Source organism: Aplidium turbinatum, chromosome 1 (genome assembly GCF_918807975.1).
Source record: "Aplidium turbinatum chromosome 1, kaAplTurb1.1, whole genome shotgun sequence".
NCBI lineage: Eukaryota > Metazoa > Chordata > Ascidiacea > Aplousobranchia > Polyclinidae > Aplidium > Aplidium turbinatum.
Genome location: NC_137472.1, coordinates 14,826,277 through 14,958,004, shown reverse-complemented (window position 1 = coordinate 14,958,004; position 131,728 = coordinate 14,826,277). Strand labels below are relative to the sequence as shown.

At 37.9% G+C, this 131,728-nt stretch overlaps 4 protein-coding genes, 1 long non-coding RNA gene and 1 pseudogene across 5 annotated transcripts; 1 reads left to right on the top strand and 5 right to left on the bottom strand.

The window, feature by feature from the left end:
• Positions 1-3,747: 3,747 nt before the first annotated feature.
• Positions 3,748-7,530, bottom strand: LOC145781263 (C-type lectin domain family 4 member M-like). Its single transcript, XM_082593072.1, has 3 exons — positions 7,527-7,530; positions 6,595-6,763; positions 3,748-3,997 (listed from the first exon to the last, which is right to left on the bottom strand). Exons 1-3 carry the CDS (start codon positions 7,528-7,530, stop codon positions 3,748-3,750), a joined length of 423 nt encoding a protein of 140 aa, XP_082449198.1.
• Positions 7,531-9,706: 2,176 nt separating this feature from the next.
• On the bottom strand, positions 9,707-10,610 carry LOC145769250 (general transcription factor II-I repeat domain-containing protein 2A-like; annotated as a pseudogene).
• A 10,601-nt stretch (positions 10,611-21,211) lies between these two features.
• LOC145772169 (uncharacterized) lies at positions 21,212-24,590 on the bottom strand. The gene is made up of 4 exons (XR_014289281.1): positions 24,548-24,590; positions 23,737-23,778; positions 22,723-22,764; positions 21,212-21,235 (listed from the first exon to the last, which is right to left on the bottom strand). It is a non-coding gene; the product is annotated as an uncharacterized LOC145772169 (long non-coding RNA).
• A 13,964-nt stretch (positions 24,591-38,554) lies between these two features.
• On the bottom strand, positions 38,555-60,434 carry LOC145768852 (uncharacterized). Its single transcript, XM_082580460.1, has 10 exons — positions 60,222-60,434; positions 49,558-49,610; positions 47,083-47,244; positions 46,071-46,471; positions 45,223-45,441; positions 44,529-44,585; positions 43,807-43,845; positions 43,168-43,251; positions 42,412-42,702; positions 38,555-42,088 (listed from the first exon to the last, which is right to left on the bottom strand). Exons 1-10 carry the CDS (start codon positions 60,294-60,296, stop codon positions 41,637-41,639), a joined length of 1,833 nt encoding a protein of 610 aa, XP_082436586.1. The 5' UTR covers positions 60,297-60,434; the 3' UTR covers positions 38,555-41,636.
• An 11,031-nt stretch (positions 60,435-71,465) lies between these two features.
• LOC145781177 (uncharacterized) lies at positions 71,466-74,561 on the top strand. The gene is made up of 4 exons (XM_082592986.1): positions 71,466-72,357; positions 72,433-72,651; positions 72,790-73,328; positions 74,124-74,561. The coding sequence occupies exons 1-4, from the start codon at positions 71,466-71,468 to the stop codon at positions 74,559-74,561; spliced, it is 2,088 nt and encodes a 695-aa protein (XP_082449112.1).
• A 14,380-nt stretch (positions 74,562-88,941) lies between these two features.
• On the bottom strand, positions 88,942-121,854 carry LOC145781089 (uncharacterized). The gene is made up of 39 exons (XM_082592873.1): positions 121,732-121,854; positions 121,285-121,321; positions 120,870-121,009; positions 120,496-120,582; positions 119,776-119,849; positions 118,899-118,993; positions 118,348-118,415; positions 117,600-117,633; positions 117,356-117,416; positions 116,186-116,292; positions 115,887-115,963; positions 115,459-115,524; positions 114,778-114,853; positions 114,332-114,465; positions 113,806-113,916; positions 112,772-112,915; positions 111,861-111,925; positions 111,347-111,407; positions 110,468-110,517; positions 109,649-109,725; positions 108,978-109,091; positions 107,116-107,184; positions 106,812-106,882; positions 106,379-106,528; positions 105,759-105,902; positions 105,200-105,425; positions 104,510-104,542; positions 103,890-103,987; positions 103,682-103,743; positions 102,649-102,778; positions 99,781-99,904; positions 99,185-99,324; positions 98,511-98,627; positions 97,702-97,823; positions 96,757-96,961; positions 95,201-95,421; positions 92,104-92,203; positions 91,320-91,400; positions 88,942-90,705 (listed from the first exon to the last, which is right to left on the bottom strand). Exons 1-39 carry the CDS (start codon positions 121,852-121,854, stop codon positions 90,640-90,642), a joined length of 3,960 nt encoding a protein of 1,319 aa, XP_082448999.1. The 3' UTR covers positions 88,942-90,639.
• Positions 121,855-131,728: the final 9,874 nt, after the last annotated feature.

Below are 131,728 nucleotides of genomic sequence, written 5' to 3'. Positions count from 1 at the left end.
TGCCCTTTCTCCTTACAGTTTTAATGGCAGAAGTAACGCGTTTGTCTGAGTCATGCAGGCAAGTCATTTTGTTCATCGGACTAGCAGGGTGGCCAATTTGGCTTTTTTGAAGCCAGATTTTGAGAATCTGGCTGTTTTTCAACTCCCTTGGCTTATTTTTTTTAAATAAAAAAAGCCAGAAAAATTAGGCTTTTTCTGGCTTTTTTTCATGTTTTATCGATTTTTTGTCAACTTAATAAAAAGCCAACATAATTTTGGCTTTTTTTTGGCTTAATTTTACCTTTCCCGTTTTTTTTAGAAAAAAATTCAGTCCGCGTCAATCGGAGCAGTGATTTCTAACTTATATTTGGTTGCAGTGTCCGACCGAATGTCGTTTTGAAGCCGAAACTAGAAAATTTTCTAGTTGCTTGTCTTTTCATTAACTATGTTTCTGCGTTGTCGCTGAAATCAAAGTTCGGTGGGACACTATTTGGTTGTGCACTTTTTATATGTGTATGTTTAATGAATACTAATTGGCTTTTTCTTGGTTGTTTCAGCTATTTTATACTGGCTTTTTCAGCTATTTTCTTCTGGCTTTTTTTAGGCTTTTTTTGTGACTAGGTCTGGCTTTTTTTGGTGAAGACAGGTTGGCAACCCTGCGGACTAGTAAAAACATAACATTCAAGAACACTGCAACTTCGAACAAAAGTTAGGCATGATTTCTGATTCGCATTCAACAATCCATTTCACTGCTAATCATTCTTCAAGGAGATCAAAACAAAAATCTTTTACATTCATTGCATGTAGCCTACCGGTAGCCATAAAAATTACAGAGAAAATAATTGCAAACATTTTACCCCACTTAAATGCGGTTCCTGGCGTTTTTTGAAAATCTTTCTCAGGGAGAAAATTTTAAAAAATGCAAAAATAAAATAAAAAAGAATGTTTCCAAACATTTAGCAACAAATTATTAGCATCATGTTCAGCGAAACCAAAACTGTGGCAGCAGCTTTCCATCCTGCAGGGTCATTTTAACCGGTACCCGTACCCCTCCCTCCGTCCGGCCGTGAGGCCCACGGCTGAGTAGTGAGTATGTAAGGCCGTATTAAATTATGTAAGGCCGTGTTTACTGTTTTCCAAACACCAGACTATATGGGGTCTACCTCTGCCTATATGATAGGGAGTAGGGACCTTCTTTTTGTAAAAAAATTTGCTCGCTCAACCACATTTCGTTTACCTCGGCGATATTCAGCATGGGCTACTTGGGGAATTAAGACCTAGGTAGGGCTACCGTATGTCCTCTTTTAAGAGGATTTGTCCTCTTTTTTGAAGAAAAATAAATTGTCCTCCGAGGACACCTCAAAATGCTCAAATGTCCTCTTTTTTTACAATTTCAGTTTTCTTGCTCATATTTTCAACAGGATTTTATTGTTTTTATGTAACTTTTTCGCAATTCCCAACCATTTCTGTACCAATGCAACATGCTGAATTATAGATTTTCAAAAAAACATTGGCGTACGGTACTATTTGATATGTTGTTCTAAACAATCCTAGAAGTTCGTTGAAACACTACCGGTAGGCTACATTGCTTTGCGATTGTCGTAGGTAGCCAAATCGTGGTCAGCGAAGAGTGCGAGCGGAACTGCAAATCCACTTGTGAGGGAATTTCCTAATTTGAGGAGATCTGATCAACAAATTTATGAAAAAGAACAATTGGACAAACTAAAAAAAATTGAGAAAATCAAGAAATGAATAAATCACAAAGAAATAAAACAATAAAAAGCGCAAAAACTTGCAAAAGAGTTTGACATGTTTACATTTTAAGGTTCTCACACTTTTACAACAAATTATTGTTTTACTCAGATCTATTTTATATTAATTCAGCGCTTGTAGACGTTGCTGATTACCAACTTAATAGTTTGGATTGCAATGCATAATATATAACCTATTTCAAAATATATCGTGCGTGACATGGATAGCCTACTTAGCCTACAATGTATAGCCTAATGAATTTGATGTGATGTAGCCACAATGGTACAAGGAAGAAATCAGCCTTTTAGTTGAGTCTGTCCGTAGCATCTCATTATCAGCTGCAGGCTATAGCAACTTCAATTGTATTTCGTGCAAGTAATTTTATGATTCCGTTAAAGCTGATCCTTTTTTTTCCGAAAAAAGTTAAGGCATGGCTACCTGCAGATATTGCCTGATTTGTCACATTTTTATTGCATTATCACATCACATTTTTATTTTGTCACACAAATCTAACAAATCGGCTTGCGAAAAACAAATTTGTCTGGTTTTTTTGTGTCTTTTTTTGCTGTAACTTTTACTGCATAGCCTACGTCTGTAATTATCCAAAAAAATGTAAAAAATTCTTCATACGTAACATTCTATTCTACGTATTTTACTCGCTGGCGAAACGTGTCCTCTTTTTAGGCGATGAAAATATGGTAGGCCTAACCTAGGGGAGTGAAATTTTTTTTGTGTCTCAAAAAAAAACAAAATGAGACTGAAAGAGAAACCTTTTATTTTGTCTGCTGCAAAAAATAGTAGCCTAACGGCTAGCCTATACATGATTCAGGAAATGTTCGTTTTTTGACACTACCTGCCTGGACAATGAACCATCGTCGCTTGGCCCACCGTAGCATTTAGTCGACGTAGTATGTGGGTCATGTGTCATAGCCTACTGCGTAGCCGGCTTTGTTTTATGACCATGGTGCTTTCTACTTAAATAAACGTCTGTGAATAGGCTAGTATGTTGAAACCGCTTTGAGTGGTCTGTCATTTCCATCGTGCAGTTGGAAAACTTTCAGTTTCGATTGTGTTCTAATGCTTCATGCGTGCTAATTCAAAATAATTCTACTTTTACAAGGCTTTGAACCACTGACGCAAGTTCGGTAACCGAAATTGCGTCAGTGGAGTTTTCCTTATTGCTTGCAAATTATTTCATCGACTCGGTGTCGCTGAATGGAGAGTTGTCTTGAAAGTTTGCTGTGCAACCGACCAACTCGAAAGAATTATAGTTGCTTAACTTGGTCATTTATGCTAAATTGTCTTCAAAACAAGGCACAATGCTATATTTGGAAAGCCTTATCTTTGAATGGAAACTGTCACTGTCAGCAGGCTACTGACATAGGTTGCTCTTTACAGGATTCACCTCCTCATGGACCTTCACACATTTTGCATAACAATTCTTTGATCCTTTCTCAGGATTTAGTTTTAATTAAGTACCCTATCGACTAAAGCATTACCGTAAGTCTTTAATGGATATGTGTTCCAAAAAGACGTAACTGCAACTCAGCACGTAATAGGCTAATTTGTATTAGGTTGATGCAGTTGCGTTGCTTTACTATTCGGCGCTCTTGGGCAATTGGGCTCCTATTGAAGAAGCTACTGTCTGCTTTTTTGTGCTGCAAGATCAACATTAGGCCTGCGTTCGTAGAAAAAGATATGATACTTTACAAAAGTTATTTTTAAATCGGACTTTTAGCATGCAGAAAATTATTTTTGGCTTCATTATTTTATAAACTATTAAGTTGGATTCCCGAAACAAAAAGACTTAATATTGGAGCCATGAGTTCAAATAATATACAATGAAAACCTTATCTGACATCTGATGCAAATAAATAAACGTAACAACTGTGGCTATTGATAATAGCACAATAAATAAAAACTTTTGCAAATAACTTTTACTATACAGTGCATCAATCGCGTGACTGGCATTGTTCTTGAGTTGCCTACATTTCGGGAATGAGTCTTTCCTACTCTTCAATTCCATCGCTTCTCGCATAAGACGTAGTATGCAACATTGCATGCAATGTTGTAGCTGAGCAAGTTCTCAAACTGCATGACTGCGCAATTTTCCCCCTGTGCACCATAGGGTTCTCCTTTTTTCCACAAAGCTACGTCATCCGATTCAACATTATCGCCAGTCACCCATTTCCAAGTTCCCTCAATATCGATATCATTCATTCCAATGTAAACGTTGCGTTGGAGCTTGAAAACGTTCTTGATGATTCTGAACACAGCAAGAATATGAACAGGTTGCCTAATAATAACGATGTAGGTCTACAATAAGGTTTCTAAAACAACCCAAAATAAATGAAATCAAGCTACTTTATGTAGCCTTATTTTGAAGCAAATTTTCTACAACAAAAAAGCGATAATGTGTAAGTGGTCTGCATTAATCCGACCTTGAAAATATATCATGAATAAAGTTACATTTTTAGGTTTTAACCCATTCATGGCCGGTGTCCTTTTAAAAGGACATCGTTTTGAATGCATCAGTATTGCATCATCTTATTTTGATTGAATCATTTTGGACTTGCTAGTAGTTGTTTAGGGTCTGTTTTGGAAGGTGTTGATAAATATTTGCAAACAAAGTACTTTTTCTGAATTTTGTGAAAGTTTGAAAATTGTTGAAAAATGAGAAGAGCCCGATAAAGTGAAGTGAGGAGGAACATGTATGTTTTATTGCCTATTGGTAATAGATATGAATTATGTTTCTTCATAGTTTGATACTCTGTAATATTGTGCTTCCTACTACACTCTAATTTGTGTAAGGTTTTGCTTCTTTTATTTGTTTATTTTGCTTTATATTTATTGTTGCCTTTTAAAAGGACACCGGCCACATGGCCACATTTTTTTGGTTGTTTGTAACACTGTCAAAGAATATTGAACATCGTGTAAAAGCAGCACATTGTGCCTATGGAAGACTTAACCATCGTGTTTTCAACAACCATGCTATATTTATCCGCACAAAAATTATGGTCCTCCGGGCAGTCGTTCTATCCACTCTTCTCTATGCTTGTGAAACCTGGACATTATACCGCCGTTACATCAAAAGTCTTGAAAATTTTCAGCAGAGGAAACTGGGTCAAATGCTAGGCACTCGTTGGGAAGATTGTCTCACCAAAGATGCAATCCTTGATCGCGCTAGGTTGCCCAGTTCAGAAGTCACCATATTGCAACACTGCCTTCGCTGGACAGGACATGTCATGAGAAGGAACAACGAGGAGGGACAACTAGAGACAGGAAACCCCCCTCCAGAAGACCAAAAATGAGATAGAAAGATTAGCTGAAAGTCTCCCTCAACCATGCAAACATTGATCTGGATTCATGGGAAAACCTTGCTAGTGACAGATTACTCTGCAGAAAAAGATCTAAGGAAGGCACGGAAATTTTCGAAAAAAAGGGATACAAAAAGCCCAAGAAAAACGAACACTAGAAAAGTTAAAACTACCACGTCCCTCCCTCCATACAATCCTTACCCCTCATACAATGTGACTTTTGCCCACGTCTTTTCCATCATACACTGGCCTCCAAAGCCATATATGACATCACCATCCAAAGCCAAATTCGATTTGATGACGAAACCAATGCTCAGACACGAGCTGGAGCCGACGACTGTCAGTGGCGTATCGCTATGGTTTGTGCCGCCCGCGGTGGACCATGATTTTACACCCCTGAACGCGTGAAGTAGGAACCAGCAAATAGAATACGAGTCAAATCCATTTCAAAAAAGATTTTGACTATGCTTTTTCGTTTACGTTTAAAAATATTCTACTGCCACAAGCTTACGACCGAGGGGGAGACTGCCCACTGGGGGGGACACCCCCCCACTAGCTACGCCGATGGTTACCGTGAATATAATATGTTCATACAATAACTTTGAAACGTCCTTCAAGTAAGATCTGACAAATTTCTACCGAAACAAACACCTTCTTATGTTAAGGTATCGCGAGATTTACATTTGACTATGTGGCCGGTGTCCTTTTAAAAGGCAAACAAAAAAATGCATGAAAAAAGTAAAAATCATCAAATTTTTTTAAACTAATTCAAAAGTTATGACAATACAACTTTGTGGCTGAAATATTTCCTAAAAAGAGCAACGGGAACTTGTGGCGGCTTTTAATGGGTTAAGGGGGGAAGAATGGTCGCCCCATTTACCCCCTTTAGATCCGCTACTGTGTTAAACTAATATAGAGTCACAAACGTTTGGAAACTATTTACAGTTAATCAAAGCCATTATTGCTGAGAACTTAATTTTGGCAAAGTTTTGTTAGCATTCCCGATCCCCAAAACAAGACATAGCTACATAGCAACATAGCTTTTGAGAAAAGTCTAATCTATAAGGTAAAATCATGGATGGAAGAAATAATTTTCTTCTAAAAGCAGGAGTTGTTTTTACAACAAAAGTTGAATAACTTATTGCGAAAAATATGTGGTAGGCTATTTTCTTCAACTTTTTCACTTCCAAAATCATTCCAGCCTGTGTCCAAAGGTTATCTTTTGTTGACCATACGCTATTGATCGTACAACCCTCAGCCAGTGATCAAAAGCTAACGATACTCTAGTCTAGAATAGATGAGTTATGCTTCTTTCGTGACAAATAAAAACTTGTTCCGGCATTACCAAATAGGCCAACTGATTTATGTTTTTAAAGTTCAAACGAAGTTCTTTGTCGCACTTGGGTTTGTGCAATGAAGTCGGCCAAAATTTGCAATTTTGTCAAAATAGCGTTCATTCCTCTTCACAAACGATTATGAAAACAGAGCTTGTAATATAACTAATTTAATTTACCTAATTTAATTTACCTTCTGTGATCTGATTTACCTTCTGGTTCCCATATCTTGGATGCCGTAAACAGCCAAGTCAGCTCCACTTTCTTTGCAAAGATCCCTGCTTGCTGCGTAGTCTTGAGCAGATGTGAATATTTTGTATTGGTAGCCGTCAGCCAATCCAATCCACCCATCATCTAACGCTTGAAATCCAGTTTTAATTGCTAAAAAATGTCAGATCCTCACCAAAACAGTCAATATTTCTAGTCTCGTAAAGCAGCTAGTTATGGTGAAGTAGGTTATGATCAGAGATGGGCAAGATCTCCAGTTTAGGTGATCTTGAAGATCAAGATCATCAAGAATATGTAATCATGAAGATCAAGATCCGATCGATAAAACAACGTGATCTTGATGATCAAGATCACTTTTTCTTATCTTGAAATAATGAAGTTTTTGATCTTTGATTTTGCAAAAAAAATTACTATAAGCAACCTGGTTAAAGGTAGTTGGTATTGCTAACTGTTGCTATTAACTACTCGATTGTTGACTTAAGAATTGTAGTAGCCTAATTTAGTGACGGTGGCTATTAGGCCTATCAATCGTAGTCATAGTTTGCGTAGTGGATAATTACAGTAGCCTACTGATAAAGTCAGAAAATGTGCAATTAGTTTTATGCTTTTTATTTAAAAAAAAAAACACCCTTGAACTGCATTATTTTTCACCAAATTCTTGTCTGGTTCATGTGGGAACGGTTTTATTCGTGTTACTATGCATTTTCAACTTTCACTGGAATATTTCAATGTTTGTTGCACAATTTACACATCTGGCAACCTCGACATTGTTGTTTGCTATCAAAAACGTTCATAGGTTGGCTGTCAGATGAACCGCTCCAAACAAAAATACAAAAGCTATACAATAAAGAGGCAGCATAAGACTTTAAACAATTTTTGATCTGCTCCAAGAGTGTAGGCCCAGTGGCGTAACTACCCATTGGATCTTGTGGATAAATCCAGGGGCGGCACGTTGCTGGAGGGCGGCAAAATGTGATAACGTTTTAAACGAGCAAAGACAGTCACATTAGTTTATTCTCAAACAACTGGCAAAGAAATCTAAATTCTTATGAATAAGGAAAAAAATAGATGGAGAAAAATCTTCCAGAGCGTAATCGCAATCATAAAGTGTCTTAGTAAACAAAATCTTCCTCTTTGTGGTAGATTTTAATTCAAGGAACCAGAAAATTTTTCTTGAAATTTTAAAACTCCTTGCAAATTACAGTAGCCTACAGTCATTTACGAGCACATTTTAGTACCAAACTCGCCAAAACGAGCATAACAACATACCTTTCACCAGCTATCCAAAATGAATTAATTGAGCTTTTTGGTAAAAAGGTTAAAGATCACATGCTGGAGAAGATAGACCGCAAAGCATGTCTCAATTTTACTTGACTGTACTCCTGACGACTCTCATATCGATGAAATGGATTTTATTGTTAGATAGCTCAAAATCGACAGCAATAACGAGGTAGGCTACAAATAAAGGAATCCTTTCTGAATTTTTTTCCACTGAACGGAAAAAATGCAGACGAAATTACTAAGTCTATTCTCAAGGAGCTTCTGCAAATGGCTTAAACATAATGATGTGTAGAGGCCAAGCACACGACAATGCTTCCACCATGGCAGGAGTCCGTACTGGAGTACAATGCAGAATAAAAAAAATATTAGTTCTGAGGCCTTGTTTATCCCAAACCACTCACTTAACCTTGCAGGAGTTCACGCGGTGGGACTGTCGTTGGAAGTTTCTGAATCATTTTTTGCTGTTGTGGAAAGGATTAATTTCTTCTTTTCTGCTTCTACTCACAGATGGGAGGCGTTGCTTAAGTAGGCTATGTTCCAAATGTGGTAAAACGAGTGGCTGACACACGATGAAATGCGCACTATGAAGCTGTGAAAGCGCTTCTGCAATATTTCATTGGTGTGGTGGGTGCAGTAAACAAACTTTGTGATCAAAATGAAAATATTGATGCACGAGGACAAGAGGGTGGAATCTTTGATGCAATCTTTTACAATTTTGGTTGGAAGTCCCAAAAGAATCTTATGACACTCAAAAATAATTACAGCGAAAAGGTCTGTCTCTGGGAAAATGTACCCACAGGACGGAAGCATTTATTGTTTTTTTTTGAACAATGAGCGCAATGCGCTGGTAAAGCAATGCATTGAAAGAGCGATCAAGATCTGCAAAAAGCAAGAAATACCGATCGAAGAAAGTCGGATCAGAAGGAAGAAAAGGATGCCTGGCGAATATGCAGACGTAGTCTCTCGGCTGTTGAAGAAATCAAGAGATGCATGTTAGAAGCTATGGACCGGTTACGGAGTGAAGCTGAAAAGCATTTCAGCAATATGTGTTTACTAAATGAAGTATTCGGCTTTTTAAATCTCCACTCCTTGTTGCGAAGTGACAGTATCGAAATAGACATGGACAAGTTTGAGAAAATGTATGCTGATGACGTAATTTTACCGAGTTAAGACTAGAAATCTCTAGGTTTAATCGACTAGTAGCCTACAATCCAATGGTTTTACATTTAAAAGTGACGCTGCTGCACTGCTGGACGTGATGCAGTGGTAAAGCAAACATCGTTTATGTGAATCAACACTTTATTCATTGATGAGCCATAAGCTTTACCTCAATGTTACCGTTTTTATCGCAATCTGTGAAAGAAGTTTTTTCAAAACTTAAGTGATAAAATCTTACTTGAGATCGACTATGGGAGAAAGCAGGCGGTCTGCGCTAGCAATAACCTACTGTTCATTGAAAGTGATTTCGTCGAGACATTATCTTTTGATGATTTAATTGCTGAATTTGCTTCAATGAAAGCTGGACGTATTGAACTTTGAACTTTCAATAAAAACTGAACAAACACTGCTGTAATTTTTCTATTGTGTGGAATTTTAATCAGCTTTTACGACAGTGTTAAGGGGAGGGAGGGGGGGGCGGCATTTCGTGTAAAAATCCAAGGGCGGCATATTGCGTTGCTACGCCACTGTGTAGGCCTACAACCTTTTAGCTATCGTCGGTCGCAATGTAGCCTATTTATATCATTGAAAAGTAAGTCTACAGCCCCCAGTGAGTTCTACTTACGTTAGTAGGCTATAAAAGAAGGATTTATTCAACTAATGACTCCCTTGGTCTTGCATGTTAGCAGATAACTTGCAAAGTCAGGTATCTTGCTAGATATCACCAGTCTTAGTTCAGTTGAGACTCCAGATTACAGCCTAACAATCTAGTTCAGTAGCTACTAGTTCTTAAGGTAGGCTACTTGACTTCTGAAAACGCTGCTTCGCACACGTAAGTGTTTCCAAAAAGAACGCAAGTTTTTCTTGCCAGTTCTCTTAGCATGGGATACTCGATTGCACGTTTCCATGTGTCTAGTAGATCTTCGTCGTCTTTGAACCGTTTCACTAACTGCTCGTTATTTTTCAACTCCACCAGCTCCATTCGAAGATGAAATGAACAACTCTCGATTTCCACCGAATGTGGAAGCATGAATTAGTGGTGAGATACTGATGAGCCCAGCCTCACGGGCGAAACAATTGTCTATCGCTGTCAATTGTTGCTACAATCGACTGCCGAAAAACCCATGTTTATGGAATAGTCTTGACGGCTAGTGTGAAGGCTACACCGGTATGGTTAGCCAAATACAATGCTCGCTGTTCTATAGTGAGTAGTCAAGTATAGTGCTGACGCCAGGAAGATCACTCCTTCTCAACACAACAAACCAACGAGTGTCGATGTTTTTGAAATCTTTTCAAAAGCTTGAAAGCGATTGAAGAAATCTTGTAACTCCGCATCGAAAACTTCAGAAAAGGTTCAATAGAAATAGTTTTAGCTTGAATTTCATTGCTATTAATTAAAGCCGTTAGTTGTTCCATGGTTGTTCAAAATAAAAAAAAATACGCTGCTGGAGATGACATTTGTCATAAAAATCCAGTACTTTTTTGTACATGAAACAAACTGTTGTTACTTTTCCTTGCAGACTTCTGTTCAGATTGTTAAGCATTGTGACGTTGTCTTTTGCGTTCCTCCCGTTCTAGTTAAGCTAGCACGGCCGCCAAATCCTACAATGTAAATGACTTGTAGACGGCGCAAATTTTTTAAGTAACTGCGCATGCAGCCGTACGGCTGCAAGTTGTGCACTGCTGGCTGGTTGGTTTGCTGCAATAAACCACTTTGAATGAACAAAGTCGATAGAAACCAGTTTTTTTAGCACCGCTATTTTAAACTTTTTAAACGTTTAAACTTGGGTCAAAAAAGCAAACATCTTTTTAAATTCGCAAAACAGAATTGTGAACAAAATTGAATCATTTTTTATCATGGACCTACGTCCAGGGATGGAGGAAACACGTGGGCCTCGTGGGCCTGGGCCCACCTACTTTATTTTCTGGGTGGGCCTGGCCCACCCACTTTTAAAAGCCAAATTTCTTTGAAAAGGTAGCGAAAACGGCAAATTAGAGAAGGAGTTCCAAAAAAAAGCTCTTCACTCATTTGATACACACTAGTTTGATTACACAGGCCAACAAAAAATTTTGGCACAAAAGGTGAGAGTCAATGTAGAGTATTTTAGGGCCCCTGATTCCAAACATGCACTTAGTTTTTTCGAATTTTCAAAACTACCAAGAATTGAATTTCGAACCAAGATTACGTTCTTCCGTAACAAGGATAAAATTTTAAGCAGGTACTTCATTGAAGAACACAACTTTGTATTCTATAATTATATAAATGGCCTTCGTGCCTTGATGGGTGTTGCTCAGTATAAAAGGCCAACCATAATAAAGAATTGCGTTTGTTCATCGATGGCTTTGTTTTGCTTATTCGTCTAGTTTGTTAAGCAAAACAATGTATGCATTTTGTTGTTTGTACTTGGTAGCTTAGTTAGTAAGTCTGATACTGTTGAAGTCAACAAATATATTAACGCAAAGCACAAGTTATATATTCTACATCTTAATTGTATCCTAAGGCTTGCTTCACGTCGTATTTTGATTGTTACTAGGCCAGTAAACGTTAAATAGCCGTTTGTTTGGGTTGTAATCAACGTGATTGGTTCCAAATAGCGTTTATAAAACTCAGAAATGCGCCTGAGATTACTTTCAGTTTTGTCTATGTGATAAACGACACGACGTTAAATCTATAGGGGCTCAAAATTGCAAAAAAAATGTTTTTGCTGTAGGCTATCTCTAAAACTAAAGCCAATTTGAAAAAAATAAGTGCATTTTCGGAATCAGGGGCCTCGAAATACCCTAAAATGACTCTCACATGCCGTGCCTCTTAAAAAAAAAATTTTTGTTGGCCTGTGAATGATGAAATTTAATCTTCAAACTTTTCTGTTGAGCCCAACTGTTGATGGGCAGCACATGTGGGTGTCGTTGCGTGTGATTGGTGGAGTAATCTATAAATCAATCTAATTGTTCTCTAAGGTTAAAACACTAATAACATTACATAGCATGCAGTGCATGCATGTAGGCCTACTTGGTCACAACGGTAAACCATAATCTCTTTGTGGGAAAATTGTAACGTAAGATTCCCGAATCCGTTCGTCTGAATGTAATGACCGAAAAAACAAATACTCTTTTGAAACGTCTTTTCAAAAAGTGTATTCCTGTAAAATTAGCCCACGGCTATCGAAATCGAGATGCAACGCCGTACACCTCTAAAAAACTGTCACTACAGAACAGACTACTTAGATAAAGACGGAATTTTTGTCCAGCTAGCAAGCATTAAGCCAACAGTTAAATGTGCGACTAACTCTCAAGCAACCATTTCACGAATGACCAGAATAGATATCAATATCTCAAAGTCACGTATGCAGTACTGTGACGCAATAGTGAAAGACAATTATGAAGTCATTCAAACAGGTGTTCAAAGCTGGTAATCCTATGTTTCATGTTTAAACAGGTTTCAAACTGAAACAGGCTTAAACAGGTTTGACACAAGTCTTATGAACGATGGTGCAATTTTGGCACATTTTCTAGCAACTTCCATGACGTAATATTCAGTAGACTTGAACGATTTTTATATGACGTTTGATAAGGTGAACAATTGTCTGGAACATAGCGGCCCCTAGTTATGACAGTCTGACATGGCATAAAACTAAAAAATAATTGACGACAATTGTGAGCCAATGAATAAAAACACATGATACACAAATTGTTTGAATCACTCACGTTTAAGTTAATACGCAAATACAAAGGGCATGCAAAGAATGAACAGCAATAAGAATAAACACGACGATACATGAAATTGGTACCATAGGTACACGCTAAAATGACGCTATATACAATAGTTGCGATAATAACCGACTGTTCTGGGCTCAGACAAGGGTCGGCCACCGCAGACAAAACCAGGCTCAAACCCTAACACTTAGGTGTTCTTTACGGGGGCGAGGCACGAAATATCCCTCAACACGTATAGTCTACTTTCACTTTCCCCGTACTCTCATCATAGTTGCAGACGGCAGATTGGCTCTACGAACCACAGGCTTCCCTTTCCTAATTTGTGGAACTACCTCATGCACTCTCTTAAGTTGATACTTCCCACGTTTACCAATGTCTTGGAGAGAACCCACCACTACAAGTTGACCAAGCTCCAAATTCTCGGCCATTTTTTGCCATTTTTTCCGGCCCTGAAGACCTGGCAAGTAAAAATCGATCCATTTACTCCAAAACTGCTGAGAAAGTGACAAATTGAACCGATAATCCCTTCTTAATTGGTCACGATCATGTGGTTGCCCAACAGCACAGTATGGGTCTAAGTATGGGGTCAAAAGTGAGGCAGGGGTGATGACAGTAAAATTTCTAGGGTCATCACTCAAAGGTACCAAAGGGCGTTCGTTCACGATCCGAACGGCACTGCTGGTGTACGTAAGCAATTCAATAAAATTAGGCTTACGTATTGAAGCGTCCAAAATGTGAAAAAATGCAATTTTAAATTCTTTTACCATTGCTTCCCCGGCGCCACCTTGCGCCGGAGCATACGGAGGTATAAATTCCCAGTTTATCTCCTTCTGTCTCAGGGCGTTGTGAAATTCAGCTGATTTTATCACCTCGGGTAGCTTCTTAGATGCCGCCTGAAAGGTGCTTCCATTATCGGAATAGATAGCATTAACCTGCCCACGTAAATCTGTAAATCTTGTAAAGGCAAGTAAAAAATCACTCAGCGACAATGACGTAACCAGCTCAACATGAATAGCGCGAGATGCCATACATGTGAACAAGAGTCCCCAAGCTTTTTTGTGACTTCTACCTTCAACAAAAGTTAAAGGTCCAAGATAGTCTAAGCCGCAATCAAAAAAGAGTTTCCTATGCGCAGTTGTGCGAGACAAAGGTAAATCAGACATGAGCTGCCTTATAGGTCGAGCTTTCTCAATCGCGCATACACCACAGTCATTAAGATACCTCTTCACGGAAGCATTACCATTAGCGATCCAAAACTTCTGTCGCGTAGACAACAAAGTGTGTTGTACTCCACAGTGCGCATTTCCATTATGATGCGACAGTACAACAAGCCTAGTGAAGGGGTGTTTCGAAGGCAAAACAATCGGATGCTTTGCTTCTAGAGAGATCTCGGGAGAATTACTTAAGCGCCCTTCAATGCGGATTACACCAGAGTCATCTACACAAGGTCTGTACTTTTTAAGTGAACGCAATTCTTTCAAGCGTTCCTTCTCACGTTGCGAAGCGCCAACATTACCCCGCTTATCACTTCCTCAAGTGCATCCGGCGATCGTTTGGTCATTAAATGTACCACATCGCCATACACGCTTTTCTGAACAAACTTCACAGTCAAGTCTAGGGCTCTATTAAGATAAGAGGCGTCCAGTTTTGGCTTCACAAAGCTACGCTTTCTCGTTTTACAGCACAAAAATTCAACAAAAGCAACCAAATAAGCGATTCTCTTTTTCATAACATACAAAGAAGGTGCGGCCTCGATCAATCCGTGAAGACCACCCTGTCCAACGTCAAGCGACTCCTCTTCGTCACGAAGATATAGGCTATGGACAGGTACTGAAGTGGCATTTTCTACAGATGGAATTTCTTCACACTGATAGAGAAGACTAGAACCATTCAACCACAACTCTCGAAATTCTTTCTTTGTAATAAGATTTGGCCGTGTGCCAACATCAGCTGGGTTCATATCGGTAGGGCAAAAACGCCAATCCTGGGCTCCAGACAACAATAAAATATGCTCAACTCGACGCGTGATAAACTTATTTAAACGTAAATCAGGGTTTTTAACCCACTGCAACACAGTACGAGAATCACACCAAAAATATTTAATGCAGTCAGGCATCTTCAATGCCCCGTAGGCCTGCTTCACGAGTCTTGCTGTATTCAAAGCGGCAACAAGCTCTTTCCTAGCTATCGGCCAAGAAAACTGATTTTTTACAACAATGGTAGATTTACCCAAAACAAAAGACACACTAGGAACTCCATTAACCAGTCTACGCAAGTAAACAACAGAAGAGAAAGCTTGATTCGAAGCATCACTAAACCCATGCAATTGATATGAAACAATATCATCCGGACTGCACATACCAGAGTTTGCAAAATACCATCTCGGTAACGAAAAATCCTTAAGCAGGTCCAAAGAGCGAAGCCACGACTCCCACTCTTTAACAAAGCTATCAGGGACCTCGGTGTCCCAATCAAACTTGTCTATCGCCAATTGCTGAAGTATCAGGCGTGCTTTTAGAAAAAATGGCGCTCTAAAGCCTAGCGGGTCAAAATTTTGTCCAAGCTGACTGAGCATACTTCTGCGCGTGTGTTTAGCTAAGGGCTTTAAGGAACATGCGATACGCATCTCGTCAGACTCGGTTTGCCACACACAGCCCAATGTCTTCGCTGATGGCAAAGTCATATTTTCAGTCTGAAAGTCAATGTCACGAATCAAAGGTGAAAGCATCTCATTATCCAAATTTGACAAGACAATCATAGCCTCCTTGTTAGCACTCCACTTAACAAGTTTAAACCCACGGCTATCAAACAAAGCAATTGATTCATGAGTGATTTGCTGAGCTTCCTCTAAGCTATCAGCCGAAAATATAAAATCATCCATGTATATATTATCTGCAATATTGCAGAGAGTTAGTTCACCAGCACCGCTGGGATTCTGCTCGATCATTTTCTTTATAGCCAAGCAAGCGATATACGGGCTACTTTTTATTCCCCAAGGGTGTACACAAAAACGAAAGGGTACCATCCTACCACTTTCAAGGTCATCATCTTCAAACCACAATATACGAAACAAATCCCTTTGCGACTCAGGTAACTTTATTTGAAAGAAGCATTTAGTCACATCAGCCATGAGACCAAATCTACCAAGCCGAAATCTAGCCAAGACATCTACCAGAGGGTTTAACAAGTCAGGACCCGAAAACATTAGGCTACATCATTAACACAAGTTCCTCGAAATTCAGACTTGCCATCGTAAACAATACGCTTTTTTAATTGTGACGTTACAAAGTATGGTAAATACCATTCAAATCCCTTGACATTTCCTGCTTCACCAGTACGCTCAATATAGCCATTAGATTTAAGGTCCTTCATGGTGTCAGTAAGGAAATCACAGTTCAGGTTGTTTTAAAGCCTTCTTTCTTAAAGCAGCAGCTCTATCTGACGCCAACACAAAATTGTTAGGTAAATCAATATCTTCCTTCAACGGTACAGGTATCTCAAATCGACCATCTTTCGACTCAATATTCGGTTCAACAAGTTCTCTAGCCAAAATGTCATTGCGAGACAATTCACAGGTTTCATTTTGCAAAGTCAAATCCTGAATGACTTTATTCAGGTCTGCTATTTCCATATCACGAGACTCAATTTTACGCTGAAAGCCAGAGATGACATCCGACTCTGAAGACGTCTGCTCTCTGCACACGTTAGCAACGCTTTCATCTAAGGGTGACTTACCACCACAAGCCAACCAACCGAGAGGAGTGAGCAAAGCATGCGGTTCACTACGATTTTCACCAACACGCTCCTCTTTGGCCCACATCAAATAAGCGTTGTCGTTGCCAATCAGTACATCTACAGTAGCCTACTACAATCATTCAAATGAAACATATTCACGTCATGAAAATGACGGAAACCATTTAAATCTTGTTTATGCGGTAAAGTTTTAACATCGTCAGCCCAAGCTGGGTTAACCACCGAAGTTATATCACAAAACAGTTCATCTGTCTCTAACGACTGGATGTTGAGTTTTACAAGGTTAGCACAAGTAGGTTTCTGACCAGCCAGAGTATCCATTTTAAACGACGCTTTGTCATACGGTTTAAGGCCAAGTTCACACACCAAATCACTCGAAACAAACGTCAACTGCGAACCAGGATCATGCTGACAATACACCAACTTCGATTTGCCAGTCATTGGATTCAAAACACGAGCAGCAGTAACGCGGTTAAAAGCTGCTTTAACATTTCCAATCTTAACATTACGCACAGGAACTCTGGCACGAGTATCATCTTTCCCAACCGAATCCAGAGAATCACGTGACGTCACATAAAAATCATGCAGAAGAAAATAGTGTTTCCTATCGTTGTTAGGCCCACACTTACGACAGTTATTTGCATGAACGCAATCCCTAACCATATGCTGGCGCAAACAATTCAAGCATTTGCCAGCTTTCACAATGACATCTCTCCGATCTTTAGGTGTCAAGCGCAAAAATTCTTTACAATTAGACAAAAAATGATATTCAACTTGACCACGTGACGAACAATAAATACATGCCGGCAGGTCTTTACGTCTAGCCTCACCACCGCGCGGTGCGCCAACAACAGTCGAGTACTGCGAACTCCCTGACATCACATCATCATGGGGTTTTACGGACGTCTGCCTAACTGGACATGAAGGCAATTTTCCTTTGCCAAACTTTTTAAAATGCTGCGACTCACCAGGATCGCTCATTAGCATAATGCTAAAATCAGTCGACTTGCGCGTTTCCTCCCGTACTACAAATTCAAACAAACTCTGAAAAGTAGGCTCATCAGTACCACCATACTGATCACCTAAAAAGTCAAGATAACGCTGCTTAGCGTCAAACGGGAGTCGCTTAGCCAAATCCAAAACAAAACGTCCTTCTAATTTATCACGCTGATCATAAGCTTGCGCGTAAAGCAAACACTGCGACAATTCATCTTTAAACTCTTTCAAATCACTGGAAGAGATTGAATTCAATTTGCTACCATAGCGATACTTTCTAATTTCCGGTTCGGCGAAAAGACCTCCACGAACTCCAAAACGCTGGGACAAGCAAGCTAACGACATTTCTATCCTGTCTTCCTCTGACAAGCCAGGAGTGTCCGAAACCAAATTAGCAATCGTTTGCGCAGCTGTTCTAACACAAGCTGCTTGTAACAAAGTCAAACGAGTTCCCTTAAAGGGCGAAGCTGCCATTAAGGCAGTAACACGATTTTTAAAGAAGATAAATGGCATATTATTACCATCGTAACCAATCAAGGCCGCCTTATCGAAAAACGTCCTACTATTTTGATATTCAAAAAAGCTATCCTGTTGTTGAGAACTCGATTTAGCGGGAGAAGACAAGCTATATCCCTTAAGGGGCTGAGGGGGCTCAGTCACATGCACAGCCCGATCACGATCCTCACAAACGTTAAAATCAGAAGACGTGATACGCCTCTCACAACCACCCAAATTACGTGTAGCTGGGCGATCAAAAACTAGCGGCGCAGAAAACTGTGAAGGGGGCAAAGCATTACTGCTATCAGCGGCCCCGTGACCTGTACGCTCTGGGGGAAAAGTTCCACTAAAATTTGCAGGCTTTGGCTTTAGATCCTTCGGAAGATCTTTAGCTGCGGCCCCGAGACCTCCTGAAACAGTTTGAAAACGTGTGGATTGCACAGGTCCACTTACAGATTGAACAGGCGTCTGGAAAAGGTTAGGTAAATTAAACTGCGAATGATGTTCACTTCTGGAATGCCTAAAAGATCCCTTCTTATAGCTACGCCGGGAGCCCACCTCTGATCGATATTCAGCTAAAGCTACCTCCTTACGTTGTTCAGCCCTCAACTGGGCGTCTTTGAGTGCGAACTCAGCAGCTCTCGCTTCGGCCTCAGCTCTCGCGGCAGCCTCAGCTCGTATGGCTTCAGCTCTGGTGGCGGCCTCAGCAGCTCTCGCTTCGGCCTCAGCTCTCGCGGTGGCCTCAGCAGCTCTCGCTTCGGCCTCGGCTTGTATCTGGAGCTCCTCTCGTCTTAGCTGCAGGTTAATTTGTGCAACTATCCGTGACGAGCTCTCAGTCATCCTAGTGCTTACATTTGAAGCGCTATCCTCAGGACGTATGTCAGCGTCCAACATATCTGAGAACTCTCTTACTTTTTCTTCGAAGTTATTTTTTAACAAGTTAAATTCGGGATCTACCCTATCACGAAGTTCTGCCTAGATTGCAGAGTTAAAAATTTTAGTCAAAAGAGCATGGAAATGCCGTAAATCCTCTTCCAAAGTAGAGAACTTAGATCTAAAAATTAACAGTTCCTGCTTATCACTCAAAGAACCTAGGGCTACAGAAAGTTCCCCAATTTGAGTCAAAATGTCCCGTCTAAGATGCCGGGCCTCTCGAACTGACTTAGCCTCATCGTTACTGGGTCCCTCCCCAGAATGGCCTGCCCGACCGCAAAGAACATCATCAGGCTTAAACTCAGTCGAGTCGACGGCGGCCGAGTCCCTGTCGCCACCGAGTGTAGACATATTAAATGTTAGGGCTAAATTTAACAATTAAAAAATTAAGTTACACAAACACACAAATTTATTAGGCTACAGTAGTTACAGTATATAAAACTTAACTGCAAAGACCGTAAAAATACAAAAAAGAATTTAAATGCACGATACCGTAGCTGTACGAGCATATGAAGTCCAAAAGTCCACAAAACTTGCTTGGATTCTTCGACTTGAATCTTCAAGCACAGATCGATTGTCTTTAATCTTCTTTCTTGCCAATGAATGTCAAAGTTATTTTTCTTCAGTACCAAACTGAGAAAAAATGTCTTTAATTTTCTTTTGCTTCTGTAGACTACCAACCAACAAGATCTTCTTTTATTATTTCTTTGCTTCTGTAGCCTACCAACCAACAACTTCGTCTTTATTTTTTATGGTCACAGCGGTAAACCATAATCTCTTTGTGGGAAAATTGTAACGTAAGATTCCCGAATCCGTTCGTCTGAATGTAATGACCGAAAAAACAAATACTCTTTTGAAACGTCTTTTCAAAAAGTGTATTCCTGTAAAATTAGCCCACGGCTATCGAAATCGAGATGCAACGCCGTACACCTCTAAAAAACTGTCACTACAGAACAAACTACTTAGATAAAGACGGAATTTTTGTCCAGCTAGCAAGCACTAAGCCAACAGTTAAATGTGCGACTAACTCTCAAGCAACCATTTCACGAATGACCAGAATAGATATCAATATCTCAAATTCACGTATGCAGTACTGTGACGCAATAGTGAAAGACAATTATGAAGTCATTCAAACAGGTGTTCAAAGCTGGTAATCCTATGTTTCATGTTTAAACAGGTTTCAAACTGAAACAGGCTTAAACAGGTTTGACACAAGTCTTATGAACGATGGTGCAATTTTGGCACATTTTCTAGCAACTTCCATGACGTAATATTCAGTAGACTTGAACGGTTTTTATATGATGTTTGATTAGGTGAACAATTGTCTGGAACACTACTGAATAATGCTGCAGATTGTTTCTCCCAGGTTGGTATTATAACTGTGTGTGTATTTTGCCTTTTTATTTGTGTGTACATCGCCATATTTTGTACAGCGTTATAGAACAATTTAACAATTTTGTAATTTGTTTGGCCAAATCGGGCATAAAAACGGAAATTTTTTGCTGGATGGCACAAAAGGCAATCATGAAAAGACAATGTATAAACGATTTGAATTATTAGAAATGCAGCAATGATATGAGGGGTCTGGGGGGCGAAGCCCCCAGAAGATTGATTAGCTTTGAATGCTACGCCTTTGGGCCCACCTACTTTTAAAATGGTTCCTCCATCCCTGCCTACGTCAACATAAAGTAGGCTATATACGGAAGTTGACTTTTTTATGATGATCAACCACAGTATACTTTTTAAATTTTGAAATGGCAACACTGACTTAATTAGATTGAAACATGACGACTAGGATTGAAATTTCAAATCAACTTTTCTTCGACATATCATATTAACAGTGGTTTCTTAGTAATTGCCACTAATTACATTGTACAGTACAAGTTCTATAAAAATGTATCTATCCAGTTAAGTAAACTTCAATTTTAAAGTGATCTTGATCTTATTGTTCTTTGAGATCGAGATCAGACATAAAAAAGTAATCTTAGATCAAGATTAAGATCACCGAAACAAAAGTAATTTTCCAGATCAAGATCATGCCCATCTACGATTATGATGTAGCATGTAGACTTATTGTTTGCCAAAAGCGCTTTAGGATGGCCATTCTCTTTTTCTGTTTTGTTTAGTTTGGATCGAATATTTAATATAAGTGAATAGAATAATTCACAAACAACACTAACAACTTTGACTGTATCCTGATTTTAGACCACTATAAACAACTTCAAACGGTTGTCCCTTCGTATATACCTGACATGTTCGACATTAGCTGTTGCAGCAGTGATGAAAATTCCGCTGAAATAGAAATATTTTTGCAAGCATAAAAAAGTATCCTATAAAATGAATATTTTTGCAAGCATAAAAAAGTATCCTATAAAATGAACAGCTCTGCAACCTAGCACAGTTGATTGGAGATATAAATTAATCGTGGGACTCTTTATCTTCGGGCTAAAAAAGATTCTGTGAGAGCCTATTCTTGTAGTTTCGCATACTTAATGTACAGGCTTTGAATCCCCCCGGCAAGCCCGGTCATCGTGATTGACAAAGTGAAGTTGTTTCCGACTGTTGCAGAGTTGTTGCCTGCAAATTATACCTCTTCATTAAGAGCTCTCCATTCGGTGCCGTTGAATGAAGAGCTCACCTTGAAATGCGTTGCTCAAGCGTACATCCTGAGAGTAGACTCAGCGCCGTTTCTCACAGTTTCTTTGTTTGTAACGTCAGGCGCTTAACCAGGTAGGCTATCGGGGCGGACGATTGCATGAATCCAAGTGGTCGATGGTTGAGCGGTCAATCTTACGCTAATGACCGGATGTGCGTCTCATATACTCTCGATCGTGTTGCTTTGGAAAGTTGTGTTTTTTTATTACCACAGAAAATGAAGCACATACCATGGAGCACATATTTTTGAGAAGACTACTAAATGGTATGAAGATGGACACAGATATCGGTTTCCTTGTCTTACTCATCTACGAAGTTAAAGATCTTCGATACACTTGTATCCAACGAAAAGGCGAAAAAATCGGATGAATGAGTTGCATTTATTTATTGCTAGAAAAATGTACGTAAAAGTGTAATTGTGTATGAGAGATAGGCACGATGAAAGCACGCAAAAGTTTTTATAATCGGTTTGATGTTTTTGGTTGTAAATGTAGACTTCTTTGCACGTTCGAAACAAGGTGGAACCAATACAAATAAACAAACAATACAAACAATTGTCCTCCGTTTGTCAAAGTCCAGTCTCGATACGGATTCTTTTTTAAGGTTTTACAGGCAATTATTTGCTTGCGGAGCTTCTTACCTTTTAGCAGTTTTTGATTGAATTATCACGTCTTGTGTTTCTCGCATTTACTTTGTTTTGTGCCACTATCTCTTGTGCTTCTGTCTTTCTTGCGTAGGCCTAATCTGCCTGAGTCCTTGTCTGAACAATCAATTAATTTTACCTCTGAAATACTTGACCAGTTGTGCTGTGTAATTTTCAGTTATCATTTTGTGTGAGCGAGGCAGTTTCTCAAATGTTTAGATTTGACCATATTTTTGCTGTGATGCTATGTGATTCTTTAGCATTTCTTTTAAAAATGTATTTTCTTATAGGCTTGAAAAGGGCTATATAACTAGCCGAAAACGTTCGCTTTTTGTTTTTTGTTTTTATAATGTTAAATGTAGTGTTGTTGCTGAGTTATGTCTGTTTATAATTTTATTTACTTCTTACAATAAAAAGTTGCTTATTGTTAGTAGATAATATTTTAAAAAACAAAAACGACAGAACCACTCATTTAAATTACCTGCTTGGTTGGCGAGTTGTTTTTGAAGTGACAAGATTTCATCTGGAACAATAATTTAAAAAAATAATCACATAATCACATTGCAGACAGCAATAAACAAATAGAGATGCGAAATAGTTTTTCCTCTTGTTGATTTAACACTTCTACAATGATAAATAATGACTCGCAAGATGTCGGCTTATGTCAATGGTTCACGCCAGAATTAAGTTTAGAAAAAATTCAAAACAATTAAATGTTCTGAAAACAATTTGATAAATTTTGTATGAGCATGCTGATTTTCAATACCAGCTTTCACTGTGATGTGATCTAAGCTCTTGGTAACGCGACATTGAATGACCCTTATGCGTCATGACCGGTGATAGTATTTTGTTTTCGATTGTGAATTGTTAGGCCTTCTGTTTAGGTTGTCACTCTGAGCAAAGGTATCATTAATGACTTGATAGACCTGTACTGTTTGCTGTTAATTACATTGGTGTATGTTTTTAGACTGATCGAAAAGTCCATTGAGGAGAAGTCCTTTTCCATACAATATTATGATTGTGGATATGCTTGCTGTCAGAGCGTTGATAAGGAACTCAATATTATTGTGATCCCCCACGGCCCACGGAAGGCTTTACATAGTAGTGTTAATCAATATTTTCACACAGCAGCTTTCACAAAAATTGTATTTTGGTATCATAGGCCTACACTAAAAGGTAAAGGTGGTCCCATGCTTGATTCAAATGTTGGGTATGAGAAGACGAGTCTCATTGTGTTAACCTTTCGTCACTAAGGAGAGTAGGGTGGCCACTGGCCAGTTCCTTTCTCTCGGCCGACTTTCCTGCAGCAATTATGCCCGCCCAATTTATTACACCCTAGGCAGAGGTGAACGGTGTCTTCAACAACCAGCTGACGCCGGGAGTTGAACCAGATTTGCATATTTGGAAAGCCAACGCCTTATTCGTTGCGTCATCCCACCGCCTCACAGGCCTACTATAAACTACAAAGAAGTTAGAATCTTTAATTTAAACGTACCTGACTGATTTGTTAACTGTTTCTGCAGTGCCAAGACTTCTTCTGAAATATTGATAAATTAATATCATTTAACTAAATGACCATCAATCAAAATGTTGATCAATTTTATAAAATAATATTAAAAAATAGGCTACATAATATGCAATTACATCATTTACAATTCAACTACAAATGTTTTCTCTTTCAATGTAAGGAGATAAATTGCATTTTTAACTACTAGTATCCAATTTATTGACATGTTTGGGAACAGAGGCGGATTCAGAACGTAATTTATGGATGGGCCTAGAAAATATCTTGGTGGGCCTTCACCAATAATACCACGGCGAGCCAGCATACAAAAATTAAAGTGGTATAGTGGTACAAATGTTAAAGTGGTATCATGCTGTGGAAATAGTGATGCCACAGACAATCCAGTGCCACTTGGTTGTTTTTGTGTTAAAAATTAATATGTTTTTTCTTCATGAATCTGATTTTTGGTGGACCCACTGTCAATCTGGGTGGGCCTGTGCCAATCAGGCCCACCCGGTAGATCTTCCCCTGTTTGGGAAAGCCAGTTTTCAAGACCACCCTTAAATTAGATCCAAATTTACTTTTTTTTTTAAGGTAGACCAATTAATGGAACTTTACTGCACCGATGATTCTATTCGATTCTTAGCGAATCAGTGTTCGCAGTTAAGCGATAAATTCTCTTTTCAGTTTAAGCTTGAACAACACAAAAACACATAAATAATTTTTTGTGGTTTGCTTCTCTCGATTACATGAAATCCTTGACTTCCTAAAAAAAACATAGAAAACTCTCCTAGTCGATTACCGTTTACAACTTCGGCAGTGATATTTTTAATTGCTTCAACATGTTGCTTCACAACAATAGCTTGTCTTCTGCACGTTGGATTGTCACCAAAAGACTTCTGCTCGTAGAAGCGATAAACAATGGTTTCCTTACCCACAACAGATGACAGAATAAACAACAGTAAGAAGGAGATTTGAACTATGACTTTTGTGGTCATATTGATCGACAATGTTGCCGATCGAAAAGTTAATTCAAATCCTATGTCGTACCTACCTGAATAACAAAATTAATACTTTACTAGTTAAACTTTGTATATATATCTGATCTACTGTATACATAAAGTTGAAAAGCCATAGGCTACGATGTTTAAAATTTACTGCAGTAGAAGTGATATAGTGTTGATTGCTGATTGCTGTGATAGGCTATAGTGGCCTATTGCTTTAATTATAGCCAAAATATTTTAAAGATTCAACGAAAGGAGTTGTTAAAAACAAAACAGGTTAAAAACAAAACATGCGTTTAACCTGAGACCTTTTTTGCAGAAATTTTTTCAATTGTTGTCACCGCAATATACAGATTAGCCTATTTCTCATTTGCTCTAGTCGACGAAAAATATCGAAATTGCACCACACTTTTAAGGTAAAAGCCTAAAAGGTAGTACCGGTAGGCTATTGGTCGAAACTAAAACTTCTGCTACACATTTCAATTGCATCTTCAATATCACGCAGTAACTATGAGGCGTCACACTGCATTGAGGACACTGTGATTGCGCGAGTGAAAAACTAATTATAGTGCTGCTTGCAAAGTTCGTGTAAAAGAAAGTAAAGTCTTTCAATCATATCTTGCCAATCATGCAGATTCTACGAAATGTTCTTGCAGTGGTGTTACTATCTCTTACACAATAACGCGTAATATTGCCTCCAGGTCGCTTTATTTTTTGGTATCGCTCAACAAAATTTAAGCTACGTTGTTATTTTTCAAATGTTTTTCTTTTTACGTTGGTTTGTATTCACCCGGAAATTTTGACGTTGCGTATACTGTATTGGCCAGGAAGGACCTTGCTTATATATTCTCGTTCATTATAACTTAGCACATTGAGAGCTTTCTACCTACTCCCTGTCTACTGAACATCCACCCACCCGACCTGTCAAACACCGTATCTGCAAAGTAGGCTACGACTACGCCGATGATTGGCGTTGCTATACCAATCGAAACATTGGGAAGCACCAGAAGGGTCCCTAAACCAAGATATGACGACACTTCAGTATGCCTTCAAAAACGGAGATTAAAGCTCCACGACACCAAGGCAATGACGGCAGCCATCCATTTAAAAAACAGAAAAGCAAAACGTGAGCTCAAGATTAACACCGATGCAAAAAATTTTCTTTATTCTCTAACCCTAAGTATAGTTGGAGTAGTAGCCTACTCGAAAAGTTGCTCAGTTACCTTCAACACTTGTAGTCACTCATTGGGATGGTTAAAACGTTTTTTAGTCGTTGTTTCTTTACGTTTTTTTTGTTTTTTATTGGTTTTATTTGTTATTTTCGTTTTTTATACTATTTCCAATCGTGTCATACATTTTTTTCAAATAACAACTGTTTTCATTTATCATAACAAAAAACTGCAAAAGAAAGTATTGAATTACAGGTGCTGAATTATTTTTTATAAATCAGTTTGATTCAATTTTGAAGTTCTGTAAGTCAGAAAAGTGGTCGCATGCTAAGCAAATGGTAAGGGAAGGTATGGACTGATGAGCCACTTTTTCACATTAAAAGCTATAGTTGGTTAACTAATCACTCTATGACAGGGGCGTCCAACCTGTGGCCCGCGGGCCACATGTGGCCCGCGAGAAGGTTCTAAGTGGCCCGCGTGATATTTTTCGAAATGACATATATTATATAATCAACTCAATCGCCAACGTAATTTATGGCGAACTTACATTCCGATAAATTGGCATTTATTGTTTGCTTTCTTTCTCTATTACTCTATAATCCCTAGTGCATGGGGTGCGCAACTGTTCAAGTTAATTTTGTTGTATCACAATGCGCATTGTTACGCATCACATTTTCCACATTGTTACGTCCACCCTTTTCCACACAGTAGTAGCCAGTGGCGTACGCAGGATTTTCTCAAGGGGGGTGGGGGGGGAGCCATTAACGGTAGCGTAGTCAGGAAATTTGGAAGGGCGGGTTTGACGACCGGCGGGCGAAGCCCGACAGCGTTTTCGCCTAAGACGACACCCAGCGGCGGGGGGTCTGGGGGGCCTCCCCCAGAAAATTTTGAAAAATTACTTTGAATTTGGTGCATTCTGAGAGCATTTTCAACAAAAATGTGGGTATGAATATTCCTGTAAAATGGTGGTGTTAGGTGGCATAGCAAAAGAATAAGATCATGTTTTCTTCGGCATTTTTCGAAAGTAAAGCTAAGTCTCTACGTTTTCTTGTTGCTAATTCCTGGCTGAGATGTTTGAATGTTTGGTATTGGCAAAACTCGCTCTTTTAATTCAGTTTTGTTTAAAATTAGGCAAGGTTTTTTAGACTGAAAGCATCATTCCCAAGCATAAAGAGACTGAAAGCATCATTTTCAATGTCGTGACGTGACACAACATCTTAAGGGGGGGGCCATGGCCCAATGCCCCCCCCCCTGCGTACGCTAGTGGTAGTAGCCTACTGGTGCGTCAAGAGTCAGTCAATCAGCAATATTTCTTGCTTTGAGCGAGAGAAGTTCAAAACTTTCTATTGCTAGAATTTTACAAAAAAAATTGTTTCTTAAGAAAAAGATCAGAGGATTCACAGATTGGCAGTTTTCGTGACATCATTATTCGGCAGCACTTACTTGTGCGAGCAAGTTTTTCGTGGATGAACCTAGGGACAGCCGGACAATACATTACGGGACGCGCAACTCCGCCGTTCCGGCAACATCAGAAGGGTCAATTGCCAATTTGACATTTTTTACGCTTTGCTGCTGGCTTGCTTTCAACTAAAAACCTTAAACCACTTTAAAACCAACTTCACTCTTCTTACATAACTCATAAAATGTACAAACACATTTCTAAGATTAGAATTTAGGTGTGAGGGTTTTAATTAGAAATTATCAGACAGTCGTTGTTAAGATTACAAAATAGCAGTAAATACTCAAGTGGCCCGCGCAACCATTCGTAAACTACATGTGGCCCTTTGGCCAAAAAGGTTGGACACCCCTGCTCTATGATGACGAAACTTCCACACAACATAGTGTGATCACTTCAGTATATTGTGTAAAAAATTCAACCACATATAATTATAGGATCAACAAAAATATTTGACAACATTGACGGTGATCAGAGTGGTTCAAGGGTGCAAACGCGTTTGGACCTTTGAACCACCGGGTATGGACCCTTGAACCACTCTGATAAGTTTGACCTAAAAAGATGTTTAGAGCAAATTTTATGATACAATAAATACACTGTCAAATGCGCACACTGCTCACAGTTTGCAGAAATAGATTAAGCAATATTAAACTGCGAAAAGTCGGTTCAAAACTTTTAAATGTCAACTGTTTGTTTTGTCGTTCCTGCAAGTGGTGGGGGGAGGACAAAAACAATTCATAAAGCATCACCAGCTTCGCTAATCATTTTATAATACTTTACACTCCACTTACAATACACAATAATTTCTAAAATAAAAAATAAATGAAATTTGTTTATTGTCCCTCAATTAGGCATTGTGCTAACCCATGAACTATGTGGTTCAAGGGACAACACTTTTGGTGGATCATCGGTCAGAACTGTTGGTGACAAAGTTCCATCTTAGCTTTACTTAATTAGAATGAAGTAAGTCTAAATGAACTGTACTAACTCCTGCACTATATAGCCCATTACAATTTCTGAATTTTATATCTCGATGCTAGCTGTATTTAAGTTTCTGTAAAGCTCCAAACGCAAATGAGAAATTTTACTAAAACACCTCAAAATCACATCTCACCCTCTAACTTAAAATTTTAAAAGATTCCATCCAGAACTTTCCATGAAATACTATTAAACTAAATGCAACTTATTTAGTTGATAAAAAACCTACTATAAGGTTTTATTCGAATTTGGAAGGGGGTGGTTCATGGGTCAGGTATGGTCATGGGTCAGGTATGGTCATGGGTCCATACCTTCCCCTACCAATGAACCACCCAACTTCAAGTGCTACCAATGATGAGGATGAGGACTGTTTGGCCCCAGTGATGACTATGTTATAGTCAATCTCCTTTGTTAACTTAGTTTTATTATTTTAATTTATTTTATTAGTTTTTTTTTCATTCCAGTCATTTCTTTCATTGCATAGGTTATTATGATGAGTATTAATGGAGTATTATGTTGTTCTTTAAAGTCTTATTGGTGAATCTACAGTTTAGTAGACTGGTACAAGTTAAAATATTGATAAAAAAAAGTAGACAACACCATACTAAATTGACAAATTCTAGCTCTTGCAATTTTAATTTAATAAATTCGAATTTGCCAATTTTAGTGTGATACGGTACATATAGCTTACATTTTTTTATTACCTTGTTATGCTAAGGATCCTTTTGGATCATTCATGGTCAAACAAAGACTTTCAAGAACAGTTTAGTGACAAAGCTGTATTGTGGTAGCTTATAAATGTCTTGATTATTTCAGAACAAATATTTTAGAGCAGCAAAAGGGAAAATTTGTTTCAACATTTCAATTTTTGATAGATTGTTGGTGCAAAAAAAAACGATTGTTTTTTGTGTTTACGTTTCTTAAAAAAACATAAATAAAAACACGTTTTTTAATAAAGCGACAACTAAAAAAACGACTCACATCTCTGGTCACTCAGCAAAATATCTCATCCCTCACAGGTTTGTTGAGGCGACTGATTGTCTCTGGCTGAGTTTTCAAAGTTGAAACCTTGCGCACTGCCACCATTGCGCTAGTCTAATACGCTCCAGCAGAATATTGTGTACCTGTATGGAGTCGCAATGTTCACTGCCACCAACAGGGCTGTAGAGAGGCCAATTTGAGTTCAGTGCCAATGAGACCCTTCAAACCCAAAACAAGGTCCTCGGGTACCAAATAACCAGTGGCGTAGCTAGGGAATGTGCCGCCAGGGCGGATTCAGATTTTGCCGCCCCTTCAAGAAAAAGCATGTGAAAATGAAATGCGTTTTTTTATCAGATTATAAACAAAATCAAAAATCGTAGTCTGAAAGTGCCGCCCCCAGACGTTCCGCCCGGGACGGTCCGCTCCCCCCCCCTAGCTACGCCACTGCAAATAACACTATAATAAACGAATATGCGGTGGGTTCTTCAAGTTCACAGACTCCTTGGAGCAGTTAAGGTCTCTTAAATTTATCTCGGGCTCGAGTCCCTATCAACATTATTGGCCACCAATTGGTATAGCTATAAATGACGCCTTGGGTATTGTGACTGGATCAGGGATGACTGGATGCCTGCAACCTACATCATTGGACAACCTTTGTGCTCTTACAAGCATTTAACCGGCTAAGCTTCGTCTTGAATAAGCGATCACGTTTCTTTCTCACCGCGTTATGAATCCAGATCAGTTATTTCACCCAGGTTAGCACTAGCAAAAAATTGCACATTAGTGTAATTTAAAGGGGGCTTATTTGAAGCCTTTGGTTTTTGCCATCTTTCTTTTTTGTTGGTGTCAAATTGTATGTTTACTTTGTCGTTCTGTACATGTTTGCACCAGCAGCAAAAAATAAAATGAATTGAATTAAATACTTCAACTTTTCTATTGTATATAAGCAAGTAAATGATCTAAATTTTTAATAGGCCTATACTTTGCTTCACAATTCACAGGCACATTTTTGGGTCAATGTATAAGTCACGTAATTAGTTTCTTGCAACTTTTTTTTATCTTGCAATAAAGTGTCAACTAAAAACGCATTTCAATTAAAACTTACTACTCTTAATGCCTATTTTGCTGCACAACATGGTGGTAAACCATAATCTCTTCGTAGGAAAATTGTAACATAAATTTCTCGGATCCGTTCGTCTGTATGCAATGACCGAAAGAAACACTCTTCTGAAAACGTCTATTCAAGAATTGTATTTCTGTAAAAATAGCCCCAAGGCTGTCGAAGAATGGAGGAAACACCGTACCCACGAAAACTTGTCACTACAATACAAATTACTGAGATAAAGACGGAAATTTCGTCTAGTTGGTAAAGCACAAGCAAAACCGTTTTAATATGCGACTAACTTTTCAAGCAACAATTTTAAGAATGAGAGAATAGATTGCAATATTCCAAACGCACGTAACCATCTTCTGTGACGTAATAATGATAAGCATTATGAAGCTATTCAAGCACCTGTTCAATTTGGCTTACACCATATCTCGTAATTCAAGATTTAACGATGATGTAATGTTTCAACAGGTGTGACAAAGGTGATGCAATCTTTGCTTATTTCTAGCAAGTCCATGACGTAAGACGTAAGGTTCAGTAGACAACGGTTTTATGTGACGTTTGATTTGTACAGAGATTGTCCGTAACACATGGTCAAAACTATTTATTAAAAGCATTCTTCAAATGCCTATTTTTGCTTTGACACAAAGGCACAAACACATTAGAAATTGACCATTTGATAAAATATTTTCGAAGCACTTGTGACTCATTTTATTTGCAAACTCTTTAATCAAATTAATTTTAACAGTCCTTACTGGTTCGAAGTTAAGACAACTACGTTTTAAAATAGCAACAATTAGTGTTAGGTCTAAAATTCTCCTTAATAATGTAGGTTATGCTGCTGCTGCTCATTTCTCTTTCTCAGGTTACACTAGGCCAGCAATTTCTAAGAAATATATTTGCATTTGTGAACATATCTCTTACGTATCTCCCAACACGTCATTTTGACAGACGATATTAAAAACATCACTTGCAATGGTCCAACGTTTAGTAAAAACCAAATTAATATTCGGGGGTGAAATTCTAAAAAAGTTATTTATCTTAAAGGTATGTAGGCTATGTTTCTATCGCATATGGCGTAACTATTAAGTGGTGATGATTGTCAAAAATACAAAAGATAACCCTCCCTCCCCTACCATAAAAATTACTTTTTGCGTCAAATTGCCTTGTATTACATTGACGTCAATTTTTGTTTATGGCATTTAAAGTTCAAATATTATTTGCTATAGTGTACTAAAACACGTTGATATTGTTGCAAGACAGTCGCAAACAGTTTTTCTGGTTTTGGTTCTGATCACAAAACATGGAAAAGTGGTCGATTCGATTTCTGCGCATACGCGCATGCTTAAAAGCGTACCAAAAATACAGGTATTTCGTATTGAAGAAATAGAGAATGGGTTACCACATTAAATTGATCCAAGGGTTTTGCACATAGCTTTTGTCATACAAGTATGGCTTCACATTACACCTATCGTTCCTACAAAGGCAGAACTTTAAACTTTAAACAAAGGCAGAACTTTAAAGATTTATCAACTTAGTGCGGTAGCTTGCTCTGTGCTTGTTTGACTAGTATTGATCGCACTACGCATCCGTTTGGATCATTGGTAAATTCAAAAGATTGAAAAGTTAATTCACAAAGTTTTATTTTCAATCTTTTGTATTGAGCTGGCCAACTTAACAAATAAAATAAATATAGGCCTAATCACATCCATTTAAAATCCATTTCGAAACTTTCAAATGCTTTCTGCTTTTTCTTATAGTGCATGAATATTTCTGTCGACTCATATTATTTTTGTGCGGATACGCTACATGTAAAAATCTACTCCAGATCAAAGTCTCTAACGATAACATGTATACAACGGGTCAAGCCTATGCAGCCTTTTCTTCTACGATAGAAATAGCTTACTTTTGGGTCCTTAATAAATTCTCCGTACAACAACGTGGGATTTTCCATGAAAATATTTATGTGGATTTTTTTTAAATCTACAGCCGTTTATCATGTTATATGTTGTATCGTAAAATTACTTTTTAGACACTGTGAAAAGTTTAATGGCAAGACTAAGAAAACGCAAAACTGGCTTTCAGCCAATGCGTCGTTCATCATTTCCAAGGAAGAACGGCTTCCTTCATCCCCAGACCTGAACCCCCTATAGACTTTAGCATCTGGTTTTACCTGGAGAGCAAAGTTTTGTTGTTGCGGTGATTAGGCCTATTGTCCGGTGTGTGTTTGGATTTAGAGTAGCTTTTGCACTTTTCTATTGCCTAAGTTTTATTTTAACCCGTGGAAAAACTTTGACTTAGATAACCTTGTACTGGGTAGTGGGTAGGGACGGTACATTACGGGACGCGCAACTCCGTTGTTCCTTCAACATTAGAAGGGTCAATTGCCACTTTGACATTTTTTTTACACTTTACTGCTGGCTTGCTTTCAACTAAAAACCTTAAATTACTTTAAAACCAACTTCACTCTTCTTATATAACCCATAAAAAGTAAAATATTTTGTAAATTACAAAAAAACGTAACCCTTCTAGTGTTGCGGATAAGTCAAAAGCGGATGAAGTTTCGCATCCCTATGATCTACAATCCCTAGCACTTGGTCTTGGTGACTCCACGATGTAGCTTCCTTATGGAAAAAAGTTATATGTTTGATGTATTAATTTTTTGCCATGTATAGCACCAGTATGTGAAGCTGCACCAAAATAAACTTGATTAACAGATTTATTTTCATTGTCACAGTTTGAGTTTTAGTTTTCAAAATGCTTTGCATGTTGCCAACATGATGTCATTCTTTCTCACTCTTTGATTAATTGTTCACAAATATAGAATCCTTTAAGAGCGAGGTTCTTCAATGTAGTGCGTTTAAATGTCTAAACTTAAAATTTAATGTGAAAGTATGTCATTGTCATACTCACAAAGTGTAAATATTGTAGAGTGTCGACATCACTTCCTTGAACAATCGTCTGCGAACAGCCGCGTTGGTTTAATACGACAAAAATCGACATATTTCTGTTTAAAAAAACGTAATCAAACGGAAAATTTTACTCAATTTATTTCACAACTTTTGTATGTCTTGATATGGCGTTTTTTTCAAAATTTTCTTTGAGAATGCCGACTTTAGAAAATATTACTACTAATCGACGGATACCTAGACCTTCTTCTACACGGTGGAACTTCAAAACACGAACTGTGAATATGGTTTATGAGTTGGGAGAGGTGCTCATGGAATGTTTCAGCCAGTTTGCAACCAGCCGTTCAACTGAAACAGTTTCTGCTGCTATTGGTTTAAAAAGGATGCTCAATGATCCAGAATTTATGCTTTGGTTGAAGTTTTTTACAAAAATTATGCCACATGTTGAAATTCTCTACAACCCGCTTCAGACAAAAAATTTTGATGCAGTGAAAGTCTTTGACTGTGTGACCCCCTAAGGCTAACATTCAGAAAGTTAGAGATATATGTGATGACATACAGTAGGCTACTAGACACTTTATTATGGATTTTAATTTTGTTTTGACAATTTTACAGCAAATTTCAGATATTTTTTTAATAACTGAGAGCACTACAATAAATGTAATCGTGGTTCAAAGCAAAGAAGCTGCAATTCCCCAACATGGGTACTCAACACTACGTAATAATGCCGGGTTGTGACGTCATAATGACGCAAGGCTCTACTACAACGCCAGCAGTTCAGTTGAGCCTTTGTGGCGTCCATTATGACGTCACAATGTGGCGCTGTTAAATACCGATTGTGTAGAATGGCAGCTTCTTTGATTTGGGCCACCATTACAATTATTTTCGACCTCTCAGTTATCGAAAAAACAAAAAAATTAAGATTTACTGTAAAATTGTCCAAAAAAATCCATAATAAATTGTCCAGTACTGTCGACACTGATAAATATAATTCTTGAAGATCAAGAACTGATCTTGAAAGAAGCACTGAGCCTAAAGCGGTGTGTGATGTAATTATTTTCCAGTGTGAAGAGCGTTTTCGATTTACTGGCCACTTGGAAGCTAGCAGGCTGTTTGATGTAAATAACTGCACTTTGTTTTCAAAGCAGTTTCCTGCTGCTGTTTTGAACAAGGTAACATCTTTATATCCAGTTCTCGATAAGCATGTTAAGAACCGAATTGGAAGTTCGTTACAATCGTTCTGATTTAGCATCATTTAAAAGCCTCACAGGATTATTGCAATCATTTTCGTCATTTAATTTGACTGCAACGTTTTGTGAAGTGACAAAGCTGGTAAAAATTTTGATAACTTCGCCGATGACTACTGCTGAAAGTGAAAGAAGCTTTTCAACGATGAAAAGATTAAAGACATTATTGCGTAATTCTATGACAAATGAAAGATTAAGTGCATTGGCAATGCTCTCAATTGAAAATTGATTGATAAAAACAAACGATGGATTTTATTTTTGAGTAGCTCAATGTTTTGTGTTTATGAAAGAATCATTGTAGCAATTGAGTTCAGCATGTTTCTCACTCACTTGAAAGCTTTTATGGCCTTTATCTTTTATTGTCTTGGTCTTTTATTCCGCAACCAGCACATGCGAATACAACATTGGGAATCTACCTTCCCTGATTCATGTACAGTTGTTACTCATGGCGTCAAACAGGGTGGAATCCTAAGCCCTTATCTTTTTGCTGTTTATGTATAGATGACTTAACAAAGCGACTAAATGCATTATCAATAGGCTGCTGCCTGCTACATCGGTCATGCATGTTTAAACAATCTTATGTTTGCTAAGAGAGAAAGGAAGGAACTGGCCGAGAGAAAGGAACTGGCCACCCTACTCTCCTTAGTGCCGAAGGCTTAGTACAATGAGAACCCTATCTTCTCATACCCGACACTTGAATCAAGTATGGGACCATCTTTACTTTATGTTTGCTAACGATATGTGATGTTTTTCCCAGAGTTTGAAAGGTCTTCAAGCTATTTTGTCACTTTGCTCCGAATATGCCAAATCTCATGATATTATGTTTAATGCAGCAAAGACACATTACGTTTGCTTTAGTAACAAACGCATGAACTTACAATCTGATTCTGTTGTGACCCTTCAAGGTCAACACGCAGTGGCGTAGCCAGAAAAATTTTTTGGGGGGGGCCAAATATTTGATGAATTGAAGAGAACAACAAAATGTTTGATTTAAGACATCACCACTTGATGTGCAGTGGCGCATCCTGGTGGGTTAAGCAAGGGAAGCAATAAAGCTGGTGGGGGTTAGAGCGTGCCGAAGGCACGCGTATTCTAGGGGGGTCCGGGGGCATGCTCCCCCGAAAATTTTTGCAAAATTACACTTAAATAATGGATTATAACGCTTTCTGGAAACACTTTTAGGATAATATTTGTATGAAACTTATTAGCAGATAAACAGCTATTAACTTATTAAAGGTAGCTCTTATCTACACACAAACGGGCAAAAACTGCGGCTAAAATTAGAGAACACAAAAAACTCAGCTATACAAAAACCCTACAGAGTAAGCAATTTTGAAATTGCTTCCACAGATTAGTTAAAAGAAGCGTAAATCGCGTAAACTTTGCGCGATTTACGATTTGCAAAATTTATTGGTGTCTTTTTGTGTGTCTAAAACAAGTCCTGGGGGGTGTTAATAGCCAGATGTCTTGGAAAACAATATAAATTTATACAAATTATATTATATTTTCAACAAAGGGTTCAACTTCGGAATCCAAACTTTGAAAATTTGGGGGGGGGCCATGGCCCCGTTCGCCCCTAGCGAGACTTCATGATGTAGGAAGAACTGACATGCAGCCTACTCATAGTAGTGGTAAAGTGTCATCGTCCAGCGATATGCTCTTGCTTCACCTGTGGTTTGGTTATGTTTTCTCCCCTAAACGTGTATTTTTCTTTTTTTCTTATGTCTCCACATGGATGTATAATTGTATATATATCTGAAGCAAATAAATAACGGACAAGTCGGGACCAGCGATATTCATCCGTTATATACGAAATTGACTCTCGGCACACCGCGCAAAGTCGCTACGTTCTATTCATTAAGTCTCCGGAGTTAATTACAAGACGTTTTCAAGACATAAACAACACTGTATTTCACTGTGAAAATGAGTGCTGTCACAATTAAAACATCTGCAACCATAATTTTCTATTTTTTTTTCATTTGTTCTGCTTTTCTTTTTTAGCGTTCTGTTTGATACAGTGCTACAGTATATACGCACATACCACAAGGTTAAATAGAAGAGAAAAGGAAGTTAGCCAGGAAATATGTTAATAAATATCTGTCATTAACTTTTTCAGAGCTGTAGCCTATGTATGTAGTTTTTAACAACCTAGCGGCGATTTAGCCAATTATAGATATGCAAAGTGCAAAAATTTAATTTTTTATATTTGCATCTGCTTGATAAAGTTCAAACCGCGAAAGTTTTATCTTAACTTTTCATTACCATTTAGAGCTGAAGATGCGCACAGAATGCACCAAATTAAGGGTCATTTTTCTGGGGGAAGCCCCCGGCCGTTTTATTCGCCGAAGGCGAAGACGCGGCCAGGCAATCGCCTCTCCCAAATTTTACCTTGCCTCCGCAAAAGTATGTTTTTAATACTAGACTATAACGTTTGCGATTAAACTGTGACCTAGCAGAATCAGTAGTAGCGTGAAATTGGCAACTGCAACTGTCTTTCCAACAAATGATTGGATCAGCGTTCTTTTCGCTGAAAATCGATATTTCATTAACATTCTTCAGACCGCTCATGCATTCAGTGATCTCTTCTTACTTTTCAAATTGCTAACTTGCTGGTTCATTGAGCTTGAAAACCGCCCCGATAAGCGAGTGACTTCGTGAACGAAGGACCTTCAAGATAAAGTGGCGCTGATTCAACTCTCGGGGTGTGCGCTTAAGCAACACATTTTAAGGATTGCTGTTCGTTCAGCTGCACTTAATGAACGGAATAAACTCCGTGGCAACATTTCAACAATCGGAAAATTTCACTCTGTCAATCTCGGCAAACGACCCTTTGCCAAACCCTCTACAAGTATGCGGAACTACCAGAAATAACCCATCAACGCTTTGTCAGTCCGAGGATAAAGATTCAAAACCAAACTAAACTTGACATCAACTGCGGTAAGTCTGGTTTGGTTTGAATCTTTATCTTCGGAATGACAAAACCTTGATAGGTTAGTCTGTTGCTGGTAGTTTCGCATACTTGTAGAGGCTTTTGACGCAGGGTCGATTGCTGAGATTGACAGATGAGTGAAGTTTTCCGATTGTGGAAGTGGTTGTTGCCGGGGAATTATTCCATCCGTTAGATGTCGCTGAAGAGCAGTCCTTGGAATGCGTTGTTCAAGCGCAAACCCCAAGAGTTGAACCAGCGCCGTTTGATCTTGAAGCTTCGTTGTTCACGCGCTTACCAACCGAACTACCGGGGCGGACGCTAAAAATAAAGAAGCTTAATTATATGATATAGGAAGTATAAAATGCCAGAGAAAATCAAAAGGTCTTTTTGGGGCGGTATGGGACAATTTTTATCAGAACAGCAATACAGCATCAAGGACAAGGAGCTACGCCAAAAAGTATTTATGGGTTTCGGTAGGCTGTGGCGCTTTGCTGTCGTTTCTCGACGTTGGCTATAACTTCTGGATAACTGAACATTTAACGATTGATAATTTTCCTAAACACACAGTACAAATGCCCTTATGGCTTGAAAGTGTATGTATGCTATGTGGCTAAGTACATTTACAAAGGAAGCCTAGGAAGGCGTGGGTCGAAAATGTTCTATTTTTCGTTGAATTAAATTCCTTTTGATTCTTTTTGTACAAAAATCTATAGATGACGGAATGGAAAATAGGGAACTTTATGATTCGGGTTCACAATGCCAGAGGCGGAATCAGCAAATAGTCTTTCGGGGATTTCAACCAAATATAATGATGCGTAGGATGTATTAATCTGAATTTCATCCAGGGGGGATCGCCCCCCTGGATCCGCCACCGCACACTATCACCTTTCTGCGTTTTAGAGGGGGGACCACTCCAATCGCCCCCTCCCCCTATGGATCTGCCACCGCTTAATGTATGTAATACTTTGATACCTAGCGAGACTTCATTTTTTCCTAAGAACTGGTTTCGCAAGAACCACGGTAAAAAGAGTAGTGCAAGTACTTTATCAACATGCTGTACAAAACAACCAGAAACATAATTTATGGTTTGTCACATCTTTTGAAATCTGTTTGATGAACTAACTACTATCGCTTCAGATTAAAATCTGTGATATAATGCAACAAAATTAATACCAAATGCACGTTCAATCTAACAAGATCTTCCACCACTGAATGATCCCAGGCTGAATGTAGAAAAAACGCAACTACGGCCACAAAGCTTTCAGAACACTAATCGGAAGAAAATTTATGCAGAAAAATCAACAAGATCTGGCAGCAACTTCTTCGAGCAACAATACAATCCTCGTAATACAATCCTCGTAAATCATATTAAATATTTTGCCCTTTTTCTTCTTTTGGCTTTGGCTAAGGTGATTAACTGGCTACAATTTTGAATGTCTTGATAAAAATACAGAATTTGCATGCACGCAAAATACAACAGAGCCAAGTTACATATAGCTTTGTCAAAGAGCAACATAGGCTCTCCGCCAGATATATCTGTGGGTAAACAACACGACATATTGCAGTATTTTTTTACAAAAGTAAAACAACTTCGTTAATTCAAAACGAAACGAGAAGCCAAATGTTTGTGACTTGGGGTTTACAAGAAACTATTATGTTTCGAATTTAAATTCTTTGTAAAAAATTATTTCGAACAACTTTTCCAGTAATTGAATCAAGATTAATTTCTGATATGGCGTGTTCGAAGTCATACAAAAATAACAAGATGCACCACAATTGCGTCATATTTTACAAAAGTGCCGACATTCATTGGACAACAAAGCTGACAGTAAGCGACTGAAGAGGATATGCCAACAAAGTGAACTTAATTCTTTCATATGAAACACGTTAATAAGGATTGAAGAACAAATTTTGAAGGAAAGTTAAGAACAAGCTGAGATGGCAATGGAAGACTTTTTAGCTTTCCAGATAGCAAAATCCGTCATTTTTACATTGCTTCAACGGCTGAATCAATGTAAAAATGACGGGTTTTGCTGACTGGGTTCTGATATGAAAATACAAAAGCACACTACAGTGCACAATCACGTTTAAAAACAGCTATGCATTTTTGTGGGCTGCTAAATCTGTGCGAGTCATATCGCATCTTAACAAGCACTTCAGCATGCCTTACTCGCATACTCAGTCATGCATAGTTGAAGCCATAAGTCATGTTTTTTTACAGTTTCTCAAGCTCAGTGGTCACAGCAACAGAAAGAGATAAAAATTTGACATCAGCCGATGTTCGTTAAACCAAAAATTGGAAGACTTCAAACGGTCTGCCATCAGCAAAGAACCTTACCTCATTGACTTTGGCAAACATTGCATGCCTATGAGATTACGTAACGTGACTGTGATGTCACAATAAAAATATGGCGACACGCTTGAATGCAATTCCAACCTTGGCTTTGTGTGTTGCCATCTGTAAATCTTCCCGGCTACAAAAGCTGCGGTTTCAACGTTCGGTGACGTTACAAAAATGTGTAATTGGTAACTATTGTCATAAGCGTTCATCCAATCTGCACATAAGTGCACCTGGCCTAGTTACGGTGATAGTATTGCGACTAACAAGTAAGAACTATGTGTTGAAAATCACAATTTTTAAGCCATTATAAAGAACAAGAATTAATGCAAATACGGTCAGACACAATCAGCGTTTATTACGTCTTTCCTTTCAGGTGTTTGACAGTTTTGCGTCACAGTTAAAATTAAAGGTGTTGAAAACAAAACTGTTTCGATTCAACGTAGAATGCACTCATTTTGTTTTTAAACAAATGAAGTTTGTTTCGAATGCTCCGAATTAAAATAAAGATTTTGGTTTCGGGTAAAGAGACTAATAAAACTTAACTTGAATCATGTAAAATAAAAACTGGTGACATACTCTTTGAACGCCTTTAAATGTCACATGAAATTAAACAGACATAGCATTAACAGACAGCAGGCAACCCTTCACAAGTCAGCAAATGTTTTAAAAATATTTTGTCCCTTTAATTTAGTTTAATACTCTTAGTTTCTAATTTAATTATCAAAGGATGAACAACTATTGTACCCACCTTATGGCAAAACAAAGAAACTATAATAATTTTTTCTCTATTTAAACATTTCTGCTTGAAACTTCTTGGCAAAAAGTAGAATTTGCTTCACCAAACAAGGTTTCATAAGCAAAACGAGCTTTTCCTTGTGTAAATCGACGAATTTGAGTGAAACTTGGTGTAGCGCTGTTAACCAAGGTGGCTGCAATTGAATTGAATTTGGAAAAAAATATCAAATTCTAGTTGTTCAAAACTGGCCCCGGTGAAAATAGCAGCATTGCTTTCACAGGCGCAAACTGGGAAACCAAACACTGCTCTTGAAACAAGAAAGAAGGGGATCTCTCAAATCCGGTCATAGTGTTGCGTTCACAAACAGTTTTTGATGTTTTATAAACGTGAAAAATGTATAATTGGGCCGGTTGCAGTTTGTTGACGCAACCCAACACAAAACAAGCTTTTGTGAATCAATGAGAAAAGGCAATTTGATTGTTACTTCTAGAGTTTTGATACTTAAGGAGACATTGTTATAAAATGGGACTGACGCATTTCAAGCTTTTGTCAACAACGTTGTACGCAAATTTTTAATTCACAAAAATAACCGTGAATTTCTTTAAAATGTTATGCCTTTAAAAAACGATTGTAGGCTATATCTAAGTTGGCCAATTTTTAAAAAGAAAACGGCGGTTGGCAGAATGAGACCAAATGCTTCGATTACAATAACTGCTTCCAGTTATTGAAGGACTACCTTTTTCGACGTTGCACGCAAGTGTGATAGCAAGAAAAATCCAGGCAGCAATTCAGTTGTGTTGCATTGACTCAACGTTTGCAGATAAGTGAGCTCCATCTAATGAAGGTAGACGTTGAATCAATGTAACAATAACTAATTTGTTGCTGAGGAATGGCTTCTGATGTACCTTCTTGGAGAATATGTGTTTTTTTTAAAGGTTATCACCAGTAATAAGCCCCATACATCTTGGCAACCCATGACCTTCTAGTAGACCGTGGGCAACCCTTAGCAATAAACGCTTGAGCAAACAAAACCTTATGAATTTTCGCTGGGTAGGTAGCAAGCAGAGAGAGGATATCTGGTGATGCCTGTGCTGTCCAAGTTATCTACAACTAAAGGGGTCATTGGAGTCGGGGTTTGTGACTCCAAATAATTTCGAGTCCTAATTTGTGACATTATCTCGGAAATTCTATTGTTTGTGGCAGTGTCACGTGGAAGCTTTATATCGTCATAATGAGGCGATCCAACGTGTGATTCCGAGTCGGATAATTTCAAGTTCTTAGTCTGATCGTAACAGATGCTTTCATGCTCTTGCGGACTGCGCGGGAGAGAGAACGGACTGCAATTAATCCTTTGGCGGGAATATGACGCATCGGTTTCCGGCGGAAGGGTAGAACTTGGAGTCGATGTGCAAGCAGTGCCGCCTTGCCGACGAAGGGACTCGGGAACATCATTTCTCATCAAATACGTTCCTCGGACAGGCACAGCTGAAAAAAAGTTACTAATTTTCAGTACTGTTTCGTAGTATATTTGTTGCAGCAATGACATAAAGATGTTACAGACGATGAGAATTTGAATAAGATTTTATATCCTAATCAATGTATTACGTATTATAGTGCAACATCCTCGTGCCCCACATAAATTATTCTGAAGTTTAAATCAATAGTTAAGCTCTACATTATTTGCCTAAAGAAGTTAAATATTGAATTAAAACATATAATTAATAATAATAATAGTATAGTAATATAATAATTAGTAGAAAATTATAAGTTTATTATCTGAAAAAACTCAAACGAAATCAGACACGTACTTTCTTCTACGGGAATTGAAACTTGTTTCGAAGGAGATCCACTTTGAAGAAGAGGTTGATGAACTACCGGTTTACTGGATGGTGCAGGAACTGGAGCAACGTCAGAAGGAGGAGGAGCGGGAGGAGGATGGATGTTGATGTGTAAGGATCCTCTAATGGTCGATTGATACAGGCAAAAAGAAGCATCGTTTAGACGGTTTTTCAGGAGTGAATCTCCAGCAGCAGGTGGAGCTGGAGGAAAACTTTTTTCTGGCTCATAGCTCGGAGGACCAGACTGGTCAGCGGATGAATCTGTGAATGAAAAGCCATTAGTGATCTCTGGAGGTCAATTAGAAAAAGACACAGTCTAATCAATTTTAAACATTTATAAAATTGCTTGTGGACGTACTTGGAAGTATTTTGACATGACAACTACGCAAGCATGAGAGAACAGTTTCAACATTTCTTGGAGGAGTTCTTTCTGCGTGACTTCTTTCAAGGCAATTCAAGTACATACTGTACCTACTTTCATTAGATACCTACTTCAATTGATAAATCGCTAACGTTTTTGCAACGAGGCCGACATTTTATGTTTAAAACTATACTTAGAAATTATAACAATTGATGAAATAAGCAATTAATGCATAATTTAGCTTTATTTACTGGTGTGGATTGTAATGAAACGGCCAACTTTCAAAAAATGCTCAATTACTTTGGTTCTCTTTAAACAAATTCTCAAAGAAGTTGATTTGTTTTTAACTGGGCATACAGACTTACTTTCAAATGAAATTTCGGTTTGTTGTCTCGGTGAAGAAGTGGTTTTCGAAAAAGATGGTTCCTTAACATGTGGTACAATTTCTTCTGCAAAATATACGTTTTTGTTACCTAAAATGGATTTAAATAAAATTTTGAATATGTGTAGTCATAAAATTGATCTTCAAAGACGTCAATAAAAAACTGCTTTGGGCAGGTATCAAACTCACGTTTACAGTTAAGGAACAGAGCCTATGACCCTCAGAATTTACATTTGATACCAAGATTGCTGTTGATTTATGAACGCTCAAAAACGTACGAACTACCAAGTATTACTGACAGAGGCGTGTGAAGAACCGTATCCATAAAGTTATCAAATCCATAAAATTACCAGAGTCAGCGTTAACTCAATGGGATGTGAATGTGATTGATTAATATGTTACCTTCTTTATGAAATTTAATTTTGTTTAGGCTTGGCCTTCACCATAATATGGAAAGCAGTACATAAGTTTTTCAAGGTGGTGTGAGGCTGCATAGCTCTGCGGCTTTGCAATTGCGCTACACAGCAGAACTGACCTCGTTTAGAGGCCACCAAAAGGAAAAAGGTCAAATTAACATCGAAAAACAAAGTTTTATTTGAAAAAAATAACATTCTTACGGTACCTTCCTTGGGCGAAAGACAAGCGCTCCGCACCAATGAATCTGCAAACAGACATGCATGGTTGACAACTCATAGGTAACAATGGAACGAATTGAGTTAAATGAGTACGATGTCAAATGATGTTCAAGTAAAGTTTAAAGTACTGAAAGAATTAATTTTCGGTAAGATTCAGGCAAACTTTTTTTTTTGATTAGGTGGTGGACTCAATCATTGCCTGAATTTGAACGCACGAACGATAATCGGCTGACGCAAATGCAACATTAATATGGTACCGTTTCACCAAGCAACAAATAGGAGACATAACCTAGTCGTCCTGGATGAAGCTTCTTTGACTTCACTTGCTACCACAACCCCATGAAATTGACAACATCAACCTCATACAAGAACAAAATAAGGTTACCGTTATAAAATGTTTACATTTTCCCTGATAAACAGCTCCGACCCTTACAATTTCCATGCATGCCTCAGCCTAGCACCAGCAGTATGGCTGGTCTGGACGTTTTGCCTCGAAATTCTGCACACTTATTGCTCGGTAAGGGAATAAAAGTTTTATAGGTTTGCAGCAATCCAGAACAAGTCATCGAAAATCATTTACGTATACGTGCAAACGTTGAAAGGATGCAAAAAAACGTTAAACATAGTTAATAGGAAACATTACAGTGCTTTGTTGCTTGTTTAAAGCTGAATCAAAACTAGTGACCGATCTTTGAGAATAGTGACTTACCCTCATCAATACAGTTCTCCTTCTGCTCAACCACTCCCTGAAATATGTCTCTGTCACCTGCAATGAGAGGTGAACCATGAGCTATGATTTAGGATACAGGTCGCTTTGAAACCCCTGATATTCTATGAGGTGTTTTATGGCACGTTTAAAAGGATTTTCAACTCATGTAAAACGAGAAATAAACGAAAAATGTTTTACAGCAATGTGTTGTCTGCTAAACAAGAAATAATAATAGCTTTATAAACGCTGAGTAATATCAGAAACGTTTCTGAGTTCATTATGACCCAAAAATTCATTCTTTCAATACAAGGAAGGAGATTCAATATCATTTTTATCGGTCTTTTTATGACCAGATACGGTGTCGAATTCAACATCCAGAAACCCGGAGGAATACCACCAAAGACTAAGCTGTTGGAGATTTTGAATCAGGGCAAAAAGAACGTATTTTACTAGCTGGGTGAAAATCGTTCCTTCGCTGTTATCCTGAACTTCTGTCGATTGAAATAAACTGCGATCACTACTAATCTACAAAACACGTGGAGATTGTCAATTTCATCAACTGAAAAAAAGTCTTAAAAATTGAAGAAAAAAAACGTTGAAAGTTTATTCTTCTATAAAAACGCTTCAAAAAGACTATTTTATCAGAAGATGTTTCATCAATGTGAAATAAATAGATCATTAATGAACATCGTACTTTCTGATGACATCCGAAAAGATTCGCTTTCTTCGCTTTCCACCGGCTCTTTTTTGGATTTTCTTTTCTTTTTCTTGCATTCTTTCAAGAAGTTCTTCAGTCGATCCAACCCTCGACCACAACAGCAATAGACAATTGTCATCCCAATAATCACAAGGACCAAGCAGGCAATCACGATAACCATTGTGAGATGGGCATCAGATAGCGAAGACTTCGGCTCTGTCAATTGAAATTTATGGTTTGTTCATCGAACAGCATAAAGTTTATTTCAAAGCCAGCATTAATGCGGATAGTTCGCGTGTTTAATATTGATATGTTCCAAAACAAATTACACTTTTTATTGTTCTTCACGCGAAATTGCTTTGTCTTCACGATTTAAGTTTATCACTTAAGACTTTCGTTTCTTTCTTCCCAAAATACAACTCGCCCATGACACTTCTACACAATGTAACGTTAGTTGAACCAAAGTAAAAAAAAAATTTTTTTTTTGACTAGATGGTGAAGTCAATCATTATCTGAATTTGAACGCACGAGCGATAATTGGCTGACACAAATGCAACATTAATATGGTACCGTTTCATCAGGCAACAAATAGGAGACATAACCTAGCCGTACTGGATGAAGTTTCTCTGACTTCACTTGCCACCACAATTCATGAAATTGACAACATCAACCTCATACAAGAACAAAATAAGGTTACCGATATAAAATGTCTACATTTTCCCTGATAAACAGCTGCGACCCTTACAATTTCCACACATGCTTCAGCCTAGCACCAGTAATAATATGGCTAGTCTGCTAACACATTACACATTTCACAAATTGATCAAAAGGCAGTGCATCCTCACCTTCACTTATCACAGGTCGATAAGGCGATAGAGTTTTGCCTAAAGGAACAACAGTCTTGTCATTGTCCACAGGAGGAGGTAGATCTTTTATCACTGGTAGATGAACCAATGGAGGTTTACCAGCAACACTCTTGTTGGTGTTCACAGGAGAAGGAAGATCTATTATCACTGGTAGATGAGACAATGGAGTTGTAAGTAGAAGAGCAACAGTCTCGTTGGTGTGCATAGGAGGAGGTGGGTCTTTTATCACTGGTGGATGAATCAACGGAGGAGTGCTAGGAGAAGCAACGATATCTCTGGTGGTCATCACAGATGATGGTGAAAGTTCAAACGTGGTTGAATGTGACTCAGCGATAGTAGTAGTGGCGAGTGATAATTCCTCGGGATAATAGCACATTGAGCTAAAAGTAAGAAATTTAATTGTAAATATGTCACAATTTAATAGAGATACTATATCAAATAAAGTTACTAGTCTAGTCATCTAAAAACCTTTACAGCCTGTTTGACCCTATTTGGGTATCATCAGAAGGTTCTTATGCAAATAAAATGTTTTTTATTTTATTTGAATAAAAAATTTCTAATCAATTATCCCAATTAGGGTGAAACAGGCTGTAAAGGTTTTCAGGTGACTAGACTAGTAACTTTCTTTGATATCGCTTTATTTGATATTACATGATCCACTCTTCTTGGGTTTTTTGCTTGGTATTGAGCACTTTTTGTATTGTTGTATTTGTTGATCATATTTATTGTTTAATATAGATACAGTACTATAATTTAATATGCAGTACAGTAGATACTAATCGTTTTTTACCGTTCAACGATGCAAAGTGCAGGAAAAACATTTTGGTTCATGGAGTCTTTCGACATCACCCAATTCAGAAATCCATTTTTCGGCAGTGACGTGATAACTTGAAAGATCAACCGGTCATGCACATTGAGAGAGCACTGGGTCGACATTACTATGTTTAATATTTAAATTAGATGCGTTTGAACAAAGTAGGCCACAACGTACCTGCTAGTGACACGGCATAATGGTTCATTATTTTGGCTATGTGGAGCATGCTGGTAATATTCCATGCATTCGTCCAATACGTGTTTGTTTGTATCCACAGGATAGAACGAACACGGTGAGCAAGGGCAACAAATTCCCACGGTAACCTCGAAATACCATGGTCTGAAAAACAATGATGTTGAGTTGTTGTTGTTATGTGTTGTTGTTGATGTTTAGTTGTTAATGGTAAGAATTCAATTGACTGGAAAAGCAGCGGTTGAGAAGTTGAGAACTATGTGGCAAGAACTAGTGGTGCGGTACTGATGAGCCCAGCCTCATGGGCGAAACACGTGTCTATCGCTGAGTTCTTGCTACACTCGACTGCCGAGAAACAGATGTTTAGTTGTTCACATAATAGGATCAAATCATAGTTTTTTTGTCGTATCCAGGCTTTGCCCGGTGGTTGAAGATTGAAATGAAGTAGACGAGAAAGCAAGGAAGTTAATCTTCGTGTGCAGTGTGCACCTTCAGGCATATTCTGTCAATGACACAGTTTCTTTATCAAAGCTCTGCTAATCCAAGTCGTCTATCTCACACAATTCAACAAAAACAGTTACACTTTATTGATTGTGCTTTGTTGCCAAATATTAAGAAGTGTTTTCTACGAGGAAAGCCTCAACCATATATAACATGCTAAATACAGCATGCCCATGTACGGTGGTAAAAGTAACATCCCAGAATAAACATACACGATTGCAAACAGATATTTTAGCTTATCGGTTCAAAATCAACATGGCAGCAATCAGCATGAAGAGCACAATACTAAAGTATCAGTATTTGGAGTGAAAGTTAAAGAATTAATAAGCGGCGTCAATAAGGCGTCGTTTCTTTGTCACTTCAGGACAAGCAATAAAAAACTGGTAGCTTACCAAACACAAAAGGCCATTTTGTGTGTGTGGACAAACTGTCAAACGTTTGAAAAATGCACAAAGAGTTTTGGTTTCGTGTTTTACTTTCGACCATTAAACAGAAAAATATTGATTGCCATTACATAGTAGGGGTCTGGACAAAGGTAGAAGGGACAAAATCCGAACGTTAGAGCGTGCTGGAGACAAAAATGATTTGTTATACGAAGGGTTTGGCACGTTGCAACACCAAAGAGTTGCTCACCAAACAGCAAAATCCGTCGTGTTTACATTGATTCAACGTCTGAAGACGTTGAATTCATATAAAAATGACGAATTTTAATGATTGGGTTGTCGGCTGGGAGAGGCATCGAAGTTCTCAAGCGTAAACATGTATCCACCCAGCATGAAATTTGCAAAACACTACTGTCAAAGTTAACGTTTCTTTGTGTTGGTTTCAGATTACACAAAAAAATCTACCTAATAACTTTGATTTGAAATTGGCAAGCGCACTATCCCCTTTTACGCGTTTATGTTCAGTTCAGTTGGTTCATCCTGTAGACAAAAGATCGTATTCGAACAGTTGGGTCACGGAAAAGGACCTATGTGAAACATCCCAGCTAATGAAATTCGCAAGTTGTGCAATGATTCAACGTCAACAGAGGTAAAATCAATGTAAGAATGACGGTTGACATGCATCATTGGCTGCGTCACGTGACAAAAGGGCATGGCGCTGGCATTCAGTCGGCGCTGATAACATTTTTAGAACGTTTCTGGAACTCACGTTATGTTGACAAGCTGCAGCATAATAGTTTTTGCAAACAAATCACAACTTGAACAAGACGACTAAATAAGGGCAAGTTCAAAAATGGGGTTTCAACTGCTCACATTTTGTTATTTTCCTTAAAGACGTCCTCAAACGCACATACTGTACACTTGATATTGACCACCTGACTAAGACCTATTGTTTTGGTCGGGATGTAAATTGTTTTTTGCGATCTTTTTTGTTTATTCAAAAGCTTTTTTGATAACAAACTGACTTTTTAAAAAACAAATTTAATGATAAAAATAAATCGAGAAACTATTGTTTTTTACAAACAATTTGTGAAAAGTTCAAATATTAAAACAGAGTTTTGTAGTTTGTGCAGTTTAAAATACTCAAGTTATCCTGCATTGGATGCCCGGTCGCAAACTCACTGATTAGCTTTGAAGAATATTGTATGAGCTTTAATACTAAGTTCAAACTAATCTAATTAATACTAAACCACTCAACAGGAGTGGCTTTCACTTTCGCATTTCTTTATAACAGATTTTATACATCATGGTTGCTTCAACACATGTATGAAATGATTGCTAATAGTATTTAAAAGTCGTAAAAAAGCTCGCATATTTGGAGTACTCAGAACGAGTACGCAAACGCAAAAACAAATATTCTCAACGCAAAACAAAAAACTACACATCACTACACTGCATCAAAACTAGACTACATTATTACCGCAACAACGCCGGTAACTCCATTTTGTTGTCAATGTAAAATAATGTTAACAAGGACAAGGACAGAATAACAATAAATCACAATAAAAAAACTTACTCGTTGGCTGGGCAAGGGCTGGATGTGCGTTTCACTCTATTAGTGTCGATTGTCTGAAAAAAAACATGCATTGATTATTCCGAAAACTCCTTAGGCACAGTTACATACAGCATACAGTTACCATATATTTATAATACAAAGCAACTTTAAAGAGCACTACGTCATTGATCAAGTGCCTTGAGTAGGGTGTCAACAGCGCACAGCTACGTATCAACACATTATGCAAAACAACAACCAACACGGTTTCAATCTAATTCCCAGGCTAGCCCCGATTTGATGAGTGCTGTGTTGCTCAAAGCAATGCAGGCACAGTCGTTCAAAATCATTGTTCTTTGAAAAGATGGTCTGGTTGATAAAAATTCCTTAATCATGTAAAAAGTCAAATCATCGAATCATGTCAAAATCTCAAAAGTGCGCGAAAAACATAAACTAGCAGCTAAGTACCGGAAATTAAACGTTTATGGGTGGCATTCAAAATATTTACGAAAAGCTCTCATAACCCGAGGGAAAACAGGATCAAACAGGAACATGTCAGCCAAACAAGGCACGCTTTCAGCTATTTTATGATTACAACCAACCATTTTGCTTGAAAACAAAACAGTCAGGAGTTAGTTAAAGAATGGCAGTTTTTAAAACCATGGAAAGGGAAGATTCTGAGATAATGGAGCCAACACCAAATTTTTGAAACCGTTTTCCGGGAGTCCGAAGTAGTGGGGCTTGTAGACTTTTTAAAAAGTCGAAAACCTGTCACAGTCGAAGTTAACCTGTCACAGTCGAAGTTTTAAAGAAATAGAAAGCAGGATAAGCTAACAAGCGTTCGGAAAGCTCCATCGTGGAATCATCCCTCACCAAGACAATGCTCTAATATTCTGCAAGCGCTACAGTGAAAATTTTAACAAAATTTCCATAGAAACTGCTGTCTCATCCACTTCATAGCCCAGACCTTGGCCCATCAGATATTTTTCCCAAAAATTCAAAAACCGTTGGAAATTATTCATTTTAATAGCACAGTTGAGAAAAAACATGTAGCAAAAACGTGGCTCACAAATGCCTCTGTACATTTCTTCAAAATGGCCTAAATGGATGAAAACACGGCCGAGAGAAGTGAATTAACCTCTACGGAGGCTACGTTGAAAAATAAATTCATTTCAATAAAAAATCAGTGAGCCTAAAATGTTACAAAATTCTGCAAACATTTAGAACGTCCCCCGTTATGTCATCCAGAAATTTTGCAAACGAATTTTACAACCCAAAAATACATTTGCCGACAAACTAAACCATACAGATTACAGGAGTGTTAGAAACCAGTTCGTCACAGTAAAAAAATAATCAACAGAAACAACCCCCTGTTGAAAAGGAGCGATCTTCCTGGCGTCAGCACTACCTGACTACCATTGATTTTGTGCACCAACGAATAATTGGTTCGGACGAAAAATAGCCATGACAAAGGGACGAAAACAATTCGATCCTCACGAAAACTGCGACACTGTGAGTGTAAATGAACATCACCTTCACAAACCACAAGATGATCATGCTAGAATCTTCGGAGAACAAAATAGATATTTGAAAATTAAAAAGTTTGAGCACTTCAAAGAATGACTTTAATAAAATAATGTGTTTTCATATGCAGTAGTAGCGTATCCAGTCCACTATCAATGGCAGCTATGGTTGTTCTCAGCGCTTACAAAGTGGACAGTGTGCAAGACAAAAAAAAATCACAATTCTCCCAATCAGCAAATCAGTCCTTTTTAGATGTATGCAGACGTTACATCAATGTTGTAAAAAAAACTGGTTTGTTGACAGAGAAATGACTTGGAAAGCAACAAAAGGTAGAAACAGTTCGCAAGCTTCAAGTACTTTTGAGTCATAGTTAGTTTCAAAAACAACAGAACGATTTCGAGATTGGGACATAATATAGCAAACACAGCAGACAAGTTTGCATGAATACAACGTCTCCAGCTCTAAAGCGAATGTACAAAACAACGTGTGATTTATTTGTCGGGCTTCGGCGCCATAAGCGTCCGTCTTCGCAAATCTTTTTCATTGTAGCGCATTGATGTCTCAGACCTACGGAAGTCATTGAAACGATAGTTATTGACTATCGATTCAGCGATAACCGATGATGATATTTGATTATGTCGAATTTACAAAGCGTTTTACAAGCAATTTACTATTTTACTATCACATACTCAGCTGAGCATGTCCAGAAAAAATTTCTTGAAAATAAAATCACTCCAAACTATGCTTAGGTAAATTGTTATCAACAAATGCAAGGCAAAAAAATCGCTGCTGCGAAGGGTGGACCTGATGACGTTTTAGGGCTGCTATTCTAGAAATATATTCAATACAATATATATATACGGAACTTCAGAAAGGTTTCTTGGAATATTCTTGAGAAGAATACAAAATTTTGTTAATATTTTATTAACATTTGTCACTGGTGAAACGACGCGAAAAGAACAACTGGAACCGTCACTTTGCCAGAGTCTTGCACAAACAGTCTGCTGCAAAAACAACAGAAACCCAAAAAAAACGTGTTTACTTTTTAATTTTTGAGTAAACTCGAACAAATCGACCAAACGAGCTGCAAAATTAGGCTCAAAATAATTTACTTTCCAAATATTGAATCCACGCAAAACAACTACCGTATCTTGGGAAACAAGTCGAACGAAATTTGACCGTTTCCACCTGAGTTGCAAGACAAAATGAATACCTTAGCCGCTGAATCTAACTAGGTGTTTAAAAGTGAAAAACATTTGTAATGGTACTGAGTTGAGGCGTACTTTTTCATTTCCTTTCACCAATTGTCAGTGCGCGCATGGTAGAATACATGCAGCTTGAGGTCGCTTGAAAGCAGCAAGATGAGGCATAACCTGAGATGGTAATTTGGAACCACTAAGCCTATATATATATATACATTTTTCAAAAACATGATACACTCTTCTGGTTTGAAACAGGCTAAGCTGTCACGAAGTGTTACTGACGATTTAGCATCGCAAGGTTCGTTTTCGTTGTTATTTTATTGTTTTTGTGAAGAACTTGTGTTTCCTTTTACAAAGCAGACAAACCAGTTGTATGATTACGACAAAACAGTTTTGACAGTGATGCAACAGTTCTAAAAGTAGATAAAATGCTTTTCGTTCGGCAAAAAAAATCAATGGTCTTTTAATGTTTTTCTTTCACGACAATCTCTAGACTTGATTTCTCAAAACTCTCATGTTTTTCCTTTGTTGCTGGAATCATAATTACAAAGATGATAACAACTCTAAAACAGTGTACAAAATATGGATAGAGAATTATAAATCAAACTGCTTCACTAGCTCTTTTAAACCAGCGCCCAATCAGCAAAGATTCGTCTTTTCAACATATATTTAACGTCTGTAGGAGTTGTCTCAATGTGAAAAGGACAAATTTTGGGTTGAGAGAACGATTGTTTTGGTTATAACAGCAGTAAAATCATAATTAATCACGAATGTTCGAATAATATCGTTCACTAGTTTGATTGAAAGTACAAATAGTCATCATACATGGAGTTAACAAAACACAGCATAAGGCATCGACACATTCGACAGTGAATATCGAAAAGTCTCGATAGTATACGTGGCTTTCTACGCCCACTCTAATCAATTAATTTAAAATGCAGTAAGAGAGCTAATCGAGTATCTTTCTTTCTGCTATATCATATAGCCTACTTTCTTTCTGCTAACAGGGAGCGTACAACCTATCAAGGGAATAAATTTTAACCACAAGTGAGTTTTTACATCGTTTCAACTTTTTGAGACGTTGAAAAAATGAAAACTTTTGGCGGTGGAATTGGTTGAACAAATCGGATAATCAAATGAAACGTCACAAATGTTGTGGAGAAGGTGACGTTTCTGCAATACCTAGCTCACAAATGAAACGTTGTGTGCAGTGCGCAACTACGCACTCGAAGTAAAGACCGACATTGTTTGCTCGGAAATTCCCGGCACAGTTAACACTGCACGAAAAGCGCATGATCGTGAACAATAGCGCATTGCCTCAACCATCAACACGAGGAACGAAGACAGCAAAATCCGTCATCTTTACATTAATGCAACGATTGGGAAGGGATCAATATGAACATTGTGTCCTCATGAGGTAACCTCAAAGAAAATTCAACACAGTGCAATTTTTTTTTGTCGCGTTTGTGTGTTCACCATGGATAATTTTGATTTGCATTGTTTGTTTTGCGGTATCCAGGTTAACATCCTGCGGTGAAAGATACAATTAAGTGCAAGCAAGCCAATCTTCGTGTCCACCTTCAGGATTTGCAATAAAATTGTAACAAAAATAATAAAACAATCCACGTTGTCATCATTTGAACGTACAAGCGTAGTGTCAACTTTTCAACATTTTTTACTATTCACATGTTTTGTGACGCATTTAGTCATTTTGTGTTGTAGCAACGTTTACAGACAATAAAACGATCTAAATAAGCCGGATACTTGCCCAGAATAACACTTGGCGTCTACACAAAGGGCAGGAAACCATGTCAAAGTTCTGGTCAATTTAAAGGAGAAACACAGTTGGTTCGTACGTAAATAGTGTTGGAAAAGTTCTTTTTGGCAACCAAACGTTAAAAAAATGTTATGTTACGTTGAAAAATTGTAAATGCAGATTGTGTAAGAGCATATTTCAACTTCATAAACGTTTCTTGCTTTTCCAAAAATGTTTTTTTCCTGTTTTCTTCCTAGACTTTTAGGTAGTTTCAAATCGAAAAAAAATTGTACTGTAGAAATTGCAAAAGCAAGCTTCCAACAAATGAAACCAATTCTTTGCAATAAAAATATCTCTTTTAAAACAAGATCTAGAGTTTTAAAATGCTATATTTATCCTGTTTTTCATTACAACTCTGAAACCTGGAATATTTCAACAAAAATGGCAGAAAAGATTAATGCTTTTGAAATGTGGTGCTTCCGTAGAATGCAACGCATTTCATGGCTGGCAAAGAAAACAAATAAAGAAATTCTACACCAAGTGAACCAAATCAGAACTCTGATAAAAAAGTATGAAAACCAGACAATATAAATTTCTCGGCCATGTAATAAGAAAACAAAAACTGGAGCATCTCTCTTTAACTGGTAAAATTTTTGGAAAGCGGGCACCTGGCAGACAAAGACAAACACATCTGGAACAATTTAACGACAAAACAGAAACAATCATCCATGCAACATATAATAGCAACATTTGGTCTAATTATTCATCTGAGGCCGTCGATGCCTGGTTCAGGCAAGGCAATTGAAGAAGAAGACTGTGGAACGGTACATTTGTTGATAAATAAAACTTCGAACTAACCGAAATTAAATCCGCGATCCTGAAAGAACGAAATCTTCTGTCAGGTTACGCAAAACGCTTTTACTTCGGTAGCATGCATGCATGGGTGAACAAACGAAACGGTTTCAGTCACTTTGTTCGCTACTCAACACACCGATTGCGATTGGTTAACTCTGGCACATAATTGGGCTTGAAATGAATACGCACGGAAGATTTTTTTTAAATATGCCAAACTTACACAGGGTACTTTAGCGAATACGTATTGCCTCACATCCCTTTCTCCTGATGCGATTAAGCAGATAAAACTATCTTTCAAGAAAAACCTCTTCAGAACAAAAACTCAAACTGACCTATGAACATTAAACAAATTAGTAATACTAATTTTTGAATGGCAAAGTTTTAAAGCTCCGATATGAAAATCAATGAATTGTTCACGCATATGGCGTGAAGCTTTAATTCATGGACTTAATAAATATAATATATATTCAAAGATTGGTCTGTAAGAATCTTAATGGGCGATATGTCTGAGTCAAGCCATTGAGTCATAGAGTCCGATAATAAATTATTTAAAAAGTGAAACATGGTTGGAAATTTTAACATATTGATGACAACAAAATTGGGCAACTGGTTTAGCTCAGCCTCAAAAAGGCTAATTAGTAGTTGCTACAAGCAAAGGGACCGGTTTGTTGGCTAGGCCTGATGTATTCAGTCAACAAAAGTTGTTTTATACATCACTTCAACATCACTAAACGTTGAAACAATGCAATAAAAGCAAGTTTTGCAATAAATTTACGCGTTGAGATATTGTATCAAACATAGCTAAATGTTCTGGAACATGCAAAACAAAAACATTTACTGATAAAAATTCAAGATTACAGAAGTCGCAATCAGTTTAGCCCAGGGATGACCAACCTACGACCCACCTGAGATTTTTGTGCGGCACGCTAGTCATTTTTACTCCAAATAGTATTTTTTTAGTAAAATTGCTAAATAACGAAAAATGCTAACATTTAAAAATCTAACACTTTAAATGTTAGATGGCATTTTGTGTATCTATTTTTTTGAAATTTAATAGGTTCTGCGGCTCATTGAATTATTTCAAGTGACAATGTGGCCCACTATAATAAAAGGTTGGACATCCCTGCTTTAGCCTGACAAAATACAGTGCCCGTATGCTTGACTGTTTCCTAGAAACACGTAAACCAGCTGAAATGCAAATTCATACAATATGTTTAACCATGTAACCTTTGAGCAGTTCATGAGACAAGTTTTATAACCAGTTTACATCCATAATCTTAATGCCACTCGGCAAATTCCAATTAAAAAAGCAGTGACATTTACTTGGAAATGAGTGGGTGGTTAAGTTGAAAGAGTACCATATTAAAAATTAATCAAAACATATTCATGATGAGTCAAATGCGTATTCCCCGCTATGCATTTGGGAATACATCAAGTAAACCAAGCTGCTAGTCATAAATTAAAAGTATGACTGGTTTCTTAGTAATACTGCCTTATTTGACCTGAACAAGATTTTTATGTTACTTGAACGTCTAATAACGCAAGCACCACACCAATTAGGCTACCGTACTGAGAATTGAAGACAACATATCTAAATCTAAGTACAGAAATAAAATTAACTACAAATATAGCAACATGTAAATGATTAAGTGATTGGTACATTAACCCCACTCTGCTGTGACTGGCTGTGATGAAAAGCTCAAGTACATGTAGTGACGCAGTGAGTAGCAACCCGCTAATACACAAAGTTAGAAACAATCATCTGATTATATGGATTGTAGTTTGTTTTGGAATAATCCGATTATATCCAAAACAAACAAATAAAATCAGCCAGGTTCAAAACTTGTATAATTTGTTGATAAAGCTTTCGCAACCACAAACAAGGCTTCTCTGGGATTTTATTCAAATAGATACAAACCCTTGAAATATTGTTTTAATAGGCATTGATAGAATGGACAGACAAATCAAAGTAAATTTAACAGGTTTAACATAGTGTATTACACGAAAATATAGCATGATCAAAATAAACCCAAACGTTTTCGACACTTATTTGTGTCGTCATCAGGAATTACAAATCGGCATTCGTCCCTTATACCTTATACTATATCAGCCATAAATATAGCCTAGTTGCCATAATATTGCCATGAACGTGACTATTCCAGCAGCGTAAGTTACTCTACGCTCTACTTTGAAATTTCTTCACTGTATGTCAATGCCAATACGTAGATGAATCATGGAATGGTAGTGCCGGGAATAAGCTATTCGACTTATATACACATGGGAGAAGGAAATATCACAGATTTTCAGCTCAAAAGTAGGGGTTCGACTTATACACGCGATCGACCTATACTCGAGCAGCCTAGACAATATGCGGTAGTGCAGGACTCAGCAGGAGTGTATATTGATGAGTGTATGAGATGTATACATTTTCACATAATATACATCAATACAGTGCTTATTGAAACAAAACACGAATGACAGTTTTGAAAAATGCATTTTTTCTTTTAAGCTGTATTCACGTAATTGTTCGTTGTGTCGTAGTTTCAACTCGCTAAAGTTTGCTAAAATCGATTTCATGTTTGAAGTCGCAGAAAATCTAAGGGACGTTTAGATATATCGTGAAATGAGAATAAACATTCAACCTCGCATTCGCTTTTTCGCTACCACGCATTTTGACTTTGAAGTATCTCAGTAGAATTCACGTTCCAGAGAAAGTCGTGCAATCAGCTTCTGATTTGCGGGCAAGAGCAACGTAGGCTGATTTTCGCTTTCAGCATTCTTTAAGTCCGTTCAAATGATCTAAATCTCTTGATCGCGAAATATTTTATTTTTGAAACACCTTGAAATAGCCATTTTTGTTGCCCCTCAACCATGAGTTTACGGGGGGTGCCGCCCCCCCGGAAGTCGGCGCATATGGGCATTCGGCAATATACATAAAATGAAAATTATCCCTACCATATCCCTATCTCTGATAGACCCAAGGATGACAAATCGACTGCATGGCCAAGTTGTGAGAACCGTGGCTTGGCGTTCGAAAGGTCGCCGGTTCGACACCGCTAAAGAACATTTGGCTGTGTCTTTGCCAGGACACTCAAAGGACATGTCTGAAGGTGGATACGAAGATTGGCTTCCTTGCCTTCTCGTCCACCTAATCAAAATCTTCAACAACTGGGCGTAAGCCTGGATACGACTAAATACCAATAATGGATGCTCTGTATCAGGTTTTGGCATTCATCACAGTTTATAAAAATTCAAATGCAAGAATTTCGTTTTTTGTTACTTTTATCATAACAACACAAAAATCAAGAGATGTTTTAAAAAAATACCATAGGTTAAACTCAAAATTTTTATCAAACCATAAAAATTCATAACATTTAGTGCTTTCATAAACAAACTAGGCTAACAAGTGTAACTATTTCTGTAACATAAGAAAAGTACATTTTGAAACTATCAATCAAATGAATAAAAACCCCGATTTTATCAAAACAGCACAGACTTCCCAAAACACTAAAACAAGCAGGCTGAACGTCTGCAAGCTGAAGTAGCAAATCTATTATGTGACACAAACACCAAACCAAAGATAACATCAGCCATATCTATTAATTAGTATCTTAATGTATGATATCATATTTAGGAAATGAGAGTCCCAGACAATCTTTTAATTTTTTGGGAAATTTCAAAAGTTCAAATACAACCAAACATTAGATAAAGTTGTTGTGATATGATTTCCTAGCAGTCACAACGGCCAATAACTCCAATAAATTACCAGTACACTTCAGTTATGACAACAACACAAATTACATAAAATGTCTTTCAGACATTAAGTATTTATTGTTAAAAATTTACACCAAATCTTTAAACAAGTGGTTCTAAACTTTCCTCTAACTACACCTCCTCAATTAATGGTCATTTGCTTCTAGCTTCACTATAACTTCAAAGAATTCAGAAAGACTTAATGATAAGTGAAGTTTGTGTTTCACCAATGACATCAACTTGGATTTAATATGTAGATTTCTCACTTACGTATCCAGAAAGAAATCAATTGTTTATGTAAGATACAATGAATATGTTAATCAAACACTACTTTATTTTGTTATTGTATAATGTATATGTTGCTGAATCACCAGCATAAGGCAATAAACCCAATAGGCTAACCAGTATCAAAGAATTGAGAATTAAATACTGACTTAGAACAGCACTATTCACTTGAAAAACATAATAATAATCATGTTTTATTTTGCATCCATTGCTTAACATACAATACACTGCAATCACAGATGCAATATAACAAACAAAAGGAAGCAGTGAAGGGACATACTAGTCTTCCAGTCGTAGCCCAAACACAGCCGCATGCTCTGGAGCAGTGTCCTTCCGAACGTCACGCAGACGTTCTCACCACTCAGCCTACAAGTTGGAAATATGCACATCGAACTTTTACTTAAAACAATTAATTTGACCACTTAAAACAAAAGATCATTTATATTGTAAATAACATTTTTATTTTAACATTAAAAAATGTAGATTGGCAAAAAAACTCATATTTTTTGCAAAAACACTGACACAGTTTTCTCAATCTTTACAAGGAATGAATAGGGAAAAAAATTCAGATTATGATTGCTATGAAGGTGCACTTATCCCTTTTCAGCCTGTAAACAGAGCCAAATTTTCTGCGGTTTTAAAAATCAATCCACAAAAACAAAAGAACCGCAACAAACAACATAAATTTTAATCACTAAAAGTAGACTGTGCATTATGGCGCTCATCCCCAGTAGGCCTAATGATTCATCATACCCTTAAAAGATGATCTATCATTAAGATTTGATAAAAAAATCAATATATATATAATTCAAACAGCACAATACAAACAAATAATCTTACAGGTGTCAAACCCAATCCCCAATCTGAAACATGGCATTCTCTTCAAGCTGCGACTTGGGGTTTAAAATGTACCGTACAAATCCCAAATAAATGTTATCATATCTATGGTAGCATATGATAAACAAAACAGCAACAGCAAAGTAAAGCACAGCAAAAAAACAACTGAATAAACTATCTTGCACAACAAACACTTCAACAAACAGCCTGAACCAACATTTCTAACCCAAGATTGTTAAAACACTAATTGCCAGTAATATGCATTTTTCAACAATTAAATGTATGAAAATAGTGTTTTACTTTCAATCTAAAATATAATAAAAAAAAATGATACCAATAATCAATATCAAATTATATAATTACCGTAATATTCAATTACCGTATCAAATTATAGTATTATATAATATATATTACCTTTTTGATATTGGTATCATTTTTTTATGTATCATATATATATGAGAAGCATCATACAATACCTTGTTGGCATTTCCATGGCTAATATAAAAGAAAACAGCCAAAATTTGAAGGAAATTTGATGATAATTTATCCATCCTTGCTGTATATTCTTCAACATACAAATTATGTATGTCTCATGCTAAAACCATGTATAGGCCATTCACATACTACGTATTTTGATTTCTCAACATTCCAGAAATTACCAATAAAATGGTTACATTTGAAATCTGACGAAAATACAGATGAAAATAAATTAGAAACAACAAAAACTTTATATATACCGGTACACATATATAATTGATCATTCCTGTAAACTAGACTAGAAACTATATGTAACCACCACAGGTTGAGTTACTGATTCTATTTGGCGACCAATAGTTGTTATGCGGACCGCACATACATTAAACAGAGAGAATACAATAAAGGGGACCCAACACACAGCAAAACCTAGAAAACAGGGCTTAGCCCCACTGAGACCAGGGAGCTTGCAGGGCGTGGAATAAGAGGGCTAGTTAAGCACCATCCAAAGTCACGAATTTATAAACTGAGCGCTAGTAATGGACTAGGCCAGCATAGGGGTATAGCAGCGAAAAGGGATAAAAGATTACTGAGCAGTAGCACCAGCAGCCATTTAGGTTTCACAAATCCAGTAGGCAATTACATCTACATTGATCTTTCAGTATGATACAAATCCGATATCAACTAGTTACTGATCCCTTATTCAAATAGAAATATAAACATTAAGTTAGTTTAAGAGTGTTACTTACATACTGTGTGACTTCCACGATAATAAATATTTAAACCCTAAATAAAACTGCTTTCGAATCTTCCGCCTCGCCGTCAAAACATCATCGCGGTGACAACATCCGGGAATGTGCATAAAGCCTATTTTGGGAAGGGCAACGCAGTCGACCGAAACTCGCCATGTAAACAAGGGCTTCGTAAAGGGTCAGAAAGCAGGCATAAACAATTATGATTAAATCGGAACTGAGCATGAGATTATGAAGCCAACATACCGGCCTCAAAAACATTACTGGGGTAGAAGTAGCTGTTTTTCCCAAGAGAAAAATAATCGAATGCTCTTATTACATGAGCTAGTTCAGACAATACAACGTTTCAAATGTACAATGTCGCACAACTATGGAAAATATTTACGATCTCTGAAGTGGGTCCCCTGAGGTCGTTTGGAACACAAAAGCAAAGCTAGGCAAACGCATTGGAAACAAAACACAAGCAACAATACCATACACTAAGTTACGTAAATGTTCGCGTCGCGCGCGTAATAATAAACCTGTCTCTATCAGTAAGTCCAATCATCAAGGGAAATCGATTCAAATGTCTGCTTCCAAAAGACACACCTTTCGAACATCACGCACATAGGTTGAAGTCGCAGTCTTTAGACGAACCGTGCGTACAACGTCGTCTTGATCTGGAAACACTTCCGTCACTCTCGCTTTGGGCCACAACCCTCTGGATTGACAGTCATTTATTACCAAGACCACGTCGCCAACGGCGAGATTTCGAACTGGCTTCTGCCACTTGCTACGGGTTTGCAATAATGTCATGTATTCTGCAGACCAACGCTGCCAAAACTGGTCGGCAAGGTAGTTAACTAACCGCCATGACTTACGGTAACTGTCAGCAAATGTAAATATATCACATGGCATGCTTGCATCAAGCTTGCTTTGTAGCAAGCTATTAGGTGACAGAGCCGCCAAATCTTCGGGATCGTCGCTAACTGTTGTCAATGGCCTGTCATTCATAATGTGTTCTGCTTCGGTAAAAAGTGTTATTAGGTCTTCATCCTTCAAAGTTCGGTCCTTGACCAAGGCATGCAGAATTTTTCTGGCAGATCGGATGCATCTCTCCCAGGCCCCACCTCTATGCGATGCCAATGGGGCATTGAAGGACCACTTGATGCCTTTCTGTGATAATCCTTTCTCAATATGGGCAAGGTTCCATCGTTTGATGCCTTCAACAAACTCTCGTTTAGCACCGACAAAGTTTGTGCCATTGTCACTCGTGAGTTCTTCAACCATGCCTCTTCGATTTACGAATCTTTGAAATGCTTGAAGGAATGAGGAGGTATCGAGGGAATAAGCAATTTCAAAATGTACAGCCCGAGAGGCCATACAGGTAAATACACACAAGTAACGTTTGGACATGCTTCTACCAGACTTGGTCATAAACGGCCCTGCATAGTCCACTCCTGTGCAAGCAAACGCTGGTCTACCAGGGGTAACCCTACATTTTGGAAGTGGTGCCATGATTTGTTGACCCCCTGTAGCATCTCTCAAACGACACACTCTACACTCACGCAACACACAACGCACAGTAGAATGATCTTTAATCACCCAAAAAGCCTCCCTACACACACTAAGCGTATGAAGCGCGCCGCAATGGGCACCACAAACATGAAAAAACTCATGGCGCGTCACCAGGCGCGTCACATGGTGTCGGCTGGGCAAGATCATTGGATGTTTTTCCCTAAAGCGAAGCAAAACTTCAATCAGATTGCTTGTTTGGTCTGGGCCTTGAAGTAGGTTGTCATTTAAAGAAGTGCCCCTGAACTTAGACGCACAATCGAAGACAATGCGGAATTTTTCACCGGTAGCATGATGAGAGGGGTACCATGTTCGGTTGGTCTGAGGCAATTGATCATGTGGCATCCTTTGTGCATATCCGTTGTCTAAATATTCTCTGATCTTCTGACTATACATATCGAAGAACTCGTCATCCTTTCCAAACCTACGCCGAAAGTGGTTCAAGCATTTTTCGGCAAACTTTCTGTTGCCAGAGAGTGTAGTTTCCTCATCTTTCCATGGTAGTCCTAGCTGATAATGTCCCTCCACCTTTTTGACCGATTCTTTCATTAAAGTCAGCGCTTGTTTGTCATTGATGGACATGGCAAGTTCATCTGGATCACCAACATCATTGAAGTCATGATCGTAGGTTTGCTGCATGTGACGATGCAGTATGTCACTACCAGAGTGAATAAAATTAACATGCACCAAGGCCTTGGAACTATTATGTCCCACAGGACCACTCAATGTCCAACCCAAGCCAGTACGAATGGCATTTGGTTCACCATTCCGGCCTCTGCGAAACGCATGCATATAGTGTGCTTCCTGCACATCAGCACCAATTAAAAGGTCAACTGACTTTTCAGCCAGCTCTGGGATGTCAACGCCTTGCAATACATCTGGAAACATGCTAGCATCATCAGCATTCGGAATACTTCCATCCAGAGCAGGTAATGCCGGAACCGCCAATACAGCATCAATCTCCATCCCCTTACATTCTTTAATGCCACGTGTATACAGACCCTGCAGCCTGTAACCACGTTGTTGACTGACGCCGTTCATAGTTGAAATGGAGTAATCCACACTCTTGCCTGTCATCCCAAGCCGCTTCATCAAGTCGATTGTGCAGAGGGTGGTGTCTGAGCCTTCATCAAGAAAGGCATAAGTATCGACTTGTGACTTTCTATCCGGGCTCCAAACTGTAACCGGTACCACCTTCAGACGTACCATATAACTCTTTGCACCACGCAGCCCCGAACTAGCGCAGGTTACTACAGATGTACAATTGGAAGATGTAGAGGAGCCAGCCTCTTTGCTGTCCTGACCAGGTTTCAGGGGTTCCGTGGCTCCGTACTTTCTTCCACTCCTGTCATCTTGAGGGCGGTGAAGCAGAGTGTTATGTCTTCCCTTGCAAAGCTTACAACTCCTGTCCCACTTGCACTCTTGTACACGATGTCCAAACTCTAAACAGTTAAAACAACACTGGGCAGCTCTAACTGTCCGTTGTCGGTCCACTTCAGCCATGCGACGAAACTGCCTGCATTGCCACAATGGGTGTCCGTTAGAACACACAGGGCACTTCCAATCGCATGGTTCTGAAGAATAGTTTGCACCGACGCTACTCTTAGCAGTATGAGGTCCACCCCTTACTGAACCCTGTGATGCATATGACAGAACACCTTTACCTGACTTGGTTCTTCTTTCCTGGTTCGATTGAATCTTGTCTCTGTTGAGAGCCTGTGCCAAATATCCACCTTGGACCCGAGCATACTGGTAAATCTGATCAGCCAGTTGAGCAAATGTAAGCCCTTCAACAGAGACCTCAATCAACCGATCTTGCAACTTGGGTGGCAGACGACTCACAACACTTGTCAGGGTGTGACGTGTGTTCAACCCACAATCTAGTCTCCCCCCACAAGTCATTTCACAATCCTTCATCTGACGCGACAAATCCAATAGTCCCTGCGTGTTCCCTTCCTTAAATGAAGGTCCATTTATGATCTTTTCAATAAAGGCTGTGGTAACACTGTCGATCATGCCAAAGTTTCTGTACAATGTGTTACGGGCATGTTGGTAAGCAAGGCTTGGTGGTTCCATGACAATGCATTGCTCGATGCTGCGTCGTGCCCTCCCAGTGCAGCAAGAGATCAAAAGGTCCAACATAGCAGCTGGATCGTTTACATCGCGAATGACATATTTCTCAAAATATCGGACAAAGCGATAATAATCTGTTGGCGTACCATCAAATTTACTCTCTTCTGTTACCCGACCACCCTGGGCGCGGCAGACCGCAGTTGCCATTGAATGCAATGCACCGACAACCTTTTCAATCTGTGAATTTGCTGAATGCAATGAGGTATCCAGACCTGTGGACTCATGCCTTACGGGCAGGTGCCTCCCAACACCTTGGTAGCCAGGCGCAGACCTCATGTCTGCGCTGTGCTGGCCATAAGAATCTCCTTGGTATCCCATCATCATGGGTTGGTGTGGTGCTCTCCAGCCATTCCACTCTGCTTGGCACTCCACGTGAGCATCCTTACGCTGGGCTTCATAATTCACAAACGAATTCCAATGCGAAGCCGTGACGCGTTCACCAGGCAACACAGACCGCGAATCCATGTCGGCATGGCTCCTGGTAACAAAGTCCTTTTCGCTAGAAACGTCTAGCCCTTTGTCGCTACGGTGCAGTTCCCCTTGACAAGATTCGAAAGTACTGTGACTCTCATTTCCAACGGGATTGACAACTGTCTCTGTTTTTGGCGGAACTGCGTCTTTAGACAGGGGGACATCGCCAGTCACATGGCGAGATACAGATTCCTCACGAAGTAAACCCTCCCCCTCACCTATTGCCTTTTGTGACTCAACCTTGCCATCGCCCGTCAGAGAAGATTTAAAACGTCGACGCTCCAGCTCCAAGGCCCGGCGCTCTAAAGCCATCTCCTGGCGTTGGAGCTGCAAAGCGCGACGCTCCAGTTCTAACTCTCGTTCCTCCAATTGGAGAGACAACTCAGCATGGCGCTTATCCATAGTGAGTTCAACAAAATTAATGACAACAAATACTACCAGTAAGTATTAACAAAATAAAACAGCCGCAATATATCCCTACAGTAGATGTTGGCTACAGATAAGCCAGACAACACAACAGTAAACAAAAACAAAAAATAACCTGGGGAATTCCCTTCGGAAATAACCTACGAGGTCGGCAGCTTACAACTAGCAAAGCAAGCTACAACTGATCACAACAGTAAATCAAAAATTAGGTAAGTTGGAGTAGAATCAATTAATGCGCATTCAGCCACAATTAACCGAACTAAACTACTGCAACCTCACACAAGAAATTCAATGACTGACATTCAACTCACACAGCAAAAGCAGCCACTACACACATTCATGAATCAATCGTACCGTAGCCTACCAGGGTACGCAAGAAATCAATAATTGATATGATGTAACCACCACAGGTTGAGTTACTGATTCTATTTGGCGACCAATAGTTGTTATGCGGACCGCACATACATTAAACAGAGAGAATACAATAAAGGGGACCCAACACACAGCAAAACCTAGAAAACAGGGCTTAGCCCCACTGAGACCAGGGAGCTTGCAGGGCGTGGAATAAGAGGGCTAGTTAAGCACCATCCAAAGTCACGAATTTATAAACTGAGCGCTAGTAATGGACTAGGCCAGCATAGGGGTATAGCAGCGAAAAGGGATAAAAGATTACTGAGCAGTAGCACCAGCAGCCATTTAGGTTTCACAAATCCAGTAGGCAATTACATCTACATTGATCTTTCAGTATGATACAAATCCGATATCAACTAGTTACTGATCCCTTATTCAAATAGAAATATAAACATTAAGTTAGTTTAAGAGTGTTACTTACATACTGTGTGACTTCCACGATAATAAATATTTAAACCCTAAATAAAACTGCTTTCGAATCTTCCGCCTCGCCGTCAAAACATCATCGCGGTGACAACATCCGGGAATGTGCATAAAGCCTATTTTGGGAAGGGCAACGCAGTCGACCGAAACTCGCCATGTAAACAAGGGCTTCGTAAAGGGTCAGAAAGCAGGCATAAACAATTATGATTAAATCGGAACTGAGCATGAGATTATGAAGCCAACACTATATATACCAGTAGGCCTACTCTTTAACATTTTTGTCTTGTGGAACCCTTGATTTACTTTTGCACTTGTCACGGAAGCCCCACTTACAAAATTAAGAAATGAATAAACAATTATCAATGCTTCTTTTTCACCTATTGGTACAAAAAATAAACCAGTAATTAATATTAACTACACTAAACCTCTTGTTTAAATAACTGGCCAATTTGGAGTGTGAATGCAACACAGTAATCCAAAAATTTGAAATAACGTATCAATGCGCTAATGCACTGCTAGCAGGAAATCAATTACCCAGAAAAAGAAGAAACCCTAAGGAGTAAGGAAGCCCTTTCAAAAAGATATGTGGCAAAGGTAGTACCGTATGCAGTTTGTCACTGTATTATTTTAACTAATAAGCCGCACCAAATTAAACAATATTTATCATAGGCTACACAATTTTAGCGAAGTACAGTAGCATATACCAGTAGCCTGCAACTACAAGAAATTTTTATACTGTTTATTTTATAAAAGTATAGGCCAGTCTTTTTGATGCTATCTTTCTTATGTGGTATCTGGTTAATTATTGTGCTTTTTTATCCGTATTGTTTATACTTGTATCATACAATCGGAAACTTCACTCTGTCAATCTCGGTGACCGGGCCTGCGTCAGTGATTCAAACTGAAAGCCTCTACAAGTATGCAAAACTGCCACGATTAAGCTCTGCAAGAAGCTTTCCCATTCCGAGGATAAAGATTCAATCAATCAATCAACAGACAAAATAAAAGTCTTCTCTCCCCTAATCTATCACTGAATGGACTCCTGGTTGTTAAAATCGAGATTGTTTGCTCTTCTCCTTATTAGTAAACTTCACAAAAATAACACTAAGTTGAGCCAATCTTCTTGATACTAAGAATACAGAATGGTATAACTGCATTCACAGCTTACACTAAACGCACTTCTTGCAGTGACCTTGCAAAAAAGACAAAAGTTGCACATGTGACACCCTCTCTGAATGGCAGATGTTTACACAAGCTCGCCTGTCATCATGGAGATGTCAGAGCGCCACTAGTGACAGATATGAAAATTTGTTGTTTTTCTGGGAGTCTCCGAGTGGCTTCAATTCATCGTGTTGGATCATGGTTTGGTCGACACCAACGTTCAGCAGCAACAAAATCATTGATTTTGTAAACCTCACAAATTTATTAGCTTGCAAGCAAATAAAAGCTTATTACCGTAAACTGGGGATACTTTAAATAATTTTCGTCGTTTTTATATCGTAAAACTTTAAACTCTGAACCAACCGTCCAGATATTGCAATATATTAGGGGCTACATATACCCCTATTGACATGTGCAAGGAATGTTACAATTTTTCTGCACAAGTTACCTTTTTTGAAATTATGTTGTGTTTAAAGTTTCACGAGATTTTGGCAGTGGCTCTATCCATTTTTAGAATGGGGGGGGGGGGGGTGATTTTTAAACAGTGGGCTAAAATTTCTACTTCTGGGGGGCTACACCCCCCAGACCCCCTATTGTAGAATCAACTTCATTGCTCATCAATGTGCACAGGGTTTCCAAATGGTTTTACAAAATATGTTTTGCAAGGCAGTGGTGCCGAAGTAGGGGGGTTGGGGGATATATCCCCTTAATATTTTGGCAGCATCCCTTCCCAATAATTCAGAAAAAAATTATTTGCTATGAAGTTTTACTTCGATTTAATTGTTTGCAAGCATCTCGAATTGCTGTTGTTTTTCTTTTATTGATGTTTTATCACAGTTCTAAATTGTCTTGGATTTGACGCTGTAGACAATGAAGGACCTTCATTGAAAGTATTAAGGACGAGCCGGACCAGGCTACTGGCCATAGCACTGCAGTAATGAAGATACTGCACAAACATATTTGGGTCTTGTGCTGATTTTGAAGCTTTTGGCACTTATAGAGCAATTTAGTATCACGTTGCAAGGAGAAAAGCTTGACATTGACTCTTGTGAAGAGCTGTTTCAGACCCTGAAAGTCACTCGAGAGAAATATCGTGATTTATAGTTTGGGAACAATTACAAAAATGCAGTTTCGCTTTCGGAAAATTTTGCTTCTAATTTTATCACGCCTTTACAAGCACCGCGACAAAGAAGAGTCCCTGAAAGATTGGGTGAAAGCTCGATGGCAACTACTGCAGACACTAAATTGCATTATAAAATACTTTGCAATCAGTTCATGGACAGAGTTATCTCTTCTTCTCTCGTTTGACTTGTAGTAGCTTAGATTGGCAATGCCTCCTCGTGCAGCCAAGATACGGTAATTGGGTCCAGTTGTCGAATACCAGTGATTCTACTTGGAGGCCATAAGATGGAACATTCGTGGAGTATGTGTTGCATTGTTTGTTCTACCGTTCCGCAGACACATATCAGCGAATTATGCAACTCCCACCTAAAACAGATTAGCTCCAGTGCAGCCAACGTCACATCCGATCCTGTTAAGATAGCAAAGAGTTATCTCTGAACTGACCGAACGGTTTGAAAGTAGCCTGAAGTCCGATTCGGCAAAGTATAAAGAGCTTGCACAAATTTTCAAGACCAGCTTAGTTCCTGAAAAATAATGGTCAAAAATTATCCAGAGCTGAATAGATAAATCGATGAGTTATCAAATTGATTCATTCAGCAAGGCAACAGGAGCAAAATCTCTGTACGATGCTAAAAGAGCTTACCAGGCATTGTCCGAGTTGGAAAAACCTCTCTATTTTCAAATACTTCAGCTGATTAAGATCCTCTTTAATTTGTCCAGTAAGCTTTGCTGCTTGTGAGAGGTCGTTTTCCAATCTTCGTAGATTGGAAACCTGGCTGAGAAATACTTTGGGACAGGAAAGGTTGAGTGCTAGCATTGTTTGCAACATTCACCAAAATAGTCTTAATGACATCAGCATTAATGACAGTGCTAATGAGTTTTCAATGCGCACAACCGTAAGACGCAATATGTTCGGTTGTAACAAGTTCTTGTGATGTGTTTGAAAGTTATTATTTTTGTCATGAATTTGCAGATGTTCTTCTGTAGCTTCGATTGTTTTCAGTCTCCTGACTAGTGACTTTGTCTTACAGTGCACTAAGTGTAGTGATTCTAGTGAAGGAGAGGACAAGAAGAAAAGTATAACTTCTGGGTCTTTTTTTTTTTTTTGGAAAAACTAAGTATTCATTGGAAGGTCATAGGTTCCCGAATCTCGCTGGAGGTACCAACTTTTCTTTGCTTGTTTCCTAATCTTGCAGCAGTCATTCATAAGAGCACTGGTAGCGCTTTTGTCTCCATGATTTCTTGTCTGTATATTATGCTGTTAGCTGCTAATTTACCGAGGTCCGGTGATTGTTTAATAAACTTAATAGGCTACCTGTAAGCTACCACTAAATTGTGTATAAAAGTATGCATCCCCCCAATGTTCAAAATCGTCTAAAATTTGATAAAATTTTGATTTATTCCCCACCAATCCTCAATTAATTTGGGCACCACTGTCGGAAGGGCATTTTTGGGTACCGGTTGACGTGTTATTGCTTTAAGTTGCATTGTAATTTACGTTGTTGCTGATTGCTTCGTTGCTGATTGCTTTGTTACGTTGCCTTAAGTTCCTTTGTCGTTTTTACTGGTGTTTATTTTCAGTCTCAATTCAGTTTGCAGTTTATGTCGTCAGAACAAGCTAGTTGCATTTTAGCGTAATAAACTTCTTAATAGAGGAATTGTAGATGGTTTCACTACATTTTATTACGCTAATAAAGTATGGTGGTCACAGCGGTAAACCATAATCTCTTCGTGGGAAAATTGTAACGTAAGATTCCCAAATCCGTTCGTCTGCATGCAATGACCCAAAAATAAACACACTTTCGAAACGTCTATTCAAACAGTGTATTCCAGTAAAATTAGCCCGAGGCTATCGAAAATAGGTGTAACGTCTACACCTCTAAAAAAAACTGTCACTACAATACAGATTAATTGGATAAAAGACGGAACCTTTGTCCAGCTAGCAAGCACTAAGCCAACAGTTAAAGGTGCGGCCAACTTTCAAACAATCATTTTACGAATGACCAGAATAGATATCAATATCTCAAATTCACGTAGAAAGTAACTGTGACGCAATAAATGAAAGACAATTATGAAGTCATTCCAACAGGTGTTTAAGCTGATGTAATATTTCCTGTTTAAACAGGCCCAAACAGGTCCAAACAGGTCTTATGAACGATGGTGCAATTTTGGCACATGCTTTAGGAATTTCCATGACGTAATATTCAGTAGACTTGAACGGTTTTATATGACGTTTGATTTGTACAGAGATTGGCCGTAACATATGGATCTAAAAGACTTGCGCCCTCGACTCTTAGCTGCGGACCCGCAAAGTAAAGACGCTAAACGACAATGGGTGCATTGGTACAAGTCTTTTACAATTTATCTAGAAAAGCTCGGAGAAGTTTCAGCTGAAGACAAGTTGAATTTGCTTATAAATCATATAGACGCTTCAATATATGAACTGGTGTGTGAGACAACAAATTATGATGAAGCTATCGAACAACTGAAGCGCCTTTTTGAAAAGGTTTCTAACCCCATGTTTTCTCGATTTGTTTTAAAAACTAGGAAGCAGAAGCCAGATGAATCACTAGACGAGTACATGCAGACCTTAAAGCGATTGAGCCTCTCCTGTGACTTTCGGGCCGTATCGGCAGTTGCGCATAAAGAGGAAGCTATACGTGACTCGTTTATCGCTGGGATTTCGTCAAATCACAACAACGCTTGCTAGAGGACAAAAATGCTTCGCTACAACAAACTTTTGATAAAGCTCGATCCTTAGATGATGCCCAAACGTTTTGCAATCGTGTCGAAATGACTGCGAGCCAGACTTCGTCTTCACTTGATTGTGGCGCAACAGCTTTTGAAACACGTCCTACCTTTAAAATTGAAGATTCTTCAGATAAGGAAGAAAGCTCAGATGTTAGCGCCGCGTTGGTTGAAAAGTGTAACTATTGCGGAAATAGGCGACATAGTAGAAGATATTGCCCTGCTCGTGAAGTTATTTGTTTCAAATGTTCTAAAAAAGGTCATTTCTCAAAAGTTTGTCGTCTTTCCAGGGTAAATCGAAAACCTATTTATTCATCTGCTTCTACTCCACGAGATGTCATTATGAATATGACAACCGAATCTTTCGACACCCACGCAAAGGTCAATGTCCCTGTTACAGTTAACGGAGTTCAAGCCAATGCTCTCATCGACACTGGCTCTACCCTTTGTCACATGAGCGACCGTTTAAGAAAGCGTCTAAAACTAAATCTTGAAGAAAGTGAATGCCGCATTGGTTTAGCCGTGAAAGGATGTTCATCGCAAAGTTTAGGAATCTGTAACGTAAAAGTCGCGCTTTTTGGACAAGAGTATGATAATGTAGGAGTCACTGTTTTGAAAAATTTGCTCACCGACCTAATTATCGGACAAACTTTTATGAAACAGCACAAAAGCGTGAACATTCAATTTGGAGGGCCTATGCCAACGTTACAGATCGGAGCATTAGAAGCTATTAAAACGTCTACTTCAATACAGCTTTTCAAACACTTAAGGAAGGAGTGCCATCCGATTGCTACAAAGCCTAGAAAGTATTCTCAAGCCGATAGAAGTTTTATCTCTTCAGAGGTGCAGCGACTTTATAAGGAAGGTTTAATTGAGCCGAGTCGTTCGCCATGGCGAGCACAACCTCTTGTGGTCACTCAAGAAAATCACAAAAAGCGTATGGTCATCGATTTTAGCCAAACCATAAACAAATTCACTTGTTTGGACGCGTATCCTTTACCTCTTATGTCAGACGTAGTGAACAATGTTGCTAGGAACAGCATCTATACAACGCTAGATTTAAAAAGTGCGTACCACCAGGTAGAAGTTCCTCTGCAAGATCGAAATTACACTGCTTTCGAAGCCGATGGAAGCTTGTGGCAATGGAAGAGAACGCCGTTTGGTCTAACGAATGCAGTACCTGGTTTTCAACGGATAATGGACAACATTATCAAAGACTACGAGTGCAAAGGTACGTACGCTTATCTTGACAATATTACCATTTGCGGGAAAACCCAAGAAGAGCACGATCAAAATTTATCAAAATTTCTTGCAGTAGCTCGAGAATGCAATCTAACTTTCAATGAAGCAAAAAGTACTTATTCGGCAGATACAATCGACTTGCTTGGATATAGAATCTCTAAAGGTACTTTAAGTCCTAACCCCGAAAGAGTGGAATCTTTGCTAAAAATCCCGCCTCCAAAAAGTAGTAAACAACAGCAGAGGATTGTCGGTTTATTTGCGTATTATGCGCAATGGATTTCGCGTTATTCTGACAAGATTCAGCCTCTAATTCGAAACACTACCTTTCCTCTGAATGATGCAGCCCTAAACTCTTTCGCGACGTTGAAAGCTGAATTGGCTCAAGTTACGCTTGGGGTGATAGATGAAGAAATTTCATTTACAGTAGAAACTGACGCATCTGACATTGCCATTTCAGCCACTTTAAATCAGAACGGGCGACCCGTTGCTTTTTTTTCCAGGACACTCAACAAAAGTGAAAAAGTTCACTCAAGCATAGAGAAAGAAGCGACGGCAATTATCGAAGCCATTCGAAAATGGAGTCATTTTCTAGCGGGACGCCGATTCAAACTTGTCACAGATCAAAAATCGGTGGCATTCATGTACAACAGCAACAACCATGGCAAGGTAAAAAACGCAAAAATTTTGAGATGGCGACTGGAACTATCACAGTACGATTATGAAATTGTTTATCGAGCAGGGAAGTATAATACTGCTCCCGACACTTTATCTAGAGTGTATTGTGCAACTATGATGGACAATTCGTTGTATGAAATTCATGCGGCCTTATGCCACCCTGGAGTAACTCGCATGCATCATTATGTTAAAACAAAGAATTTGCCTTATTCTATTGATGACATCCGTAAAATGACATCCGCTTGTGAAATTTGTGCTGAGTTGAAACCTAAGTTCTACAAGCCAATTGAAATTCCATTGATAAAAGCTACGCAACCTATGGAGCGCTTAAGCATCGATTTCAAAGGACCTTTACCTTCTGCTACGAATAACAAATACATTCTGACTGTAGTAGATGAGTACTCTCGATTTCCTTTCGCCTTTCCTTGTAGTAAAGTAGACACTGAAACTGTAATCTCGTGCATGTCTAGTCTTTTTGCAATGTTTGGTAAATGTGGTTATGTGCATTCGGATAGAGGTGCATCGTTTATGTCTAAGGATTTTGTGTCTTACATGTACAGTTTGCGTATTCCTACCAGCAGAACCTCTATATACAATCCACGGGCTAATGGCCAATGCGAAAGATACAACGACGTAATTTGGACTTCTGTAAAACTTGCTTTGAAAACTCGAGATCTTCCTATTTCTAAATGGGAGTGTGTTCTACCTGATGTTTTACATTCTATGCGCTCTTTATTATGTACTGCAACAAACGTGACGCCACACGAGCGATTTTTTAATTTTCAGCGTCGTTCAAGTCTAGGTCTTTCCATACCTACTTGGGTTAAATGTCCTCAAAAGGTTTTATTGAGACGACACGTTCGTGCTAGCAAGTATGAACCGCTTGTCGAAGAAGTGGAAATGACTCATGCAACTCCGAACTACGCGCACGTTCGTTTCGCAAACGGACGCGAAACCACAGTGTCAATTCGTGACATCGCTCCTACTGCTCGTGGTGGCCTTGACGAGTCGACTCTTAGTTTGCCGGATCCCGGGAGTCCAAACGAAGGGATAAACAATCCATCTGTGGAATGTCCCGAACAAATAACAACTAATAATGAGTCTGTCAATGAAGATGCACCTGCCCCGTCATCGGAAACTCATATACCGACGGATTCCAGCGAGCGCCCCATGCCCCGGCGCTCATCTCGTTCAAGGCGACCGCCAAACAGATTTGTAAATTAATTAAATGTATTTAATGTATTAGCGCCTTTAATTTTTGTTGATCCCTATTGATAATCTAGGGAAGGGGTGAATGACGTGTTATTGCTTTAAGTTGCATTGTAATTTACGTTGTTGCTGATTGCTTCGTTGCTGATTGCTTTGTTACGTTGCCTTAAGTTCCTTTGTCGTTTTTACTGGTGTTTATTTTCAGTCTCAATTCAGTTTGCAGTTTATGTCGTCAGAACAAGCTAGTTGCATTTTAGCGTAATAAACTTCTTAATAGAGGAATTGTAGATGGTTTCACTACACCGGTAAGCAAACTAAGTTAAAACTTTACAGCGTAAATATTTATGGTGTATTGGTGGGTAGGCACTTTAACATTACCCACTCGTCGAAAAAGCGTAGCCTACTCGCGATTCAGCTGATTTCAGTCATGTGACTCGTCACGTGATATTCTGATCGAAAGATTTTGATACAAAGAAATTTAACTGAATGCCTTGCCTTAACCAGCGTTGCCTAATGGTTAGGGCAGAGGAGTAGTAAATTTGAGTTCGTGGGTTCGATTCCCACCCTCTGCCAATAGGCTACTATTTTTTTTTTCTGCAACTGAACTGGGTGCAAGAAGGATCTTGACTGCAATCAATGGAGTTTATAAGGAAAATTGTGACTAAAACACAAAGCAATTTCACATTGAAAAACAAGCACTCTTCGACGAGTGGGTGATGTTAAAGTGCCTTACCGTATTGGCTTAAAGTGCCTGCCGTAGCTGGCTCGTAATTCAGGGTTGCCAAATCAAATATTCAAAAAAGTGATAACAGCCAAAATATAATTTTCCAAATTTGATCAGAAAAATATCATACAACCTTTTGAAAGCCAAATGAGTGGGGGGGGGGGGGGGGATTTTGCATTGCTCACCCCCCCTTAGCTTACACTCCTTAGATAGAGCTCATGGATTTTGGGGTTACTTTAAACGAGCACTAAATTCCTTTCTATGTTCAATATTGTCTTGCGTATCAAACTGCTTTGAACAGAAAATTGTATTTTAAATACACAAATCAACGAATGTGTAGGCCTACACACAACAGCCAGTTTATGAAACTTAACCTTATCTGGCGGTTATTTGAGACAAGGGGGAGGATTCTTCCAAATAGTGTTAAAGGTTTATTGTCTCCATTCTTTTTCAAGGTCAGGGAATCGCAACAGGTCACGATTGTTAACAGGAATAGCCTCAAAGCTACGTTTCAAAACGTCTTTCCATTCATAATCGATTTCATCATTGAACGTAGGCCAACTCCATCCTATGTTTTTGCATTTCCTTAGTATGAATGGTTGGTTTTTGAATCTTTATCCTCGGACGGACAAACCCTTGAAGGTTATTCCTGGTAGTTTGCATACTTGTGGAGGCTCTTGACGCAGGGCCGGTTACCGAGATTGGCAGAGTGAAGTTGTCCGATTGTTGAAGTCTTGTTGCCGGGAAATTATTTGTCATTTTGTTTATCAGAAACGCTAGAGTTGGAGCTTGCTCCAACTTCCAGACTAGCATCACTCATTATCTCTTCATCATCTTTGTTTCTTTCCTCACTTGCGATAGAAGCCTCATCTCTTGGCACACATTTTTTCTTACTGCTTGAAACATTTACTTCTGGATCACGTTCATCTTCATTGCAAATGCTTTTACCCAGTTCCACAGCCATTTTTCTTGTTAAAAAACAACGTTCAAAGTAACCCCATCAGTAAAATAAAAGCTTAGCTAGCCAGAAAACCCTGATTTTTGGAAAAACTGAGAATAATACAAAAAATCTTTTTAGATCTAAGATCTTGATGATATTTCCAACATCTAGTTAAAAAACTGAGCTGAAATACCATCAAACGGCTGATAACCAGATGAAAGTTGGAACCAACGAGATATAACACAATGAGTGGAAACTCACTCTTCTCTTAGTGTTTCTCTTTTATCTCTCTCGTTTCTCTACGTCGTTCGTTTCATGGTTCACTGTTTGCACATGGAAGGCTACAGACTGCGACCGTACGGGTGTACGGCGTGCTAAGAATGCACTAAAGCAAGGCTAAAGTGACGGCGAATACCACGAAGCAATTGGACTGTTCCGACCATAGTATTATTGTTAGGTGGTTTAAAAGTTTATTTTCGTTACCGCTTGTCTTTTCAGATTATTGTGTGAAATTTTGAAGTAGGTTAATCAGGATGTTACAGGTCAATAAGCAGGGTAAATACATAGGCTCTTGCTAACAACAATATTAAATTAGTATAGGGTAGCAAAGGTCTACGAAATACGATACAAAACGACTGACTGTAGGCTATATGGTTATCAAAGTTTATCTTATCCAGCTATAAACAACCAACAGGGCTAGAAGAAGTTTGGCTTTTTATAACAGTGCAATGGAAAACGGTTCTGATAATTTAACCGTCGATAATTCTTGCTAGGCACACTAAACAAGTGATGGCGTGGTGTGCCATTACTACATTGAGGCATACAGCATATTATCGGCATTATATCTCTGAGCTTGTGATTCTACCTATCAATTATTGCCTTTTCACTGTTTTATTTGTTACCTACTATTCTATACCTAAACATTAAATTGAGAGCCGCTCTGATATCAATCATTCATTAATCTGAGCGGGATATAAAGCTATTATTATTATTATTATTATAATTTCACGATTCAACTAGCAACAGTGCAAGACTATAGCCTAAGATTTTAAAAACATTGTAAGACTTACGACGCTAGTCTAGACGGCTTATTAGAAATTCAGGTCCTTCAAAATTGATTAAGTTGCTGACAGGCTAACAGTAGCCTGGCTGGGTTAACTTTAGGGCTGCACTAGAGGTTAATTTTAGGCTTCTGACAATAACATAATGTTAAATAATAGGTTGAAAATAGCCTAACATGTGGATAGCACCTTACCCATGGTACAAAACTATATTACTAATTAGCCAAGCACCTTTCTTAGGCGGTGAGATAGCTCAGTGGTAGAGCTCAACGCACATAAAATCGAAGGAACATCCCATCTAAACCTCTTGTGATGTCCGTTTAATCTACTGCGCAAGTGTCTGTAGTGAAGCGTGACGGCCGACACGTAAATCGGAGCAAAAAGAGGAGTTTCCACTCATTGTGTTATATCTCGTTGTTTTAACACAACACTTCACCATGCTGTTTTGCTAGAATCACTCATTTATGAAATTGTGCACTGGAGCGTGAAATAAATTAAATCTCGAACCAAATTTCCAGACTTAATCGAAAGTAATTTTACCACGGACTACGAAAAAGTGACTTTTAACCCGAAATTCCGCTTTATTAGGATGTTATTAACAAAACTATTACCCTGTCAACTAATTGTGGGGAACTGTTTAAAGTTTAGCCTACCCCGGTTTCAAAGTAGCCTATTTCCATTTTACGGTAGTAGATTTGTTGGGGCAGTCTGGACACATGATATAAAAGGAAAGTTGTTGGGGAAGGTATGTCTGGAGCTGGTTACGCCCAGTCGGACGAGACAAATTGCAACGAAAAATTGAAATTTGTATTTCAGTTGTTGTATGTTTCAACCAATCAATTGCTTTAGCCTATTCATGAAATAACATAAGTGATATAAAACATATAGGCTATACACAAAAAGTTTAAAGTTTTGTTTAATCAAAGCGAATACAGCTTTTTTAGTTATTTTAATTTACAACCAATAAAATCAAGCTTCACTGGTATCAGGGGCGCCGGAAGCGGGGGGGCAGGGGGGCGAATGCCCCCCCTGCCCTCAATTTTTCTGCAGATGGAGGGGCAGGGGGGGCAATGGTGCCCTTTTAAAGTCATGTAAGCTACTGCACATTTCGCAATATAACAATTTCTGCTATTCCCTTTTAGCCTAATTATGATCTTTCATTTTTGCCTCAAAATAATATTTACGCCACAAAATTTTGCAACACAGTACAGGCCTTCAAACTCGTTTTTTTCGGCGGCCATCGTGGCTTACTGGGAGCTCCTTCTCGGCGGCCAAATCTGCGTGCTTGGAGGCCAAAATGCAAATAATAACGATAGCACAAGTAAATAGAATTAAACTTGCAACAATGCTAAAATGATCACTTAGCGTTGTTGAAGGCTGGGCCTGGGCGACGTCCTACAATAGAATCGTTACACAACGCAATAACTGCTTTATCGGGATTGCAATCTAGTACTGCGGGACCATCTAACGACACTCGCACGAGTGTCTCCAATGTGGCTGATTTTAAAGAAGTTGGCCACTCCCCTAGACTTCTTTTTAGCAACGAAAAACAACTTTCGACATGAGTTGACGATGACCGCAAGGTAATAAAATAAGTATTTCAATGATGTGAAGGACATTACGGTACTAAAAAGAAGCATAATTTTTGCAAAATATGATCAAAAAATGTTTTCCCCTCGGATGTCAACTAACTTAGTTCTCCTTTTTAACAACGATTCAATGTCCGACAACATCGAATCGACATAAAAACGACAATATTACCAGCCGATGTAAATTAGCACTTCGGATTAAGACTTTGTTAAAATAAACGTCGGGAATTACAAACAAGACTTACAGCGGATCGCAGATGGATATCTTCCATCAATAACAAAAATCTTCCCGCACAATGCAACAGTGGCGATTATGACGCGCTGACGTAATTTTGCGTCACTCTTTGATACCACATATTTTCGACAGTTAATCCACGATCATTCTATTGCGAAATTAAATCATTGGCTAGAAGAGACCGGTGACCAAACTTGGCCGATTGAGGAGGTAGCACCGGCGGTCATTCAAGCACTACTTAGCGGCCATGGCCGCAGGTTGCTTTAAGGCTTAACAGTAGGTTACATCATTATAACATAGCATGATGCCCTTCTTTGTATACCGGACACTTGTAGGCTATCATTACTCAATACATAGTGAGCTGATAGATTAGCATTATTGCTATATCTTATCTTGAAACTTGAAAAAAAATTGGCCTTTTAGTAAATAAAAGTGCCCTATTTTCGTAATCTTGCCCCCCCAGTCAAAAATCATTCCGGCGCCCCTGACTGGTATGACTCTCGGGATATGCGCTCTGGAAATGGTGTTTAGAGAAGCCACTTTAACATAGCCACTTGGGAAGACACTTGTCCGCCTGGATAGCTCATTTGGTTAGCGCGTGACTTTGTGAATCTCGGGGTGTACGCTTGGCTTGAACAACGTATTTTAAGGACTGCTCTCCATTCAGCGGCACCTAATGGAAGAAATAATTTCCTGGCAACAACACTTCAACAATCGGAAAACTTCACTCTGCCAATCTCGGTAAGGGTAACCGGCCTTGCGTCAAAAGCCTCTACAAGGAGCCTAGGCTATAGGCTATCTACAAAACTACCAGGAATAACCTATCAAAAGTTTTTCAAATTGGCAATTTCGAAAAGGCGAGTTAGACCATCCATCTGGAACAAAAGCACGCCTCTTTAAAGCTTCAAGAATAAAATTGAAAATTTTAATCTATCTTCAAGCTACAGTAGCTTCATATCCAACCATTTCAATACACACACTTTAAAAATCTAATTCTAAAATTAGCTACCGTAATTTGGGGTAAATAGAGACAATTTTAAAGATTTTTGCTACACAGGCTTTTCCAATAATATAGTGTTGCCATTTTTAGTAGTTTGACTTATGTCCATATGTTAGACCTATGTTTATGTAATTTTGTATTTTTTATAAATCCTAAGAATTGTGAGATAGCCTATTTGGAAAAAACTGATGTTCCTATTCACCCCAAATTTTGAATAGGAACATTTTATTTTTTCTAATTTTAAACCTTTTCGATCTGCGCATGAGGTGAATAGGAACACCGTATCTGAAGCTTTGGTACTTGATGCTTAATGCAAAGGTTTGAACCTGCTGGTGCTTGGCATGAGGCAAAAAGCTTTTTTAATAAAATGTCAAAAATTTGAAAAATTTAATTTTTATTTAACAATTTTTTCCTCCCAGTAGGCGGGTCAATATATGAAAAATATGGGGGCAACCCCAAAAAAATTTATACAAAAGGTTTTTTTGTTCCAAGTGTATGATTAGGTTGTACTATACCCCAGAAAAAAAGTCTACAAAAATCCGACCCCGGGAAAGTAGTTAATTAACATAACTATTGGGTCATTCCATGTCAAGTGATCCAGAAAAATGGGATTTCGTAACCCTCCGTCTCAGATTTTAATGAAAATTCACACACTGATAAAACTTTTCTTTCTGATTCCAAAAAAACTAATTTTTTTTTAAATTGGTCAACTAAAACAAAAGTTACGGCCACTTAAAGGACTGCTTTTTGTGATCGCTGAAGCGTAAAGTCCATTTCGCTTTCACAAGTTTAACTATAGGAAGATATTTCCCAGCTTGTAAGAAATTGTACTGATTGATATTTTCAGGTATTGTAGGACATATACTTCTTCAGCCATATCACTCAAAACTAGAGCTCTTGACCATCACCTTTGACCTTTAACCTCATGTTTATTAGTAGCCCAATTGTGCTCAATCATGCGGAACATAATTTTTGATCATAAATAACCCATGGTGCTCACTAGTTACAATCACATGCAATGCATCATTTTAAAGGTATTTTCAAGGAGAATTGATATCAAAAATAAAATTAATGATTTATTGATTATTTTACCTCACAAAGTGAAAACAAAAGCTTGTGTCTGAAAATCAGTACTATTTTTTTATTGCAAGTGCGCTATGCCAAGTTCCCCTAGTGATGTTTTGTATATTTATAATTTAAAATAGGCTCATTAAATATTATAATTGAAGAAGATTGTGCTAAACAATGCAAAAACACCCTCCACACCTCCAAGACACCCATTTGAATGCCCCAAGCTCCCAACTTCCCTGGACACAACCACCCTATGGACAAATCCCACAAAAGCGACCAAGCTTGTGGCTGTGTGGGGGAGGCCATGGCTTGACCACTAAACAACTTGGAATGGCTCCTCCTCAATGACTTTCAGGGTGAGGAGCCAACAACAAGATTGTGCCAAAAATTTATGTTTTTCAACTAATATGGGTCCTGCTACTTGAAAATTTTAAGCCTTAGATCCATCTGAGCAACAATGATAAATTCTAAATTCCAGAACAACATTTTGTCACTTAGGGTACGTACTCTTTCTTGACCTATTTTGAAGTTTCACTGGTGATTCACCCAAATTGCCTAAACTTTCATTTAAAATGTTCAATGAGTCACTACTGACACTATCTACCTGCAGTGATTGTATATCGCTTTCACTAGATGAAGAAGCTCTTCCAGAAGTATCTATAAATTGTTGAATTTTCATTCTGCAATTGGAACAAAGTTTTTTTCCTTGTATGAGTTTTAATGAAGGCTGACAAGATTTAACTTTTTCGTGCCATTCCAGACTGATAGTGCGCAATCTTAAATTTCGCACAGGTTTTCTATGGACTTTGAAATCGTCACAGCAAGTCTTCTGCTTTGATGATTAAGCATCAATATACTTACAGTATGTCTGTGGAACATACAGATTGTCTCAAGAATGCATTCTCTTTTATTCTCATCTGCAACTCGAATATGAATAGGAGGAATTCCTGTCACAGGGCTGCAATAAGCAAGGGCTGATCAATATGATAAGCAACAAACTGCGAGAGAAAGGCCCCACAGTTATAAACGCTGAAGGAGATGCCGACTATGATATTGTTCAGGCAGCTATTGCATCTTCTGAATACCCGGAATGGCCCGTTTCGGTGAGTCCGATTCGGTGAGTCCGATCCCTTAGCGGGGGATTTTTTCAATTTTTTTTTAAATTATCGGGTACCGTGGCCTAATTATCATTGCCGTTTTAGGGTTAGGGGTTAGAGGTTAGGAACTCACAGAATCGGACTCACCGAATAGTAGCAGACTCCTGAATACCACACTACAACCGTGGTTGGAGAAGACACAGATCTCTTGATCCTTCTCCTCTATCATATGGACAGTCGGAAGAAGACAATGTATTTTCGTTCGGACAAGAGGTCTAAAGATTAGAGGGTGTACAATATTAATACCCTAAAGGAATGTCTCGGACAACAGCTATGTTCTCAGTTACTCTTCATCCATGCGTTTACAGGATGCGATACCACCTCACGAATCTTCGGAATAGGAAAGAGAACACTCTTTCAGAAAGCCACCAAAGGCGACAAAGAGCTAGAATCCTTGGCACTTGCATTTACAAAACCTGGCCAGAGGGTGGATGCAATTGAAGAGTATCGCAAACAGTCAATGGTTCTACTCTATGCTGGAAAGCAAAGCGATTCGCTGGCATCTTTGCGACATTCTGTGTTGGAAAAGAAAGTAGTTTCAGTGTCATCCTTCGTGGCGCCAGCCCGACTCCCACCCACTGCATCTTCTACAATATTCCATTCCCTGCGTGCTTACTATCAAATAATGATATGGTTAGGACTAGAAAGCGATTTGGACCCTACTGGCTGGGGTTGGAAGATTGAGGACAAACAATTCGCACCAGTAATGACTCTGAAAAACCCTGCACCGGACAATCTGTTAAAGATTATGCATTGTAATTGCACGAGCGCTTGCACAACACGGCGATGTACATGTAGGAGGTACGGATTTCCGTGTACCTCTGCTTGTGGACAATGCCAACTTGTGTCCTGTGAAAACCCAAACAATGTCCTTCCATTGGATCAAGACGACACAGACAGTACCGATGATAATTGTGACGACTACTAGTACAGTATGTAACAATCCTAACTTGAAAAATGGTACTTCATCTACTGACGTTTAGTGCATATACTCTTCCATCATAGGCGTCGATTCCCGGGAGGCAGGGGGGCGCGCCCCCCCCCGTAGAAACTGTTTGAGGGGGCAGCCACCCTGTTTTTTTGTTCTTATTTGTAGCTTTGACAGAGTAATCTTATGGAACTGTTCAAATTTGGGTACATATTTCACACTTTCTATCATCTTGCCCCCTCAGATTTTTTCTTACATGTTAAAAAATCTACGCCTATGTCTTCCATGACATCATAATGACATCACAGACGGTTTCTGATATATTCATTTGGTGCATAGATACCATGTTTATATGTGTTTAATATATTTATAGTGTGTTAATTGAAGTAAAAAAAAAAAATTGTGTACATTGAAAAATTTGGGGGTCACCATTTTCAAATTATTTAATTGACCACTTTCCCGGGGTCAGATTTTTATATACTTTTTTTCTGGGGTATAGTACAACCTAATCATACACTTAGAACAATAAAACCTTTTGTATAAATTTTTTTGGGGTCAAACCTTATATTGACCCGCCTACAGGATCATCACCGAAGTTAGTGTCTCGTCATAATTCATTATGTTTCCAGGCGGCACATCTCTTGTGTCTTCAAGATTGTCAAAAAAGCTATTATGGCAGTAACCCAGCTAGAAAGCTACGTATATTACACGTTGATTTTTGGTTGATTTTAGGTAGTATGGTATCTTAGGTAGAATTCAGGTGTTATTAAGGAGTTTGTGTACACCAACACAAATTCACTTGTTTAAAAAACATTTTTTTAGAGACATATTTTAGCTATCATTTAGTATGACTAGTTTGTAAATATGATTCTAGAAGTTTTATCAGGGATTATTTTTTGAATATAACGCTTGCAAAAATAACAGGTGTTTTCCACGTATATTACACGTGTTCAAAATCCTATGATTATTTGACTAATTTTTAAGGTATATAAGGTAAAATCACACCCAGAAGAGGGCATACAAAAGAGAAAAAATGTTTACCCGAGCAGAAGGATGTTTTACCGGGATTTTTTGTATTTTGATTATATGTTGTTTCCACGTGTATTGCACGTTTCCATCTGTTGAAAAGTAACACGTATTTTCCACGTATATTAAACGTGTTGAAGTTCTTTCGTTCATTTGGGCAATTTTTAATCTGTGTTAGGTAAAACTACCTCCCAAGGACGGTATAAACAGAAAGAATTCTCCACTCAAGTGGATTGGTGTCAACCACGCTCCTCCGCATTTTTTAGGATATAAGTTAGATTATGTGTTTTTGTAGGTGTCTTTACACGTTTTTATTACGTTATGTAAAAAGGAAACTTCATGACATTTTTTAGTCGCAAATTAATGTGATCTTTTAACGATAGTTCTTAGTGTAAATTTAAGTGGTCTCGCTTACTGATATTAAACAATTACTTACTAAGGTTTGGTACGGTAGCCACTTTAACAAGTCGAAATTCTGCCACTAAAAATGACTAGAATGAAACCGCCAACCAATCATAAGCCCGGTTTAAGTGACGTAACAATGACGAAAAGAAGATGATAGAAAGCAAATTAAGTGATGGATTTTTTGTCAGCTGGTTGGTTTAGGGGTTTTGTCAGCTAGTTGGCTTTCATTGACGCGGGTTCGATTCCCACCACTGCTATTGCTCTTTTTCTTCTCTAATTCCAAATAAAGTTCAAAACAAGCGTTAACTCTCCGAATGAGTGCTAGAAGGGTCACAATTGGACAGTAGCCTCTTATAACAATATGTGTTATACAAATGTGTTAAATAAATACAAATGTGTTAAATTGTTGATTTCAGATACGGTACGCGGAAATTAGGTAGAATGTGGGTGTAAAAACACGTAAAATCCACCACCAAATATACGTGTAATACACGTGAAATAGTGTCGACACTTATACGTGTATTATACGTGAAAATTAACGTATAATACACGACCCAAGGAACTTAGAATCTACGTGTCAGATACGAGGAAATTAGGTGTAATGCGGGTGTAAAACACGTAAAATCCACCACCAGATATACGTGTAATACACGTGAAATAGTGTCTACACGTATACGTGAAAATTAACGTATAATACACGACCCAAGGTACATAGAATCTACGTGTCAGATACGAGGAAATTAGGTGTAATGCGGGTGTACAACACGTAAAATCCACCATCAAATATACGTGGAAAACACGTGTATTAGTGTTGTCAGATACGAGGAAATTAGGTGTAATGCGGGCGTAAAACACGTAAAATCCACCACCAAATATACGTGTAATGCACGTGAAATAGTGTCTACACATATGCGTGTATTATACGTGAAAATTAACGTATAATACACGACCCAAGGTACGTAGAATCTACGTGTCAGATACGAGGAAATTAGGTGTAATGCGGGTGTAAAACACGTAAAATCCACCACCAAATATACGTGGAAAACACGTGTATTAGTGTTGTCAGATACGAGGAAATTAGGTGTAATGCGGGCGTAAAACACGTAAAATCCACCACCAAATACACGTGTAATGCACGTGAAATAGTGTCTACACATATGCGTTTATTATACGTGAAAATTAACGTATAATACACGACCCAAGGTACGTAGAATCTACGTGTAATACACGTGAAATTTCTAGCTGGGAAAGTAGATTGCAGCTCTGGACCGTTTGATATTTTGACACAGCCTTTGAGCCAACACATCTTTGTGCCGTTTGAGAAACGATTCTATACTCAGTTATTACCCGGCATATTATTCTTAAACTTTGTGTGTTAAATTCCCCTTCTATCAAATTGAGCTTTTACGATGTATCTTATGACAAATTTGTCCATGGGCTATCCCCACTGTGCACATAACAAGAGTCGACCAACTAGATGTTCCTCTAATGCTTTTCCTAAAGCCAGCTGACCTCCTTGGGACTTTATATCTTGACTTTTGTAATGTCATTCCCCCATCCACTAGCGTACGCAGGGGGGTCATTGGGCCATGCCCCCCCCCCCCCTTAAAAATGTTGTGTGACGTCACGATACTGAGAATGATGCTTTCAGTCTCTTTTGGGAATGATGCTTTCAGTCTAAAAAAAAACTTGCCAAATTTTAAACAAAACTGCATTAAAAGAGCAAGTTTTGCCAATACGGTACCAAACATTCAAACGTCTCAGCCAGGAATTAGCAACAAGAAAAGTAGAGACTTAGCTATATTTCCGAAAAATGCCGAAGAAAACATGATCTTATCTTTTTGCTATGCCACCGGACAGCACCATTTCACAGGAATATTTATACCTACATTTTTGTTGAAAATGCTCTCAGAATGCACCAAATTCAAAGTAACTTTTCAAAATTTTCTGGGAGAGGCCCCCCAGACCCCCCGCCGCTGGGTGTCGTATTAGGCGAAAAGCCGTCGCCCGCCAGTCGTCAAAACCCCCCCTTTCAAAATTCCTGGCTACGCTACCGTCAATGCCCCCCCCCCCCCTTGAGAAAATCCTGCGTACGCCACTGCCCCCATCTATAGCTTCAAGAGCTTTTTGCAAGGTGCTGGTATCATATTTCTTGTAGAGCTTGGCTCCCCACTTCGGTTTGTAATTTCTTGGCATTGTCCCTATTCACCCCACAAAAGTTGAAATTTTTGTCATGAAAAATAAAATAAAAAATACACACAATCAACGTAAACGTAGTTGGTCCAAAATTTTTTGTATATGTAAGATAACCAACTTTAACAAGGTGCAAACCCAGAAAGTGTACGGTATTTGCCTGTAAACCGATTTCCACAAACAAAGTTTTGACCATAATAAATAAATAAGAACAAAATTTACCCAAGTGATTTTGGTCTCTGTGCAGTTGCAATATATTATTTAAAAAAGTTATCGGCCTTGAATTATCAATAAACTTATATGTATCCGCAAAGCAAGTATTGTGTTTGAAATATGAAGTTTAACTATTTTTTTATTAAAAACATACAAAAATATATTTTTGTCCCTATTCACCCCAAATTACGGTGCCGTACTCTTGGTAACAAACTACCCATTATTAGGCTATTATTATCTTTTTTGACGGTTGTTCAATTATTGTATTTATCAACATACTATTTATTAATAGTATAATGACTTTCAAAGGATAAGCTAATAAAAATATAGGCTACAGATCTAGGCTACTGGCTTGATGGTTCTTGTGATCTTTTTGCAAAAATCTCTTCATTCAAGCATGACAAATTTGGTTTGGTTTTAAATCTTTATTCTCGGACTGACAAAGCCTTGATATGTTATTCCTGGTAGTTTCGCATACTTGTAGCGGCTTTGGATGCAGAGCCGGTTACCGAGATTGACAGAGTGAAACTTCCTGTTGTTGAAGTGTTGTAGCTAGGGAATTATTCCATCCATTAGGTGCCGCTGAATGGAGAGCAGTCCTTGAAATGCGTTGCTCAAGCGCACACCAGAAAGTCGAACAAATTGCCACCAACACGCTCGGAGCTGACGTCACATAAATTACCAGTTTAATTCTTCATGGATTGAGTTTTTAAAAACAGATGAGGCACATTAAAGAGCACGCCATCTCACTCCGGTTGACATGTTAGCGGTCCGTTAGTCGCTGCAGCGGATGGAGTGTTTTGACCTCTCGGACAACGAATGATTTGCTGTCTGGGTATGGACGCTTTGAACATTTTCCCTTGTAGACCAGTTGACTGCAGTCATTGCAGGGGAAGTGTGGGACCATGGAACGGCTTTCGTTAACTTTAATTAACTTTTTGATAAAAAAGTTTTTTTGGGTAGTAGCCTACACAATGTCTGTAGCATTCACCAGTATTGATATGTATAACAGTAATCACTAATGTTAGCTTATTCAGAAACTATTAAACTGAGGTTGCTGACTCATGTATGTCTGAAGAAATTTCAGTTTAACTTTGAATGGCGGCCTTAAGGTAAGTTGAGCCAGTGATGTAGGCCTACAGGTAAGTTGAGTCTGTGGCTCAACTTGCCTCACTTCATCTGCCAGTGTTAAGTGATGATATATGTAATCATTAAATAGCTAACAAAGTGTATTTTACTCTTTTATGGTCTAGCTCCCTTGAAAAATAATTTGTCTATTAGGCTATTGAAGTTTGAATTTATGTGTAATCTGTAGACCACTGGCAACATGCAAGGGTAAACCCGACCTGTGCATGACATTGGTCAAATCGAATGCTTCAATGAAGATGGAGAAATTGAGGCCAAGTTTTTAAGAAAAGTGGCTTGAAAATCCGAGGAAAAGTTGTCCTTTGTCCAGGGCGCGGGAAGTAGGGGTGCTCAAGGGGCTGCAGCCCCCCTAGAGCCAATTCAGCCCCCCTGGAATTTTCAATAAATGCTTCAGCCCCCCCTAGAAAATTCTGACAATTTAAGGTAACTTACATAACGTTGTAAAGGAGATGAGGCTTATTACCGATGCCTTAAACTTCGTTCAAAGTGTTGCAGTTGTAATTCGTGAATCGTCTAAACGTAAATCTTTATTCCTGTCGCTTTTTGGTTCCGATGAAGTTGCCAGCAATTTGCTGGGTTTCTGTCCTACTCGTTGGTACGTTCGTGCCCTCGCTCGTGTTGCTAAGTGCTACCCTACCCTGTTACAATGTCTGACCGCCATAACAGAAGATAGCGCAATAAGAGGCGCATGTGCAAACATATTCGGCTTGGTAAAACAGGCACGCACGATGCGGCTTTATTTTGCGATTACCTGCAGCGGTGAAGCACGAAAAAACAAATTGATTCACAAATTACCAAATTCCTTTCAGAAGTTGTAGATAACAGATTTTAGAATGAGAATTACAAAAAAGTAGGCAACTTGCATTTGTTCTTAAAACGTTTGAACCTCATGAATCCTGTAAAGCAGTGGTTCTTAAACTTTTTGAGACACGCCTCCCTTTTAAAATTCTACCAAAATTCGCGCCCCACCTATTGTTTCAAAATCAAAAAACATTAAGCAGAACAGCAATTCGTTTCCAGGTAAGTTGTATTATTGCGAAGGATGTGACTGTTTTTTGGATACTAAATGTTTAATTCAAGTATTAGTAGCAGAAAATGCCCATCTCAGATCGGCTTCACAGTCAAGCTTGTGTCTAGATTTTGTCTTTTTATGTTCGCAAGAGTAAAACAAACATTTCCGCACACGTAAGTGGATGAAAATGGAAGAAGTGTGCGTATAGCCACAGCACCCACACTCTTGTAAATGTCTGTACATGTTTCACCCAGAACTCAATTAGTGGCATTGCTTCAAAGTCGTCCCTTTCAGTAGAATGTCATGTTAGCTCCAAGAATTCCTCTTGTAAATTGTCTGTGGGGTTTCTTCTCCAGAGCTATCATGTGGGCAATTCCGAAAGATGCTTCTACAGCTTCTGCCGACGACGATTGGCGAAAGCACTAGCTATACTTGCAATCTTCATTTTTTTAAAAGAGTCTTTCTTGTATTGGAAAAAAGCTAAAGGTTTACTTTGGTGGCCAAGGCGTTTTTTTTTTCAAGATAACGCTGAAAACGAGTTGGTCTTAAAGCGTCGTTGCTCAGATTTTAAAAACATATGACGCATTGTGGTAGCCTACAACTTGGTCATTTACTGTGGCATCTATGAAGTCAAAATTCAGATAATCTTCGTTATACTTCCTCTTTTTTTTCCACTCATTTTATGTCAATAAAATTGATTAATTAAAAATAAACCTAATTAAATCAATGTTAAAAAAAAGCTAACGCATAGTACTGTTGTAGAGTTCGGGATACTGCTGCACTTCTAGCCGCTGTCACTTATCAGTCAGTCGTTGCCATTATTATTACAATTAGAGCTTGATGCTGTTGTGCCAGAAAACCGTTGTGTTACGAGAGTTAAGGTGTTGCAGAAACATTTAGCAACGTCTAAAACATCACAAAGAATGCGAGATGTGACAACAAAAGGCTCTACAAAAACTATGCCACTGTAACACAAAGTTTCACCTTTAACAATCGACTGTCCAGCGTAGTTGTGAAGACATGTTTAAAATGAATTCATGCAGAATTTTTCAATTTTTTGCGCCCCCTTTGTGAGCCTCACACGCCCCCCAAGGGGGGCGCGCCCCCATTTTAAGAACCACTGCTGTAAAGCTCGTAAACTCGACAATTGTAACTTCCTCGCTCACCACATGTGTGAGTTACATAGAATTTGTGTCTTAACATTGAGTGTGCTTTTATATCCAAAACTTCCACCTTTCTGTGGCAATATCCAGTCGATTACGTGTTTCTGTTGCGCATAAGCGCCACCTCCCTTCACAATTGACTCAGGTGAGTAACAGCTCCCAAAACACCTTGCGAAACTGACGTACGGTGGTTGTCACGTGATGCTGTTTCGCTTCAATGACGTTTGTAATCAACGATAGCGTTTGAAAAGTTCAGTCTTCAAAATCGTCTTCACATTTTCGTTGTGGCCGGAATTCTGTACAAAAAAAAACGACTCTTAATTTTAAATACACGTGAACAAAATTTGATCTCAATCTATCAGCGAGTGATCTATCTGGCTTGTTCAATGGAGTATTTAAATTATTTTTCATCTTTGCAAGAAACTTTTCAAAGTGCAACACACTGCTTGCAATACGAAACCAAACTTTTCTGATCAATAGCAGAAAAAGGCTTTTCAGTGAAACATCGCTAGATCATATTTTAGTGTTTTTTTTTTCTATATAAGGTGGTTATTTGGGTTAGGCAAACGAGAAACCAATGAAGCCAATCTTCGAGTTCATCTATTTGAATTTTGAAAAATTTGACCAAACATCTCCCCTACTATAAGCTAACCACAAAACGAGCTTTCCTTTTCGAAAGGAGAAACCGGCAAAGAAATGGAACATTCTCAAGTACTCAACACTTCATTGTTATAGCAATGCAAACACAATCAAGAAAAGTGAAAAGTTTACGTTTTTACATTGCTTCAATCTTATCAAATCTCGCGTTTCATTGTCTTGACACGTTGAAAGTATAGGGACAGTAGTTTAAACCAAAAAAGTATTTTTTAAAGTTATGTAAATCTTCTGAAGCCATAGCCATACTTCTCACCTGTAATTCGCTCTTTAACACCGCAATAGCAGATGACCGTGCTGACATAACAAACAGCATCTGCACTTTCATATCCAAACACTGTAATAGAGGCCTCTTTGTACATTCATTGTAAGACAACTTTGTATTGCGTAATTATGACAGATTGCTACCACCTTTTGTGTTTGTTCGTCAACTTTGTATTTATTTACATTCTCACATTAGCTAAACACTGTTATTTCGCTACTTTCATAATGTTGTACAATTAAAATTTTGAGCTTTGTTTCACAGATATGTAACGCTTTGTGTTGACAAAAAGTTACAATCTATCTTCCAATCATTTTTGTCAGGTCGAAATACTTTTCTTTCTCAAGCTTTTTATGGCAGTAGGACAGATAGAAACATCTGCAACGTATCACTGTAAAAATGAATGATTTTGTAGTTGAGAAAATTGATTTTGTAGCTTAAAATTCAGCTTGAACAATGAACATGTCAGTTTGTTCCGGTTTAAAGGTATGAGTGAATTTATATGCTTTCCTAACGAGCTGAGACAAAGACTTTCCATAAGAAGGCAAGTGTTTGTAGAAGGTACCTACTACAACCCAAACAGTAAAATCCGTCAATTTTACATTAATTTAACGTCTGTAAACGTTGAATAAACGTAAAAATGACAAATTTTGCTGTTTGGGTAGAAGTCAATATCTTGTATGATTGGATAGTCTACATGGCCTTGCACTTGCTGTTCAACCAACTCACAAAACGACAAAATGAAGCTAAAATAAACCTATTTAAACCAGAACCATACCTCAACCTGGTGTTGTGTATTGTCATGAGCAGCCAACAGCATCGGAAGAAAGCCAGGTTGGCTTAGAAATTCATTTGGCAAATCAACGAGAGAAAATAACCTAGAAATCGTAGTTGAATGTTTGAAACATGAGAGCATGCTGAAAAAAAAAATAGTAATACCGCAACCGATTACATCGCGTTTGCTAGAACTTTGCAAAACACACAACGTACGCTACTTATAAAAATAAAAAAACAGACAAACTGAAGTACTTGATTAGGTTTATGAAACCTTTTCAAAAAAAGTAGTTTTTTAGATATAAATAAAACTTATTAGAAAATCATGAAAATAAACTTAAACAATATAATAATGTACATTGTGAAAAGTAGTATTGAATATTACTTTAGTAAATGTATTTTCCTGTGTCAAAGATGCGTTAAAACTAGAGTTGTGGAGTCGGAAGGATTATAAATTGCATGGGAAGGAGACGCAAAAATTGAATAAGAAAAAATGTACTTATGATCTTGGTAGCTATTTGAAAAGTCTCTTTCAGTGGTAAAGATCTCTCTTTGATCGTTTGTTTCGTTTTCGTACTGAATATGAGTAACCTCAGAATGGCCTAGGTGTATACTATTGCAAAGGTGTGGTGGTATTTATTTCTCGGCAGCCGATGGTAGCAAGAATTGAAAGCGATAGACGCCATGTTTCGCCCATGAGGCTGGGCTAGTCAGTATCGCACCACTAATTCTGCCACAGACTATCAGCCACGGCCTTTACCCGCCAGTGTAACTCTTATCTTTGTTGTAAGAAAAGAGCCAGCTTTCCACAAAAATAAGAGTTGCGCGAAAAAAAGTCCAGCCTCATGGGCGAAACACGGTGTCTATCGCTGTTAATTCTTGCTACAATCGGCTGCCGAGAAACATATAGTTGATTGGATGCTCTACATGGCTAGCGTGGAAGCTCCACCTATGGTTAGCGAATCACAATTGCTGGCTGTACTAGTGAGTACTCAACCTTGTGTTGATAACCAGGAAGAACGCTCCCTTCTTCACAGCGTGGTGGTATATTACTAGTATATTACCATATGCATACCAAGGCGTGAAGAAAAAAGTACTTTGAAATAGAGATGTACCGATATATCGGTATCGGCATCGGTATCGGTGATATCGGCCATTTTTTGAGTATCGGTATCGGCATCGGTATCGGCAAAATTTGGCCGATACTGTGGCCGATACTAAACGTGTAAAAAAAGGCGTTTTCTGCGGATTTTCTGCAGAAGCAAAGATATAGATTTTTTAAAGTAGTAACTAACGTCAATGTCGTCACATTGAAGTAGAAAAATAACAACCTGATCAAATTTTTGATACCTCACACTCCCATGACTTCATGGGCACATCTTTTGGCATTGTTTGCTTACAGTGATTCTTTCACTCAAACAAAACGTTTTGTTTCAGCAGTTTTGCGTTGTTCGATTCTTAAGTTGTGAAGGAGACTCAATTTCTCCAATGTTTATCATTTGTGTTTCTTTTTTACTCTCAGCAGAGGATGAAACCAGGCCAAGACTACCCAGTACCCAGGTGGCGGGAATGTGTAGTTTTGCATCGTTTTTGCATTGCTGGACGTTTGAGGGACCCGTGTGGCTTGGTTATTTTTGGTGGGCTGGTTCTGTCAGTTTGTGATTTGGTTTCCGCCTTTCGTTGTGGTGGACTCACCAGGCTTGAACAATGTCGTGGCGGATTGGGTGGGCTCGGGGCGGTGGGACTGCGAATCCTCACTGAACTAATCAATAAGTGGTCTTGTTGCGCTTGGGATGGCGGCCTCATTGTGGGGGGAAGTGTCCTTCCCTGCTGTCGGCACGGGGCTGGGCGCTTACTGGTGCGGCGGGCTGTTGCGATTCGCTGGCCATAACGGTGTGGCTTCCACACTAGCCATTTAGACCATCCAATCAACTATGTTTCTCGGCAGCCGTTTTGTAGCAAGAATTGACATCGACAAGAATTGAAATGGCTAGTGTGGAAGCTGCACCGTTGTGGTTGGCGGGTCGCGGCAGCTCGCTGTGCTGGTGAGTGCTCAGCCTTGTGCTGGTGGCCGGGGGGACGCTCCTTTCTTCACAATGAGGTTGTCATCTTGGGCGCAACGGGACCATTTTGATTGGTTTTTTGAGGATTTGTGGCCCCATTGCTTTCTTTTTGGGCCTACTTATTCTGCTGTGACATTGTTTGGGCTTGGTGATTTTGTTGCGGCTAAGGGTGCAAGTTGAATTGCCGACTGGTGGAGCCGGCTTGCTGGGGGCAGCCGAGTTGCACAGGTTTTTTGAGCGTTTGGCGGGGTGGGAGCTATGCAGAATTGTGCATTTTTGCTACCTGGGTAGTCTTGGCCTGGCAAAAGCTTTTCAACCAAACGACAAGCGCCCTTAGGTAGCACATTACTTGTCGAGTAGTTTTTGTACGACTACACAAATCACTTGGTTTACATTTTACATCTTATTATCAATTATGATAGCCTTATTTGGAGAGTTTGCGCAAACATTTTATTAATTTTTCAGAAACCCCAATTATGATGTAATGTTTCTTCCCTTATACCCCAATCGTCAATTACGGTGGCCTTTCATTAATAAAACCTACTATTATGACACAACAATGTGGTTGAGATTGGATTCTTAAATCTTTAATAAATTATGCCAATCCAAAGTTTTTTTTAATAGTTTTATGCAAATAAGGTAAAACTTAGCATTTGATATATTTCCTTGCAAATACCAAAATTGCTTCTTTTTGTAACACCAAAGTATCGGCCAAAATATCGGTATCAGTATCGGTATCGGCCTAAAAAAGTGATATCGGTATCGGGATCGGTATCGGCCAAAATATTGGTATCGGTACATCTCTACTTTGAAATGTTTGTCTGGATTCAAGAAGGTGGAAAATCTAGGAGTCGAAGTAATAGATATGTCATCCACCTTCACAGCCACGGATGACACTAATATCGAATAACGCTTTGGCCAACGTGAAAAAGTAATATATCCTACTTCAGCTCCGTATGAATAACGAAGATTGAATCAAAACCAACTTTCCGGTGGTACATTTTTTACATCTAACAAAAGTTTTTCGCAGTCACCTACCTTAACAGAGCAACATAGAAATAAACTTCCCGAACAGGTTTTGGAAAAAGTGCCTTGAAAGTTGCATTATCGTCAGTTATGCATTGGAATAAAACTGGAGGATCAACTTTTGGAAGAAGGCGTTCAAAAAGCTTTGATGGCCACTCCAAATCGGGGTCTACACTGGTCTCAAATGCCTGGCACGTATGTGCCACCAAACAAGTAATAAAAGGACACAGAATCTGTGAACACAGGAATGGAGTTTAAGTTATTTTGGCAGCCGATTGTAGCATCGAATAGACAGCGATAGACACGTGTTTCGCCCATGAGGCTGGGCTCATCAGTATCGTACCGAATTCTTGCCACTTGAGTAATCGACCGCCGCTTTACCAGTCAGTTTAACTCTTATCTTTGTGGAAAGAAAGAGCCAACTGACTGGTAAAGCGGCGGTCGATTACTCAAGTGGCAAGAATTCGGTACGATACTGATGAGCCCAGCCTCATGGGCGAAACACGTGTCTATCGCTGTCTATTCGATGCTACAATCGGCTGCCAAAATAACTTAAACGTTTAATTGGAGGTCTCAATGGCTGGCGTGGAAGCTACACCGTTCTGGTTAGCGAAGCGTCACTGCAGCTCGCTGTGCTAGTGAGTAATCAGCCTTGTGCTGATAGCCGGGAAGAACGCCTTTCTTCACACAGGAATGGAGTGTTATATTTCTCATCATCATTAGATTCCTTACTCGTATTGAGGGTTGGATACAACGAGTCATTGTTCAGAGCTTGGTAAAAGCGATACGTAAAAACGCCAGAAATTATACATTTCAGTGCAGATTCACTAGCAGTAGTTTAAGCTTTATATGAACTGAGAAATTTACCACAATCTATCTTCCATTCTTCATACTTATTTTTAAGCACACAAACAGCAAGTGTTCAGATAAAACACGTCAGGATGCTTTTGAACGACGTCAAAACAACATCAGCTTATTTCGTCAGAGTCTCAAATCGTTTCGCCGACCAACACCCAAACACAAAACCGATTGTGATGTGACAAACACCAAAACAAACATTGGAAGGGTGAAGGTAGTTAACTGTCCAACCCCTCGAAATAAGGGGAACAACGGACGTAAAACAGTAGAGCAATGACCTTGCTTCTGAAAGTTTCTCTAATCCAGGGGTTCTTAAACTGTGCATCGCGACGACCTGATACGTCGTTTCAATACTCCAAGGGCGTCGTACAACGATTCCATTTCGTATCTTTAACTCAATTGTGGCAATAAAATGCTTACAGATATTATCCCCTGACATACGTGCAAGTCGTGCATTCAACCTTATTATTACGAAACTGCAGCAATGGATGGAGTGAAAAATGTGATTTAACAATCGTATAGCACAATTTATTCTATTTCATTACGGCGTGAGACAAAAGGCTGGAGACACAAACAAATAAATAAATAAAACGTACTGAAATTCCTATCGCTGGGTGCGTCACAAGTCCGGCAAACTTTTCAAAAGGAGTCACAAAGAAAAATGTTCGAGGGCCACTGCCCTCAATCTCTGAAAGAAGCAAAATTCTTACCTCGGGCATGACACATGACAGCTCTTCAAGACGCCTCGAAGCTGACACAACATCAGTGTTGCTATGACAGAGTATGAACGCAAGACTCCAAACATGAGGAGGAACCTGATCATTCCCAATGCTCGGGGTCGGATTCCCAGTGGATGGAAGGAGGAACTGAATGGAGCAGTGGATGTTGCTCATAACCTCGTGAAAATGGGATTGTCTAAACAGGTTTACTTCAGTGTATTATTACTATTATTATGACTGCTCAGTGCTCATTCACATCAATATTGGAACTGGCAAATTCAATCCACAACACTTTTCATTAGGCTGTCATTCATTACTACATGTGTGCTTCTCTTTGTTTTTGTTTTATTTTTTGCTATTTGTTTTTTGGGTTTTGTGGCCGTGCTACCTACAGACGTATAACCTACTGCATGATTTTCCATTCAGGCACGCTTTAAACCTTTCAAGGTTTTGTCACCTTTTCCCATTCATTAACGTGCTAGTAGGTCTATATCAATTTTTGCAGTTAGTATCTTTTTTGTGCCGGACGCGTTAATGATGAAAAATAAAATGATTTTCGTCGAAAGCGTATTTCGTCAGATTCTCTTCAGAAACTTATCGTCAGAATGAATCAGACGTAAGTTTGATGCGGTATTTAGAGATCTGTTAAAGCCGCATCACACTTACATCCCTTCATGTTCACGACAAATTCATGAAAAGAATCAGACGAAAGTCGCCATTTCTTTCCGTCACCCAATTCTTTATTCATAAATTTACGTTTATCAAGTTTTGTATTTTGCTGTTGCGTGACAGAGTTGCTGTTGAGACACAGAAAAACAACACAGCCTTTTCATCCTTGATTTCTTAATTCGCTTTCAATTTTAAAATATTTTTGTTTCAAGTAGTTTGCTTGATTGTCAGATAAAGTCGAGTGAAATAAGAATTGTTTCGACATACCTGATTTTGCTCGCACATTTCACGTCCGGCATATTATCCCATTGAATCAAACAAGACACCACGAGAAGAGGTAGATGTGATGAAAGATATGATAGCATCGAATGATGATCTTCTGGAACTGTCTGTAACGTAACAATGACCTATTTATCAAACGTCTTTTTCTGTCAAGGGTAGAGATGCTCAATAAGCTATAAGTCGTGAAAGTTTAAGTTGCAAAGGCCGAGGATCCATCTTTTTACCACCCCAGGATGACACTACTTGTCCGGATGGTATGAGAAACTACGAGTCACTTTTCGGTCGCGTCATAAAAGACGCGAAGAATTTATAGTTGGTAGAGATGGTGCAGCCGTTCGCGTTCAAAGCGACACCTTGGTTAAGTGGTTAAAGTGTTCACCTCTGAACCGGTAGGCATGGGTTCGATACCCAATCGGAGCATACCAAAGACTTTTAAAAATTGGTACGGAATCTCATTCCTGCTTGGCATACAAGGATGGAAGACTCGGGTGACAATGCACTCGGCTGCGCTAGCACTGTCTGCTCTGACACATTTGTGTTACCAAGCTTGCTTTAAATTGCCAACAGTTATGGTCTGAGCTAAACAAACCACGCTGAAGCTGCTTTCCGGCTACGACTTGCTTCATATGCTTCAGTATTCAGCAAATTCAATAACAAAAGCACACTTGAGATTTTATGGAGAGTCAACACGTTATCTGTTTGAAAATGCAGCAACAAAATCAAAAAACATCTCTTCAAAAAAATGAGGTTTACTTGGCTACATTGGTAAATCAGTATCAGGGGAAAGTACGCACCTCTATAAGCCCACGAGTTAAATGAGGAACTAAATGACTGAAGAAGAATTCCTCTCGGAAATGATCTTTCACATAATCGTTGAAGAAAATCTTTAGCGAACGGCAGATCTCTTCCATCTGTGAAACGTTACAAAGAAGCAACTAAACATAAAATCTACGCTTAGAAACTCTAAATGCTTTCTAAGTCTCGATGGAAGAACTGTAGATTTTCAGTGAATCTACTTTTCCAAAACATTCACTAGGAGTTATAAAACTCAGACGAGGTTGGTTTGACATGACATGATGATCATACACATTGACAAAGACGTGGTCTGTCTTCAAATGCCGTAAACTCAGTTTATTCAGTTGGCGAAAAAAAAAACAATATTATACAAAAACAACAAACACTTTGAACAACAACAGCAAAAAAACCAAAAGGTTACCAAAGTCAACTGACAGTGTTTCTCAAGCCTATTTTCGCCGTGGCCCAAACTTCATGTATTTTTGCGTTTTGCTAAAAAAAAGTTGCAAAACGAAAACCTTTGTGCAATGTCACTGGCCACGTAATGTGTTCAATGGGAAACCTGTTGAACTTGAAAGACTTGAAAGCAGTTGTTGTTTTTAAAAAGCTTTATTACTCAAATAGATTTAACCTACGTCACATTGTACAAACTAAAACAGAAACATGACAGTACTTCGTTAGGCACTTGAGACCAACTGGAGTTGGCATCAGAAGAAGAAGCACGGTGGAGGAACATTGTGGGAGGAAGGAGGAGCAAAAGATTAGTGAAACTTGTGATTTCAGTCTTCGTCAAGGCTTCTTTTCTAAGTTGAACTGTTGAAACAAAAAGTTTTATTGAAACCTATAGCGTAATTTGACGGAAAAGCGAGGTTCCTACACCTGAAACCAACAAAGTAGATTGAACCCGTTGTCTCATCAGAGATGAAGGGAAATGAAATTAAGTTGTTGTGTTACAAAACACATTTTTTTAAAGTCACAACTCAATAATTTTGTAGTCGCCTGCATGGACGAGTAGGAGGCGCCGGTTCGATACCGAACAGAGCGTGTGACTGTGTTTTGGTAAGATACTTGATGACTAATTTAATGTGGACACAAAGTTGACTTCCCTGATCCCCTTCATCTAAATCTCCGATCTCCGGCATTAACCTAAAACACCAAAACTTGAGAATATTAAGTTGAACACACTTGGCTTTTAGAACAAGGCGGAGCATTCACCAGTACAGTGAGCCAACTGCGTTTCCTTAAAATATTGGTAATTTCATCAATTACCAGACGCATCCATGGTGATGTTGGCAACTCTGCTCTCAAACACAGAAAGCAGCCATTCATCCGGTGAGCTGCACCCGTCAGCTTGTAGTAAAAGACCAAGGTTGTTGCAGAAAGTTGAAATTATCTGGAAAGTTAAAGAATAAATGCCAAAGACTGTTTTTAAGTCGCTTCAACGTTCGTTGACAACGTTGTTTTAATGTCATTATTTTTATTGCAGTGAAAGCTACAGCAAAGCTATTTCTTTAATAGTGTTGCTTTATCATTGTTTTGCTTCCCAGACAGCACAATCCGTCATTTTTACATTGATTCAGCGTCTGCAATCAATATAGAAATGAAGGATTTTGCTGTCTGGGTGAGAAAGTTGCAAATCTACTACCAATTCGAAGATAGAGATACAATTAGGCATCAGTTGACCACTAGGGTGGAGTGAATTTCACTTAATGTTTTAGATTTTGATTTAAGGTGTTGTAATGTTGTCTTTGGGCCTAAAGAACAACCCCGAACATAATTTTGGTTCTCTTACCCCTAAATTGACCCTCCTACCTGAGGTCAAAGGTCACGTGAGGTCAAAATTGCTCTATCTCCACTTCTACTGGTGCTACAAATCTGTTTAATGGCTTAAAAGATTCAAAAGACCCATATTTCTATGTATTCTAAGAGAACTTTTTCTTCTATTGCTAGTAGAATTTTACTAAACAGCAAAAATATAGTTTTTGTGGTATTTTTGCATATACAACATTATAGTTAACGAACTTCAACAGCCAAAATACTAAATTTCAGCAATTGGTTGGATTGTTGTTTGAGAATAAGTGTATTGAACATCGAAATATTCTTATCTGTAGCATTGATGAGGAACTGAAGTTTGAACTAAGTATGAAATTAATGTTTTGATGCATTTAAGATGACATTTCAATGGTTGAAAGGCATGAAATTATTGAGATACAGTTTTTGCCAACAAGTCACACTACGTACAATAATAATTATTACACAAACAATCAAAATTTAAATTGAGCATGAACTAACCAGCAACAACGGGAAGGCTGCGAAGGGACCACCGACAGGTCTTCAAGTCAAGCAGCACCTAATGAAAATCCCATTGCTTGTAAATGAAAATCCAATTGCACTTTTAAACACTCAAAAAATGTCACAAAATATTTTGTCTCCCTCATATTTAGGTTCCCGTTATGCCTCTGGTAATTTTAACGAAAAAACAAGTGGTTTTTGTGCAATCGTATTCAGCAGTAAAATTGCTTTTTGGTGTTGAAAGAGGGCATCAACTTCCGTGATTTAATCTTTTGCCAGATCACACCATCCCGTCTTTGGAACCCAGCCACATGCATGGAAGCTTCTGTTACGAGCTTCACATGACGCTTTACACTTACAGCTTGATTGTGGCATGGGTGATCAAGTTCAAGCTTGTTTGTTTTGAAATTTTGTATTGCATCATCATTCATGACTTTGGTTGCGGGAGGTTCCTGTGACATGAATTTCATCAAAATTTACTATGTTGTGGTAGAACTCGGCGTTGATATTGATCTCCAGTATGATAAATTTTCGAACAGTTACTGTCCTCTCTGCAATAGATTTCGCCTTTGCACTTTCATCATCTGAGGTCATTTCAACATGTTTGCTTCTGCGTAGCGATAGCACAATATTGACAGCTTGCGATCGAATTGTATCATCATCGTCAGCCATCATCGAAAGAAGAATGTTTTCGGGGTGAGCTGAGAAGCCATTACGTATCAAAGTTTTTGATGCAATGTCTCTTGCTTGCTTCTAGGGAAATTGGTTGATTCGTTTGAGCATGCGAAAATAGTTGACAGCTACTTTATTCATTTTAGAGTTAAGCTTGAAATCAAACCAACTTAGGAAGTAGACTTTTAAACAAAATTCTATCAGAATTCTCAAAATTTTGCATCTCAAAATGCGACATGCAAGTGTCAACTACTTCATCTAAGTCATCTACTTCAAACTGTGCTAAGTCATTCTCAAGTTTTCCAGATATGACAGCCGAACAAATTTGGTATGCATAAAATTAATCGGAACTCAAACTTTCCATAACTTCTTTTGGCAATTGAGGAAATTGAATAGAAGATAATGGCTTAAACTTAACCACATGCCAATCAGACACTAAACCATTTAGCTCTTTGCCAATTGGGCCTGAAAACGAGTTGGAGTTTAAAGAGACTCCATCCAAGTGCTTAAAGACATGCCTGAGAGGCAGTTCGTTGGTATGCAGGAGACAGATGACCTATTGCGAAGGACTTTGCAGCAACTCTTCTAATGTGGCAAAGCTGCAATGGTGTTTACCTGTCATAGTTGTGGTTCCATCTGAGCCTATAATTGACAAATTTTTCTCCAGGTCGGTATTTTCCGGTGCTTTGTGAAAAGCTTTGCGATTCTTACATAACAATCCAACCAATTGCTGAAATTTAGTATTTTGACTGTTGAAGTTCGTATAATGTTGTATAAGCAAAAATACCACAAAAACTATATTTTTGTTGTTTAGTCAAATTCTACTAGCAATAGAAGAAAAAGTTCTCTTAGAACAGATAGAAATATGGGTCTTTTGAATCTTTTAAGCCATTAAACAGATTTGTAGCACCAGTAGAAGTGGAGATAGAGCAATTTTGACCTCACGTGACCTTTGACCTCAGGTAGGAGGGTCAATTTAGAGGTAGGAGAACCAAAATTATGTTCGGGGTTGTTCTTTAGGCCTAAAGACAACATTACAACACCTTAAATCAAAATCCAAAACATTAAGTGAAATTCACTCCACCCTATTGACCAGGTGAGACATGCTATTGAAAAGGTTTTCAGTCCAATGGCTATGTATCTTTATTCGAAGCTAACCTCGCCAGTTCTAACCTGTCTGTTGCTGAAGTATGGCGGTTCTGCGGTGGTGCATTTGTCCAACAAGAGCTCGACAGCTGCTTGCAAACTTGATAGCGAAACAACCGATCGGAAAAGGACGTTTTTATAAAGTTGTACTTTTTGCCTGATGAAGAAAACAATTGCCGTATTATTTTGATCATCAAGTGAGGCTACTAGCCCTTTTGTTACTGACCCTCAAACAATAGACAATTTTATGGCCCGTGACTTACCACCCAGAAAGAAAGTGAACTATATCAATATATGATGTGGTTTTATCGTGGGAAAATGCAACCCTTATTAAGAATTAGATAATCTATGACGGACGAAACAAAGCTTGGAAAGATAGAAAAAAAAAACAGGCAGTGTAAAGCTCGAAAAAAGCAGGTACACAATTTGCAGCTATTCAAAGCAATAAAAGCTAATTGTGTAAAACAATACTTTGCTTTAGGAATCAAGCAATGAGATCAGGTAATATTAGTTCGACTATGGCGTGTAAAGTTGATCATGGTAAGGGCAGGTTTGCAAGTGACAAGAAATCATCAACTTAGGTGTATGGGCTTGCGACAGTGGTTCAAATCTTCTGCGGCGCGGAATACGAATAAGGCGAAGTTACAAAATGCTTTGTCTCACGGAAGACAAACGCTCTTCAATTATAACACAATAGCATGTACAATAGATATAATACAACAGTAAAATCAACAAAAGCTTAGAGTTCATCTGCATAAAAGTTACAAAGCAAGCTGCCATTTAAACTTTCAAGTGTTTCACTAATTATTGATTAGACAACTAGACATATTACAGTATAACAATTCTTTATGAAAACATTTCCAACTGAAAGCTTGACCGAGAAATTTTAACGTGACACCAATACCTGAAGAATTAAATACGTCATTGCAGTTTTTCAAGCAGCATACAATTTCTTTCATTTATAAAATGCAATTCAACAGAAAATGTCTTTATGTATTGTCTGTCTACGTTGAAACGATGTAAGAAAACTATGTTGTTGCAAAAATACTTCAAGCCGTACCTTTCAGACAAAAAATCACTTTTCGGATTTGTTTCAATCTCAAGCTTCATGAAGATGGCCAACTAAAAGACACAAACAAAACGTTTATGATCATAATCATGCTATGGTGGTTCTAAGCTAAAGCCTGTTACTAGAAGACTAAGCAAAGTTCTTCACAGCACTCTCAAATATTCAGAACAATATGGTATTAATAACGCAACGCTACTACCTGGGGTTCACTTCCGGATTCACCCGGAAGAAAGTTGCGAAGATGTTCACACGCTCTATCAACGTCATGAAGCAAATTGTCAATGTCAGCAACACCATCTTTCGTCATGAAAGAAAAGAAAAATGAATTGCAGAAACATTTTCACGATAAGGTCAAGTATAATAAGATAGTTATAAGGTAGATTTCCGTACACCCAATAAACGTCACCGGAGCTTTCATTATACCTGGGGTTCTTTTGTAGGCTCAATTGCAGGTACTTTTACGTTGTTACAATACCTAAACTCGAATGTTTGTCAAAAAAAAAAAGATAATAAACCTTAGCAATTAGCCACAATTGCAAGCACCTTTTCATGCTATGAAACAATTGACAAACAAAAAACGAGTTTTTGCATGAAAGGTGTGTACTGTTGGTGTTGGAGCCACAGCATGTTTTGTGTTCAACACATGAATATACTCATTCGGACTTAAATGATACAAACAAAGTTTTATCGGTCATTTTTTTCCAATTGCAATTTTATTTTTATATTGAGACTCCTTAATGTAGGCTACATGGAAGCCAAAAACGGTCGATTTATTAATCTCCCGATTAGCTTTCTATGATCAGAAACTAAATAACTCACCTTCTTCGTCTAGTCTTGGTCTTTTTCTTCCATCTAAAAAAAAAGTAAAAATAAATAAACACCAGACACACAAAAAAAACAAAATCAAAGAAAATAGTCAAGTTCGAATCAAACAGAAACAAATCTAATAAAAAGGTGAAATTTGGAGATATCTGAGAACTGATTTCCTACAACAACAAAAATAAATATAAAATAACCAATGACTTAGACTTCTGTACAATCTAATTCAATCCGAAAAATTCAATATTTGTAATTTTGTTGTCAATGACTTGACCATGGGGGCTACCGGTCAGCGTATTTATAATCTGCAGGTCGCTGCAACAACTGCGTGATATTGTGAGCGTCTTTCTCGAAACTTTCTGGTATGAAGTAAATTAAACGAGCGCTTCAGACTGGCATGATGGTTCGGTCTCGGGGGTTTGGAAGGTGATAAATTTGATGACGTGGGTTCGATTCCCACCGCTGTCATTACTTTTTTTTCTTTAATTACTAAAAGAAGTTCAAAGCAAGAATTAATTCTCTGTGTGAGTGCTAGAAGGGTCACAAGGACTACAGTCAGCTGGTTCGTTGGGAAAATTGTCCTATCTTTAAGGTGTTTACCGGTCAAAAAACTTAATCTGCCGCAGAGACCTGCAGATTACAAATACGCCACCGGTCAAAATTGAAAAAGAAACATATTATGTTAATTACCACTGTAAAATCTCGATTGAACAAAGCATTCCATTTTCATCTTTGCAAATATCAGAAAGTTGATGATATCCTGCAGCGTTGACGACACCCTCGAAGTGACTTGAATATTTTGCAGCGCTTTTAGTTGCTTCACACACGCGAGGTGGAAATTTGTCACGTTGAAGAATGATGTAAGGTTAAGGAAGTATGGTAGGAATCTCAGTACCGCTAGCCCAAGGGATAAAACCTATATGAAAGGAGGTAAAAGCATAATCTCGCGATAGTCAGCGCTTTTCAAGTTTTGTTGAGTTTGATTTATTTAGTTTATTACGAAGAAGAATGAGGATAAGAAATACAAATAGCAACATCCTTAGTTACTAAGGGCATACACATTCTACTTGCTTATGCCACATAATAAACTAGGATGGCTAGGTCCTTTTCTTTCAACAACTGCGTACACCCAATTAATCACACCGTGGGTAGAGGAGAGCGGTGTTGTGCAATCACCAGCTTAGCTGGCATCCCTTGCGCCATCCCACAAACCAGCAAACTACCAGAGTCCAGACAACATAAGTGATACCTCTTTTTCATCAATATCTTTTCCAGGTTGATTGCACTGTATAGAGCTACTTGCTTGGCAATAAACAGTCCAGTTATCATTGCAGAGGCAACCGAGCAAAAGTAACACAAGACCGTTGTTTAGTTGGTAACTTTTGTTTTGGATCTGGACAAACACAAAAGAAAATAAGTCTCATGCAAAAGTCATGACATGAGCTAATTGAGCTAGTATACGTATGTATACTGAATATAACACATCAACATAATATATAAAACAATATGGCCTATTATTAATTATATACAGTAGAATTCGGCTATAGCGACATTTTGCTAAAGTGACACTTTTTCGAAAGTCCCTTCAAGCGTCACTACAGTAGAACCGGCCGTTCTACTGTACAAAAATAAATAAAATAAAACGTTAATAATTCTTGCACTAACTTACAACAAGCAACGTGCCATTTATTGATTTTGTTGCAACTTTTTACCTTTTGTTTAGAAACGAGTGTATTGCAACAAACAAAATTCATTTTATAAAAGCTTACAAAGTTTCATTGTAACAGTATGCAGTATAAGTAAAAAAATAGTGCAAGTATTCAACGACTTAAGTACGTGATTACAGAATGTGAATACTTTTTTACTCACCTCACATACATTATCTTTCCATATTCGGTAACAAAAGGCCTCCTTCAGGACTGGATAACTTTCTATAATCTTCAATAAATAAACTAGGCGGTGATAGTCAATAGCTGCGCCTCCAAGTGAAGATAATGCATCGGACAGTACATCTATAACCTATGGACAGATAGAGCGTTGCAGACAATTTTCAGAAATGAAAAATGTTTACTGTTTATTCAGCCGTTATAGCTATTTCCACGTCAAAATTATGGAGGTGAAAAACCAACAGCCTTAAAATAAAACGTGACGCATTCTCAAAAACAAAATAGAACAGATTTGAAGGGTTTACAAATCACATAATTTAATATCACGGACAAATATGTGATCTGTGCATGCGAACAATTCAGTAGCTTCACAACCAAAAAAAAGAATTATGTTATCACAACAGTATCCAACTTACAATTTTGACCGAAGGATCAAAATCTTTTTCAATAGTCAGATCAACCACTGCAGCAGCTGATTCGGAACCATCTGCATCACAAACAGAAAATTTTGTTCGACTTTGAACAACATTCGCTGCGATCAACGTGCGCACCATTAATCAATATATGGGCCATTAGCAACTCAAGAAAAGTTATGAGTTCGAATCTCTGACCGAAGGGTTGTTAAATCATTTAACTTTGTTATTGAAAAAGTAAATGTTAAAAGTACGAAGTTCTTGACATTTGTTACACTATTTCGATAAGTACTGATTGTGAACCTACCGATGTTCGTTGAGTTTGGTAGCAACTGGTGAAAACATCTGTTCAGAGGTTGACCCATTTTGCACAAATCTATCAAAATAAAAGACTCCTGAAGAAATCTCTAACCATATAATAATTAAAAAATGGCTACAACTCTTATAGTTGAAAGTCTGTTCGAAGAAAGACTTTACAAGTTGGCCATTGAATTGCTGAACATTGAACAAGACAATGTTTAATTACCTTCTGGATTACGTAATGCTTGTATCATTGAAAAGGCCCAGTATTCTGAGGAGACTACGTCAGTGCAAGCAAGCCTTTCAGTTGAGAGTGATAACTTGGTGTCAGAGTTAGATCAATTACTTGCAACTGAATGTAATTAATTACACATTTTCATGTAATTAAAAATTTTTGTTGTTGATACGATCACCGAATGTGTAAGAGAAGATTTATTGATGGAGATATTGTACGCCGATAATTTGGTTTTGTTGAGTGACACAATGGAAGATCAGAAAGAGAAATTTGAGAAGAGGAAGGAGTCACTTCAATGTAAAGGTATGCGTGTCAACATCAAAAAGACAAAGGTGGTGGTAATAAGTGGAACGGAAGGGGAAATCACAGTGAGCAAAGTCGACTCTCGCGGTGTGTGTGGAAGAAGAGTGATGGCATATTCTGTTTCGCGTACAAAACGCAAGAACTGGATACATGTAAGATGTGCAAAGATGAAGAGAGTGACATGTATATCCGGAGATCGGTTTGAATGCCAAAGATGTAAGAAGATTGAGAAAAGAATGGTTGATCCTGTTGAAAAGCTGAATGACAAAGTTGAATCAGTGAATGCCTTTTGTTATCTAGCTAGGAGATAGGTTAAATGTCAGTGGTGGCTGTGAAACGGCAGTGACTGCAAGAGTATTATTTGGTTGGGTGAAATTCAAGAGTGTCGAGAGTTGTTATGTGGTAGAAGATTTTTGTTGAAAATGAGTGGAAGAATTTATACTAGCTACGTGAGATCTGCAATGCTATACAAAAGTGATACATGGTGCTTGCGGGAAAACGAACTAACGATTTTAAGAAGAACGGAAAGAGCGATGGTGAGGGCAATGTGTGGTGTGAAGCTGATGGACAAAAGGAATACCGAGGAACTTATGAACTTGCTTGGGTTGAATGGGAATGTTGATAAGTTGGCGAAGGCGAAAGGAGTGAGGTGGTATGGGCATGTTTTGAGAAAGGATGAAGATGATGTTTTGAGAAGAGCGCTGGAGTTGCTAGTGGGCAGTCGTAGGAAACAAGGAAGACCCAAGAAAACGTGAAAAAGGCAAGTCGAGGAGGAAAGCAGCAAGGTGGACTTGACAAGAGAGGACGCTTTAGAAAGACAAATCGATGTGGAGGCACGGTGTGAAGGCAATTGCGTCACGTGGAAGTGAATCCGGCCACCTTCGGTAACGGGGACATCACCGGATTAAAACTGCCTTACCACTACTGTTGTTGTGTCATTGTAATTTCAAAAATCTTGGTCCAAATTACAATTAATTTCAAAAATTTTGGGTCTAAATTACAATTACATTTGGTAAGTTGCTCATAATATCGGTACTTTTGTTGATCAGCGCAACCTAATCTTTATCAAATGCAGTCCTACTTGTCTTTGATAAAATCAAACTGCAAAAAAATCATTGATGAACATAAATATTGAAGCGTTTAATTTTTGTGATTGAAATGTGTAATTAGTTACATTCGGAAGCAACTGTAATTTAAAAATTCCAGAACAATGTAATTAAAAATTTGATGGTGTAATATTGTAATGCAATTGAATTGAAAACTATTTGATTGATCTAACTCTGGTGTCACAGTGACAAAAACTACAATTGTACAAAGCAATTTCTATTTACCGGTTTCGTTTGATGTGGGTTTGTTGCTTGGAGAAAAGTATCTGATAATTTCTGCTTTCAATTGATCACTTGAAGCATCTGTGTCGTCAAAGTCGCTTTCCAAGTCGATAACCCCTGAAGGAAGGTACAAAGCAGAAGTGTTGGAAAGAATAAGTTAAGCAAAACAAGATGTTCTTTTCGTACAAGGTCTTTTACATTATTTGTTCTTAACGGAATTTCTCAAACTTAAATGTATTCGTCAGCCAGTCAAGTAAATACTTTAATTCTCGTGTCCAGAATTTGATTCCACTTTATACATTTTTAACTCGTTTTAATTAAATGTATATATTATATAGACAATTTTATCACGTCAAAATCTTTGCAAAAACAATACTCGTCCACATCGCTTCACAGCGCAACTCGTTTCGTTATCCAACAGAAACCACATACCTTACAATTACTAATAGCGTATCTTATTATATTAATAATGGCTAAACTGTAAATTAAAAACTAGTTATCTATTTCAATTGACATGTTAAAAAAATTGTCATAAAATTTAATTTCATTGAGTATTTTTTTTTTGGCGAAGTTAAGTTTGGCCTGTTCTGAAGCTTACAAACCGGGTCTAATACGCAGTGAAAGCAAGAAACGTATGCCTGAACATAAAACCAACGTTCCAGGGAAGTATTTACCTTCGTATAGCTTCAAGCTTTCTTCGTCGCATTTTCTTTTATAATCGTCGTAAACGTTTTTAGGGATTCTTCCAATCCTTTAGATTTAAAAAAAAAACACATAATCACAGACCACAAAACAACAAACAGAAACTTCAGCAAGTCGTATTCACAAAGACCACAAAAGTAACAACAAACAGAAACTTCAGCAAGTCGTATTCACAAAGACCACAAAAGTAACAACAAACAGAAACTTCAGCAAGTCGTATTCACAAACAAAGACCACAAAAGTAACAACAAACAGAAACTTCAGCAAGTCGTATTCACAAAGACCACAAAAGTAACAACAAACAGAAACTTCAGCAAGTCGTATTCACAAAGACCACAAAAGTAACAACAAACAGAAACTTCAGCAAGTCGTATTCACAAACAAAGACCACAAAAGTAACAACAAACAGAAACTTCAGCAAGTCGTATTCACAAAGACCACAAAAGTAACAACAAACAGAAACTTCAGCAAGTCGTATTCACAAAGACCACAAAGAGCTACCAACCGCTCACTCCAAAAAGCGTAAGTTGGAACACTTGAAACACCAAGCAATCAATTTCAACCTTTTACTTAGGTAGACCAATTTTAAAATTTGGCTGGCCTATTTGACGGTCACTATTATTATTCCTCTTTAGCGTCATTACAATTAGTAGAAGAAGGCAAAATAGTTTCGGTTGAATCTATCCCTGTCCTGGCCCAGCATCGAACCCTTGTCTTTGCTATGAAGGAAAAATTGCCACACAGTTATTTATTACATTTCCAGTCAGTTGAAAAAAAGAAAGACCACGTACTTGCACAAGGCAGCTATAAGATTCATTTTGTCATCTGCGATATCGGGAAGCTGCATTAAACAATAAGTTGAAGTTTGGATGTAGACCAGAAGGCATAGTTTGCATTGGGGTCATAGAATATGGAAACAAAATGTGACAAAACACAAACACTTTGTGATGAAACAGTTTATATACAAAAATCCACAATCAATAGACTAAAAATTGATATGTCAATTTTTGTTTTACAGTTTTTTTGGGTTTTGAAACTTAAGTGAATTTTTGTCGTTTGACCTGCAAACGAAGCTGCTTAGAGACGTGGAGCAGTTTGTCGCTCCTTTCGGACAGCCTGGACGCCTTAGAACGTCTGAGAGAAGCCGTGAAAGATGAACAAATGTATTTTGCAACATCTTTCAGTCAGACTGTTAGAAACGGTCTGTAAGAATGAGAAATCAGGCCGAACAGTATAGCCATGGTCACAAAAAACTCACTTGCCGCTTGGCAGTGGCAACATTTTCATTTTTTAATTATAAAGCTCAAATAAATCTTAAATATAAAGCTCAAATAAATCTCAAAATTACAAAACCAAATAAACATGCGTAAAAGTTGTTTCAAGTTATTCCAACAGCTTAAAATGAAATAACTAGAAAGTATACAAAAACCAAGTATAAAACCAGGCTTCTATACGCTACCGCAGCAAATACACCGTATCTCCTATTCATCGCAAAATAGCAAAAGGTTAAAAGAACAAATTAGGGTACTCCATAATATACTAAGCAAAGCCCACTGATTAGCAAGAAATACACTTAGTAACTAATTGCGATAAATAACTATTACTTGAATAAAATATAACAGTCATATAAGTATTCAAATTACTATGATATTCAGACACAATACACTTACTAGTCTAACTTGGAGCAAAACAGGGAGAAACTTCTCCTTGAAATAAGACTTTCGAAATAAACTAAAAAGAAAATAACCATAGTTATCACATCACACTTGACAATCAACAAAAATTAGTGTTCTATAACTGTAACTTGACTTTAAGTGATTTAGCAAATTCATTACACAAAGCAGTAGGCAGGAAAGACTATTGCTGTTAGCCGGGTGCGGCCCAAGGGTCATAGTTTGGTGAACGCCTGTTTACATAAATCGAACTGGTAAAAAATAATTTTACATTTTGAAAATGACAATTTTTAAACTTTTATTTTTCATACGGAACTCAAAATGCAGAAACTAAACTAATGCTTTCAAAAACTACACTGTTGTTATCAGAGCCATGAATGCACAGCATTTGGCTTGATTTGCACAGATAACAACAGTGGATTTTATCTGTTTTGTTTGAAGCTAATAACATAAAATAACATCACACAAATAAAAAACGAAAAATATAACCTAAGAGAAAAGACTTAAATACCTCATTTCCATCAAAGTGGATGGGATTCTTCCACATTTTCCAAATACAGCAGCTGCTTCCTCTACCTGAACAATTACACAGTAGTTTTAGAGAACTGTGAAAGCTAATCTGTCAAAATTTTGCTGTCACCAAACTCAATATTGTATGAAAAAGTTAAATTAATTAACTAATAACGTAAATGATGGTAGAAATAAAATGATCTTAAATATAATCTAACACATCAAAGGCAAAGAGCAATGTGAAAGTTTGAGCTCATCGTTACAAAAACTTTTGTAAGTCTGACAATAAACTGATGGGTATGTTTGACAATAAACTGAAGAGTGATAAACTGATGGGTATGTTTACTGATAAACTAATGGGTATGTTTACTGACAGACTGATGGGTATGTTTACTGATTAACTAATGGGTATGTTAGAAATGAAAAAGCTTATATACACCAACTTGCAAGGGCAAATGAAGCAAGATGGGAGGACATGTACTAAGTAGGAAAGAAGAATTTTTTTCGAAAGCATTAATTTTAAAGATAGATGGGAGAAGCAAAAACGAGGACAACCAAAAAAAACATTGAAAGAACAGATTAAGATTGAAGCAAAAAAAGTCGGACTGAAGGAAGAAGATGCGATGGATACAATGAGATGAACAATCGGAGTGAAGACAATCGTTGCAACAAAAGAATCGGTCACCCCCGCTAATTGGGACAAAACCGAGTTTAGATGATGATGGAGGGCATTGCAGATGAATGATTTCTAAAGGTGTCATCTTCAACACTAACAAAAATTTTTATCCAGAATAATGTGTTTTCATTAAAAGCCTCCAAAACATAGTATCACAATGTTGAAAAAATTAAAACCGTTACTTTTCTAGCCTTTCTGACAAGTGAAACTAAAAACTTGTAATGTTTGAAACCTACTTCTTGAGCAATGACACATCGTTCTGCTTCATCGTCACGTGATGGTTTGAGATCATCGATGCGTGTCTTAGCTAAAGCGACGTATTCCCGCGACAATTCTCTTAGGTTGCTGTTGGGTGCATGAGGAGGCTTGGAAACATGCACCTGCATAAAAAAATAGTAGAAAAATTAAAATTAGGAAGATGAAAAAAACATTCGGCACATCTTAACACTACAGTATTTTTAGTACAAATATGTCGCATGATAAGCAATCCTGTGCTTGGTGTGAAAAACTGCAACAGTATGGCTAGCCAAAGATGCTCGATGAAACCTATTACGTCATCATCGTCTCGATGAAACATATTACGTCATGATGAAGTCATCCTATTAAGTCATCAGCGATGTGTGGATTATTAGATAAATCACTGCGAAGTTGAACCAGAATTACTGATAGCTCAACTGTTTTACGCCGATTCCAACTCCACAATGGAAATGGAATTGGAGCAAAAATGCCCTATTTGTAATTACATATAAATAAATAATTGTGTTTTAGTTTGGAAGGTAAAAAGCACTTCTGTGGTTGCAATTTTGCACTGTTATTATTACTCATCGTCTTCCTATGAGCCTTTGTGGTCGTGGGTCTATCTCTTAAACGACTCATGTTGGAGACGTTGCATTATTATCATCATTTTTTCGTATAGCCGAGTGGTCATAGCCAAAGTTCGATGTTCGAAAGGGCGCCGGTTCGACACCGATTAAGCGCATGCGGCTGTGTCTTTGGCAAGATACTTAAAGGTGGAAATGAAGACTTGCTTCCTTGCCTTTTCGTCCACTTCTAAATCTTCAACCACCAGGCGTAAGACTGGATACAAAACAAAAGCCATTATCCTCCGATTTTTCAAGAACGTCATCACTCATCAGGCACGCCAAAATCAAGCGCAGATGTACAAATGTAAAAGTTATGCAGTAGCGCAACCCATTTTTTCGCTTTTCAAGACCGGCACTACGCAGAGGAATACGAAGTACAGTATTTAGAAACAGAAGATAAATCGTACTCTGATATGTTGGAGTGGTTCAAACGGAACAACACTGGTTAGAAACTTGATAAAGAAACGGAAACTTCGGGAAGAAGTAATCAGGCAGTTTGTGCCACTCCCAAAGTATTTCTGAAATGTGAAAAATAAAAACATTTGTAAAAAAAATTGGCAACACTGCAACTTAATCTCAAGGATTGAGCTCACAAACTTGAAATAAATATCCAGTTATAAATACAGCTAACAATGTGTACAGAAAATGAAAGTAAATAGTAAACAAAATTAATAGGTATTATATTTGTTTCTAAAAATCGACATAAAAAATTGTTTCACTATAAAGTAAAAACAACCATTTATAGAACAATCGCTTTTTTCGATGGCAAAATAGGAACGGCCATAAACTCTGTCAAAACAAATCAAGAAATCATATGTTTGAAAGTAGTGCAGTATTACATGTAGGACTGTAGGTACATCTTGTCGAATGGCCTACGTCCCTACAATTCTTATGACATCACTCAAAATAATAATACGGTAAACACGATAGCACCTGAAACCATGCAGAATAAGACATGAAAAGGTGGCCCCCTTCATACGAGCATTGTCGAGCAATGATCAGGCCGGATACTAAGTTGTCCGTGCTGTTTGTCTCCAAGCCTTTTTTAAGTTCTTCTGCTATGAAGCCTAATGAACAAACAATCTAATATCACCATCATAGGCATATTTATGAAGAGTTTGACCGCAAAAGTAGACTCCGTAGTTTAAGATGAACTTTTTTATCCACAACATCCCGAACATTCAGTCGTAAAATTATGCTGTTTAAGCTAGGCGGTGTAATTAATGTAGTTAAAAAAATCGAGTTTGGGTAGAGAGTTTACTTTGTTGAACCATAGACAAACAAAACAATGTAACCTTCATTATGTTAAACCAGCTAAGTATAAAAAGATGAAATGATGATGGTTTGCGTTTCATTAAAGTTGAATATAAAATATGTACCTTCTAAAAGCAAAGCAGCATCTTTGAAAGTGGAAAGCAAAGCAGAAACAAAATTCAACAGTGATTTCCAGTTAACCTGAAACCAATAAAAAGTGAAGCTCACCAAATCAGTCCACAATAGAATAAATATCTCTCATCTGGACCACCTGCTTTGCTACCTACGTCAGTTAATTCTGCAACAAACAGACGCAAGCAAAAGATTCTTTCCAAAAATATCACAAATTTCTCGTGTCTGCTTCCTTTTTTCTAATTCTATTGGAAGCAGGCTTCGTGAAAATCATGCAATCATTGGAAAATAATACATAAGTAATTAGTGTTTCTCGGCAATCGAGTTTACCAAAAATTGACAGCAGTAGACACGTGTTTCGACCATGAGGGTGGGCTCATCAGTATCGCACCACTAATTCATGCCACATAGTTTTAAACTGCTGCTTTTGTCAGTCAATTGAATCCTTACCATTATGGTCAAGGAAATAGAAATTTACTTGACTTCAAGGTAAAAAATCGCTGCATTGAATGAGTTAGAAATGGTAAGAATGTATGAGTAAATGCAATATATTTCAAATCACACCAAACTTAGATATTTGCTGTCTAACTTTAAATTTTAACATTTCACTACTGTATTTGTAAGACCGTTTGATATAAAAATCATGCGAAGGAAACAAACCAAAACGGACATACTTGTCCTTTCAAAAAAGCTTTCTTTATGATCGATATGCCGTCATCAAGGTCACAAATCAAGAAAATCTAAAACAACAGATAAATCATTGTTCCAGCTATGTTCTAGCTCAAGACTCGAGCTAGCGTGCCTTGTAAAAAAACAAAAATTGAAAGTGGGTGATGTTGTGTGTTCTAGGAAACGCCATCGTTATGAGTCTTTTACGATTTTTTCCAAACGTTTGTTATGTAAGCTTTCTATTTAGCAGTACCTAGCAAATGGAATAAAGCTCTAACAGCACTTCCCACTATCAACCCTGGTCACAATGCCACTATCGCTGGTTCGAATAATAGTTGTAAGCGAACAGGATTAGGCTAAAAATGAAAATAAATAAATAAAAATTTCTTACACATCAAATGTCTCAAGTTAATTGCTTTTCAATAAAACTCGCCTGTTCATAAGCTTTCACCAAATGCGTTGACATGTTGCATGATGTCCATCTATTCTGCTGAACGATAGCCTCCGAAACTGTAATGAACATAACTACCTGTCAATAAGACCAAGGGCCATTAAACCTACAACTGAAAAATGACTCTAAAGTTAGGACGACAAAATGCAAATTTTTGTGAAAAGAAATAGAGAGCAAATAAAATCTCATACCAACTGTTTTGAACGTAGAGTTCATGATAATTAGCGTTCTTATCAATCAAAAATGTAGGCTTGGTATTAAGTTTTTAGTACGGTACCTACCTTTCAGCAAGGGGTTGTGAGTAATGTATGAAACAAGCTGATGTACGTAGCATAACTTTAGTGTTTCTTTGCTGCACGCTTCACCAGTTTGTATAAAAGCAAAGATGCTGTTTGAAAAATGAACATCTGTAACTGTGCTAACAATACTTCAAAAATTAAAAAATTAACAAGAATAACATCACAAAAATTTTGAACCAAATTTAAAGACCTTTCCAATTTCATTTAGTTTTCAGCAGAAATGTGTTAGAAAAGTTAGTAATTTATGAAATCAAAAACAACTATTCTCCTTACAAAATCTGTTAGATAAAACTACACCAAAAAAGATTTTTAAAATGTACAATATGTTATTGTAGTGCATATGAGGAAGGAATGAAGTGGTAAAGGAAGGAATGAAGTGGAAGGCCATGATGATGAGTTCTGCCATGGCATCGAAACAGTGACAGACTTCTGTTATCTGGGTGATCGGATAAATGGAAGTGGTGGATGTGAAGCAGCGGTGACAACAAGGGCAAGATTGGGCTGGGCAAAGTTCAGGGAATGTGGGGAAATGTTGTATGGCAGAAAATTTTCACTAAGGATGAAAGGAAAAGTATATCGGAGCTGTGTGCGGCCTGCAATGCTATATGGTAGCGAGACATGGGTATTGAGAGAGAGTGAACTGGCAATCCTGAGAAGAACGGAAAGGTCAATGGTGAGAGCAATGTGTGGGGTGAAAATGAGAAAGGAAAAAAGGACTGAAGAATTGTTGGATATGCTTGAGATGAGAGAGACCATAGACCAAATGGCAAGGGCAAATGGAGTAAGATGGTATGGACATGTGGTAAGGAGGGAGGAAGGAAGTTTTCTTAGAAAGGCACTAGATCTAAAAGTGGATGGGAAGAGGAAACGCGGTCGTCCAAGAAGAACGTTGAAACAACAAGTGAAGGATGAATTTAAAAAAGTCGGACTGAAGGAGGAAGATGCAAGGGACAGGGTGAAATGGAGAAAAGATATTAAAACAATTGCTGCGCGGAAACAATCGGCCACCCCCACTAGTGGGGAACAAACCGACGATGGATTATGATAATGATATGAATCCACCTTAAGAAGATTAAAACCAAAGGCAGAAATCAGAGCATACAGTGATGTGCTGCCAAATACAAATAATTAAACCTCTTAAACACGTCATACCTGCTGTATTGTGCAGCTCTATTTGCTTTATTGGCAGGGTCACTCATTTTAATCAGTACATCTGTAAAAACATAATAACAAAACAAAATTTATGACAATTCAAAGCATAGTTTTCAAATCACAATTTGATTGCAGATGATCACTTTTAAATTTTGTTGAAAATGAAAAAGGTGTCATGCTTTAAAAAAGTAAAAGTCCATTCTTTGTAGTAAAATATAAAAACATAGGAATTATAAATACTTACATCTGAACACAAACTGGAGAATGTATTGACATACCTAAAATAAAGTTCAATAGTTATAAAATATTGATAACTGATGGAATGTAAATAAACTTTTAACGAATACATTACGAATGAATTTTGCAAATAACACAAAAATCATGCGTACGTTGAAAACATTCGACTTTAAAAAATAAATTCAAGTGGTAGTAGTCCAGTTTTAATCCGGTGATGTCCTCGTTCTTGAGCTGTGTCGAACTGGGGTCCTTTCAAGCGTCACTGTACGGCATTGCGCCAATTAAATGTGACAAGAATAAAACCACTCTGACAGTTCACACTCTGGAAAAGCCAGCTGAAACAAAAGTTGTCATATGGGTGGAAGGTTGCGTCAGGCAGTGCCACAAACAACTCTCTCCCACCAAAGAGAAGACTACAAAAAATGAGTCAATTTTTTTACTTCTTTCATAAATCAATCAAAAAGATTTTTACTGATAACTAAGCTGTCGGAGCGTTTTCTACAATGCATTGCAATTTCCCTTTATCTCGTTTATTGGCGTGCTTGTATATTAATTAGTGTTACTTGATACTACTTTATATTTATCTATACTTTATGCCATCTTTTCACAACAGCACATGTTAATGACAAAATCTAACTGTTTGAATTTTTTTGCAGCAAGCTCACATTACTTACAATTACATAAACAATTAGTACCGCAATTGATTTATCGTTTGTCAAACAACAACAAAAAAGCACAAAAGTTCAAACAATTACCTTAATCATGGCTTTATCTTTATTACCATCAGGGTTATATCCAGAATTGACTAAGCACGAAAGCAAGTCTGAAATGAAAAGTAACCACATTTTATCCATTCATGACGCAAAGTGACTTTTACAATCGATTACAATTGCTATGTAATAGTTTGTTTTGATTTATGGTACGTCAAAGGCGAAATGCTTTTTGTATTCTATCTGTCTTGCAAATTTGTTAGCCACTACCGCCCTATTTTTATTAAAAGTTGTGCAATGAGTAAAAGCCTTTTTGACCTGGGTAACCTAGGTAGCCTTGCACACAACTTTAATTCAATAATCAATAACATAGTTTTCTAAACCTAACTTAAATTATGGATGCAACTTTTATTTTGTTTTGTCTTGATTTCCATTCAATAATCAAGGTTCGGCCAACTATCAAGTTGTTGAGGGAAGTGTTTGTTATGATGTCAACCCTAAACACATTGTCAGATCTAAACACACAATCTTAAATATAACAGCGGATTTAAAAAAACTCTTTTAGTTGACTTTTTTATATTTCTTAAGAAAACCACCTGCAGCTTGTTTGATAGCTTCTTCACTTTGAGAAACGAGACAAGATTGCAATCCATAAACGAATTCTTTCAAAATCTGGTTTTTATTTATATTCCTGCAGAAGAACGCAGGAGAAAGGATTGGCAAAGTTTTCTATTTGCACCAGTGCATTGAAATGCTGAGTTAAACTCTAAATTTGTTTTTTAATGCCCTGATTTAGGGTCCCAAATGCTATATTGTCACATTGAACTGTGTTGTCTATCAATATCAGAAGTATTTAATCTCTACAACACAACACACTACAATATCAGAAGCTATTATTTCATGAAACATTTGCTTCTACCTAATAGACCATTTCAAGACCTTTTCAAAAATTTATAACTTGTTGGGGTTGCAACAACATCTTGGTTGATTTGGACATATTAATTTACACCACTAAAAAGTAGTGCTAGCACTAGTATTGTCACCTTAAAATTAAATAAAGAGAAAGAAAAAGCTTCAGACACATGCCAAAGCCACAATAATGCTTGAATGCAAAGGACACGACTGCATGCTACGGCTTACAAAAAAAATATTTTTCCTCGATTCCGTTCAGTCATATTTTTGAACAAAGCTGGCACTATGTGATTAAACTGACTCGTGAAAATAAATTGACTTGTTCAAACCATGAGTTAGCATGAAACGCATCGAAACCATGGAAGTTACCATAAAGTTAAAGACAAACTTAGTTGGCCAATTATGTTTGTAATAGCAATATTGATACAGCAATTTATTCAAACCGAAAAAAATGTATACCCCTAACACAGTGCACATCTTGTGCATATAAACAACATGGCATCACTAAAACCATATATTTTCTCACAATGCAATAATTAATGAGTCAGTTAATTCACTTACGTTTTAACAAATTCTTCAAGTCCCAGTAACTTATGATGCTTCAACTCAAAAAGAATTTTTAAAGGAAGGCAGTGCTGCAAATTATAACAGCTTCTTTGTACACAAAAAAAATGAAAATCACTAAATATATATGATATACTAAAAATTAGAAAGAAATGATATAAAAAGAAAGAAAATTGAACTAAACTTGATTGAAAAAAAATAATAATTTGTTCAAATACTTGAGAATCTGTATGAGATAAAAAGGGAACATTTCGAATGAATTAGGATTAAAAATCCTCTAATGAATGCATAAAACTATAGATTATAGAAAGACAATAACAACATGGTGAAATATTGAACAAGAAAAATGAAGATGAACACAAACCAGAATTCAACCTGCTTCATCCGGTTAAACAAATATAACACATGGCTTAAAAAACTTCCACGACAAGAAAATCGGTTATTGAAGCATATCAAGTTTCTTGGTAAGAAAAATAGGTCACAAAGATTGCTATCTGACAACATAGCCGTGTTTATGAAAATTTTGAATTATCACATCCATACTGAGCTCGTTATTACCGTATGTGTCTATTTAGCAAGGTACTCTATGAAATACAAAACAAGCTTCTCATCATTCTATGAAAGTACAATTTGATTAAAAAGTTGGTCACATGCGCAGAAACAACCGTATTTGCTATCAGAATGTCGTGATATTAACTGTGTTCTACATAATCATACCTCAAAGTTTCCAAGAGTTGGAGTGATGTTCAGCGAGATGATTTCTCTATGCCGTATTGCTTGTTCAAGCAGAAAAAGCATAAACTTCTAAAGTGTAAAAAACAACCTCAAATTAAATACAGTTGTGCATCCTATTTTATGTCTTATAAAAACCTGACAAACATTGAAAGAAACTTTCACCTATGGCACTAAGTAAAATCAATGAGTTAAATTCAACGAAACGATCAATTAATAATTATAATAAATATATGATACACAATAACTCTACGACATGTAAATATCTAGCTAAAATTAAGCATCACCTTAAAAACATTTGGTTAAAAAAAATTTAATAAATGCAGCAAATGACCACAATACTTTAAGTAAGATAATACCATTTGAGAATTTCTTTCCACAGAAAATGATTCCGATGACAATTTTTGGAGTTCACACATAAATATGTTTTTAAAACTTTCCTCAGTAGGAATTCCAGTCAATTCAGAGTACAGATTGACATAATCTCGTAGAATAGTCTCTAAAATGAAATCACAAGAGCAATAAAGAAAATTGGAAGAAAATAAAAAAATTAATTTGTAATAATAGACTATGGGTCAACAGCTGTAGAATTTGGGTTGATAGTCAAAAAGAAACTAGCCAGCCAGCATATGAATGTAGATTAAAAACCCATATTATATAGAAAATATCCAGACTGAAAAATATCCTTATTATACAGTTAATCATCCAAACTGTGAAAACATTTAGAACCTCTTAATTGAATGATCACAATGAAAGTTTACAAATAAGACGCACCAGATAAGTTTGAAGTTGAATCCAAAGAAACAGCATTCTGTCAATAGGAAAACAACGGTTGTACATAATTCTATGACAAAAGGTATGAAAAGCAAAATTTTAAAATTGCTGTGATCTTACTGTGATAGAATGCAATGTTCAAAAAATTACATCACTGAATTTCAGTTTTATCAGAGCTAGTTCTTTATTTTTATTCTCTGGAAGTCTAGATGTAAACATGAAGCAAGAGATAGGAAATAAAACTAAACAAAAGCTCATTGCACTGCGGCTGGAGACTCCACAATAATCTAGAAAATGATAATACAGTGCAACGAAAAAGACTATAAGATGCCCAATTAAATACGCACAGTAACGTAAGTTGCAAAAAAGTAATTCCGCAATTAACAAGTTAAAAAAGATTGAAATATTAAACTGAATCAAACGATCACAATTCACTCTCACACGTACATTTGCCTTCAATTCACTTGCGCCAACTTCTTCTTGAAGCTGTTGTATATCAATATATTGGTCAATAATTTTTAACGCCTGGGCCTTTCTTTGAAAAAATGGTAAGTTTTCTTGAGTCTTCATTTTTTGACAGCACAGATGGTTACATCAACATTTAAAATAATACTTGCAAACTGTATATACATAAAAAAGAAAGAAGTTTATGATACATTAACATGATTAGCAGTAACGTACAATCATAGGCGCCGACTCCGGGGGGGCGGAGGGGCGGCGCCCCCCGTGAACTTAGCTCGGGGTGGCTGCCCTCCGCAAATTATTCAAAAAAAATCCTAAATCAAATGTTCCCAAGTTCAGATTTGCGTTAGTTTGACCTTCATTGCGGATCGATCTCAATTAAAAGATCTACTTGTTGCAACAAGAGCGCTGCTCCTAAGATAACAAAAGAAACAAAAGTACGGTAGCTGATAAACGCCAGGATGGTGCCGTTAAAGCATAGTAACAATGCTTGAAAAACGTTTTTCTTGATTTCTTCCGCTTTGTTTTTTCTTGGGAGTGTCAATAATGAGATGCAGTTTGCTCAGTTTAGTATCTACGCATATTAAAGAGCTAAAGTTCAAAGCGACCAGCGTATAATTCGAAGTAGCCTGCAGGCCTCGAAATTCAGACCAACTTGCTCTTGAAGAGTCAAAGCGCCGTGTAGCTGGTCAATACGTCACATAACTGATTAACTTCCACCGAACGAGGTCGTGTGGCGTATTACGTCACAATGCTCTTGGCAGGAGATGGAAAATTTCTACACCCACACTACTATTTTCTGCTATGCAAAGTTTTACAGGCTTTTTTCTTCAAGTTTATTTTTGCGTGTCATGTGAGCGAAAGTGAATTTTTCTTGGGTCTTTTCTTTCTTACTGTAATACCAAAACTTAACAAATTTTGTTGCATCTTGCTGTAATAGCCTATTCGTATAATCTAATTTAGTAACCAACCTTGCCGTATCATTATTACTTGGAGATCAAAGCCAGACATTGTGACGTAAAACTTGAACTAAATTGCACATGATTAGTGTAGAAGTACCTGTACTCCTATCGATTCTTAGCGAAGAATTCACCTTTGTTACGCTGATTCAATGTCATCAATCGTTGAAGCAACGTAAAAATCGAAAGTTTTCCTCCTTGAATGGAAGCTGAGGGATACAGTATTCACATTTTCTAGATGTGCGCTAGAATGCGCTGGAAAATATATTATCGCAACAATTGTCCGTGCTATGCAATGATGATTTGTATTGCTAGTTCCTGTGTTATTTCTCGGCAGACAAATATGACCGATCTAGATGGTAAATCCCGCTGACATCACATGCTGTGACGGCGGACAAGTCCGCCGTGAATTTCGAGGCTTGAGCCTACATTATAAAGCTTGGCGATATACAATGGCAGATAGACGCAAACAAACATCAATGCTGACAAACAAACATCAACATTTTGAATGAAAGCAATCGGTCGGCTAGAAAGTTTGCCCCCCCGGCAATTTTCAAAACCCGGCGCCTATGCGTACAATACAATATCTCCATAATAAAAAATCAACTTGGCAATTTAGTAGGTTGTTCAGTGTAATTAATACATAAAGTAAAGGTTAAAATGTTTAAATTAATTACAGTAAATTTGGAAGATTTTTATAAGCAATTGACGTTCGATCCAGTTTATCATGAAAACAATAATTAATTTATTGATTTAAAAAAACGGAAAGTCAATGAGTAACAGAATGATTGACGGATTTGCATGAATTTTATCACACATATACATTTTGATTACTACACTCAATGCCAATTAAATTACTATCAATTATTGAATAATTCAATAAATGCAAAATATAGGTGTGGAAGGGAAGACTTCGTTCTCGACTGACAGACAGGCCACACCTTCGACATGAGGATTAATTCATGGCTTATATAATCAAAATTGGTTGATGATGGTGATGAATTCAATAAATGAACAATACAATATTACAATACAACTTTTGGCATCAACACACAAACATAACCACTGAAATGTACACGTGTACACGAAATTGTGCACAAAATTCTGATGATCTTCTGATGATCCATCTAACAAGTTATGTGTTTTTTGTAGGTATCTATTACGGGAACAAGTCTTTTAGGCGCAGACAGTTAGGCGCCGGTCAAATAGGCGCGCACACTGTGGCGTCTGGATATTTAGGTGCGGAGCACTGTGGCGCCCGTTCATTTAGGAGCTATTCCTCGGAAACTCTGCAGATTGCATCAGCTTGGCAGGTAGGGCAATGCTTTTCACACAAAATGTTATATTGAACAGAAAAATATGTCATGGTTTCCGTGAGTGAAGCTGCTTAAACCGGCAATGCTTTTCACACAAAATGTTATATTGAACAGAAAAATATATTGTATTTTAATGAATCGGCATTTATTTGTTGTTAGTCCAGGTTTGCGTCGGCGAAAGCTTTATCAATAAATTATTCAAATTTCCGAACATGACTGAGTTCACTTTTAGTGAGTCAAATAATAACTAAACATCAGTAAAAAATATACAGTAGCCTATATTCAAGCGGTTGGTAGGCTTGGGTGAAGAGTAACTTAGTTTCCGTCAAAACTCCAACTAGGTTTAATAACGAGCAAAGTCGCACCAATATGCTTACAACTTGTAGCTAGGGTTCATATGCCTCATAGAAATGTATTCATGTAGTAGAGCGTTGTCTCATACGAACTCGCCACACTACCAATCAATCCCGAGTAGAAGTAATTGCGAAAGATAACAGATTAAGTAAAGTTCCATCTGGCTGCAACCGGTGTTCAGGATGCATAGGAAATGTCCTGTGGAAATGTGCTAATATCAAGAGTAGTAGAGCGTTGTCTCACACCTCATCTCCACACGCGCATTAACAAAACAACATATTTTTCTGTTCAATATAACATTTTGTAGCATTGCCCTACCTGCCAAGCTGATACAATCTGCAGACTTTACTAGGAATAGCACCCAACTGAACGGGCGCCACAGTGCTCTGCACCTAAATATCCAGACGTCACAGTGTGTGCGCCTATTTGACCGACGCCTAACTGTCTGCGCCTAAAAGACGTGGACCCTCTATTACACGCTTTTATTACGTTATGTAAAAAGGAAACTTCTTGACTTTTTATAGCCTCAAATTAATGTGATCCTTTAACGATAGTTTTTAGTCTAAGTTTAAGTGGTCTCACTTAATGATATTAAACAATTACGATTAAACAGTAAAAATAGCATAAAATAAAATCTCTAATAAAACTTATTTCGTTTTATTATAAGAGAATTGATATTTTTACTGTTTAATTGTAATTGTTTAATATCAGTAAGCCAGACAAAAAATCAACTTTATGAGAGACTTGCGTTTGTCTTTCCGCAAGTCCTGCATGAATATCATATCTACTTTGTGCTCATCCAAACAGGCCCACATATCGCACCAAGAAAAACTGAAAGTAAATACAACGTAAAGTAAACGAACGAAAAGTAAATGTACCCATGTTTTATTCGATTTTTTCACATTTGGAACACATCTTGGGAAAGCCATAAATTGACTAAAAATTGACAGAAAAAGCTGAAACTCTGGTCAATGGTCTTCCCTAAACTGAATAATGTGCGGTTGTAATTTAAAATAAATAGCTTTTCAATCAAAGTCACAATTGAAATTTTCATGGGTACGCATCTTTTTGGGTCACCTGTACTATTAGGCCATTATAAAATTCGGTTTGGTGTTTTGCAAGATTATTTTAATGCATAAAGTTTCCATGACCTTTACGCTATTTCTTGTTGTATTATTTTTTTGTTGTTGTTTAATTAACTAAAACTAAAATACGGAGTCAGAAAAATCTGTATGGAAGGTAAAGTTAAAGAAAAAAGGAAAACAGGCAAAATACCAAGGCGATCGAATAACAACATCCAGGCATGGATGAAGCTCAATTTGACGATACTGGGCGAGCTAGCTGAAAACCATGAGATTGCACTAAAACAGAAAGAAAACTAACGAGTTGCCTTTCCCGCAGGTAAAGGTGCAAGCAAAACTTAAGCGAGGCATAAACTAACAACAAATTATGCCTAGACATGAGCACAACAATTCTGCCGCAACACTTAAGGCAAATGAGACTCCTGAGCAATAACCAACATAATTGGCTAGCTGAGGTTACAGTTTTTTGTCGTATTTGCACCTTTGGGAAGTGTTTGAAGATTTATTTTAAACTGTTTACATGTTGTTGCTGTTGTTGTCGTATCCTTAGGTTAATTACTAAAAATCTGTTGTGCGTGCTTATGTCCAGTGGTTGAAGATTTAGATTTTGAAAGTGAACAGGAAGGCAAAGAAGCCAATGTTCGTGCACACTTTCAGGCATTCCTTTGAGTGTCTTCCCAAAGACACAGCCGCATGCTCTTGAGCAGTGTTGAACTGGCGCCCTTTCGAGTGCTGTTCCAGGACTCTCACCACTCGGCCATGCAGCCGAGTGTTTAAATGACAAACAATAACAAACCAATCATCTGAAGCATCATTCTCTACCAAGTATTTCAGAAAAGAAACATGTTTTATCACAAAGTGGAACTTTGAATTGCAATTTGGTACACATAACAATTCACTTTTCATCTCAATCAACCCTCCAATTAGCTATTGAGTAGGTGCTTTTTGGCAAAACGTGGATAGCATGTGTAACTTCCACATACTTACACATACGTAACTTACACATTGTGTAACTTCCATGGGCTTTTCATGCGAACATATTCCTGGATGCAATTTCAAACTATTTTTGGGTGAAAAATATTTGTTACTTGCAATAGATTGAGTTTCACTTTTAGCAGCAAGATTATTGCTCATTTCACAATGTAGATACCATTCTCGGCTGCGTAGCCGAGTGGTGAGAACGTCTGCACAACGTTCGAAAGGACGTAGATTCGACACCGGTGCATGCGACTGTGTCTCGGCAAAGACACTTAATGGCAAGCCAAACTAAGGGGAGCAGCTGACTCGAAGACTACATGTCACTTCGCTGCTTCCTGTCGTCTGTTGTATCGCATCTGTGATCGCAGTGTACTGTATGTTCTCGCATGGGATGCAAATAAAAACACGATTATTATTATTATAGTACCAACCTGTTCTAGCCTGAATTGTTATCTGTGTTGTATTAAACTTATTTATCTTCAGAAAGAAATGACTTTTATCTATTATGTTTCAAAGGGCAGCAATGAGCAAAGAGTTTATTGTAAACATCTTATAACTGGTACGACTTTTAACAATATTCAATTCTTTCATGACTTTTCAAACCACAAAGTTTTGAAAAGCACTTGTTGCAAACTCCGGGTTAATATGGCTTTTTACCAGAATGAATTGCTTTATGATTCTTCAAAACACCACTTGAAGCTAGACTCTTGTTACAAACATTTCATTTATGGGTCATTCCACATCAAATCACCCCAAAAAAATGAAATTTTTAACACCACCACCTCCGATTTTCTTCAAATTTGGTTTGTGTGTGAATTCTGGGTAAAAAAGCAGGAATTTTAAATTTTATCAAAATCCGGCCAGTGGTTTTGGAGATATGGGCCTGTAAAATTTCGTATTTTGGGGGGAAATGAGGGTACCCGGCTTATTTCAAAATGCCATTTCTCCGCAACCACTGGGTGTATTTTAATGAAATTGGTGTCATTTTGCAGGAAATTGGTCAAGGATTTCATTTCTGTGGTTATTTTTCAAAAATAAGCATGTTTGGGGGTAATGACCTTTGCTTTGACCTTGACTTTGACCCTGTGGATCACGTGATACAAAAAACTTGTCTACATGAAAAATATTCTTTGACACTATCTCTATAACATATGAAAAAATGGGAGAGGTAATATTTTTATTTTAGCCATAGTTTTCACTCAAAGTTTGCATGTCTCATGATTTTTCAACAAATTTACTTAAAATCACTTTGAAAAATAGTATGGTAATGGTATGTACAAATGGAACGATATGCACATTGCATCATCACAAAGAATGGGTCCAAAATGATGATGAGGGGTGTTTGTTTTTTTGTAAAATAAGTTCATAACATTGGGAAATAATGGCAAATGGGGGAGGGGGTAAAATATCTCATATTCTGATGTAATACATAAACTCTCCCAATTAATACTGCATAAAAAGTAGTTAAATGACATAGTTTAGTCAAGACACAACAGACAAAATGTTAGGTTCTGAAAGTTTTCCATAGACAGCAATCACTGAGCTGACCGGTTTTCACACAACCTGTGAAGTTTAATTGTATCGTTTTTAGAAATAGTGTAACAACATCTGCCAGATGCGATCATGGAAGGAGTTTCAATGATAAAGAATTTCATAAGATATAAGGAGTTTCAAAAAAGTGCCATTCTGCCCTGATGCCAAAATCTTTGACATGATTACATAAATTGATGAAATTTGGCTTGTTCTTGTAGTGGCCAGCACAGCCGTCTGTAAAATAATAAATTTTTTCAAGTTCAGGAAATTCACCTTTCAAATAATCAATAAATACTTGTAAAAAAGCATAAACTGTGTAGGTGCTGTGTTCCATGATATCGCTTATGATGCATACATTTCTGTGTTCAAGTGATCCATCTGCCAGTCGACGATATGCAATAAACGGATGTAAAGTGGCCTGCCTATTATCCCAGTGGAAGCTTTGCACTTCCTCTTGTACTACATAAGAGTAATTTTCTGCAAAGTCACCATGAACAATGATTTCGGTTTTATGGTTGTCTTCAAATTGTTTATATACTTATGTTGTGCCTTAGCAGTGTAACTATGTCTTGTCAATGTCATAATCTGATATGAAAGCTTTTCTGTGAGTTAAGTTTTTGATTCAACTAATGTGATCAATTTTGCCCGATCTGTACTAATCCATTGCTGGTATGTTACATCTTCTGGTATTTCATCACAGCTAAGTAGATGCTGCATAAGCACATCTTGTCCAGGACCAAAATGCTCTAAATTTGTCGTCTCAATCATCACAGTTGCGTCTGTTACTTCACTGATACTAAACTCGCAAGTTTCGTCCCGCAACCCGCACACACCAATCACAAAAAATATGCGGAACTGAATTACCAGGACTAGATGTTGTTGCGTACCAATTATATTTATTACTTGTTTCCAAATCGTGTTAGAGGAGACATAGACTTAAATGTAAAACTAGGCTAGCCCAACAACCTAGCAAAATCGCCCTTTTGAAAAATGCACAAAATAACCTTTATGACGTGACAGTATGTGTGCGCCCGCCCAGCTATTTTGAAAATTCAGCGCCTATGGATAACGATATACTTTATTAGACTGACCATGCTATAACAGTATGGCGAAATCGATTTCTGATTATTAAAAATGAAGCTGGTACACAGTTGTTGCAAGAGCAGCAAGACTTATTCTACAATATAAGGTTTAAGCTAACCCGATTTTATGAAAATTTCACAGATATCGTCCTCTTTGAATGAAAACTATGGCTAAACTAAAAATATTACCTCTCCCATTTTTTCATATGTTATAGAGATGGTATCAAGGAATATTTTTCATGTAGACAAGTTTTTTGTATCACGTGATCCACAGGGTCAAAGTCAAGGTCAAAGCAAAGGTCAAAAGTTCATTACCCCCAAACATGCTTATTTTTGAAAAATAACCACAGAAATGAAATCCTTGACCAATTTCCTGCAAAATGACACCAATTTCATTAAAATACATCCAGTGGTTGCGGAGAAATGGCATTTTGAAATAAGCCGGGTACCCCCATTTTCCCCAAAAATACGAAATTTTACAGGGCCATATCTCCAAACCTACTGGCCGGATTTTGATAAAATTTAAAATTTATGCGTTTTTGCCCAAAACCTAACCACAAACCAAATTTGATGTAAATCGGTGATGGTGGTGTTAACAGCACTGGGTGAATTGAGCTGGAATGACCCTTATATGGGTTTTCACCAGAATTAACTTTTTTATATATACTTCTTCAAAAGACCACTTTGTCCAGAGCATTTGTTGCAAACATCACACTTGTATGGCATTTCACCAGAATGAATTCTTTTATGATTTTTCAAATCACCACTATAAGCTAAACTTTTGCTACAAACATCACATTTGCATGGTTTTTCACCAGAATAAAACTTTTTTATGATTCAAATCACTACCTCGTCCAAAATATTTATTGCAAACTTCAAAATTGTATGCAAACAGCACACTTATCAGCAAATACTGTTCATTTATTTGTTGCAAAATTAACAATATTTTCTAATATTACAACCATTCCCAGATGTTGATTCATATTTTTTTAAAGATTTCAGATTGAAAACTACAACTTACATAGATCTGTAAACAATTAAATAGTTGGGATTCAAAATGGACTTATACATTGGAACCTAATCTTTATTAAACGCAATTCTACTCGTCATTGATAAAATCAAACTGTAAAAAATCATTGATGAACATAAATATTGCAACTAGGGATGGGCAATATAGAATTTCGAATAGTTGCAATCCGAATATCTAGTTATTCGAATTGAAATCACATTTTGAATCGAATTTTCCAAACCGAAATGAAACTATCCCCTTTTCCGACTACCAAATTTTTATTGATTTTTCGCCGATCAACTACAACGATGACAACAAGCAGCTTTCAGCTGCCGAGGAAACCCGATTGTTCCTTTAGGCAAAAATGCAAAACAGTGATGCAATTGAATGGTGGAACAAAGATTAAGAAAAGTTCCCGCTGTTGTTTGATCTTGCGAGAAAGTATTTAGCCACTCCTGCATCCTCAGAAAGATCCTTCTCGAGTGCGGGATTAGCAGCATCAAAACTGCGATTGCGGCTCACTGGCGAGCATTCAGAAGCTTTAAACATTCTTCACTGCTACAAAGACTTGCTCTCCTAGCCAGTTAGCCTACTGTTATTTTTCGTTTCGTTGCCACTTTTCCATTATGTGTCTTCAATAAAACCAGAATAAAAACAAAAAATCTAAATTCTAAATTAAAAAAATTATTCTAGAATAATTCTAGAATAGCTAATTATTCTATTTTGCCCATCCCTAATTGCAACAATTAATTTTTGTAATTGAAATGTGTAATTTATTACATTTGAAAGTAATTGTAAATTGAAAATTTTGATGGTGTAAAAGAACTGAAAGCTGTGCAGTTGATCAAACACTGCCTTTACAACTAGTTTAAAGAAAACTAAACACTCAAAGTCTTCAGCAAATGAATACTTTTGGTTGTCAATACACCCAATGTAACCAACTATGTAAAACTTTTATTATACAATTACTTATCCCGCTTAAAACTACATGGCTTTGTGTTTTTGTAACAAGTTTTTGTAGTGTTGATTTCATCATAAAACACAGTAAAGTGGTCACTTCTATTTGTGCGCATTAATACGCGCAAACTTGCATGCGCAAAAGCGTACGAAAATAAAGATATTCTGCATTGAAGAAATAGAGAGCAGGCTACAAAATTAAATTGATCTAAGGGTATTGCACAGCTTTTACCACACAAGTATGACTTTGTAAGTAGATATCATTCTTACAAAAGTACAACTTTAAAAAAATTATATCACCTGTCATGAAACTAAAGATGACTTTATTGATAAAGTTTTAACCAACTTAAAATGCGGCCACCCCAACTTAAAACATACTAAAAATGAAGGCAGGTAGCTCACAACAACAAGCAACACAAAATAGAGAACAGCAAGAAGGACAAAACACGCCAACGAAGTAATCAGTAGAACAAGGACCAGTACAGAAACAAAGTACGTAGAAATAACGTAAAACAATATATTATAACATTTACCCACTCTAAAAGGTAATGGGATTCCCATATCTAACGGGAGGAACCCCTTTGGTGGACCTAGACGATCTTCTTGGATTTTCATTGGAAAGGGTTGATCGGGTTAGGTCACCAGTCGTTGTTGATTGCGGATTGATTGCTGGATCGCAGTCGATCGCTTGGTCGCGAACAACTTCTTCGAC

Excerpts from the sequence above, each read along its gene's own strand:
- LOC145781263 (XM_082593072.1), bottom strand. Across the intron at positions 3,998-6,594 it reads CAAGATATGGGAACCAGAAG|AATCATCAAGAACGTTTTCA; the intron begins GTAAATCAGATC and ends TGCTGTGTTCAG.
- LOC145768852 (XM_082580460.1), bottom strand. The coding sequence starts at position 60,296 with ATGGATAAATTATCATCAAATTTCCTTCAAATTTTGGCTGTTTTCTTT. Across the intron at positions 44,586-45,222 it reads TTTTCGGATGTCATCAGAAA|GTGACAGAGACATATTTCAG; the intron begins GTACGATGTTCA and ends CTCTCATTGCAG. Across the intron at positions 43,846-44,528 it reads GGAGAACTGTATTGATGAGG|ATTCATTGGTGCGGAGCGCT; the intron begins GTAAGTCACTAT and ends GTCTGTTTGCAG.
- LOC145781177 (XM_082592986.1), top strand. The coding sequence starts at position 71,466 with ATGACTGCGAGCCAGACTTCGTCTTCACTTGATTGTGGCGCAACAGCT. Across the intron at positions 72,358-72,432 it reads TCAAGAAAATCACAAAAAGC|ACGTAGTGAACAATGTTGCT; the intron begins GTATGGTCATCG and ends CTCTTATGTCAG. Across the intron at positions 72,652-72,789 it reads CAAAGACTACGAGTGCAAAG|ATACAATCGACTTGCTTGGA; the intron begins GTACGTACGCTT and ends CTTATTCGGCAG.
- LOC145781089 (XM_082592873.1), bottom strand. The coding sequence starts at position 121,854 with ATGAAGACTCAAGAAAACTTACCATTTTTTCAAAGAAAGGCCCAGGCG. Across the intron at positions 110,518-111,346 it reads TTTTGCTCCAAGTTAGACTA|CTTCCCGATATCGCAGATGA; the intron begins GTAAGTGTATTG and ends TGTTTAATGCAG. Across the intron at positions 96,962-97,701 it reads AAATGTGCGAGCAAAATCAG|ACAATCCCATTTTCACGAGG; the intron begins GTATGTCGAAAC and ends AAACCTGTTTAG.